The following is a 144,179-nucleotide window of genomic DNA, read 5'->3' as shown; positions in this document are numbered from 1 at the left end:
AACATTGGAAATAAAATAAACATGTCGAGCTAAATTTTCCCTAGCAGACATTCTTTCCTATTGCAAACAGCATACCCATCAAACATTACCTTCCTACTTTAGAACTTAATGTACAATGATTTCAATGCCGAGGTTTCCGTCGGATTTCTCCAACATGTTTGGGGATATGAGCATTCCTAACTAGCGTATGCAATGTTAATTTCAACAACTTGAATAAAAATATAATCTACCTCTTCCACTTCCTCATTGATGGCCCGTCAGATGACCGGTATTTGTTCCTCCATAGGAGCTTTCCCCTTTCCGTTGACATTACTCGTTCCTGCCTCGCGATCGTGGGCACCACCGAAGCGCGTCCTCTTAACCGGGGCCATTTCTCACTACTTTAAATGATTAGCTTGGAGAAAGAGCTAAGGTTCGCAAACATCATAACAGTCCAATGGGTAGATTAGTGACATCAATTAATTTCTCCTATATGAGAGATCTAGATTTCTTTCATAAAGCAATCATTAAGGATGGCACATAATCCTATGGGAACCGGCTCTAAGATAATTATTCGGCTTACATGATTAAGAATAATTAGGATTTCACTATTGGAATTATCAGAGAATAAAATTAAGTATGATTAAACTATTTCTTGGCAAATAGACGATGCAGATTTATCTTAGGCATATGTGTGAGGGAAACCAATTCTTAGAGTCTTAATGACAGATTAATTCCTCCTTAATTACATCTTAATGCATAAGAGAATGAATTTAATTAAGCTTCATTGTTAATGAGTGATTAAAAGAGTGATTCTCTTCAATCTACACAATTACTAGCTTATCGATTAATTACTATGCTACCTATAGAGAGAAAATTCTGATAATTATGTTCTAATCATTAATCGAGAGTGATGAATGGCTGATAATTCAGCTATGGAATGATGATTACATAATAGAATATGGATAAGGAGAATTTAGAGAGTAATCATAGAGAATTATGACTAGGAATAAGCATAATAGACGAGAAATTTAGATGGTAATGAAAATGGATTTGCAGAAAGCATTAATTAAACCGTGGTTACCGTGATTAAGGGCTGATAATCCTCTCGATTCTCTGATCTAATCGAGCTTCTTGAGGCGAGAATTCGACAGCACCTCCCTCCTTGCTTCTCCTTCAAAAGGTGTGTGTTCCGGCAGCACCTTCCCAGAGTGTGTGTAGGTGTGTGAGTGTGTGCACTGTGTGTGTGTGTGAGCATATGTGTGTGTGTGTGTGTGTGTGTGTGTGTGTGTGTGTGTGTGTGTGTGTGTGTGTGTGTGTGTGTGTGCAGGTCTTCAAATAGGCCTCCTCAAGCTGAAAATCGATCTGCGTTGCTAAATGCATCTGGGAGCTTCTCCAGTTAAGCATGGCAAGTCCAATTCCCAGCTGCCCACCAAGTGTCAGGTTGGCTTGGTTAACTGGTTCTGAGACTGAGCTGCTGGCTTGAAAACTCTCCCAGGACTCCCACAAAGCAAGAGGGCGCCCCCTAGCTGCTAAAGCTGATCTAGAGTGGGATGGAACCTGTTCCCACACAGTCCAGGGCCCTCGGTACCTCCCCGGGCAATTTTGAGAAAATTTGATTCTATGCTAAAATGGGTCATACGAGTCGGATTTTGATGCCGAAAATTGCTATAGCAAGCTCTAACTAAGGTGTACTGGCCCGAGTACCTGCCATATTTAGCAACCCTCGGGGTCCGAAAATGCATTTTTTTGAAATTCGGGGTACGGGTGCAGTTTTTCGAGACGATCAGAACTCGACGGGTCGGGTGACCAAAAACTTGCTATTTTTGGAATTTTTTACAAAAATTATTTTAACTCACATTTCGAAGCTTTAAAAAATTCTGAACATCATGGCACTAACAGAATTTGAAAAATTGCTAGAAATAGTAACTTTTTTTATTATGTTCGTTTCATGGTACAATGGTGCTTTTATGATCGGGGTCAGAGACCTTACAACCTCCCCAACGTGAAAAATTTGAGATGTCCTAATCTCAAGAATGTGTTTGGGTAATCCTTTAAGAGCGTTGGTTCGTCCTCCCAAGTTGCATCTTCTCCGTTGGTTCGTCCTCCCAAGTTGCATCTTCTTCAGGGTAATCCTTCCACTTTACCAGATGCTCCGTGATAGTTCTGTTGCGTAACTTCCTTTTCCTTGTTTCCAGTACGTAGTTAGGTTGGAGCTCGAGAACTCCTTGTGCTGGCATGACTATCTGATCTGAGTCCAAGAATTGATCAGGGTTAGGAATGTAGGGTTTGAGTAAGCTGACGTGGAATACATCATGAACCTTCAAGTTTGCAGGTAACTTTAGCTTGTAAACTTGGTCACTCACAACCTTAATGATCTCGAATGGTCCACAATACCTTGGGCTTAGCTTCTTATATCTGCCTAGAGATAAGTTGCTTTTCTTTGGTCTGACTCGTAGAAAAACCTTATCTCCTTCTTTGAAAGTTCTTTCCGAACGGTTCTTATCTGCATAGTGCTTCTGTCTATCCTGAGCGGCCTGAATGTCCTGGCGAATAGCTCTAGTCTGTGCTTCCATATCCTCTAACATCTTTCTAGAGGCTTCTACCTTGATGGTTGGATCTGAGAAGTTCAGTGGTGCTAAACAGTCATGTCCATAAAGAGCTTTGAAAGGTGACATTCCAATGCTTCTGTGTTCGGAAGAGTTGTAAGCATACTCCACCAAAGGTAGATATTGTAACCACTTCTTTGGCTCATGTGAACAATAGGCTCTGAGAATGTCCTCGATGACTTGATTAACTCTCTCACTTTGCCCATCTGTCTGTGGATGATACGTTGTACTGAAGGCTAATTGTGACCCAATAGATTGGAAAAGAGAAGTCCAAAATTTTGATGTAAACTTGTCATCTTTATCGCTGACGATACGCTTGGGTAGACCATGTAACCTAAAAATCTCCTTGATGAATACCCGACTAACATTTGAAGCAGTAAAGGTTGTCTTTACGGATATTAGATGAACCACTTTTGTGAGCATATCAACAACCACAAAAACAGAATCATATCCTCCTATAGAAGGTAATCCTGTAACTAATCCTGTAACAAAATCCATACTGATGCATTCCCATTTCATCTGGGGTATGTAGAGAGGTTGAAGTTGCCCTGGTAACTTGATTCTTTCGGGCTTTATCCGCTGACAAGAAAGACATTGCCTCACATAGCGAAGTATGTCCCCTTTCATTCCAGACCAAAAATAACTCCTCCTGACAGCATGAAGAGTCTTAGCATAGCCTGGATGTCCGGATGTAGGGCTATCGTGCGCTTCATACAAAATGGCATTCTTTAAGGCTGGATCTCTGGGTACATAGAGTCTATGTCTGTAGTAAAGACATCCTCCCATAAGAGAGTAATCTTTAGCTTCAGGCATCTTATTCTGTTGGACTAGAGATACTATACATTGGTACTCTGGATCTACAAGGATGCTTCTTTGATTCTATCCCAGATAGGGTTATTTGGAATAGAGATAGCTCCGAAAAAGGATTTTTGGCTAAGACCATATGCAACTGCATTTTCCTTTCCTGGTCTATACTTTATGTCAAGTTCATATTCCTGTAATAGCTCTATCCATCGTCGTTGTCGCATATTGAGAATAGGTTAAGTAAAAATCCATTTTAAGCTCTTGTGGTCTGTAACCAGTTGAAACTTGCGCCCAAGAAGATAATGTCTCCATAACTTCAACGCATGAATAACTGCTAAAAGTTCCAAATCATGAGTAGGATAATTCTTCTCATGATCTCTCAACTTTCGCGAAGTATATGCCACTGGTCTTCCTTCTTGAGTAAGAACTCCGCCTAGAGCGAATTTGCTAGCGTCGGTCGCTACTTCAAATTCCCTACTGAAATCTGGAAGCTTTAAAATAGGAGCTGAGACCAAGAACTCTTTTAGCTTAGCAAAGCTAGACTCGTGCTTGGTCTTCCATTCGATCCTCATTCCTTTCTTCAGGAGTTCCGTCAAAGGTGCAGCAATACGTGCATAGTCCTTAACAAAAATCCTGTACCATCCCGTTATTCCAAGAAATCCTCTTACTTCGCTGACGTTGGATGGTTGAGGCCAATCAACGATGTGCTTGATCTTGTCTGGGTCCACTGAAATCCCCTCAGCCGACAGTGACAAATCCAAGATAGTTGACCTTTGGTGAGCAAAAAGTGCACTTGCTCTCTGTAGCGTAAAGTTGGTGTTTTCGGAGAAGATCAAGTACTTTGCGAACATGTTCTTCGTGATCTGCCTCGTTCTTAGAGTAGATCAGAATGTCATCAAAGAAAACCAAGACAAAATCATCCAAGTAAGGTCTGAAAATATCCTACATAAGTCGATTGAAGCTTGCAGGAGCGTTAGTTAGACCAAAAGACATTACTATGAACTCGTAGTGCCCATACCTAGTATTAAAAGCTGTCTTTGGAATATCTGATTCCTTGATCCTGATTTGGTAATATCCTGACCTTAGATCTATCTTCGTAAATATTTTGGTGCCGTGGAGTCTGTCCAAAAGTTCGTCAATCCTTGGAATTGGATACTTGTTCTTGACAGTTACCTGGTTTAGTCCACGGTAGTCTATGCATAGCCTTAAGGTTCCATCCTTCTTCTTCTGAAAAAGAACTGGAGCACCCCAAGGAGAAGTATTGGGTCGAATGAATCCTTGCTCAATGAGTTGCCCAAGCTGTTCCTTGAGTTCGATGGCCTCTGGAAGTGACATCTTATAAGGTCTTTTTGAGATAGGTTCACATCCAAGAATAGTCTCTATCTCATGATCTGCCTCTCTGTGTGGTGGAAGATTCGTAAGGTCTTCAGGGAATACATCATCATACTCCCTCAACCAGTTTGGTCGAAGTGAGGTATCTGATTGGTCCACTTTGTTGAGTTTAACCGCATAAATTTGCTGACCCTTCCTTAGTCCCTTCAAAAGTCTGTTGGCCTTAACTAGAGTAGCCCTAGGTCTCCCATTTTCCCCCTGGATTAAGGCTTCATTACCCAAGTTATCTGTAAAAGTAAAATTCCCTTGTGCAGAATGTATGTGGGCCTTATTTTGCTTTAGCCAGTCCATCCCTAGTATCCCATCAAAGAATCCTAAGGGTAGGGTTCGAAATTGGGCAGAAGTTGGGTGTCCCCCTAAATCAAGGTCAATTTTTCCTGCAGAGTGTTGAGATACTACCTCCTTGCCGTTTGCTAACTCTACAACTAGTTTGCTTGTTGGATACTTATCTAGCTTAAGCTTCCTCATGCACCTGGGCGAAAGAAATGAAAGAGTACTACCACAATCTATAAGGAAATTAACTTGTTCACCTCTGAAAGATCCTGGCGTATGAATGACTGCGTATTGCTCGCAACCATTGGGATTGTCAATTGCAGCATGTAGGGTTGCTCTCTCCACTATTTCATCACCCACAATTGGTTGTACCACTACGACATTCACTCTGGCGGTAGCTCCACGTCCTCGCTCTTTGTTCATCCTTCCTCGTCCTCCTCTTCCATTAGCTTGGCCATGCCCACGGGTATTCAAGGTTATGGCATTGGCGTTGGTTGCTTGAATGTTCCTAGGGAAATTGGATCTGTAATGTCCATGCTCACCGCAACCATAGCATCGAACATCGGGGAACTCCATGGTTGTGGTGGTAGCCACAATAGGGCGCTGGTTATACGCTTGGTTGGCTGGTCTGTTATCCCAAGCAGTGGTCCTTGCCCTCTTTGCCCAATGATTCCTCCTGTTCTGATTAGCCCTTTGTACTTCGAGAGCTAGAGGTTTAGCTCTCAACAAGGCATCCTGTAGCGTCGTCGGCCTGAGAGCTTCCAGCCAAGTATTCAGGGGATCAATTAGTCCTTGACAGAACCTTGCCACCTGTTGTTCCAAGGTCATCTTAGGAGCATATCTCCGAAGAGTGACAAACTTTGCATAGTATTCTTCAACAGATGAATTCAGCTGCCGAAGTGAAAAGAATTCATTCATCCTCAAGGTTCTATAGGCATGCGGTAAATAATGTCCCATTATTGCAGTTTTGATGTCTTCCCAGGACTGATAAAGTTTGATGCATTATGCACATTGCTGTTGCAAGAGTCACTTTCCAAAAAAAACAGGACTAGGCAGCGTGCAATTGAACAGGATTTTATTGCTTCTCAAAGAAAGGGTGGTAACAGTAATGCAGCCACTTCTTATGGTTCTGCTGCGAGTGGCAAAAATTATGTTCCTAATGCTTCTGCTGGCAGCAATTCGTCTGGAAATTCTGGTGATAAGGGCAAAAAGAAGATGCGTTTCCATTATTGTAAAGCCCAATGATCACTTGATCAAGTCGTGTCCTAAGCTGAAGGCCAAAGAGGCTAAGAAGAAAGAGGGTGGTTCCACTGCAAATGCTGGTTCCACTACAAATGCAGCCATTGTTGAGTCTTCTGTGAAAGGAGACTGTGTTGCTGATGTTGATGCAGAATGGGCTTTTAGCGTAAAGTGCACTTACAATCCTGTTCTCCATCATGCATGCTTGTTAGTTGTTGGTGCAGATTCACATGTGTGGTATTTCGACAGTGGTGCTACAAAGCACATTACCTCACATCGTGAATTGTTTACCTCTCTTGAGTCTGTCCCTCATGGGAATTTAGTCACTTGTGCCAACAACGCCTCTTATCCAGTTCAGAGAGTTGGAAAGATTGTGCTCATTGTTGCTAATGGCAGTTCCTTCACACTTGTTGATGCACTTTATGTACCTGGGATCAAGAAGAATCTCTTGTCCGTATCCGCACTTGCTAGACTTGGACTTGTAGTCAAATTTGTGGATGACAGATGTACAGTTCATGATCTCAGTTTTGGTGATGAAATTGTTGCATCTGGCCTTTTGTGTTGTGGGCTGTATAATCTCACTTTGTATGACAAGTGTGGACAAAATTTTGCAAATGCTGTTGCACATTCAAGGGCTATTTCAGATGCAAAACTTTGGCATGCACGTTTTGGTCATCTGAATTTTGCCAGTTTGCTGCGTTTGCGAAAATTTGATATGGTTGCTTCTTTGCCGCCTCTTGAAGCACCTGTCAAACATGTTTTTTAAGGCTGTATTTTGGGTAAGATGCAGCGTTCTAAATTTCCAAAGGGTGGTTCAGTTCGGGCCACATGCAGGTTGCAGCTTGTGCATAGTGATGTTTGTGGGCCCATGCAAACTCCGTCCTTGGGCAATTACCTGTACTTCGTGACTTTCATTGATGATTACTCCAGGCATCCATGGGTATTTCCGCTTAAAACGAAGTCCGAAGTTTTTATGTGCTTCAAACAATTTCTGGCTATGGCTGAAAATGTCTCGAAATGTACTATGGGCACCCTCCGTTCCGATCGAGGGGGGGAGTATATGTCTCATGAATTTAATGCATTTCTGGCTAGTCGTGGGATAAAACAACAATGTACAGTGCCTTATACACCTCAGCAAAATGGTGTTGCTGAGAGGAAAAACAGGTCACTGACGGAAATGGCACGATGTATGGTCAAAAGTCAATCTTTGCCGCATTCTTTTTGGCTTGAGGCCATCATGTGTGCCACTTATGTACTTAACAGGTGTCCTACGAAAGCTTTACAGTCTATTACTCCATATGAAGCATGGCATGATAGAAAGCCTTCTATTGAGCACATGCGTGTTTTTGGCTGTTTGGCATATGCTTTGGTGCCACATGTGCAGCGCAAAAAATTGGATGATAAGACTGTCAAATGTATTTTTGTTGGTTATAGTGCTGAAAGCAAAGGTTACAGGTTGTATCATCCGCAAACAAAACGTATTCTAGTTTCTCGGGATGTAGTGTTTGTGGAAGATTCTATTCAGCCCTTGTTGTCATGTACTAGAGACAGTAATGTAAGCTCACAGGACATTTATGACACTTTGTTGCCTCTTTTTAGTGGTGGAAATACAAATGTAAGTTCCAATGAGGAAAATGTACAGCCTATGGGGGTTTCTGAAAATGTTTTAGATCAGCCTATTACTGATGCAGATGTACATGATGTACTTAATGAGGAAAGGGCTGAAAATGAGCAGGCTAGAGGTATGCCAAAATGGCTGGTGCACACTTTGCGTGACAGTAAATTGGATGCACCTTTGTCTAGTCGTACTCGTTCAGGCTCTCGCCATGCATCTTATGCATCAGATTGTTATGCTTTGGCTGTGTCTAGTTTACATGATGTTGAGGAGCCTCTGTCTTTTGATGAAGCACAAAATTCAGAAAATTGGATGGCTGCCATGCAATCAGAATATGATGCACTTATAGAAAATGACACATGGACTTTATGTGATTTGCCTCCTGGCAAAAAGGCCATTGGTACGAAGTGGGTTTACAAGTTCAAACGCAAGTCGGATGGTGAGATTGATCGCCATAAGGCTCGACTTGTTGCAAAGGGTTATGCACAGCAAAAAGGCATAGATTATGAAGACACTTTTGCTCCCATTTGTCGTATGACTATTGTGCGTTTTCTATGTGCATTGGCAGCTCATTTTGGTTGGGATGTACATCAATCAGACATTGTTACTGCTTTCTTGAATGGTGACATATTTGAGGAAGTTTATGTAACGCAGCGTCACGGTTTTGTCATAAAAGGACAAGAGGACAAAGTGTGCAAATGTAACAAGGCTTTGTATGGGTTGAAGCAATCTCCTCGTGCTTGGTATGAGAAAGCTGACACTCATTTGGTCAAACAAGGCTTTCGTAACAGTCCAACAGAAAGCACATTGTATGTAAAGCGTGAGGGTGATGTATTTCTCATCGTGGTTCTTTATGTTGATGATTTGCTGATCATTGGACCAAATGAGAGACATATTAGTGAATTTAAGGCTGATTTGAATGCTACTTTCAAGATGAAAGATTTGGGGCTGTTGCATCATTACTTGGGTATACAGTTTAAGCAGTGTGATGGTGGTATTGCCTTGTGTCAGAAAAGTTACATAGAGACATTCATATGTAAGTTTGGACTTGAGGATTGCAAACCTATTGCCACTCCCATGGAAACAGGTTTGAAGTTGAGTCTACATGATGCTGGCGATCTTGCTTATGTCACTCTTTACCAAAATGCTGTTGGCTGCCTCATTTATGTATGCAACACAAGGCCGGATATTCAGTTTGCAGTCTCACAGGTCAGCAGATTTATGCATAGCCCAGGGTCTAAGCATTGGCATGCTGTCAAGAGGATTTTCCGCTACCTTAGTGGCACTTTACATCTTGGCTTGTTTTATCCCAAGGGGGGATCATTGCCGCCAGACTTACATGCTTTTTCGGACTCAGATTGGGATGGTTGTTTTGACACGCGAGTGTCCACAAGTGGTTTTTGTTTCATGCTTGGCAGTTCATGTATATCATGGTTGAGCAAGAAACAACCTACTGTGGCCACTTCGAGTTGTGAGGCTGAGTACAGGGCAGTCTTCACAGCTACGGTTGAGTGTGTATGGCTCAGACGCCTTATGGCTGATTTGGGTGTTGGACAGGACACTGCCAACACTATCTACACTGACAGTCAGAGCGCATTGGCAGTTGCAAGGAACCCAGTTTTTCATGCTCGCACAAAGCACATTGAGGTTCATTACCACTATGTCAGAGAGAGGCTCTCAGCAGGAGAGATCAGCTTGGCTTATGTGCCAACACAGGACAACCTTGCAGATCTTTTCACAAAGGCATTGTCTCGTGAGAATCTTGAAGCTTTCCGCAAAGCTTTGGGCTTACTCCCCTTTGTGGACTGATCCTGTCCTCAAGGCATGGCACTTCCCTTTACTCATGTGCCAGCTCTCGTTCACCGCATCACTCCAGGGGGATTTGTTACCATATACATGTGGTAGTGATGTGTGTGAACACACTAGGACCGCCGGGGCATTTTTTCCCTCTTTAGGAGGTTTTTTCCCCCGTGCATTGTATATACGCCCATCACTCTAGGGCTATCTATCTTTCCATTGCACACTAAGTAACACACTCTCTATTGTGTGCCTTGAGCTTCCTTCGTCTTCTCCAAGCTGTGTGTGTTTCTCTGCAACCCTAATTCCAACAATTTTTGCCTTTATAAACTCCCTTCTTCCCATAGTTTTGTTGTTGTTGGTATTGCCTTTGGGGGACCTTTCGCTAAAGAAGCTTTATGGACCCATTTGTATGTTTTCTTTGTTATATCACGATGGGTCTTGTGTGTCTCAAGCTTTGTTTCAGCTATAGAAGTTGAAGCTCTAGAGGGTTGAGCTATAGTTACAAATAGTTCAACCTCTTGGACATGCAATGTTTTAGTTTTTATTTCTTCACGAGGCGATATCTCAAGGACTATCGCTTGAGTGGTAGGGCTAAGAGTTGGTTTCTATGTTGTAACACTCCCAGTCCCCCAATCAATAGTGCATTTGGTCGCTATCATCCGCGCGCATCCTAGGTTTATATTGCCTCCTATAGTCCCAGCAGGCATGACCAAAAAGTCTTGAGCTACAACCCCGTTGTCATAACTGACAGAAGTGTGTCAGATTCCAAAAACGTTATTTTTTTTCTTGTTGACACCCTTGACTTGGATAGTACTCTAAAATAGAGATGGCTTTCCTAACTGACACTACACCCCATATGATAGAAAATTATATTTAACATCAGTGTCCAATAAGGCGTCATATAGCGCTTTCCCATAGGCGCTATTTAACTCAATAGGGTATCATAGAGGTGTGTTAGAGTCCAACCAATCATCCTCTGTTTCAACATGAAATGCATGTGTAACCCGAAGGTTGGCCTCTTGTTGGCATCTAATACGTTGTTATCGCTCCTTAGCCTCTGCTTGAGCTTGTACCTTTTTCAATTCTTCTTGTACCTTGGCTGCCTTTTTTTAATGGATGGCACACAGCTCCTCTTGGCTTAAAGGATCATAGTATCTTTTAAATTTACTCCCATTGAGGAACCAATGGTTTCAACTCCATCAAGAGTTTCCACACGAATGTGTTAACCCTCACGGACACCCTATCAGGATGGATGCCTTATTATTTATTTGATTGAGTCATGGACCGGCTTGTTGGTCCAATAGGTGTGTAGGTGATCGCCGATGAGAGGTGCACCACTTATCTTATTTTTACAGTAGTTTTGCAACAATCGGCCACTGTGGGCGCCCATCTGTGAATGGATCAAACTCTTATGAAAGGTCCACTTGACTAAAAATTTCTCATTCTTTGAGGTGTAAGCTAAGAAGTGCTCTTGCTCCATCTCTGTCTTCTCCTCCTTCCTGTGCTCATGTGTGTATGTGTGTATGAGAGAGAGAGAGAGAGAATGAGCATTGCAGCGGCATCGGCGGTGACGAGGCCATTGAGCACGGCGATGACAGCGGCTCCTTCTTCTTCGCGGCACAGGATCCTTCACGACAGAAGCATTGAGCAGTGAGTGACACACCCCTATCCCTTTGAGCTTGAGAGGATCTTCTAGTTGTGTGCTTGCAACCATTCGTGGCTCATACAAAGTGCACAGACAAGTTCCTAGCCTTCGACACGTGCAGAAAAGCGTACATTTTTGGCACAGCTGTCGGGGACTGCCTTGTACTAATCTTGAGGAGCACTCAGCGCTACCTCTAGAAGCCTTTCTTTCATTTGTTTTCTGGTTTTTGCTGAGTTATGTTAGATCTGTGAAATGGATGCAATGTGCAGGTTTTAACAGGTTTTTGTTAGCTCTGTTAAGTGCTGTAATGAACATGTGTTGTGAGATTTGCTAAGCTTTGTAAGGTGTAGTTGTTAGTAGATCTGTTAGTTAGTGTTTAGTTCTGTAATGTGCAGTAGACAGTGAGCAATACAGTAGATAATGAGAAGGTTGACTATGTAGTTTACTGTGATAGACAATGTGTTAGCAGAGATAATTAGTGTTAATTAGCTATATTAGCTATAAGCAGGTTAGACACAACTCTTAGGAGCTGTTGTGTGTGCGCGTGAGCTCGACGCCCACGCGCAACATTATGCACAAAGAAAAGTAAAAATTAAAAGTTAAAAAAAAGGTCAAAAATTTGAGACCAAAAAGAAAATTCAAAACAAGAAAGAAAATTTAAAAAATCTCATTTTAAAAGCAAGGATCAAAATCATTTCCCCAAGCCCCAAACCCAAGCCTCAGTCTTATGATATAGTATACACACTACTGTATATATAAAGACTAAGACCTCAAGTGAAGGGAGGACATGTGGGACAAGTTCCTCAAGTCCTCCACCATTCCCTTCACACTCACCCTTTGGACTTACTAATTCTAGCCTTCTCCCTCACTAGGAAAAGACTATTTTTAGGATACTGAGGACTTTACGTAAACAAATCAGGGGTTGTAAAGCACGGCACATCTCTCTTGCCAAAACGCTCATTTTGAGCTATCACACGCCATATTCCGTGGCTTGGTTAGAAAAAAAGACAAAAAATAACAAAAAATTTAAGTTGTAAACACCTAAAAAACTAGGTGAGCGGCCTTCACGGGCACTCACCAGCACATCTAGAGTGTTGAGGTCACATGCACCTATGCTCTACTCATGTGCTAGAGGACAATCACATAGAGAGTGTCTCCGTTTACGTGGACACTCATTATTCCTCCCCCTTAGGCTCTAGGCTCTTAGCGGGAACCCAAGGTCGTACCACTCAGGACCCACGTATTGTATCTAGTGACTCTTCCTTTGACTACAACATCATGGAAGGTTACTCAATGCCTAATCTCGATACTTCAAGCCAAGATATGCATGCCATGGGCCCACGATCTCGGTTGAGCATGCTGAGCCGCTTGAAACGGACTTTTAGTAGAGCCACTCGCTCCAAACATGGAGCTAACGATGTAAATGAAGGGGGTGGGAAAGTAAATTCACCATTCATGGCAACCTGTTGTGGTATAGGCTGCATGTTTTTCCAGGTAGAGACTCCTCCTCAGGCCTTCCGTAGTATGGCTTCGTCTGGGAGGGAAGATAGACGAGGTTCCTTGAACCCACCATATTGTGGAAAAGGGCTAGTTCTTGTAGTATGGGGTGCCCCAATACCTTTCTTTGAAATTCAATGAGGTCGGTGGACAGGGACGTTTGGTGTACCTCCCTAATACTCGATGAGATGGCACCCATTGGACTAGTCAAGCTGGCCCCATTTAGACCAGAATAGAGTATTCGTTTAAGGAGGGGCTTGGGCCACTCGTCTCCCCACTTGTTCATAACGAAGGACCAGAACGATCCAGACTGGTACGCTTCCCACGTGTTAGGTGCCTTAGTCTGGCCCATGAGGCCCGCATAGATGCCTGTGTGGCATGCCACCATGTCGATCTCCTTCAGGGTAAGCTCACTAAAAAGAACTGGCTGGTCGATAACCCGCCGAATGACCCTCTTAATGTTGCGTCTTAGGTTGGCCAGGGTGGCTGCACTAAAGCCGTTCTTCGGGACTAGTCGCGAGTAGCTGGGGAGCTCAGCATATGACGTTGCAAAGAGGTGTTGCATGGGGCATTTACGGTTGAAATAGGGGCCATTCTCGGGGCTAAATAGGCGGAAGAGTAGGTAACATGTGCTGGTGACAGCCTTGCTCTCATCATTGAGAAGATTAACAAGCTCTTCGTATCGAGAGGGGGTGGCAGCCAACCTCGATAACCCAGAGCCCAACTGGCCCAATAGAGAGTAAGGCAAGCCGGCCAAGGTAGTACTCGATAATAAGGGTGGCAGCCCGTAACCCGTCTATGGGGGGGCTTTCTCTGCCTGCAGATAGAGCCCCCCTACCTGCTCCTTTATACCTTCCCTTACCTTAATGCTAGATACATCCCACTGAACCATCTGGTCCTCCGTCCATACCTCCATTCTTCCATAGGCCTCTTTAAGCTCTGGATACTGCCCCAAGAATTCCAGGGTCTTCTCCACTTCCGAGGGGGTTAGATTAGGCAGAGGCTCTCCCTCCCTGGCTTCCACTGCCTGTCCTTCCTCCAGGATTGGTCCTAGGTTGGAGGGTAGGGTACCTTCTGCTTTGGTCTCATCTTCCTCTTCATCCACATTTACTCCGTTGGATAAAGTATCAACACTATCGACATTGCCCGCACCTTCAACGTGGTCAACTGTTTCGCAGCCTCCCCGTTCCCATCCTTCCTTGTCCTCCTTAAACCCTAGCCAAGGATCAGTCTTCATCAGGTACTGCATTGAACCTGTTATTTTGTTCTTCCTTATGGGTTCCCCATGACCCAGCCTTAGCCCTTGCACTACTCTCCCTATAGATCTCCTCCTAATTACAACGTCACGATATCCTTGCGACCTTATAACGTCGTCTAGCGCATCCCCAAATTGGTTAAATGGGATAGGTTCTATCCCATTTGCATCCACGTAGAGTATATAATCCTCATAGAGAGACCCGAGAATAGGCACCTTCTTTGCTCCTAGTGGTATTTCGGCCCCTAGGTCATATCTCACCTTTTTCGTCACCCACTCGATAAGCCCTGAGCAATCCGCCCCGCCTCCTGTTAACTCGTTAAGGGCTTCCACACTATGACCTATCCGGGTCTTGTCGGACGGCATTCCCAAGGCCCAGTTAACTAGCCCGCTGGCGTCCCCCTTGAGCCTTTCAATAAGAAAGGGATTGCGGCGCGTAACCGTTCTGGGTGTCTGTATAAAGAGGAAGCGTCTCCTCCCCCCGCTAGATCGGTCCACATCAGGCCACCTCCAGTTGGCCGTAAAAAGGGAGTGGGCGTCGGCCTTAATCGACATAGCGGGCCTCCCTTTAGCCTCCGCAGTTACCCTCTCGTTGGAGAGCAACCTTTTTAATATGTTGGCAGCCGCATTACTCGGTTGTCGAGTAACATCTGGGAAGAGCAGCAAGTTCTTACCTTCAACCAGTGTCATCTCAAATCTATTTGCTATCTGGCTCACGTCCAGGCTCTCACACCTCTCCCCTAGTATGTGCTCCAATAGCGCTGTTAGGGTCGACTTTCCCGTGGCCCCGGGCCCCCACAGAAAGAGACTAAACTGCTCGCGGGTATCCAATGTAAAGACTAGCCTCAGGAAGGCTCTCAACAAGTTTAACTTTAGGACATCTCCATCCATCAGGGTAAGGAGGAAGCTTTTCTGGATGGGGGTTATTGGTGTACACATATCCAACTCAATACCTGCATAGCTCGTGCAGACCCACAAGGGACTGGGCGGGTGTAACAGCGGCCCTGACTCGTGAGGGACAAGTACTCCGTTGAGAAAGGGGAGCCCTGAATCAGCCGTCCTGGCCCGCTTAAGGAGCCGGCGCAGGCACTCCTCTACTGATTTAAGAAGATGTTGGGAGCTCATTCTCTTCCTTTGGGGTCGTGTGAATGCAGCCCCCATTCCCTTCATCTCCTCCTCTATCTTATTTAGTATCTCGTAAGCCCATCCGGGCAGACTATCCCACCTTTGATTTTTATACTCATACCACTGCTCGTCCGGAAGCAGGTAGGCCCAAGTATCCTTAAACCGATCGGCCAGTAACGCCCCTATGTGGGCGTCCAGTTCAAGGTCCAACTCAACTATATCTCCTCCATATTCGCCTGCCTGCTCATCCGCTCGTTTTTCAAGGATTCTCAAGAGGTCGAGCTCCTTTTCCTTCTCAAAGGGGGGATTGCAAAGATAGCGAGCTTGAAAGATGAGGGTCTCCTTTTGCATAGCCCGGTTACCCATTACCTGCCCGTAAAGAGTGTTCCACCGGGTCCCCTTAAGAATAGGCGTTCTAACCTCAGCTACGCAGCCCTCCTAGGCAGGCCAGAGAGGACGCGAGAACACGCCTAATCCGGCAAGGGGGGCCCTCTTATAGACCTCACGGCCCTCTCCCAAGATTTTTATTCTCCCACTAGAAAAATACTCTACGCGGGCGCCTGCTAAACACAAACCGCCCTTCATAGGTTTCTCCCAGAGGGGAATCCCCCGCCCCCAAAGATGGAGGCCACCCAAGGGAGTCCTTTCCTGTATAAAGGAATCGTCATTCCCAAGGTAGTCTCTAATAGCGCGCGCAACAAAGGAATCGTCCACATCTATAAGGCCAATTCCATGAGGGAGCGAATCCACATCCAGCCCTATAGACCCTGTGTGATGTGGTGCCCTTACCGCGCACTCTCCTACCAAATACTCTCTGATCACCCTCCATTCCTTTTCCGTCGAGAGACGTTGTTTACCCTTCTGGAAAAACAGGTGGCACCCACAGTTCAAAAGGTCGCTGATCAACTCAAACTCTAAATACGACAGGGGGATCAAGCATTGAGCCAGTGGCTCCCCCTCTGTTCTATCAACCATTAGTTATCTACCTCCACCTGCTTTTATGCCCGGTTAATGAAACCCCATGCAGAAGGCGGCTGAAAAATGGATGGGCACGATCTTCACGCGCCGCTTAGGATCCTGTTGCCGAGCCCTCCTTTCTGCCTTTGGGATTTTTACATATCGTAGGATCATGACCTCTTGGTCCCCCTCAACACCGCTTGCAACTGGGAAAATCATTGGGGTAACCGAGGATCTTTCAAGGATCTGGGCCTGTTGGATTATCTCGGGTGCTTTGAGGTCAGGGCGGTCAAACTGGTCATAGGCCTCCGCTACGCCTCGAAGGCGGAACGTCTTTGTTGCTTTAGACCCCTAGTTAGGAATAAGGCTAACTTCAAACATCTTTTCGGTATTCTGAGGCCCCTCAAACTTGCCGTACTTGCCCACTAGAGGTATCTGGTAGGTCTTACCGCTCGCAAGGTAAAGGGTCATCATGTACCACCTTATTTCAGACGATTGCAAAGGAAGCAGCACAGTATCAATCCAGTGGGAAATAAAAGAGTACGCAAAACACCTCAAGTTGGATGAACCCAATGGCCATCGAACCACCTCAAAATCCATTCTTAAGGGATATTTCACTGCACCGGTTGCACTCTTTAAGCCGTAGTAACCTGTTACTGTTATTACCTCGCCCTTTTGTAGCCTAAGTGAAACCTCGTCAAATCGATCTATTGGCATATATTGTCCACCTCCTTTTAAGGGATCCACCGGGGTGGGTATTCGTAAAACATTGTGTAGTTAGGAGTTGGCGACGTCCTTATAGGGGGGGCAGTTCTTAGTAATTGTTCTGCGGGCTTCTCCCTACCCTTTCGACAATCCCGTTCTCTCCTAAATTGGCCTTTAGTTATATATATGGCGCGCTCGCTAGGCGTTCCATCGTCAGAGGCGGAGACGGCCACCCCAGGTGTGCCTCGCACCTGACTGTCGTACAGTAGGTATACAAGAAAAAGTACAAGTAGGACGATTAATAATAATGCAACTATTTGCAGAAGTGCCGTCTGATCAAGGAAATTGAATTGCCCCGCGCGGATGATAGCCCAAGTGCTTCTCGTTCTCGGGCGCGCTGGTCGGGGCGTGCTTCCGTTCCACCACCGTTCAAACCATCCGAGAGCCTGCACAAGAGCCGACGCTGGCCATATTCGACGCAAAGCAACAATAAAGCGCTTAAGTGGAATGGAGCCAGAGCCAGGGTTATAGCCACCCCCAGCCTGCCTATAAACTGAGGAGGAGCTGTCAGGGCCAATAACAGTGACTGAAATGGGGTCTACATCAAGTGGGGCACTCCATACCCGACGGGATGGGGATAGAGGCCTTGTGAGAGGCTCCCGGTGGTGAACCTCAGCGGTTCAGAAATCGACAAAGTCGGATGACGGCTGGTCGTCTTCCGATATCTCTCTGTTGGACGGACGATCTGCACCGCTTGAGAAAAGGGGGTTGGCAAAGTTAAGGGGAGGGGCAGAGGGTGTAGTAGAGCCACTCGACAGCCCCCCGAGGCTGTCGAAAGATCCTACACTCCCTGAGGGTCCACCGGCACTACCGCTTGGAGCGTTATTGGCCGTGCTACCACCTGGTGTCATAAATCGCAGAAAGGCAGAGCCACCAAAGCTATTGGTTTCAGAGCTCTGTGAACCCAAAACAAAGCCAGTGTTTAGAGGGTTCGGAGAGTTATTATCCTCCCAAGACCTTTGAACCATACGCTGGTGAAGATCCTTCACGAGGTTATCGCGCATTTTTTCGTCGTTCATTCAACCTCCTTCTGGCCGGTTGACTAGCTTATCATATATAAAGAGAACAACCACCCGCTGGTTAGATACGGGTGGCTCGGCTTAGATGGGCATAGCTGCCGCCCAATGGTGGGATAGAGGCAGCTATTGGGAGTTGGACGACACCTGCTGGCTACCCTCCTCGGGGGAGGGCGCTGCATCTACCCAGCTACGCAGGGTGAGGTTTAGATAGATGATACCTTTTGCCGTTCGCTTTCTAGTAATGGTGGGCCATTCTGAAATAGGTCGGTATGTAAGAGCCCTATTGAAGGCCTGGATAGGGACCTTGGGCGTGCGAGTAATGTCACACCACTGGCTATAGGCCGCGTACGCTGTCTTTAATGCGAGCTGGGCCGAGGCCATTTCAACAAGATGTTGACGCACCCAGGAGTGCATTGCTATATACCTCAAGGATTGCCTCCTCAGAGCATCCTCGTTGGGCAATCTAGGTGCCCATTTGAGAGCGATTTTATCATTCATAAGCGACCTTTTGTCCTTTACCATCCCCTTTATATGGTTACAATACAAAAGGGGGAGGGAGGACAAGAGAGACTCTGAGTATGAAGGCGTCGGGGCCTCCGCTAGGAGGACACTTGGAAAACGGTCTAGTATGAGCCCACAATCCCCTTTTCCCCCGACAGGACCCTCCCTAGCGTGAGTAGGGTTATGTGTATAGGTATAGATCATAAGTGTACACTATCATTATATATTAGAGAGTAACATAAGTCAAGAGGAGGCTTTAGGTATTAGGGTGAGGGCCCCACAAGTTTATCAAAAGGTTGATAAGACAAGAGGAGTATGAGGAAGCTGACCGATTGGAAGACCGTAACACCTATGAGAAACTGAGAAACAATGAGAATTATGGGGTTATAAGGTATGGAACAGCTCAGTTTACCACCACCAAACATGATTCGTTTTACGATACGTCCTGAGTGGTCAGGCGCGTCGTAATAATAGTCGTCGTCACTAGCGACTTTAACGAACTCAACCTCCCGGACAAATAGATGCGCGGATATGATAGCAAGGCATGCGGGAAGAAGGAAGCTCCACATACCCTGAACGGCGAGCTGGCGAGTCCTTTCTCGAGTGGCAGACGCCTCGACCTTCTTATCACCCGAGATCCATTTATAGCCCGCTACAAACGGGATGGAAGTCCATTTAACGAGCTAGATAAGGCCCTCCGGGACAGCTTGTCTGGCCCACCATTCAACGGGTGCGACCTCCGGGCGACTTACAACCCGGGTCCACACCTTGTTACCCACCTCAGTGATGAGCTTCTAGCGCTCTGTATCACTAAGGGAGGCGGACCCAACTTTATGATTCTTACTAACTTCGTTTAGGACGGCAAGTATTTGATGGACAGTGTTGATAGCGGCCTGGTCCATAATATACTTAAAGACGCCGAGTAACCCAAAGAACTGGACCATTGACTGAAAGAAAGAAACCATGTTAGAGGTCCCTCCATTAATTTATTGAACAAGACGACCAAGGTAGGGTTGGGGACGATGAACCCACGTGATAGTAGGTGGCGCTCGGAGTGGTCTAGGGCGGCTCTGGATGAGGTACGAATAGAAGAGAAAGACAACAGCGAGTAAAGAAGGTGGCGTTCCGTCTGGTACTTTTAAGCCCATACAAAGGTGAATATAAGATTGTTAGAGAGGGGGGGGGGTCGACAGTGTCGATAGTGTCGATGGTTTTCATACCCCCCTTAAAGGGTTTCAAGAGACTGGGGGGGGGGGGGGGGGGGGGGGGGGGGGGGGGGGGGGGGGGGGGGGGGGTGAGTTAGTCTTTGCGTTCTAATGGGATTTCGAGCCCTAGAAAGCGCAAGCTGGTATGTCTGAGCAAAGCGTCCAGCGAGTGAAGGGCAGAAAGACAGCAGGAGTGTCGAGTAAGGTAGACCAACCCGTCTTTTTCTAGACTTACGGGGATACCCAAGCGATATTCTTCCAAGTGAGAGACGATATGCATGAGAAGGACGACTTCATGGGAGGCAAGTATACGAGATGTAAGCAACCCGTTGTGGTATAGGCTACGTGTTTTTCCAGGTAGAGACTCCTCCTCAGGCCTTCCGTAGTATGGCTTCGTCTGGGAGGGAAGATAGACGAGGTTCCTTGAACCCACCATATTGTGGAAAAGGGCTAGTTCTTGTAGTATGGGGTGCCCCAATACCTTCTTTGAAATTCAATGAGGTCGGTGGATAGGGACGTCTGGTGTGCCTCCCTAATACTCAATGAGATGGTGAGTGGCATAAAATGGTAACCATCTTTTTGCAACATTTGTCAGCCTACTCAACGTCCTCTTCCTCATATGTGTATATATTTTTCTACGCTATTAAGTTATCTAGAGTAAACTCCCCCTCTTTGTTTAAACTTTGTGGCGACACATACATTATACTCTTCCCAAAAATGTCACCTTAGTCATATATTTATATTACCACCCTTTTCTTTTTTGTTTTGTAAATAGAATAAGCATACAATAACCAACTATATACCCCCAAACTTTCTTACCTCTTGTGAATTAGTAGTAGAAAAATAATATATCCATCTTCCACCCCATATAGATAAATTCCCATGGAAATCAACTCTCCACTTGTCTTACCAAAGATTATGGTCCCTCTCTACAAGTCTTCTATGCCCCCTACATAGGTGACCCAATATCTCTTAAGAATATACATATAGTTTCTTTCCTTTCAAAAAGACTCCAATTGTATATTCTTTTCACAAGAAAATAATATTGGGTCCTCCTCTATTTGTTTAAGCATCATAGCCTTTTGAAAAAAGCATGATTCCCCTTGGATGCATATAAGCAAAGGGCCCATACAAGAAGACTTGGAAGCAAAAGGTTCCCTAGCCTAGTGTGGACCTTCCAAACCAAATTCCTTGGTGCATGGGCGTGAAGAATAGTCCAAATTCATATCAAACATGTTGAGAAGGTCAATTTTGCCTTTTGAAGCATGTCATTCCGAGCTACAGGTAAAAAGTTATGGTCAAAATAGTGTAAATCTGTCAGATTCGCAGCAAAAGGGAACTGTAAATCAAGTAAATCAAGAGGGTGAGATCTTATTTTTCCCCTACTCATCTTCTAGAAGAGCAATGAGTGTTCAAGGTCACTTGCATGTGATGGGACCAACCTAAAGATGCTTTCTAAATGCCAAGACAGACAAGTTGAGATACCCCGCAGGAGCCACCCGTAGGGCCTCATGGTGGGGCCCACCTACATTATGCATCCCTATGGAGCCTTCACGGTCTAAAATGATATTTTTGGTGAATAAATAGTCCCTTTTATGTCCAATATTCAATGAGTGGTCAAAGGACACTTAATTAGGTCTAATCACTTACTCTAATTAAGTGTAGCATAATCCCACTCCTACACAACTATAAATAGCCCCCCTTGGAGAGACTCAAGGACACACACCTATATTTTCAACTTCATGTGGTTTCTTGATCAATAGTAGAGAAAACCCCAACTCTCCCTCTTTCACATCCTCCCTCCTAACCCTCCTCTTTGGAGGAAGTGCAACTCTATTTTCCACTCTTTCCATTCTACAATCTCTTACTCCATCAACCCAATAAATCATTTGTAGCACCTCAATAACTTGTAAATACATCATGATCTCTCTCATGGTTATGTTAATGATCATGAAATCATCTTCAAAACTTTCAAGTGTCGCAATTCGTGATGGTTAGCCAGCGTCTGTCCTCCCCTTAAAAGGTGTGCGAGAAATCAAGTAAGTGTTCTATTCTCAATTTACCATTGGTTTGTTTCTCCACACTTATTCAATTGGTCTAAAGAAATTTCTCACTCCAAATATCTTTTGCTTCATTACATATGCATGTGGCTACCTCTCATGGTGATTTTATTTGTGTCACGGCATTGCATAGATGGAGATGAGCTCTCTATGCAAAGTGTGTTAGTTTGATGTAAGTGATTCTCTTGTGTGTTTGAGAGGCAAGTCTTGTGCGCATGATTTTTTGATGAGTGCTTGAGAGAGGAAGAGTTTGGATGTATTATGGTTATTCTTATGGGGAGAAGGTGAATGCTATTCCACAAATTGCATATTTCATTTTGATGCACGACATTGGGTTGCATAATCGTTGATGGTGTTCAAGTGTCCAAAGTGTATATAGAGTAAGGGGGTTTTCAAAGTGTGTTGCTTGAGTGGGTGAGTGCAAGTGTTATTTTGATTGGTTTCCTTCTCCACTCCCAAAAGAAGGTGTTGCCCCAAGTAGTGTGCGTACCTCTTTACGAACATTTTGTGAGGGTAGGCCCATTGGTTTGGGTTTAGAGGCCCCATTTCAAAAAGCTCGCCCTCATAAAGTGGTGCCCCCACTGAGGAACATATTTCCAAGTTACCTTCAAATTTTTTAGTGATGAACAATGGAGTTCCCATCTATCCATTTCATTTTGCACAACACATTAGAGTAAATGTTCACATAGATAGAAAAATCTTTTTCCAACAACGGATTGTTTTATGTTTGGTGCAGAAAGACTTAGAGAAATACTGGCATCACCCAATCCAATTATACTTCCAATCATCAATTATGAAACTTCTTTTGATGTTCACGTTTTCATTTTGTTTTAAAGGCAGGAACAAGGAGTGGTGAAGGGGTGCTCAAGGGCCATATGAAGGAACGAGGTCTTCAAACCAACAACGAGGAGTAGCACATGAATCACGATCAAAACAATGAACCTTTTAGGCCTATTGCTCGGCAATCCATTCATATAATCATTGCAACTAAGTTTAGGTTTCAATCTATCATAAGGAGGATATTTGGATCCACTCGCCTCAATGAATCAATGCTTCAATTAATCCATTTATTCTACCTATGATAAAGTACGAATTAACAATGGATGTGTACATCTTCATTTTAATGTAATCAGATTTATAGTGTCAATAATCTTGTGCGGCCCGTAAGAGAAAAGTTTCTTTAAAAAAAAGAGATTTCAAAAAGTCTAAACAAAATGTCAAGTTCTTTTCCCACGTTCTATGCAAGAAGTGGGGAAGATGCGCAAGAGTTTCTTGACAACTTGGAGATGGCACATCTCATATCCGGGAGAGATGAAGAGGAAGTAAAGCTACGAGCCTTCCCGTTGGTTCTAAAAGCAGAAGCTAAAGCATGGTATGAGACCTTGCAACCCCAAATCAAGTCCAATTGGGAGAGACTGCGAGCAAGCTTCCTCTCCAAGTTCGGGCAAGGTGATACTTGTGAAGGACTATGGAAATGTCTTATTGGACATAAGCAGGTATCACTTGAAGACTATCCCTCTTATGAAGCAACCTTTGTCAATCTATGGGGTAGGTGGGAGGCTACATTAGAAAATCATGGTGGTGCACCTAACTTTCTAAAAAAAGAGAGATTCATGGTTGGCTTGTATCCACTTTTAAAGGCTAAAGTAGAGCTAAAATTCCCATCCACCTTCGAAGAAGCACGTGAGGTAGCCATCATCAAGTTTAGAAAACTACACTTCCAAGCACATAGAGCAAGGGGTTTGAATGAAGTGAGTGAGAGGGAGTCTTCACAAACCATGGAAGCACCAATTAGGGCCCCTCTTGCACAATCTTCACAAATAGGAGATAACTCTCAACAAGAGGTTTTACAAAGGCTGACTCAACAGCTTGAGAACCTCACTCTGAATCTAGTACAAGGCCTACCTCAACAACGACAACCAAGAGAAGGGAATCGCAATCAACGAAGCCAAGCTCAAGAGTTGCGATGTTGGAATTGCAATGAAATGGGCCATGGCATGTACAATTGTCCACATTCAAGGCGACTTCCGGGAGACATATATCCCCCCAGACCGCCTCCTCTCACTGTGCAGCAAGAACAAGCTCAAGGCCCACAAATCCTTCGTCGACCACCACCACCAGCAAATATACCTCCCGTCCCACATGAGGAGGAAGAAAGAGGAGTCAACATCATCAAGCTAGAAGAGGTAATAGATGAGCATACTCTAAACTTTGATGTTATGCCGGCAGAAAAACGCACAAGAGCACATGATAAGGATGAAGACATGAGAAGTGAAGGAACAAATTCATCCAGAAGGGACAAGAAGAAGAAGTCAAAGATGGAAGAAGTTGAAAGTAGCAGGAAGAAAAGATCAAGGCGAAGGGAAATTGGTATCAACGACTTCCCATTGGGAAAGGAGCTAGAGCCCTACAACATCCTGCAGGATTTACAAACCCAAAAGCCAAACATTTCATGGCCTCAACTTCTACACCTATCAGCCAAAGTAAGAAGGCAATGGCCAAAGTTGGTAAGTACAAGAATTCCAAAAAAGAAAGAAAATCTTTCCATTAAGGTTGTGGCATCAAAGCTACAAAAAGATGTGGAACCCATTGTGGATGCTTACATAAGGGGTAAAAAGGTGTCTAATGTATATGTTGATGGTGGAGCTCAAATGTGTGTGATCACGGAAAAATCAATGAACAGGTTAGGGCTTGAAATTACAAAGTCCTCTAATTGTCAAGCTAGGCTAGCCAACAACTCAAGTGTGAAGTGTTTGGGGATCATTGAAAATGTAAAAGTCTCTGTATGTAACATAGATGCACGAGTGGATATGTATGTCATGCCAGCTAAGGGGGAGGGCTATCCCATCATCCTAGGGAGGCCTTGGCTCATTGCTGTGAATTCAAATAAAAAATGGGGAAGTGGTCGTTTGATTCTTAAGAAGGGTCAACCGGTGGTGTATGATTGGCGAGAAGGAAAGCAACTAGATATCAACTATGAAACCACGGCAGATGAAGAGATCGAGGAGGAGAGTCCTTACTCAAGTGATGAGGAAGCATCAACCAGTGCATCAACCAGTGAAGAGGAGTCTTCTTTGGAGGTAATGGGAATTGTATTCAACGCCAACACTCAAGATGTTCCAGTAGAAGAAAAGCTCATAGGGCTCCCCATCATCAGGCACATCACTTTTAAAAGGTTTCAAGAGACTCACATGAAATGCCTTGTGAATCCTCCAAGTGTCAGGCAGTTTCAGTCGGAAGGAGACATCATTGATCTTTTCGGAGATCTGGAAAGGTCCGTAGTATCTCATACTAAGCTTTGGAAAAAGCCTCTCCTTTGTCTTTTTCTTTCTTAGGCGTGCCTTCTCAAAACGTAAGAGCACCCAATCATCCTCCTTCAATTTCAAATCGCGACGATGGCGATCCGCTGCCTTTTTCTGTCGTTCTTGAGGTTTCTGTAAAGCCTCGCGAACCTTGTCAAAAGCCGTGTCTAAGTCACGCGTATACTCATCGGCTTCAAAAATCTTATCTTTCGTGCTTAGGAAGGGTGTAACCTTCGCAGCACCTTCAACAATCTCAAATGGTGCCTTCCCTGTCGAAGACTGTATCATCTTGTTGTAGGCAAATTCCACCAAGGTAGATATTTTTCCCATTGAGTCTACTGATCCGAGATATAAGACTTCAATAAATCTAAAACCACTGAATTGGCAATCTCAGATTGCCTGTCAGTCTGCGGGTGGAAAGATGACGAGAACTGCAACCGCGTGCCAATGTTCTCCCAAATTGCCTTCCAAAACAAACTCGTAGATCTGGGGTCCCTGTCGGAGACAATCGTCTCAAGAATGCCGTGTTATCTGAAAATTTGGGCCACAAACAGTCTCGTTAAGTGATCTGGCTTGACTGTTTTCTTCACTAGAATGGAATGAGCCTGTTTTCTAAATCTGTCAATAACAATCCAGATACCATCGTGACCACTCTGTGTTCTCGAGAGATCAAAAATGAAATCCATTGCAATACTTTCCCATGGGCGGGTGGGCATGGGTAAGGGCTGTAACAATCCCTGTGCTTTATTCCTGTCAAACTTGACCTTCTGGCATACCAAGCAACTGCGCACAAACTCGTCCACATCCTTCTTGAGTCTCGGCCAAAAGAAGTATCTCTCTACCCCTTTCATGGTGGTAGCAATGCCGCGGTGACCCGTAAAAGGCGGACAGTGGCATTCAGTCCTAACCTTTTCCCTCAACGGCTGTGTAACGCACAACATGGTTTTCCTCATCAAGTAGCCATTCCGAATGGAATATCCTGCTACTGTCTCCCCATCCCGTATCCGTGTGAAAACATCTGTAAAATCCGGATCTGTGGCATACTGGCCGACCATATCCTCGAAGCTCCTATGATGTATCATGGAAATAGCCAGAACCAACGGCTTCCGAGACAAAGCATCTGCCACCAAATTCTTATGTCCTTGAACATGGACAATCTGGAAGTGAAATTGTGACAAGATGTTCGCCCACCGCATCTACTTTTCCGATAGCTGCTTCTATGACAAGAAGTAGCGCAAACTCTCATGGTCTGTAAAGACGATAAAGTCCGCTCCGAGTAGGTAGTGCCGCCACCGAGTAAGAGCATGGATAACCGCCAAAATCTCTTTCTCATAAATCTGTGCTGTCAATTCTGGCTTTGAGAACAATCGACTCTCATAAGCAATGACATGCCCTTCTTGCATTAAGACCGCACCCAGACTACGACCACAAGCATCACAATATACTTCAAATGACTTGTGCAAGTCCGACAAAGTCAAAACTGGTCCCGTAGTCAATTTCGCTTTCAAAGTCTGAAAGGCAGTCACCTCTGTGGGTCCCCACAAGAAAGGGACTCCTTTCTGTGTCAAGATATGCAAAGGGGAAGCAACCTCTGCAAACTTTCGAATGAACCGCCTGTAGTACGAACACAATCCCAAGAAGCTTCTACTTCATGGACATTCTTCAAATCGGGCCAATCGCGGATAGTCTCTATCTTGGCCGGATCCATCTGCACTCCTGTTGTACTGACACAATGTGTCCCAAAAAGTGTATCTCTGGTAGGAAAAATTCACTTTTATTTGCATTAATCACTAACTTGTGATCTCGTACACCACAGTGAATGATTTGAGCTCGCTGCTGCTGCACGCTCCCCCCCCCCTACGCCATCGCTGCCCCTCACCCCCCTTCTCTCTCTCGTCCTCGTGCTGCCCCCAGCCCCCCCCCCCACCCCCCGCGCTGCATCCCCTGCCCCCTCTCGCCCTCGCGCTGTTTCCCTCGCCCAGCCCAGCCCGCCACCACTGCCCCCTGCTGCCCGCCGCCCTCGGCCCTAGCTGCCCCCTAGCCTGCCCGCTGCCCCCCATTCCTTGGCTGTTTTTGGCGAAACAGCTTGATCTCCCTCCCCCCCCCCCCCCCCCTCGCAGCCTTTTGTACCCTCGCTCGCCTCTTTATCCTTCCCTCCATCCCCCCCTGTCCTCATTGTCCCCGAAGGTTTTCTGCGCCTGGCTCTGCAACACTTTTTCTTCGAACAAGTGTTCGGCGCACTCGGTTGCAGTTTTATCTTCACCGTCCGCTTCTTCGACTCAGCAGTAGACACAGATGGAGGCTCCAGCTCCGCCACAGAGGGACTGGCCTGAAGCCCCCTCGCCCGACCCCGCTGAGCCCACCATTCGACTTGCTCTTTCGCCGACATAGCAAGCGAGCCTTGCCGCAGAGGTAGAGCGCTTGCAGGCGACTTCTGTCATCTGCAAGGTTCTCGGCACGCGTCCTAGCAAAGGAGAGCTGCGAGATCTTCTCCAGGCCCGCCTTCTCGCAGAGGTGGGCAAGATTTTGGATGTCTAGATCCTCGGACGGGGGTACTACCAGATCGAGTTCGAGACTTCCGAGATGGCCTCCAAGGTCATAGTTATGAGTCCACTGGCTATCGGAGCATCACGCGCCCACTTTCGACAGTGGCGACATGGTTTTGACCCGACTTCGGATGTGCTAGTAGAGGAGGCAGACATCCCCATCTCAGTCTGCTTTCCGGGTTTACGGAGGGAGTACCTTCCACTTCTCTCCAGGATTGGCTCCGCCATCGGGACTGTTCTGGAGACACCTCGTACGGCAGCATCAATAGCTGCCAAGGCGGCCGACATCCCTTCAGTTCGAGTTTTGGTCAGAGATACCCACACGCTCCCGAAGGTCATCCTTCTGCCTCGGGTGAGTGGGGGTTGGTTTAGACAGAGTGTGGAGTACTCGGGTCTCCCGAACCAGTGCTTCATTTGCAGACAGATGGGCCACCTAGCGAAGGCCTGTCCACGGAGGAGGCCTCGACCTGCACCTCAGCCTCAATCCCAGCCTGCCAAGGCTGGGCCGCAGCCACAGCGAGCGGCACAGCGCACAGATTCTGAGCCACCCTCCGAGCCTGGGGCTCCAGCGGAGGAGGGCTGGCAGCAGGCCCGTGGCCATCGACGCCAGGGGCCACAGCGACAGCCTGGCACTCAGAGTGGCCCTCAGGTGCCTACTCAGCAGCAGTGGGTTCCCACGGGGAACCGCTTTGGTCCTCTTTAGCAGGAGGAGCCCCCTACGCCAGCCTCCACTTCCGCTTCACCCTCGCTAGCCACCCCACCTTCATATTTCCCCTCTTCCTCCTCATCCCCTCCACCGCCCTCTGCTCCCGCCCACTCCCCACCTCGCCCCCCTGTCTCTGTCGCCCCACCCCGCTTTTCTTCTCCTCCGCCCCCCCCAGCTCCTTCTCCCCCTCGTCCTGCTCCAGTACCACAGTCGACTCAGGAGACTGGTCCCCCGGCGGTGGCTAGGAGATCTCTTGGCAGCGCTTTTGCCACGAGTCGCCTAGCGAGAGAGGGTCAGCCTTTCTTGCGGCCCCCTCTGCAGATTCAGACATCTTCCCTTGTAGCTATCCCTCGTGGTCTGACGAGCATTGACCTCCGACGCCGCTGGGATTTCTTCGATTACGGATTCACTCGCTTTCTCGACGATTCCGCAGCAGACCACGAGACAGCCTGCTTCAGGGTCCACGCTCTGTTCCTCGCCGCTAGGGGGACAGAGGCCTTGGACTCAGCAGTTGGTTTCTCCTTTCCCCTCTGTGGTAGGACCGAGACAGAGTGGTCCCTCGACTTAATGGTGGGATGGTTGCATACACAGGTTCTCGAGTTCTCTCACCACATGGGAGAACTTGGAGTTACAGATTTGCTGCAGACTTTGTGGCCACTGGCCAAGTTTGCGGTGACACCCCCAGACTCAGCAGGATGTAGGCACATCCTGGTGTACTTTTTTGCTGATACGCAGTGTTTGCCTTGCTATGTATATATACATGAGGACTCCTAGACAGAGGAGGTTGCTTTACGCATGGCTTGCTCTGCTTGGGCTTGGGCCAGGCAGTCACTATAGGCTCGCCTATCTAGAGGACGCTCGGATGCGGATTACTCCCCATCCAAGCCTGCCTCGAAGATAGCCTGTCTTGCTGCTGCGGAAGCATCTGTTCTCTCTCGCTCCCCATGAGGATCGTCTCGTGGAACGTGCAGGGATTAGGTGGGCCCCAGTTTCAGCGACAGCAGAGCCGATTGCATCAGGAGCTTCAGCGTTTCCTTGTGGGAGGAGAGATTGATCTCCTTATGCTTCAGGAGCACCATTTGTCTGAGAGCCGCATTCGGCGATGTGGTCAGATTTTGCGTGGACGTTATGATACCTTTTGGTCAGCTGCTTTTGGACCTGGAGGCATCAAGGGTGGGGTATGTATGACTATTGCGGACTCATTGCAGCAGGCCATTGTGGGCAGAGGGATTATTGTGCCAGGCAGGGCTCAGTGGATTACTTTGCAGGTTCAAGGTGGCCTTGTGGGCTTCCTGAACATCTATGCGCCCAATGTGGCGAGTGCTCGTGCAGAGTTTTGGTCACAGATTGTTGAGTCTTTGCCACAGGTTGACCATTGGTGTGTAGGAGGGGACTTCAACATGTTGGAGGACCCCTCTGACAGGATCGGAGGCAGCCATGCTACTGTGCATGGAGTCGAGTTAGCAGCTTGGGAGAGGTTGTGTATGACTTTGAGGGTCTCGGATACATGGCAGCATTCTGGCTTTGTGAGGCCTCCAGAGAGTCTTGCCTTCTCTAGATCGGACCGCAGAGTGGGAGGAGTGAATCTATCGCGGATAGATCGCTTCTACACTAGTGACCACTTCAGTGACTTGGGGGGATCAGTGGGCATCCTGGCAGGGACATCCTTCTCGGACCATGCACCAGTGATCCTCACAATGGCAGACAGGCAGAGGAGTGGGAGCACGATGCTTCGCATCCCAGAGCGGGTCTTGTTGGACTCAGCACTCAGAGAGAGGGTAGAGGCTCTCTGGACAGAGGGCATGAACAGCCAAGCTCTACCTGCAGACAGAGTGGCCTTAGGCCTAGCTCAGCTTAGCCAATTTTTTCTCCAGGAGTCTCTGGCTCGACGGGCTGCAGCGAGAGAGGCGGAGCAGCGTCTCAAACGAGGCATTGCTTCACTACAGAGGATGCAGGAGCAGCATCCAGACAGTCCATGGATGGAGGAGCACTTACATCAGTCTCGACAGGAGCTTGCTTACACAGAGGAGAGGCGCCATGAGTTTGCCTTTCACCGACAGGCATCTCAGTGGACTCAGGTGGGTGACAGAGTGACAGGTGCTTTTTTTGAGACAGTGGGACCTTGGCACTCACATGCCAAGGTCAATCAGCTGAGGAGACCCGATGGGTCAGTTGTTTGTGAGCCTGAGGATATGCGTGCAGTTGCTACTGACTTTTACCGTGAGCTACTGTCGGCTGAGCCCCAGTCAGAGAGACAGGATGCATGCAGGGAGCAGGTTTGGGCGCAGATGCCTTGTCTTGTGACTGAGGAGATGCGCCAGAGGCTAGAGATACCTCTTCAGCTTGAGGAGCTGCACACGGGTCTTAGGGCCCTCCCTCGTGGTAGCTGTCCAGGTGAGGATGGGCTGACTCCCAGCTTCTTCTTGGAGTACTGGGACCTGCTTGGCCCAGATCTTTGTAGTGCCTTTCGGTACATTCTGCACACAGGAGTGATGCCGGATAGCATGAGTGAGGGCCTGATTTACCTCATTCCAAAGGAGGGTGGCTCCTTGGATGAGATTCGACAGTGGTGCCCCATCACCATCCTCAACTCAGCCTACAAAATTCTTGCCAAGGCTCTGAGTTTGAGGATTCATCCACTTTTGGAGAGCCTTATACATGGGACAAACAGGTTTTGTCAAGGAACGCAGTATCCTTGACAACATCTTCACTTTCTGGGAGGCTTCTGCCCTGGCACGTCTCCGTGGAGAGGACCTTGTGATTCTTCTTCTCGATTTTGAGAAGGCATACGACAGAGTTGACGGGGACTTTCTAGAGGGCACGCTTCGCAGGATGGGCTTTTCAGATGCTTGGATCAAAGGGGTGTCAGCTTTGTACAGACAGGCTCATAGTCAGGTGCTTTTGGCAGGAGGTAGAGGTGAGCGCTCCATGCTCACACGATTGGTCAGACAGGGTTATCCTCTTGCCTCCTTTCTCTTTCTATTCTATGCGGAGGCGATGAGCAGATTTTTGGTATCACAGCAGGTTGGTTTGAGGGGCTTAGCACTCCCTATACGGGGAGATGAGCTTCTGGACACTGAGTTTGCCGACGACTCGGCCTTGTACTTAGAGGGCCAGGAGGCCAATTTACACAGATGTGGGCAGGCTTTGGAGACCTTCTGCTGTGCATCAGGCGCACTGAACAACTGGAGAAAGACAGTGGCTTTCTCAGTTGGCAGTGCTCCTATGCCAGATTGGATGCCAGGAGAGGGTTTCAGGTGGATTCCTCCAGGGACTGCAGTTCGATACTTGGGTTGTCAAGTTGGTTTGGATTTGTCCCCCGAGCAGCAGATTGCTCCTCTTCTCCTGTCCATCAGGAGAAAGCTGTTACATTGGAGCTCAGCACGACTTTCGCTGGCTGGTAGAGTAGTAGTTGCCAACCAGGTGTTGTTGGCGACTATGTGGTACATCACTTCTTGCTGGATCTTCTCGAGTTCTTGTATCAGCCAGGTAGAGAGGCTGATCAGGAACTTCCTTTGGTCAGGTCGCGACACTCAGATTGCCAGAGCCAAGGTGGCTTGGTCGGTCATCACACTTCCTTGTTCTCAGGGAGGGCTTTGGATCATTGATCCAGCACAGCAGAGCAGAGCCCTTCTTGGGAAGTTTGTCGTCAGAGGACTTCTTCCAGGCGAGGAGCCCTGGAAGGAGTTCTTGCTGCAGAGGCTTCGTGCGAGGGTGCCTCAGTCAGGAGGCCCTTGGCAACCTTTGACTAGATGGATCTTTACCGAGTTGCGCCGAGTTGGTTTGAGCAGGAGACTGGAGGACCGATTCGCTGTGAGTTTGCTTCGTTCTTGGGAGCTCTTACGGCGTGGCCTAGAGCAGAGACAGCCGATGTGCACGGAGGAGCTCCTACGGAAGCCCCTCATCTGGAACCCCATGGTTAGCACTCAGAGAGGCCACTTGGTTGGGAGTAGGCCTCATGTTTCTTGGGGTCCCATGGCAGTAGGTCCAGCGCGCTCTCTAGGTGATTGGCTAGAGTTCACAGGTTTGTCAGAGGAGGTGCAGGCTATCCAGCTACAGGGCATGAGAGGGGTTCAGAGCATGTGTCAGGACATCTCAGAGTCAGTTCCAGCTGAGTGGCTCACGCCTCTCGAGCGAGTAGCACCCCGATGGATGGGAGCCTTCACACGACTGGAGGTTCTCATTTCAGTCAGGGCTTGTTCAGAGACTGTCCCAGCCCTGTTCTTCGAGCTTCAGGGTGGGGGACGATTACAGCGAGTTGCAGTAGAGGCCCCGCAAGTAGCAGAGTGCTGTTTCCAGAGGATCCGAGTTGTGGGCATCTGTGGGAGGACTTGCGTCATAGACCATGACCCATCAGCTCTTGAGGCAGGACACTGGAGGCTATGGAGAGACCCCTTCTCTTCTGCAGACCGCCCAGGAGTCCCTTTCTTTCAGTACACTGTTCGGCTTGGAAGTCATATACTTGCAGCACAGAGAGAGGCCCGCCCCGCTGCAGCACGTCATTGGCAGGAGGAGGGCCTCACAGTCAAGTTCTTGGCAGCTTTTTGGCAGAGGCTGTGGGACTCCAGATAGCCGAGGCGCGTCACTTTGTTCCAGTGGTTGGCTGCACACAGAGCCACAGCAGTAGGGAGCTGGCTTGTGCATAGTGGTCTCTCGGCCGCATGTACAGCCTGTGACCAGTTGGTAGAGAGTCAGCGTCACTGTCTTTGGGACTGTCCCTCGGCCTAGCAGGTGTGGCTACGAGTTCTTCGGCTGATGCTTGCCCTCTCCACGGCTCGACAGTACACTTGGGGAGCAGCGGCTTGGTCCACTCTCACGAGCCCGGCACTTCAGTTTGAGCTATTTTCCACCAGCAGGATGATAGTGATACAAGGGGGGAGACCTACACTCCAGCCTGCTACAGATCTTACTCCACAGGAGTGGTGCAGTGAGAGAGAGGAGTGTTGGGAGCTCATCAGTGGCCTAGCTCTCTGGTTCATCTGGCGGGCCCGCTGTTTCTGCATCTTTGAGGCTCGCCCTGTGCCACCAGCACAGACTGTTCGTGACTTTTGGCTAGAGCTGATCCATACTCTCAGAGGACAGCTTGAGGGACTACAGGGCAGCTCCGACCGCATGCGGGAGCGCCGTGAGGCTTTCCTTCGACTCTGGCGCCTTGGGCCTTTCTACACCATGGTCCAGGGGGTGCTCAGATGGCACTACTGTCCACCTGTGTGGCTCTTCTCTCCTCCCATCTCTTTTTTTTTTCCGAGAAAAAGATCCTTCTATTAGTTAATGAAAACTGCCCATAGGGCTACATCCACCTCTGCTAGAGAGGGCTACAACAAGCATGATGGGGAGACTCTCCCAATGAAAAAACAGCATATATACAATGGGGCTAAATCAAGAGATGCCCTCCTCCCATCTCTTGATTTAGCCCCATTGTATATATGCTGTTTTTTCATTGGGAGAGTCTCCCCATCATGCTTGTTGTAGCCCTCTCCTGTAGAGGTAAATGTAGCCCTATGGGCAGTTTTCATTAACTAATAGAAGGATCTTATTCTCGGAAAAAAAAAAACTTGTGATCTCGTAATGCTTGAAAGACCTGAAGCAGATGATTTCTATGTTCTGCCTCATTCTTGGAAAAAACAATGATATCGTCAAAGAAAGTGCCAACAAATAGCCTGTACTCTCGAGAAATCCTGTCCATCATCCGGTTAAATGTCACAGGAGCATTGGTTAAGCCAAAAGGCATCACCAAAAACTCAAATAACCCAAAAGTCGTCCGAAAGGCTGTCTTGTAGACGTCTTTCGGCACGATTCGGATCTAATGATATCCACTCTTCAAATCAATCCTGCTAAAGCACGAGGATCCCTGTAATCTGTCGAGTATATCATCGATCCTAGGAATTAGAAATCTGTTCTTGATGGTGATTTTGTTGAGAGCTCTATAATTGATGCACATTCTCCAAGATCCGTCTTTCTTCAAAACCAACAACACTGGAGAGCAATACGGTGAAGTACTAGGCTGGACAAGACCCTTTTCCAAGAGGTCTTTCACTTGGTTCATAATCTCTTCGTTCTGTGCTCGGCTTACACGATAAGGTGGCTGGTTCGGTGGTGTGCTTCCAGGTATCAGATCAATGGTATGATCTTCAGGACAAGCGGGTGGTAACTCGCCTGGCAGGCCCTCTAAGAAGCAATCGGCATGAGTGGAGAAAATCTTGGTGTTCTTTATCAAGTTCAGACATATTTGTCCTCTCCTCATCACTCAACTCTTTCAAAAAGATTGAGTAAACAAACAGACTGGATTTCATTAACTTTGAAATGGCCGAAGCCGATACAATAGGGATAGACTCGCCCTTAAGTTTAATATCAAGTACAATGGTTCTGCCCTTCTCTGTGGTCAATGTCACTTTCCTCGCCTGTTGGTTGACCACAGCATTGTTCTTGTGGTACAAGGGAATTCCCAAGAGGACATCACAACCTTCCAAAGGCATTATGTAAAAGTCTTCATGCCCCAAATACCCCTCACAATGCAACTGAAGTTTGCTAATGAGAGGTGTAATGGCTATGTCCCTGCCGAGTGCCACTAGAACTGCCTCTGCTAGTGGTCCCATCCGATCGGGTGTGATCTCGAACCGCGCCGCCAATTCCGGTGAGATGAAGTTGGCCTTGGCTCCTCCATCGAAGAAGATCAGGGCATCTCGGTCTTTCACTTTGCCCCAAGCTCGACAAAGTTCTGTACTGTAAGGTGCAGTGGAAGTGAATGTTGAACTTTGCTCAAGATGAGTGCTCCGAACTGTGCTCAAAGGTTCCTTTTACTTACAGAAGGGAGAGCCTTCCGTTCCTTTAGTGAGAGAGTGCAATGGACACAAACAAAGTGATGAACACTGTGAATGAAGGTGTTGAGACTGAGAGATAGAGAGAGAAGAGAATACGACACTTGAATGTTGTCAAACCCTCCTCCAAAGGCCCCACTCTCTATGGCGAGAGTGGTCTACTATTGATTGTACAAATCTCTACAATGCTTGGACTTGCCGACAATGTCGACGACGACGAGACGGGCTGAAATCTGAAAATGCTAAGGGACTGAAATCTACAAATCTTTATTTGCTGAATTTTGACTCTATGTCGATGATGTCGATGCAACGACGACACGCTGAAAACGCAGATGCTGAAATCTTCGTTTTCCGGGCTGAATCTGCAAACTGCACGGGATTCGACCCTGCGGCAAGGATCTGCTGCGGGAAGGTGAAATCTGCGAGATTCGGGGTTTCTACTGCAGGTACTGATTGCTGAAAACTGAAAACGCTGATGCTAACTGAGGTTCTGTCGCAAAGATCTACAAAAACTTTGGACTGTCAGGCTGATGCAAAAACGCTAGGGCTGAAAATGATATTGCGGGAAAATCTGCTATGGGTCTGTTGATGCAACTGCTAATGCTAGGGCTGAATTCTCCTTTGCTGTCGCCAGGCTGATGCAGATGCAAAAACACTGGCTGATCTGGGTTCTTGTCCAAAAACGCTAGTCCATCTGTTGTGGTGTAAAAACGCTAGAGATCCTGGGGTCCTGCTGAGAAGTTGCCTGTGAGCAATGCTCCTGCTGCCTCTTCTGCCAGAAAGTGCTAGTGCTAGGTTTTCTTATATACAAACTTAGCTCTTTCCCGCGGGCACACCCCTTGGCGGCCTTGCGCTCACACCAAGGTTGCTTTTTCCCACCTCACGTCGATTGGCCGGCCGCTAAGTGCACGCCCGCTCTCATTGAGTGAAAAGAGGCACAAGGGGAGGCTGGACAAGCCCTTCTTTCTTGGGTTTCCTATCACTCTTGAAAAACACGATTAGGAATTGACACGCCCAAGAGGTCTTGGGTTACATGCGACCTCAACAAGCAAAAGAAATTCTCTGGTTCTTTCCTTGAGTGATACAGAACACTGCCAAAGCTCTGATATCAATGTAAGATGCAACGGAAGGAAATGTTGAACTTTGCTCAAGATGAGTGCTCCGAACTGTGCTCAAGGGTTCCTTTTACTTACGGAAGGAAGAGCCTTCTGTTCCTTTAGTGAGAGAGTGCAATGGACACAAACAAAGTGGATGAACATTGTGAATGAAGGTGTTGAGACAGAGATAGAGAGAGAAGAATACAACACCAGAGATGTTGTCAAACCCTCCTCTGAAGGCCCCACTCTCTATGGCGAGAGCGGTCTATATATGATTGCACAAATCTCTACAATGCTTGGACTTGTCGACAATGTCGACAACGATGAGGACAACAACGAGACGGGCTGAAATCTGAGAACGCTAATGGCTGAAATCTGCAAATCTTTATCTACTGAATTCTGACTCTATGTCAGTGACGATGTCGATGACGAGATGCGACGACGACGTGCTGAAAATGCAGATGTTGAAATCTGCATTTTCCGGGCTGAATCTGCAAACTTCGCGGGGATCTGACCGTGCGGCGAGGATCTGCTGCGGGAAGGTGAGATCTGCGAGGTTTGGGACTTGTTCTGCGGAGTGTATGTGCTGAAAACTGAAAACGCTGGTCTTCTTGTTGTCTTGTCGCGACGGAACTTGCAAAAACGCTGGCTGTTATGTTGCTCGAAAAACGCTAGGCTGATTTGGTATCATGCGGGAAGAATCTGCTAACGCTAGGGCTGATCTGCTGTATCCTGCTATTGCCATGCTGTTGCAACTGTAGGACGCTGGGCTGATCTGCACATTGAAGGAAACGCTGGCTGGTCTTGGTGCAAAACGTTAGGTCTTGCTGCTGATGCAAAAACGCTAGGCTTGCTGGGGTCTTGCTGAGAAGGTGCCTGTTGAACCGAGTTCCTGCTGCCTCTTCTACCACAAAGCGCTAGTGATAGGTTTTCTTATATACAAACTTAGCAAAATTGCCCTACCTAGTTTCCAACAAAACTCACTTAAAAATAATAAGTGAAAAATGTCAAAAAAAGGGAAAATAGTTCTATGCACTGTAAAAATGCTCCTGATGGGTTCTGATGGAAATCTGATGATCATGCTATGTGAAACCAGAGGATATGCATCTAATCTAAGTGTCTGGACATGCACGGTTTGCGAACAGACTCACAAAAGTGCCAGATCCCTTCCTATTCTAGACTGACTTGACTGAACTGAACCCTGGTCATGCTGTAGCTTGTCCATGGACACATAGGGTTGGTTGTGTCATGTAACACAAACAATGAGATCGAATCTGGACATGCTGATCTAAATCAATCAACTGTGGCAAATCACAATGGAAATGCGGATTCTTGATGCTCAATCCTTCTTGTGCTCTTTCTACAACTGTGTCATGCCAAGGAAGAGACATGGAATGTGACTTCCTTGAATGCATACTTTTCAGCTTTTCATGAGAAATCCACATACATCCGTGCTCATTCATGAGTGAATCGTGCTCATCGTACAATATGGCATGCCTATGAAAAGGGATCACATAAAGACGCGACTAAAATACAGGATACGATCACGAATGAAACACTCGAACAATGAATGCTGACTAATCATGCGAACACATAGTACTTCCTGTGGGGGTTCTTTTGACCTAGGCTCGAGAGCCAAGATCGGTTCTTCGTGTTTGATCAAATCTTCCTGTGGGGGTTCTGTGGACCTCGACTCGACCATCATTCTTATGAACAATCACATCATCGTGCTCGTGAATAATCACATCATCTTCCTGCAAATCATCATGCATGTGAGAAATCACATCTTGATCATGCTTGTCATTGTCATGCAATTCTTCATGCTTATCATTATCATTCAAATCATCATGCTTATCATCATGCAAATCATGTGCGTCATGCTTTGGAGAAGAAGAGACTGAGAGAGTCTCCTTTTCCCGAATCTCTTGCATCTGTGCCTGAACTTGAGAAAAGAGTCGCAACATCTCTTGCATTCGTGATTTGTTCTCGCGATCAAATGCTGCTTGTCTTTCTTTGTTCTCGCGATCAAATTTTGCTTCTCTTTCGTCGCGCTCACATTCTATGGCTGCCATTCTATCTTGGTACTTACGCTCTATGGCTACCATTATTTCGTCGCTTTCTAACTTCCTGTCCATCATCATCTTGTCGAAAGCCTCCATAGGAGTTAGTGCAATCCTTGGCATAGATGGGGAAGGGGGAGGGTCGGAAAAACCTAATTCTTCTTCGCCACCCTCATGCTCACCACCTCCAAGCGAAGTATCCATTCTGCATCGAGTGATGACCATCCACTGAAGTCTTGGGTTCTTGTGGATTCTTGTGGTCCTGGGTTCTTAAATTCGCGAGGAACTTGGGTTCTTGGGGTTCTTGAGGTTCTTGAGGTTCTTCTTTCGCTTGCAATCTGTGTTAGAGAAGGATCTTCTCTTCACCCGAGTTCTGCTCTTTTCCGCGGGCGCACCCCTTGGCGGCCTTGCGCTCACACCAAGGTTGATTTTTTCCACCTCACGTCGATTGGCCGGTTGCTAAGTGCACGGTCCGCTCTCAATGAGTGAAAAGAGGCACAAGGGGAGGCTGGACAAGCCCTTCTTTCTTGGGTTTCGGTCACTCTTCAAAAACACGATTAGGAATCGACACGCCGAAGAGGACTTGGGTTATGTGCGACCTCAACAAGCAAAAAAAAAATTTATGTGGATACAGAACACTACCAAAGCTCTGATACCAATGTAAGGTGCAGCGGAAGTGAATGTTGAACTTTGCTCGAGATGAGTGCTCCGAACTGTGCTCAAGGGTTCCTTTTACCTATGAAAGGGAGAGCCTTCCATTCCTTTAGTGAGAGAGTGCAATGGACACAAACAAAGTGATGAACACTGTGAATGAAGGTGTTGAGACTGAAAGATAGAGAGAGAAGAGAATACGACACCAGAATGTTGTCAAACCCTCCTCCGAAGGCCCCACTCTCTATGGCGAGAGAGGTCTACTATTGATTGTACAAATCTCTACAATGCTTGGACTTGCCGACGATGAGGATGACAACGAGACGGGCTGAAATCTGAAAATGCTAAGGGGCTGAAGCCTACAAATCTTTATTTGCTGAATTATGACTCTATGTCGATGAAGACGATGTGCTGAAAATGCAGATGCTGAAATCTGAGTTTTCCGGGCTGAATCTGCAAATTGCGTGGGATCTGACCATGCCCCAAATACCCGTGACAATGCAACCGAAGGTTTCCAATGACAGGTGTAATAGCTACGTGCCTATCGGGTGCCGCTAGAACTGCCTCTGCTAGTGGTCCCATCCGATCGGGTGTGATCTCGAGCCGCGCCGCCAATTCAGGTGAAATGAAGTTGGCCTTGGCTCCTCCATCAAAGAAGATCAGGGCTTCTTGGTCCTTTACTTTGTCCCTAGCTCGGCAAAGTTCTGTACTCTCGTCCATCGTGCTGGGGTCAGTACCCACGCAATCTAGAACCAGTCATGTTTTCATCTTGCCTTTTCGTCCACGTTCCTCAGCTGCTCTCAAACTCTCAGGCCTTTCATCGTCCATGTCGTTTGGTTCTTTTTTTGTGCCTTTTTTGGGCACTTCGCGGAAATATGCCCAATTTCCCCGCATCCAAAGCACTTCCCCTCCTTGATGTAGAGAGCTCTCTCTTGAGGAGTGAGTTTGGGTCGTGCATCCTTTTCTTTCTTTTCTAGTTGCTCTTTCTCTTTCTACTTTCATTTTTCGAAGTCTGTTCGGCCCTTTGCGTCATGATCTATCTGTGGGGTAGGTCAAACTGCCTAAGTGAATGGCAAAACCCCGTTTCGCATGACTCATCAACTCTTGAATGGAAGCTGGCTTTTGTTCTAAGCAGTGATGTTGGATCTCTGGAGGAAGACCCAAGGTAAACCGCTCAATCTGTTCTTTGAACGAGATCTTCTTAAATGAAGAGGCGGCTAGAAAAGAGCTCCAGAATCTCTCGCAATAAGCGTCCATTGTATCCGTCTTAGTCATCTGAAGATGGTTCCAAGCAGTTCGTATGTCGCATTCATACTCTCGAGTCGGCCAAGAAGAAATAAAAAGCCTTTTAAATTTCATCCATTTGATTGGCACTGTCTTGTTTAATAGAAGCGTGGACCACCAAGTTCGAGCATTCCCCTTGAAGTAAGAGGCAGCCGTCCGAATCTTGGAGTGCTCTGAGTAACGCCCTCCTGAGAAAGCTATGTCAAACTGCTGTATAGTAAACTGAAAAATCAGTTAATGAATATTTAATTCTCAGACTGAACCCTAGCAGTTTGTAGGTACTGTTCTAAAATGGTTTTCTTTGTATAAAAACTGTTGGGTTTTACAGTTGGGCATGTTAATGGCATCACAATGTTACAGTTTTTTTGCAGACGGTCGAAAGAAACCAAAATGATGCGGTGCTTTGTGCCAAGCGCAAACAAGGATTTTGATGACGATGAAGCTAACCGTTGCTTTGTGCCAAGCCCAAACAAGGATCCTGATGATCATGAGGCTGAACAGTCAAATGTTGAGAATAAACGAGAAGCTCAGGGTGATGAGAGGGCTGTCAAGGGCACAACCAAGAAGTCATCAGCAGGCCCATTCAAAATACCGCCCAGTGGGCTAACAACGCTCACATTTGGGATACAAAATCCGTTCATCACGGTGATCGATGATTCGGTTTGTATCATCAACAAAATGGAGGACAAGGTCTGCGATGGCAGAAGTATGGATGACAGTGCGCTGAAGGAGGCCATGTCTCAGATGGTGGGCGCAGCAAAATTGACGTCACGGTGAGAAGATCAACCAGCAACAATTTGCTTTCTTGATAAACATGACTGAATAATAAAATAATGGTCTTTTTCAATTGTAGTTCGTTCAAAACCCCTTCGTCTGAAATCGGCCGGCGGCCACAGCATAATGCACTGGCTCAGGCATTCTGGTTGGTAACTCAGCCTCATGAAGAGCCTACCTATGCATCCATAGAAGAATACCAGGAGGCTATGAGTGCCAAAGACATGGTTGTGGCGACATCTGCTTCCGTGGACAACCAATGTGATTTAAAAATCACACAAAAGAAGGTTTATATGCACATCATGCTTTTCTTTTTTGTGTGTGTGTGTGTTGGGGGGGGGGGGGGGGGGGGGGGGGGGGGGGGGGGGGGGGGGGGGGGTTATTTGAAAGAATCTCATGAGTCATAACCATTCTACAGTCCAATCAATTTTTACCGCACTTCCTGTGTTCACCAATGAGCTTGCTGGAACGGTGCAGGTGATTTCAGCTGGCCGGGACATGACGGTAGGGAATGGCCTCCAGCCCCTCATTCGTTGACACGGAATGGGCTCGTCCTCCGCCTTGCCTGTTCCGGCCAGGAATGGGGGGACTGGAGGACATTCCCCACCTCATGACACCCCCCTTCAAAATAGGAGCGAGAAGATAGTCTCCACATATGTGCAAGCTTCTGTTATAGGTCCTCTAGGGGCAGAAATTCGAGTCCCAGGTGTCTCAGCTAGCTATTGAGCGGATTAGAAGAAGGAAATTGTGTAAATATTTGCCAGTATGCTAATGTCTGGTGTGAAGGAATTCTGTATGGAGCAATTTCTTTGAACGATTGTTGAAGGCCGTTGTAATTTGTGGGTCGTGGATAGGCCTGATTACTGGGAATTTTTTGTTAGTGATGTCTGTGGATTTTTGGCGTTAGTGATTTGGTAAGCCTCAGCAATTGCAAGAGTCAAAACATTCTATGTCTTTGATGTGGTGCCCAGAAAGTTCTAGCTCTACAACCTCAACTCCCTGGTACAGCAGCAGTTTGAGGTTTGAAAGGCATCACAGAGGAATGACTGAAGATTGTTGAATGCTAGCCTGACATCTAACATATCAGAGTTTTCTTCACCACATTCAACATTTTGGGAAGCTGAAAGGAAATGGTTGTCTTATCTAGTTGTGTGTTGGTGATGGTGAATTGAGCTAATTTATGCATGTCCATGAGCATGCATGTGGAGGGTGCATTCCCGTGGTTTAAATAACCTTGCTGATGACAGTCCGTGCAGGTTCCCTTTCACAATTTGTGCTGGTCCTTCAAGTAGGGACAGAGTAGGGGGATTGTTGGTCTCCAAAGCAGGCTGCTTGCAATGCCATTTGTTTATGAATGGGCTTCGCAAGTTGTCAGTGTTTATCTAAAGAGTATGCTATTGTTGACCAAATTGAGGTAGGGTAGGTGCTAGGCCGTATTCTATTGGGAGCGTGCTTTCTTGGCTGGGGAAACGGGACAGTTGTATGGGAACCCCTTTGTTAAGACACATTCAAGGGTAGTCTATCACCCTTGATCTTGGAAGTTCTACCTATGCAGAGTCTTGTCAGCGACGAGCAATGAAGCATGCATGACATGCACAACCACCACAAGAAGATTTAGAAATTTTCTCATGTAGGAAAACAGAGTCTTTTTCAGTGTTTTTCATACAATGCATAACATCACGAGCTTTTGCTCCAAAGGCACCGCATACCTAGCTAGGTATGGGGTGCCTCCCTCACAGAAGCTCATGATGTTGAGGTAAGTCACAGTGTGGGAATTATTGTGAGAATTTATCCAAAACTTCTTGTGCACTACTCATGGGGGAAACTAGTGGCTCATCGTTGCAAACAAGAGAGTGGGACAACAAGTTGACGGTGGAAATGGAACACAAACTTCAAAAGGCTGATACCTTGGAGTAAAAGACGTGAAAAAGAGGAAATGCTACCAATTAAAAAGACAAGGTTGAAAGGGGAAAAGAAGAAACATGAACAAAAGCGAGTACGGAAGACAAGTGGAGAAACAGAGATGAGCAAGAGCAGCAGCATTGAGATGCACAAGGAGGAGAGTCCAGTGTAAATTCAGAATGTAGCACATGGTAGAGAAATGCTAGCTACATAAGATAAGTATATCTAGTTTTGGGAATGTACATAAGGTTTCAACATCTTCTAGTTGCATTGGACATTTTTCTTTTTCTTAGCTTGCCACTAGCTCAGTCACCAGAAATGTTTTGGAGTTTTGAAGTTTCTTAGGTTTCGGAGAGAAACCTTTTGGTGTCACAAAGTGATGACGTGGCGGACAGCAAAAACCCTAATTTCTTCCAAAAACCCTAAAATTCCTGCAAACCCTAAATTCCGGAAATCGTGGAGGCGGATTATTAAATTTTTTTATTTTATTTTATTTTTTTTTGGAAAATGATGAGCGACGCGAATTTTGCTTTTGCTTTTTTTTGTTAAAAAAAGAGAAAAGACTCTCTAAGAGAGAGAGAGAACTGATGCTTTTGATTTTAAAAGCTTTTGGGGCTCTGCTTTTGGGCATCCCTTGTAACCTTTAAATTAGTGGTGAGGGCCTCACTTCTCAGAGCATCTGGACGCAGAGTCTGAGAGTGAAACCCTAACCGCTCTCTTGTACTTTGATGATTGATTAATATAAAAAGAAATACCGAAAGGGGCGCCAGTCTTTGGGGCCAATATCTCTAGGCACGAAACTCCGCCGGGCCAGTGCAAATCTATTGTGATCTGTGAATTGTTTTGAAGTGGTTATTTGGTGTTGTCGCGGTTGATTCTTGACTTGGAGTGTCCAAGTTTGTTACAGTGGTATCAGAGCACGGCCGATTTCTCTTCTACGGGAAATCCGATCCCCGAATTTTTTTCCACGGCACCTATGGCTTCAGGCAATGATCAGTCGACTCCCTCTGCATTTGGAGATGCGGGCTGGGATCACAACGAAGATTCAGGCAGAGAGTATGGCCCGCCTTGGCCTACTTAGGCGGAGCGGCGAGAGATAGAGCGTCGCCAGTTGATCGGCGATGCAACAAAGATGATGCTCAATTTTGCCAAGGACCCGAAGATGGCAAAATATATGAACCAGACCTCTTTGGAAGAGGTACAGACAGAGTGGCAGAGAACCACAACACCACTCCCGAAATCCGCTCTCAAGCAACCTTCTGCCTCCAAGAAAATATACGGAGCAGGAACTGGAGAACGTGGTTGATGCACGGATTGCTCAGCTTTTCGACGTGCAAAAGAAAGACAAAAAGCACGGCAAAAAGCAGAAGAAAGGCACTGACTTTCAGGGATATTTGGGTCGTCAGTTGACATTTGACAAGGCAAAGAAACGGAAGAAGCGTGTTCGATTTGAAGGAGTACCCAGTTCTTCTTCTTCTTCTGACAGTTCTTCTAGCTCCTCGGATTAGAGCGAAGAAGACAGAAAAAGCAAAAAGTAAAGCAAGACACAAAGCTTCGGAAAGGGCAAGAAAAAGGCAAAGAAGGCTACATCTCGCCCAGAGACTGACAGTTCTACTGAGGACTCGTCTACAGACAGCTCAGATTCCGATGACGGAAAGTTTTATGCGAACAAGACGAATTTTTTTTACAAAGCCAACCAGTATGACTTTCTCGAAGATAAAAGCAAGAAAGTCCGAGAGTTTAAGGAAGGTGGCCACTCGATCAAGTTTGATACTTTTGAGGATACTCAGATGCTTCGAAGGCTTTGTCTTTTATACAGCAGTTTGACATCGCTTTCGCGGGAGGGCGCTATTCAGAGCACTCCAAGATTCGGAGAGCTGCCTCTTACTTTAAGGGGAATGCTCGTACTTGGTGGTCCACGCTTCTATTAAGCAAGACTATGCCAGTTACATGGCTAAAATTCAAGAGGCTTTTTATTTCTTCTTGGTTGACTCAAGAGTTTGAGCGAGATATACGAGCTGCTTGGAACCATCTCCGGATGACCAAGAGCGATACAATGAATTCTTATTGTGAAAGATTCTGGAGCTCTTCATTCAAGAAGATCTCGTTCAGAGAAGAGATTGAGCGGTTTACCTTGGGTCTACCTACAGAGATCAGAGATCATCTTCTTCAAGTCTTTCAGGCATTACGAGATCACACATTAGTGATTAATGCTAAGAAAAGTGAATTTTTCCTACCATGGATACACTTTTTGGGACGCATTGTGTCAGCAGCAGGAGTGCAAATGAACCCGGCCAAGATAGAGACTATCCATGATTGGCCCGATTTGAGGAATGTCCATGAAGTTAGAAGCTTCTTGGGACTGTGTTCGTACTACAGGCGGTTCATATGAAAGTTTGCAGAGGTTGCTTCCCCTTTGCATACCTTGACACAGAGAGGAGTACCTTTTTCGTGGGGACCCACAGAGGTGACTGCCTTTCAGACATTGAAAGAGAAATTCACTACAGGACCAGATTTGACTTTGCCGGACTTGCAGAAGTCATTTGAAGTATTTTGTGATGCTTGTGGTCGTAGTCTGGGTGCGGTCTTGATGCAAGAAGGCCATGTCATAGCTTACGAGAGTCGTTTGTTCTCTAGGCCGGAGATGACAGCACAGATTTATGAGAAAGAGCTTTTGGCGGTTATCCATGCTCTTACTCAGTGGCGGCATTACCTACTCGGAGCGGATTTTACTGTCTTTACAGACCATCAGAGTTTGCGCTACTTCTTGTCACAGAAGCAGCTTTCGGAAAAGCAGATGCGGTGGGTGAACAACTTGTCACAGTTCCACTTCCAGATTGTCCATGTGCAGGGATACAAGAATGTGGTGGCAGATTCTTTGTCTCGGAAACCGTTGGTTCTGGCTATTTCCGCGATACATCATAGGAGCTTCGAGGATATGGTCGATTAGTATGCCACAGATACAGATTTTGCAGATATTTTCACACGGATACGGGATGGGGAGACAGTAGCTGGATACTTCCTTCGGGAAGGCATACTTGATGAAAAAGACTATGTTGTGCGTTACACAGCCGTTGAGGGAAAAGGTTATGACTGATTGCCACTGTCCACCTTTTACGGGTCACCGCGGCATTGCTACCACCATGAAAGGGGTAGAGAGAGATTTCTTTTGGCAGAGACTGAAGAAGGATGTGGAAGAGTTTGTGTGCAGTTGCTTGGTATGCCAGAAGGTCAAGTTTGACAGGCATAAGGCACAGGGATTGTTACAGCCTTTACCCATACCCACCCGCCCCTGGGAAAATATTGAAATGGATTTCTTTTTTTTTGATCTCCCGAGAATACAGAATGATCACGATGATTTTCCGATTACATGGCACGTATGAGACGATTGTCTCCGACAGAGACCCCAGATTTATGAGTTTGTTTTGGAAGGCAATTTGGGAGAACATTGACACGCGGTTGCAGTTCTCGTCATCGTTCCACTTGCAGACTGACGAGCAATCTGATATTGCCAATTCAGTGATTTTAGATTTATTGAAGTCTTGTATCTCGCATCAGAAGACTCAATGGGAAAAGAACTTACCTTTGGTGGAATTTGCCTACAATAACACGATACACTCTTCAATGGGGAAGACGCCATGTGAGATTGTTGAAAGTGCTGCGAAGGTTCCATCCTTCCTGAGCACGAAAGATTAGAAATTTGAAGCAGATGAATATTCGCGAGATTTGGATACGGCTTTTGCCAAGGTTCGCGAGACTTTGCAGGAGTCTCAAGAATGACAGAAAAAGGCAGCGGATCGCCATCGTCGCGACTGGAAACTGAAGGAGGATGATTGGGTGCTCTTACGTTTTGAGAAGGCACGCCTACGAAAGAACAAGGGAAAGGAGAGGCTTTTTTCAAAGCTTAGTATGCGATACTACGGCCCTTTCCAGATTACTGAAAAGATAAATGAAGTCTCCTTCCGACTGAAACTGCCAGATACTTGGAGGATTCACAATGCATTGCATGTGAGTCTCTTGAACCCTGTTAAGGGTGATGTGCCTGATGATGGGGAGCCTGATGAGCAACCCGAAGTGGAAGAAAACGAGGAGATCCTTGTTCCTGAACAGATTTTGGCACATAATGATACGAAGAAAGGTAAAGTCCGAAGGCGGTTCTTGGTTAAGTTCAAGAACTTTCCTGCATTTGATGCGAAGTGGATGGAGGAGGAGGACCTAGCAGATACTCCTCGGATTGTGAAACTTTACCTCGATGTTTTGGTTTAGCATAGTCTACTCCAAACGGAACCCAGAATTCAGCTTGGCCGGAGATGTGGTGCAGTGGGATGCACAAGAGGGGAGTCACTCCACTCCTTTGTCAACAGATGCCTCGATTTTGATACTAAAGTCAGTGATGTCTCTTTGAGCTTCAGGGATACTGAGAGCTGACAGTATTCTGTTGGATGACTTTATGAAATGGAATTCCTGATTATGATACTGATTTGTTCTTGACTTCTTGTGAGTGCAGGAACTGGTAGACGAAATGACTGCAACATTTTGGTCTACTTGATCTCGAATGGACATGGTTGCAATAGGGGTTAGTCAATCGGACATCGATGAGGTCCCGATTGGACCTAGATGTGATTGCTAGCTACATTGCCCATAAATCATGGTCTAAGATCCGATTGAATGTTGAATGTCATGTGATGTCCTGTGATGTCTGGTGATGTCTTGTGATGTCGTGTGATGTGACTGTCGATTTTGTACATGTGCTAGATGTGTGTTCCTAGTACGTAGGTACTAACAGTCAGTGTCTGCTAAGACGGTTTATGGCTTTTGTCGGTTTTGCAGGCGTAATCGCGGTCGATTACAATGCTTTCAAGAGGGGGGTATGTCACAAAGTGATGACGTGGCGGACAGCAAAAACCCTAATTTCTGCCAGAAACCCTAAAATTCCTGCAAACCCTAAATTCCGGAATCGCAGAGGCGGATTATTATAATAAAAAAATTATTTTTATTTTTTTTTTTGGAAAATGATGAGCGACGCGAATTTTGCTTTTGCTTTTTTTTGTAAAAAAAAGAGAAAAGACTCTCTAAGAGAGAGAGAGAACTGATGCTTTTGATTTTAAAAGCTTTTGGGGCTCTGCTTTTGGGCATCCCTTGTAACCTTTAAATTAGTGGTGAGGGCCTCACTTCTCAGAGCATCTGGACGCAGAGTCTGAGAGTGAAACCCTAACCGCTCTCTTGTACTTTGATGATTGATTAATATAAAAAGAAATACCGAAAGGGGCGCCAGTCTTTGGGGCCAATATCTCTAGGCACGGAACTCCGCCGGGCCAGTGCAAATCTATTGTGATCTGTGAATTGTTTTGAAGTGGTTATTTGGTGCTGTCGCGGTTGATTCTTGACTTGGAGTGTCTAAGTTTGTTACATTTGGCCTCCTTCTAAGAAACGTTGAGGTTTCGGGATTTTAATAAATAAATATGTATGTGTGCATGCATACTAGAGCTACTGGCTTGTTCTTTGTTTTATATCATCACTTAGGAAGATTCCTCACACTTGAGGACTACGTCTGACAACTTTCTATTCCAATTTCTGCCCTTCAAAACTTCGATGCAGGATTCGTACTCAACCCAGCAGGCGTCTTAACTCATTTGAAGATGTGCTAACCAATCGAGCAAGCTTGCGGTGCTGCAAACATCAACGCAGTCATTCAATGACACAAAAAAAAAAAAACGCACAGACCCAACCTCGCGCTACAACCCTGTGCTCTCAAGCATTCGAATGTCGCCTCGGCCTTGCTGCCAATATCGCCTCACGGCCCTCGCCTTACCTCCCCCATTGGTCGCCAACTGCACCCCTACCTTTTGCCACAAGGCATCTTTCACGATTCCCACTAATAAACCATTAAACAAGATTGGGCCGCCCCTACTAGAGCTATTATTAGAATTTGGTCTCAAGATGAATTATCAATAAGAGTTTTGTTTCAAAAACAACTGCAAACATAACATTTTTGTATGCACACACATAAGATTAGCCAGCCAAAACTTCAATGTGACTGAAATTGAACTAGATAAAAGTAGAAACGAGCAAATAATTATAAACATGGAATCTCTTACATACACCACTCACACATACGATGCTGGAGAGAGGTCTGGGTGGCAAAAAGAAATGTTAAAAACCCTAAAACCTATCTCTGGAAACCTTAGAAAATGTTTTAATTTTTTTAAAAGGGAAACACAACTTTTGAGGGGTTTCTTAGAGGTTTCTGTGTTTCGAGGTTTTGAGGTTTCTCAAGTGAGAAATGGGGGTGGTCCCCTGCCCCCAATCGTACCTAGCTAGGTATGCGGTACCTCTCGAGCAGAAGCTCATGATGTTATGCATTGTATGAAAAACACTCCATTTTCCTACATGAGAAAATTTCTAAATCTTTGTGTGTATCATGATGTTATGCATTGTATGAAAAACATTGAAAAAGACTTCGTGTTCCTGCATGACAAAATTTCTAAATCTTCGTGTGTATGTATTAACTCTTTTTAGTGTGTGTTGGAATAGGTGGTGGACTTGATCGGCAATGAATCGAATGAGTGGCTAGATGTGAGACAGGAAGGCGATGATGGAGAAGCAGCAGAGCGAACTCGAATTAGATACGACCTGAATTTTGTGGTTTACGATCGGAATATCCTAGGACCCGACAAAAAGGTCACAACATTGATTGTGGATGGGACAACGGTATGTGTCTGTTTTGAATGATGCTTAAAATAAAATTAATCGTCGTTCCATGTATTGTCTACGGCTCTATGGCTGTGGTACCCCTTGACTAGTGCGAGAGAGTGAAAGTGACTTGTATATGCTTGTGTTGAGTAATGCTACCTTTTGTGAATAGGTGAATTTAACATTGAGCAAAATGTTCCAAGTATCGAACTACGCATGTAAATATTTCTTGAAGAATATGGAGAAAGGACGATTCTCCCCCTTATACATGGAATTGTGGGGTGAGAGTAATTGGCGTTATGGCATACTATACCCATCCGGAGTGGTCTTGTTAGAGGATGGAGAAATTAGCGCCACAAGGTTTCAAAGGCTCATGAGATCGAAGATCAAACATTTTTCCTTTCTATTTAGAGTGTCTGTAACTATTTTGTTTTCCTCACTTTGGCCAGCTATTCCATGGGAAGCTGGAAAATATGCTCAGAGAAAAAGAAAAGTCTTTGCACGACAACTTTCTGAAATTCAATGGTGGTTATCTTGATGGATGCTATGTTCAGGGTGTCTTATATTTGTCAAGAAAGGTGAGTGTTTGCTAGTCCTAGTCAACATATCTTTGGTTGATGGTTGGCTTATCTGTTTTCTTTTCCCCAAAAGTTTACACTCCCAAATTGCCTCGATGATCATCAGTTGGGGCATATTCAGGATGCCCAATTGTTTTTTCAAAGCAAGATGAGAATCATTGCTGGAGATACGATTCTCCAATGGAAGGAGGACGATGTGAAAGGACCGGTAGCCTTGAGAATGCCATCGTTGAATGGGCACACGACAGTGGACAATGCTTGGTTAGTGTTCTTAGTTGTTTTGCTGTTTTTTTTAAAATGGACTCTTAAGTGGTGTTTAAACAGAGTTGTGTTTATGTCTAGGACATCTGTACGGCCCTATAAAAAAAGGCGGACATGAAGAGGTAAATTTTGAAGCTTGCGAGTCGCTTCAGGTGGCCAAGTAGGATCTCTACAGTAGAGTATGGATTTCTTTTCCTTTTCAGTTGTATGCAAGCCATTTATTTTGTTTTAAATGTACACGCTTACAAGAGAATATGGTACTGGTTTTGTTACTCTCCTCTCACAATTCTTTTTTGATTAGAAAAAATTTGAAATGATTCATGAAGTCAGACCTACAGTTTTTTATGTCAAATTGAATCCAATCACACATTTAAAAGACGCTAGCACGCACACAATTTTTCTTCACTTGAACTCACAAACCCCAGACGCTGTTTCTATATACATCTTGTCTGTGTAAATGCACACATGTGAAGGATCTTGTCTTTGGGAGGATTGTTAACACTCTCAGACCCTCATATTTTGCATTGATGCTTTTGTGAGTACTGTTGTTGTAACCATGTGTGAAAAACTGGATCATTGTAAGATGCATACAAAGCATTTGATTTTCATTCTTGAAAGGAATGTGGTTTCATGGAATGCCATGTTGTATGCATGTTGCCACCATGGACATGGGGCATTTCTTCTACCAAATGTTGATGGAAGGCATTTCATCAACAAGGGTCACTTTTGTCTGCCTGCTTTATGCATCGAACAAATCTCTAAGAAAGCCAGCAAGTGCGTGTGTTTGCGAACGCACATGAATGCCATTTAGACATTGTAGTTGAAAACGCCCTCATCAAAATGTAGCAGGCTAGATGATTGTTGAAAGGCTGTATAGGAACATGTTGAATTCCAATCTGACAATGTTTAATACTGTTTTGAGCAAATGCGTATTGGAGTGCCTGATACTAAATAGTCGCACATTTATTAGTATGATTTCTTTGTGTGCATTCTTGGACACTCCAAGCAGATGATTGCTTGCATTTCAAGCAGTAGTGGGCTAGATGTAGATTTGGTGCTGAAAACTTTGTTAACCCACTTATACACACTCACCTAGGCACAGTGGTAGGCCCTTCAAGTGGTCTCTCTCACATCATATATGCCACATTTGTACTGCACCCACTTCTCTCGACATATTCCTTCTTGCTGCTTTGGGAAACCCGCATCGGTACAACTTATCTTTATTGAAGGAACTCTTCTACGACTAGATTTTCCCAGCTTTAGGGGTTTTGAGGGTATGCTTTGATGTGTACATCTCACAGTTAAGATATGGAGTATAGAGGTTTGCAAGGCTTTGTTGAAACGGGGCTTCATGAGAATCTTTTGCGAGGCATCTATGTGTATGGTAAGTTTGTGTGTTTGGTTAGGCATGGTAAACATACTGCTCTTGAGTTTGACTAGGTGAATCGTTTGTATGTATGGTTGTATCTTGCCGTGACGAGTTTTGACAAACTATCTGCCATTCAGCACGGGGCAAGACCAATCTGGTACAGGGAAGACGACTACATTCTACTCGGGAATGCAGTAGGCTTGACTATGACTGCCTAGCCCTTGTCTTGGCACCCACTGAAGAGTTGGCCCTGCAGACTGAAAACAGGACGCGCGCTCTTGGTAACTATTTGCTGGTAAAGGTGCATGCCAGTTTTGGTGGAAGAAGAAAATTTTTATGACCACCTCAGGGGATGGCTTCAAGGTGGACCTCCACTTAGAAAGTGGAACCCTTGGTTGTTTCTCGGAACAACGCTATGGTACAAGGACAACTTCCATGCCGATATCATTGTGCGTGCTGCAGAGAAGCCCTCTATTGAGGTTAACACATCTTTTGAGAAATTCCTTGAATCTGTAAGAGCTTTTGCTGTCACAAGGATGAATATGCCACATGAATTGAAGAGTACTGTTTGTATAACAATTCTTAATTTTTATGTGTACAGGTATCTTATCTTCTCAGAAAGTGTGCTTTGTCTCTTATCTTGGCTCTTCTTGATAGTCCATTGCTAACTGGTGGATCTGAAGTATCTACAAAGGCTCTCTTGTAGTGTTCATATGAATCTAGGTCAATTGATGACCTCGTATATCAAGAAAGCTCTGTTGGCTTCCGCCCAGCAGGAGATGGTAGCACTCTGGCAACTGGAGTAAAGGTGTTTCACTTCACAATCAGCGAGGAGATACTTGTTGCAGAACAGATATTGGCACATAAAGATAGAAGGATTAAAGGTAAAGTGATTAGGCAGTTTTTGGTTAAATTCAAGAACTATCCTACATTGGATGCGAAGTGGATGGAGGAGAAGAACCTAGCAGATACTCCTCAGATTGTGCAACTTTACTTTGAAGCATTCAATGTAGCATAGTCTACTCCGATAGAACCCCGATTTCAGCATGGGTGAATCAGTGCAGTGGGTATGCACAAGAGGGGAGTCACTCCGCTCCTTTGTCAACAGATTACCCCGATTTTTTATATAGAGTCACTGATGTCCCTTTGGGTTTCACGGATATTGTTGGGCTGGCAGTATTCTATTGTATGACTTTATGAACTGGAATTCTCAAAAATGAATATGATATTGATTGATTTGTACTTGACTTGTTTGAGTGCAGGAACTGATAGACGAAATCACTAGTATTTCGGTCTCATAAATCTCTATAGATATGATTGCAATATGGATTAGTTAATCGGGCATCTGTGAGATCCCGACTGGATCTAGATGCGATTGCTAAATACGTTGCTGATTAATCATGGTCAGAGATTTGAAATGATTTTGAATGTGATTTGTCTTGTGATGTCAAGTGATGTCCTGTGATGTGACTGTCGATTGGTACATGTGCTAGATGTATTGTGCCTAGTGCGTCGGTATTAACAATCAGTGTTTGCTAAGACAGTTTATGGCCTCTGTCTGTTTTGCAGGCATAATCGAGGGCGATTACAATAGGGGGCTATGTCACAAACTAGTGACGTGGCAGCAGGCCCCCGGATAAGCACACTACTGCCGTGTCTCCGTAAAATGCGCCGACAGGCTGACGTGGCAGGTTGTACGGACGTCCGCATTTTACGCTGCTCGACTGCTGTACGGAATCTCCGCAAATTGCAACGCAAAAAGCGGACTGTACGGATTTGTGTTATTTCCGTTGGCTGAAATTCACTAGGGGTTAATTTTATTTGCGAGTTAATCAATTCGTGTTTTTTGGATAAAAGTGATGCTTTTTCGAGTTTATATAAGCATGGAGATCTCTCATATGTACGCTCTCTATGGTGGCATTGAGGTAGGTGAAATAAGTACCGAGAGAAGGAGAGAGAAGAAAAATTAGACGGAGAGAGAAAAACATACTTGTGGAATAGAGATAGGATAGGGGTGTGAGAGTACCAACAACAAGAGAAACACACACGTACACACACACACACACACACAAAGAGAGAGAGAGAGAGAGAGGGATAGAGAGAGAAAAAATTCCAAAGTGGAAGCGGCAGCCGAGAGAGAAAATCATTTGCACAATAGTCAAATTGTCCTTTGTGCAATGATAGGGTCATAATATTCAAAGCGCATCAATCAAGAATATATTCTTGCACACTCCACTAAAGCAGTTAGTGGTGGTCGCTCATGGCACTAGTAGATGCTTCTCGAGATTTGGGACTACTCATGGCACTAGCACATGCTTTTACGGGTTGCCTAGCAATATTGTGAGTATGAAAATTGGACCAACATCTAAATTATTTCCGAGATATTGTGGGCCTTTTAATATACTCAAGTAAGTTGGAGATATGGCTTACAAACACTCTTTACCTCTGCACTCTCGTATTCATCCAAGTGCTTGGAGACCGTAGTGGTCCTTTTAAAAAAAGTACATGTCCATGGGTGAGCCAAAGACATAAAGGGTGTTGTTAATGAGAGCATGTATGAGTTGTCAAGCATAATTTTCTGCACTCATATTTGGAACACTCTTTGGTGGTCCACAAATATATCAATCTTTTGTTATTACAACCAATCATATCAAGTAATTTTTTTTATTCCTCTAATTGATCCCCTATATAAAAATTTTGAAAGGCAACACCACATGCATTTACAAGCTATCCTAATTCCTTTTTTGAGAGAGATTTAATTCAGAGCTTTCTTTTATTAGAAAGACCTTTGTTGTTGCAATGAAGGAGATAGGATTTCGTGAAAGTGGAGGAAGTTGTTTTCATAATCTTCATACTGGTGAACAACCCATAGTTTTGTCTTTTCACACAGAGAGTAAGACTAACAAAGAGTAAGTGCATCACATTTGGGATGCATGCACACCAAAGCATTGCAATGCACATCCTTGATTAACAATCTCATCCCTTTTCTTTGGACCATTTCAATGTTTTGCATGTTGTTGCATGCCAACATTATAGACAAGAATCTTGTTGAGCACATTATATGCTTTCATCAATACAACACATTTTGCGTACATGTCAAACAAGCATGACAGTATATACCAAGAGCGTGTGACTAACAATTTGATCATGATTTTGTTTGCCCATGTGCAAAATGTTACATGCCTTGAACATGCAAAAACAGGTGATCACGTCTGGAGAGAGGCCCTTGCTTTGGAGCGGATGAAAATAACTCTGGCCTTAGTCCTGTCCACATAAAAAATACCCTGCACTAAGTACAACTTCAAGAGATAACATCTGGGGCATAAAGTTTGTCAACCACTTGTGCTGATTTGGCAAATATACCACATACTTATGTGTTTTCTTGTGACATTGCAAGCATCGACTCCTTCTGTCAAGGTTGGGTGGGAGCAATGACCAAATTTGAAATCCTCTCAATATTTTGGTGTGTCAAATAGACGTAGGTATCATGAGGAGTGAGTGCCTCTTTTTATTGACATGTACAAAGCGCCGAAGAGTTTGTGTTTTATCATGCTGCTCACTTGGCGGTTGAGAGGGCGAGCTAGCACCCTTGTTAGGGCGGGCAATGGTTGATGGGTTTGGACATATCCATAGCTGCAGTCCCATGTGATCTATCATTGTGGGCATCATTTTTTGTGGTAGTAGCTTGAGTGAGTGTAGCATAGTCCCCATCCTCCGCAAAAGTTCCTCATGCTTTCCAACCTCGCAACTTGACCATTGTGGAAGACTATGATGAGGCGAGTATGACGAATGGTGGACATGTAGTGGGCAACAATGAGCGTCATGTAGTCTAGTGTAGCTTGGTCAAGGGCAGTATGCACCACGCCCTCCGATTTTGCATCGAGAGCATTAGTGGCCTCATCCAAGAGTAAGATAGGTAAATTGTTAAAGAGGCCAATGTTCTCCCACACGTCAACCAGACTCCCCAGAAAATGTCCACATCAGATATCCTACATATGAAACTTCATAGCCTACATAGTACTCCACCATGTTTAAAACTCTAAGCATGCACTTGAATAAAAAACATACGTAGACTCTAGAGGCTGGAATTTAGATTGTAGAGCCAAGAGGTGGGAGGCGAAAAACATAAGTGCCCAAATATCCGACATGGAGCACCCCTACAAAAATGTTTCTTAAATTTGCAACCCAAAACAGTTTTGCCCCAAAAAAAAGTCCTGTTGGGCTGGTATGAAATCCTTTTTTGTATGCTTCCATACCCAGACCCTCATGGCAGTACGGCTGCTCATTCGTAAGCGTGCAAAAAAACTATGCTTGAGGCTATGGAAATTCTCTATTTTTGCCCACTAACATCTGGCTCCGCAACCTGCAAAATATCGCAACAATCAAAGAAACAAAGCCGAGTTAAGTGATTGTGTGGCTTCCCCTACAAGCTGAGAAATGTTTTGACAATTGATTGAAACCCAAATTTACTAAACTTGCGTTTCATAACCATCTGGTATTATTGTTCTTATCCTTGTAGATGTCATCAATAGGAAATAGCCTCGTGTGATGCTGTTTTTGATCACTGCCCATGTAATGAACGGCTTATAATCAGGATCCCTTGCCTCTACAAGGCTTCCTTTATAGCAACAACCTCATTTTGCAAAAATTCATCAAACTAACCTTCACTTACACCATCTCTAAACATTCTATGTTAGCCAACTCAGCACCTAAAATGTCAGCTTACATCAACCGATACTGTGTTGACACATCAGCACACAAAAGGTTATGTGTCGTTGTCACAAAGAAGAATTTGCTTAGAGGTCACTGTCGCTACAAGGAATTCCTTCAACTATCACTATTTGGCCCCCCTCGTCTTGGACGTTTGATGGCTGGGAAATCCCCTCGCCTTGGATGTTTGATGGCTCTCGGCCTCCAGTTATTGCCACATGGGGTCTTCCTAATTTCAGGGAAAGGACATAGAGGGGAAAGGACACTCGGTGCCCTTTCCCTACACCATCAATGCTCCCTCCTCTTCCATCATCTCTCCTCCATTGTTGTCCTCTCAAAAGGTATTGTTTTCTCATTGTCTTCTTGAAGACGCTACTTCAGCCATGCCTTCACCCCGTTGATTTCACAGCCACATATGCCCTCAAACTTTCTTTTCAAGAAGTAAATACATTTCATTAATTTTTGTAGCCATATATTCCCTCAATATTTCTTTTCAAGAAGTAAAACACCCCATTGATGCATGGCCTATGAGTAGCGTGGACATTTCTCACTTGGCAGTTGTGAAGGCAATGTAGTGAACTTGCATGTGTTGGGAAGGTACAATACACCCGAGTTGCAACCACATCACACAAACGGTGGTTGAGAGATTAGAGCACGTGCACCCCATCAATAAAGGGCAGCTGTCACGCTGCTTGTTTCAATGGTCGACGGTCCTTTGAATGGGAGAATATTTGTTAGTGCTCTAGTATACATATTTTTCTTATAAATTGCTATTCTTTCCTACTTTGGAATAATAGAGTATGTCACCTAGTATGTATCAACATTTTTGAAAGATGCTTTGACAGCTCGCTAGCTGATATGGGTAGGTTAAGGAGCAGGTTGCAAAAGGTGGCAGCCTCCATTTGTGAAGCCAACACTTTTACCTCCATTTGTGAAGCCAACTCCATTTCTGAGTCACTGCCGACCGCAAAGCCGCTCATAATAAGCAACACACACATAATTGGTTGAGCTACCGCAAAGCGGTAACGATGCTCCATCACGTCATTCTAGCCCATGGGAAACTAGTATATTAAAATGTGACTTGTGCAATGTGAATTTGACATTGTGAAGCGATCCAAGTCCAACTTTTCCAAAAACTACAAGTCCCAAAATGAGGTAACGCTAATGATAACCTTTATCTCTTGAAGTCATATTTCCATTTTTTATGCATTTTTCCATTTGAAGACACGTTTTCTTGTCAAATGAGCATAAGAGCTTATTTTCTTTTCTAAAGTCAACAAAGCACCTACTGCAATTATCGTCACGAGTTCTGAAAGCTGGCATCGTGCTGCAACGTGGATTAACCGTAGTGACTCAAAAATGGAGTTGGCTTCACAAATGGAGGTGTCCTTGCAGGTGCAGTGAGCACAAAATTAGGGTTAGGGTTTTGAATTCTATTAGGGTTAAAGGCTTCATTACTGTTAGGGTAACGGTTTGGGCTACCCCAACCATGTGTTTGCAGAAACGGTATTTCAACAAAAGTGGGGTTTCCTTCCAAATGAAAGGTTTTGTAGTATTGTGAACCTTCTCCTTGATCTGGCCAATCATTGATCATGTGATTAAGGCTTGCGTTATTCTCCGACTGTGGGCTCTCGATGCTGATCAATGATGGCTCCTCGGCATATGACGACTTCACCTTGATGCATCTAATCTTGGTCGGTGGTGGAGAGGTGGCTGTTGGCCTTGTCAATCTCTTCACGATCTATCGTTACTACTTCACCGGTTGTCTCTTTCGAGGATTAGACTTGCGTCTTGATACTTGATTATCTTCAAGGGTGGGGATTTATCCTTCTGCAGGTGGTCCCTCTTGTGCTATTAGTAGTGGGCTTAAGATCTGAGCCTTAAACACCTGCTAATTGTTTGATTTTTCAATAGCGTGCTTCTTAAAAGTGGACTTGCAGGCCATCGTGGCTAGGCAGTCTTATAGGATTTTAGGCAAACGTGTTGCAAAAGGAAAAAAGCATGCTCCACATGCTCTAGGTTTTGGCAGAGCTTAGGAGGATCCAACGGATCTCCCCCATTCCTTGAAAGGCATGGTGAGAAAGCAGCGCGCGCGCTGCCTTCTCACCATGCCTTTCAAGGCATGGGGGAACTCCAATGGAGCCCCATTGTAGCACGATTTTTGAGAGAAGAATTTTTTTTAGTGATAAGGTCTGTTGCCACTTGAGAGGACTTTGTCCAAAATTGATACCAACAATCACGAATGTGAAGTTTTGGAGATTGTTAGATTACCTAGTTCCTTTTTAATCCTTAGTAGCTCAAGAGTGTGGCCTTTTACACCTCAACATTTTTTTATTAGTGTGCTTCAGGTGAAAACATTCTGGAGCATGCCATGTATCTTATTATATAATTTGCACAGAATCTTCCCAGATCCGTTTCGTTCATCGCCTCTTCAAAGAGATGCGTGCAACAAAAGACCTCCAACCATATTCGAACTTGACCCCACCCGAATCAAAGAAATTGAGCTACTCAACTAACAGGAGCTACTCAACATGTCCTATTAGTTTAGTTGACTGCATGGGACCTCTATATATTTAAAAAAACACTCCCACAATGTGCTGTTGTTGATGCCGCCCTCTTGCTGTTAGTTGCTGCCATCCTCACGTGCACGATTCCCCTTGCTTCGCACGCTTGCTCATACAAATTTGCACTTTCAATATGGCCCTTACTCATCGCATCTAAAGTGATTCGCTTCCTCCTTTCTTTTAAAAAAACCATAGGCACATAATTGTACATTGTAAATTCAATCAGCTCAAAATCACTCGCTTCGATAGTGGAATACTTCGTTTGCATTGCATGGCTTGTACGGGCACATGCCAATAAGATTTTCTTTGATGGGATTCGTTCAAGCTCATGTAACCAAGACATAAAACCACAATGGGACTCCATTGGAGCTCCCCCATGCCTTGAGAGGCATGGTGAGAAGGCAACGTGCGCGCTGCTTTCTCACCATGCCTTTCAAGGCATGGGGGAGCTCCATTTGAGGCTCCATTGGAAGCTCCTATGGTGGACCTACACGTGCGCGTGCACACACACATGTGCACGGAAATAGCCGTTTGATGCAAGACTTTACACACACACACACATACATACACACCCCTTTTTGGTAATCTCGACATAAACAATTTCTGGAAACCAGCTTATACACCTTTTTGGTATTCTTGACATAAACAATGTCTAGAAACTAGTTTATATACCTTTTTGGTATTCTCGACATAAACAATGTCTAGAAACCAGTTTGCCAATAACCCAGTATAGCATTATAACAATATAGACGTGTAGCAGTATCAATACCAGTATTGTCATTACCAGTACTAGCACTGAGAGTTTGAGACTAGTATCAGCTTAGTATACCAGTTGACCAGGATTGTAGGATAGTAGTACCAGTACTACCAGTACCAGTACTTCTGGCACGAATACCTGTGTATTAAACTATAAAAAGTTTATTTAAAATGATATAATTGGCTACCAAAGTCTCTTGAAATTTTGCTTTCAATTATAAGATTACTTACACAAAAAGGTGTACCTATGTGAAATGGATAATAGCTAGTATACCAATTTACCAGGATAGCAGTACTATCAGTACCAGTACTATTAGTACCAGTACTATCAGTACTAGTACTGGCAGTGAAAATCTGAGACTGATATCATTTCCAGTACTAGTATACCAATACTAAGTATGCCAATTGGTATACCAGTTTAGAAGTGTCACAATTTCAGTACCAGTACTTACAGCCTGTTAGTACCGGTACTAACAGTACTAGTACTAGCACTGACTGATACTAGTACCAGTATACGAGACCTATATCAGTACCAATATACAAGCTCTTTGCAAGACTTATGGAACTACCTATCTCCTATATAAGACTACTAGTTTATACACCTTTTTGGTATTCTCGACATAAACAATTTCTGAAAACCAGTTTGCCAATAAACTAGTATAACATTATAATAGTATAGACGTGTAGCAGTATCAATACCAGTACTGGGAGTACCAGTACCAACACTAAGAGTCTGGGACTAGTACCAGTACTAGTATACCAGTTGACCAGGATTTCAAGATAGCAGTACCAGTACTGGCACTAAAAATTTGAGACTGGTACCATTACCAGTACTAGTTTATCGGACTATAAAAAGTTTGTTTAAAATGAATAACAACTAGTGTGCCAATTTACTAGGATAGCATGATAGCAATACCAATACTACCAGTACTAGTACCGGCACTGAGAATCTAAGACTGATACCAGTACCAGTACCGTTACAGTGTATCAGACTATAAAAAGTTTGCTTAAAATGATGTAATTGTCAACCAAAGTCACTTGAAACTTCTCTTTCAATTATAAGGTTACTTACACAAAAAGGTGTACCTATGTGAAATGGCTAACAGCTAGTGTACCAATTTACCAGAATAGCATGATAGTAGTACCAGTACTACCAGTACTAGTATTGGCACTGAAAATCTGAGACTGGTACCAGTGTATCAAACTATAAATTTTTTGTTTAAAATGATGTAATTGGCTACCAAACTCTCTTAAAATTTCTCTTTCAATTATAAGGTTACTTACACAAAAAGGTGTACCTGTGTGAAATGGATAACAACTAGTGTACCAATTTACCAAGATAGCAAGATAGCAGTACCAGTACTACCGGTACCAGTGCTAGTACTTAAAATCTGAGACTGGTACTAGTACCAGTACAGTGTATCAGACTGTAAAAAGTTTGTTTAAAATGATGTAATTGGCTACCAAAGTCTCTTGAAATTTCTCTTTCAATTATAAGGAACCTATGTGAAATGGATAATAGCTAGTGTACCAATTTACCAGGATAGTAGGATAGCAGTACCAATACTATTAGTACCAATACTAGCACTAAAAATTTGATACTCGTACCAGTACCAGTAGCAGTATATCAGACTGTTAAAAGTTTGTTTATAATGGTCTAATTGACTACCAAAGTTTCTTGAGATTTATATTTCAATTATAAGGTTACTTGCACAAAAAAGTTGTACCTTTGTGACATGGATAACAACTAGGATGCCCATGCATCACCTGCATATAGAGCCAATGCTAACAAAATTTTGTGTTGTTTCTATGGGTGCAAGTGAGGGCTACTCTCTTTGGTTTAGCTTTTTTGATGCTTTACTTTTTGGAAGATTGGCAGCTGGTTTGAAGTTTGTGAAAGGAGCTTCTTCCTTTTGGATGGGGTCTGTACCAACCTGATGTTATTCATTTGTACAAAATCAAGCTAATGCTAAGTTTGTTTTGTATAATAAACATTATATTTATCTAGATACCTTGGTCTTTGAACATGTATATGCTCGCTTGTGGGTAATATAAGTAAATAACTAAAAAACACACACACACACACACACACACACACACACACACACATACATACATACACCCATGAGTACCTTATCTTCTTCTTCTACTCCTTCTTCTTCTCCATGGAAAAACAAGCTCTTTCACTTTCACTTCACTTCATTCCACTTTCATTTCACTTTACATGTATTATATTTATAAAATATGTACATTAAATCACTAAACATGTATTATATTTATGAAATATATACAATAAACACTTATAATGAGTATGTAATAAGCAAACTGAACATACAGCAATTCCGGGGGATTCACCATGGAAAACTTACCGCATCATGGGAAGGGGGGTTTTGGGACAAGTTACATAAGCGTATAAGTTAGCGGTTGGCCCCCAATAATTTATCTCCAAATCTTAAAAATAAGGGAGGGGGTATCATTTTTTTTTTGGGGACGGGGGGGGGGAATGAGAAAAGGGAAAATTGAGAGGAAGCTTTTGTGTTTCAAAATCATGGCTTCCCAAAAGAGTCTTCCCTCAAACTTGTGAATCAATAGCTACAAAGATACATGCAAGAACTAATACTTCTTTTTATTAATTTCTTATTTTGTGATTATAGTTCATTTATTGAGGGATGAAAGCTATAAAGAGTTTGTATAGATGCAAATTTACACGAAGAACCTAACACAACTTTATAACCATGGTTTTTGAGTAATTTAGATGGGTGAAAATTAGATGAGTATCTAGAGTGCAGGCTGAACGGGCACATAGTTTGAAAGTCAAACTAAAACACATTGAGCGTACATCTAGTTATCAATAGAATTGGTTCCTTAGTACATTGCCAGTCACTATGCTACACGCTCTTTGACTAGTTTTACTCCGTTAGATTATGTGAGACCTAAATTTTATATGTAAGATAGGGGTATGATAGTTTTCTATATTGATTGTCGTATAAGCGTATAAAGGGGGTCATATTCTCTAATATGAGTTGTATATAGGGGTTTTATCAAAGTTGTTCGCTTGCAGGTGGCGTCCTATTTTGTATATAGAGTGAATCACCTGGGTAGCAATTATATATTTCAAATAATTTAACACTTATAGAATAAGATATATATATTAAACACTTACAAAATATACATAAACACTTATAAAAACAGATATATTAAACACTTACAAAAAAGATATATATTAAACACTTCTATCAACATATACACTTGTGTTCACACACACACACACTCATATATATACACACACACACACACACCAGTTGGAGGGACTATCAGACTGTATCAAATGGATTCCTTGAACCACCATCTAGAAATTAAAAGACCCGCCAAATTCGACACCAAATTCCACTGACAAGCACAAAATTATAGTTTGTACATATTTAACAATTATAATTTACCAGTTTGAATGCACATACATTCACAACCATCATATATTAGATGACGTATCTTTTAGAGTGATCATTACATTTATGGAATTTATGTCTTTTTTGTTCTCTAATTTTGGTCCTATCATGTGGTAGATTAGTGAATGTATTTATATCCGCAAACTTACTTTGATTCAAAAAGCTCAAGCTTGAGGAAAATGGTATTATTTCTATTTTGCATGATTTTTGACTTTATCGCATGTATATGTTGTGGACGTATTTGACTTTAATGACTTGCGCTCCGAACATATTTGACTTTGATGGCATGAGTTGTGGAACGAGGATTCTTTTTATTTGCATTTTCACGCCGTTATGCTGTCGAAATTTATATAGCTTACCAATGTAGTCAAGGTTTAGGGTTTATTTGGCTAGTCTGAAGTTATATAATCTTCGAATTGGTGTGTATAGTGATATACAACTCTAAAATTTTACTTTGTTTCTCTAAAGATTTTAGAAGAGACGTCATTATCTCTTTGTAGGGTTTAAAATCTCTTCTTCCAATGGTAACGCGCATAGATACTATCTCTTTAGAATTTATACTTTCTCTCTCCGTCAACCACACATATATGGAGTCTTATGATGATTGAGAATTACATTAGATAGATACTTTATGCTAGGACATATGTTTGGTTAAAAAAAAATCAAAAGTTTAATGAAATTGTCAAAAAAACTTGAAATGAAAAACTCTCAAATGTTAAATCCCCATTCACTAGCAGCTTTTGGGCCTATTGCTTTTGAATTACTGCTTTTGGGGCATGCCTTGTACCTTTAAATAAGTGGCCAGGGCTCCACTTCTCAAAGCATCTGGACGCAGAGCTGGAGAGTGAGCATCTGCCCGCTCTCTTGTACTTTGAACACAGATTAATACAAAAAGAAATACCGAAAGGGACGCCAGCATTTGGGGCCAATATCTCTAGGCACAAAACTACGCCGGGCCGTGTCGACCCAATTGTGAATTGTGGAAGTGAATCTCTGCCGTGTCGCGATAGAATCTTGACTTTGGGGTGTCTAAGTTTGTTACAATAATGGTCAAGAATTTGAGAGCAGTTGCAAATCTTACAAGTAACAGTCCATAAATGACTGTAGACTCTCAAGATTGTCACCTTACACAACACTGAAAGAGCTTGCAGCACCTTTGAGTTAACACACCAGCTTGAACCTTCAAGCGGTAAAAACTGTGGAAACAATCAGTCAAATTCTCAAGAATAGAGGCAGTTGTTGCAGCATCCTCCCTACAGAAATTAAAAGCAAGCATGTGAGCAGTTTCAGGCTTTACATTGCAAAAAGACAACATTGAAGACATGCTCCCAACTGTTGAAGAGAGTTAATTCAATACGGTTATACTTGTAGCTTTTTTGCTAGCCATTTCAAAACAAGTAAGTTGAAAAGCATGATTTAAATTGGAACAAAAGGCCGACTCGCACAAAAGCCTACCATAGAGACACCCTTATATAGAGTTCCAACTCTCATCATGGCCATTACAAGGCTGTGTTTTCCTCACTACAGCTTTTGTGTCACGAGATGTTGCACAAATAACTTTTAGTTTTAAAACACAATTGAGTGACTCATGGATTTGTGACCATTGATAAATATAAGCCACATGAAAAACTCTGAGAGCAACTACTAGTCTCAAACAATAAGCTCCTATGGTCCCGTTACTAGGAATATGATAAAACTCAAGAAAATGACCGGCAATTCTCAAACCCCAATGCACTAGGAGTTCACAGATGGCCTACACAGGAACCATATCTTCTAGCTCAATAGCCCCCATCCATCTTAAAGATGGAGTCCCAAGGATTTCGCTGATTGTGAAGTGAAACACCTTTACTCCAGTTGCCAGAGTACTATCATCTCTTGTTGGGTGGAAACCAACAGAGCTCTCTTGATATACGAGGTCATCAATTGACCTAGATTCATATGAGCACTACAAGAGAGCCTTTGTAGATACTTCAGATCCACCAGTTAGCAATGGACTATCAAGAAGAGCCAAAATAAGAGACAAAGCACACTTTCTGAGAAGATAAGATACCTGTACACATAAAAATTAAGAATTGTTATACAGACAGTACTCTTCAATTCAAGTGGCATATTCATCCTTGTGATAGCAAAAGCTCTTACAGATTCAAGGAATTTCTCAAAAGATGTGTTAACCTCAATAGAGGGCTTCTCTGTAGCAAGCACAATGATATCGGCATGGAAGTTGTCCTTGTACCATAGCGTTGTTCCGAGAAACAACCAAGGGTTCCACTTTCTAAGTGAAGGTCCACCTTGAAGCCATCCCCTGAGGTGGTCATAAAAATTTTCTTCTTCCACCAAAACTGGCATGCGCCTTTACCAGCAGATAGTTACCAAGAGCGCGCGTCCTGTTTTCAGTCTGCAGGGCCATTCTTGAGTGGGTGCCAAGACAAGGGCTAGGCAGTCATAGTCAAGCCTACTACATTCCCAAGTAGAATGTAGTTGTCTTCCCTATACCAGATTGGTCTTGCCCTGTGCTGAATGGCAGATAGTTTGTCAAACCTCGTCATGGCAAGATACAACCATACATACAAACGATTCACCTAGTAAAACTCAAGAGAAGTATGTTTACTATGCCTAACCAACCACACGAACTTACCATCCACATAGATGCCTCGCAAAAGATTCTCATGAAGCCCCGTTTCAACAAAGCCTTGCAAACCTCTATACTCTATATCTTAACTGTGAGATGTACACATCAAAGCATGTCCTCAAAACCCCTAAAGCTGGGCAAATCTAGTCGTAGAAGAGTTCCTTCAATAAAGATAAGTTGTACCAATGCGGGTTTCCTAAAGTAGCAAGAAGGAATATGTCGAGAGGAAGTGGGTGCAGTACAAATGTGGCATATCCGATGTAAGAGAGACCACTTGAAGGGCCTACCATTGTGCCTAGGTGAGTGTGTATAAGTGGGTTAACAAAGTTTTCAGCACCAAATCTATATCTAGCCCACTACTGCTTGAAATGCAAGCAATCATCTGCTTGGAGTGTCCAAGAATGCACACAAAGAAATCATACTAATAAATGTGAGACTATTCGGTATCAGGCACTCCAACACGCATTTGCTCAAAACAGTATTGAACATTGTCAGACTGGAATTCAACATGTTCCTATACAGCCTTTCACCATCATCTAGCCTGCTACATTTTGATGAGGGCGTTTTCAACTACAATGTCTAAATGGCATTCATGTGCGTTCGCTAACACACGCACTTGCTGGCTTTCTTAGAGATATTGTTCGATGCATAAAGCAGGCAGAGACAAAAGTGACCCTTGTTGATGAAATGCCTTCCATTAGCATTTGGTAGAAGAAATGCCCCATGTCCATGGTGGCAACCTGCATACAACATGGCATTCCATGAAACCACATTCCTTTCAAGAATGAAAATCAAATGCTTTGTATGCAGCTTTCAATGATCCAGTTTTTCACACATGGTTACAACAGCAATACTCACAAAAGCATCAATGCAAAATATGAGGGTGTGAGCGTGTCAACAATCCTCCCAAAGACCAGATCCTTGACATGTGTGCATTTACACAGACAAGATGTATCTAGAAACAGCGTATGGGAATTGTGAGTTCAAGTGAAGAAAAATTGTGTGCATGCTAGAGTCTCTTTAAATGTGTGGTTGGATTCAATTTGACATTAAAAACTGTAGGTTTGACTTCATGAATCATTCAATTATTTTCTAACCAAAAAAGAATTGTGAGATGAGAGTAACAAAACCAGTACCATATTCTCTTGTAAGCATGTACATTTAAAACAAAATAAATGGCTTGCATACAACTGAAAAGGAAAAGAAATCCATACTCTACCGTAGAGATCCTACTTGGCCACCTGAAGCGACTCGCAAGCTTCAAAATTTACCTCTTCATGTCCGCCTTTTTTTATAGGGCCGTACAGATGTCCTAGACATAAACACAACTCTGTTTAAACACCACTTAAGAGTCCATTTTTAAAAAAACAGCAAAACAACTAAGAACACTAACCAAGCATTGTCCACTCTCGTGTGCCCATCCAACGATGCCATTCTCAAGGCTACCCGTCCTTTCACATCGTCCTCCTTCCATTGGAGAACCATATCTCCAGCAATGATTCTCATCTTGCTTTGAAAAAACAATTGGGCATCCTGAATATGCCCCAGCTGATGATCATCGAGGCAATTTGGGAGTGTAAATTTTTGGGAAAAGAAAACAGATAAGCCAACCATCAACCAAAGATATGTTGACTAGGACTAGCAAACACTCACCTTTCCTGACAAATATAGGACACCCTGAACATAGCATCCATCAGGATAACCACCGTTAAATTTCAGAAAGTTGTCGTGCAAAGACCTTTTCTTTTTCTCTGAGCATATTTTCCAGCTTTCCCATGGAATAGCTGGCCAAAGTGAGAAAAACAAAATAGTTACAGACACTCTAAATAGAAAGGAAAAATGTTTGATCTTCGATCTCATGAGCCTTTGAAACCTTGTGGCGCTAATTTCTCCATCTTCTAACAAGACCACTCCGGATGGGTATAGTATGCCATAACGCCAATTACTCTCACCCCACAATTCCACGTATAAGGGGGAGAATCGTCCTTTCTCCATATTCTTCAAGGCATATTTACATGCGTAGGTCGATACTTGGAACATTTTGCTCAACGTTAAATTCACCTATTCACAAAAGGTAGCATTACTCAACACAAGCATATGCAAGTCACTTTCTCTCTCTCGCACTAGTCAAGGGGTACCACAGCCATAGAGCCGTAGACAATACATGGAACAACGATTAATTTTATTTTAAGCATCATTCAAAACAGACTCATACCCCTGTCCCATCAACAATCAATGTTGTGACCTTTTTGTTGGGTCTCGGGATATTCCGATCATAAACTACAAAATTCAGATCGTATCTAATTCGAGTTCCCTCTGCTGCTTCTCCATCATCGCCTTCCTGTCTCACATCTAGCCAATCATTCGATTCATTGCGGATCAAGTCCACCACCTATTCCAACACACACTAAAAGAGTTAGTACATACACATGAAGGTTTAGAAATTTTCTCATGTAGGAACACGAAGTCTTTTTCAATGTTTTTCATATAATGCATAACATCATGATACACACAAAGATTTAGAAATTTTCTCATGTAGGAAAACGGAGTCTTTTTCAATGTTTTTCATACAATGCATAACATCATGAGCTTCTGCTCGAGAGGTACCGCATACCTAGCTAGTACGATTGGGGGCAGGGGACCACCCCCATTTCTCACTTGAGAAACCTCGAAACACAGAAACCTCTAAGAAACCCCTTAAAACTTGTGTTTCTTTTTAAAAATAATTAAAACATTTTCTAAGGTTTCCAGAGATAGGTTTTAGGGTTTTTAACATTTCTTTTTGCCACGTGGACCTCTCTCAAGCATCGTATGTGTGAGTGGTATATGTAAGAGATTCCATGTTTATAATTATTTGCTCGTTTCTACTTTTATCTAGTTCAATTTCAGTCACATTGAAGTTTTGGCTGGCTAATCTTATGTGTGTGCATACAAAAATGTTATGTTTGCAGTTGTTTTTGAAACAAAACTCTTATTGGACTATATATCAAAAATCAGGGTAATCTGTTGACGAAGGAGCGGAGTGACTCCCCTCTTGTGTATACCCACTGCACTGATTCACCCATGCTGAAATCGGGGTTCTATCGGAGTAGACTATGCTACACCGAATGCTTCAAAGTAAAGTTGCACAATCTGAGGAGTATCTACTAGGTCCTCCTCCTCCATCCACTTCGCATCAAATGCAGGATAGTTCTTGAATTTAACCAAGAACTGCCTAATCACTTTACCTTTAATCCTTCTATCTTTATGTGCCAATATCTGTTTTGCAACAAGAATCTCCTCACTTTCCTCCACTTCGGGTTGCTCACCTGGCTCCCCATCATCGGGCACGTCACCTTTAAAAGGCTTCAAGAGACTCACATAAAAAGCATCGTGAATTCTCTAAGTATCGGGCAACTTCAGTCTAAAGGAGACATCATTTATCTTTTCTTTTATTTGGAAAGGTCCATATATCTCATGCTAAGCTTTGGAAAAAGCCGCTCCTTTCCCTTTTTCTTTCTCAGGCGTGCCATCTCAAAACGTAAGAGCACCTAATCATCTTCCGTCAATTTCAAATCGCGAAATGTGTCGATCTGCTGCCTTCTTGTGTCTTTCCTGAGATTTTGCTAAAGCCTTGCGGACCTTGGCAAAAGCAGTGTCCAAGTCCCTCCTGTACTGGTCGGCTTCAAAAATCTGATCTTTCGTGCTTAGGAAGGGTGGGACCTTCGTAGCACCTTCAATAATCTCAAATGGCGCCTTCCCCTCGAAGAGTGGATCGTGTTGTTGTAGGCAAATTCCACCAAGGGCAAAAACTTTTTCCATTGAGTTTTCTGATCAGAAATGTAAGACTTTAATAAATCCAGCACGACTGAATTTGCAATCTCAGATTGCCTATCTGTCTGGGATGGAAAGATGACGAGAATTGCAACCGTGTGCCAATGTTCTCCCAAATAGCCTTCCAAAACAAACTCATGAATCAGGGATCTCTGTCACAGACTATTGTCTCAAGCATGCTATGTAATCCGAATATTTGGGCAATGAACAGTGGTGCTAAATGATCCGGCTTTATTGTTTCCTTCACTCGAATGAAATGAGCTTGCTTGCTAAATCTGTCAACAACAGTCCAGATACCATCGTGCACACTCCGTGTCTTCGGGAGATAAAAAATGAAATCCATAGCAATACTTTCCCAGGGGCCGGTGGGACTGGGTAAAGGCTGTAACAATCCCTGTGCTTTATGCCTGTCAAACTTGACCTTCTGGCATACCAAGAAACTGTGTACAAAATCGTCCACGTCCTTCTTGAGTCTCGGCAAAAAGAAGTATCGTTCCACACCTTTCAAGGTGGTGTCAATGCCGCGGTGACCCGTAAATGGTGGACAGTGGCATTCGGTTAGAACCTTTTCCCTCAATGGCTGTGTAACACGTCACAACATCATTTTCTTCATCAAGTAGCCATCCCGTATGGAATATCCCGCTACTACCTCCCCATTCTGTATTCGACTGAATACATCTGAAAAATCTGGATTTGTGGCGTACTGATCGACCATGTCCTCGAAGCTTCTATGATGAATCACGGAATAACCAAGACTAATGGCTTCCGAGACGAAGCATCTGTCACCAAGTTCTCATGTCCTTGCACATGGACAATCTGGAAGTGAAATTGTGACAAGATGTTAGACCACCGCCTCTGCTTTTTCGATAGCTGCTTCTGTGACAAGAAGTAGCGTAAACTCTGATGATCAGTGAAGAACGTAAAATCGGCTCCAAGTAGGTAATGTTGCCACTGAGTAAGAGCATGGATAATCGCCATAAGCTCTTTCTCATAAATCTGTGTTGTCAATTCCGGCCTTGAAAACAATCGGCTCTCATAGGCAATGACATGGCCTTCTTGCATTAAGACCGCACCCAGACTACGACCACAAACATCACAGATACTTCGAATGATTTTTGCAAATCTGGCAAATTCAAAATTGGTCCCGTAGTCAATTTTTCTTTCAAAGCCTGAAAGACAGTCACCTCTGTGGGTCCCCACAAGAACGGAACTCCTTTCTGTGTCAAGATATGCAAAGGGGAAGCAACCTCTGCAAATTTTCTAATGAACCGCCGGTAGTAAGAACATAAGCCCAAGAAGCTTCTAACTTCATGGACATTCTTCAAATCGGGCCAATCACGTACAGTCTCAATCTTGGCCGGGTCCATCTGTACTCCTGCTGAGACAATGTGTCCCAAAAAGTATATCTTCGGTAAGAAAAATTCACTCTTCTTGGCATCGATCACCAACTTGTGATCTCGCAATGCCTGAAAGATCTGTAGCAGATGTTGTCTATGTTCTGCCTCATCCTTGGAGAAGACTATAATGTCATCAAAGAAAGTGCCAACAAAAGATCTGTACTCTCTGAAAATCGTGTCCATCATTCGGTTAAAGTTCGTTGGAGCATTGGTAAGGCCAAAAGGCATCACCAAAAATTCATATAAACCGAAGCTCATCTGAAGAGCTGTCTTGTAGACATCTCCCGGCGCGATTTGGATCTGATGATATCCGCTCTTCAAATCGCTCCTGCTAAAACAAGAGGATCCCTGTAGTCGGTCAAGAATATCATCGATCCTCGACATCGGAAATTTGTTCTTGATGGTGATTTTATTGAGAGCTCTATAATCAATGCACATTCTCCAAGATCCGTCTTTCTTTAAAACCAACAACATTGGAGAGCACTAGGGTGAAGTACTCGGCTGGATAAGACCATTTTCCAAGAGGTCTCACTCTTGGTTCATAATCCCTTCATTCTGGGCTCGGCTCACACAGTAAGGTGGCCGGTTCGGTGGTGTGCTTCCAGGTATCAGATCAATAGCATGATCCTTAGGACGAGCTGTGGCAACTCGCTTGGCAGGCCCTCAGAAAAGCAATCGGCAGACAATCGTCTCAAGCATGCCATGTAGTCTGAAGATCTGGGCCACAAACAGTCTCGCTAAGTGATCCGGCTTAACTGTTTTCTTCACTGGAATGAAATGAGCCTGCTTGCTAAATCTGTCAAGGACAGTCCAGATACCATCGTGACCACTTTGTGTTCTCGGGAGATCAAAAATGAAATCCATTGCAATACTTTCCCAAGGGCGGGTGGGTATGGGCAAAGGCTGTAACACTCCCTCTGCTTTATGCCTGTCAAACTTGACGTTCTGGCATACCAAGCAACTGTGCACAAACTCTTCCACATCCTTCTTGAGTCTTGGCCAAAAGAAGTATCTCTCTACCCCTTTTATGGTGGTAGCGATGCCACGGTGACCCGTAAATGGTGGACATTGGCATTCAGTCATAACCTTTTCCCTCAACGGTTGTGTAACGCACAACATGGTTTTTCTCATCAAGTAGCCATCCCGAATGGAATATCCCGCTATTGTCTCCCCATCCCGTATCCGTGTGAAAACGTCTGCAAAATCTGTATCTGTGGCATACTAGTCGACGATATCCTCGAAGCTCCTATGAGGTATCGCGGAAATAGCCAGAACCAACGGCTTTCGAGACAAAGCATCTGCCACCACATTCTTCTATCCCTGAACATGGACAATCTGGAAGTGAAACTGTGACAAGATGTTCGCCCACCGCATCTCTTTTTCAATAGTTCCTTCTGTGACAAGAAGTAGCGTAAACTCTGATGGTCTGTAAAGACAGTAAAATCCGCTCCGAGTATCTAGTGTCGCCACTGAGTAAGAGCATGGATAACCGCCAAAAGCTCTTTTTCATAAATCTGTGTTGTTAATTCCGGCCTTAAGAACAATCGGCTCTCGTAGGCAATGACATGGACTTCTTGCATTAAGACCGGACCAAGACTACGACCACAAGCATCACAATATACTTCAAATGACTTCTGTAAGTCCGGCAAAGTCAAAACTGGTCTCATAGTCAATTTCTCTTTCAATGTCTGTTGCTAAATTGGCATTATCTGACAGTCATTTAGAAAATAATTCTAAATGAATTATTGGATTTATAAGTGAGAGGGTTTTCTCGCTTGGAACACCAAGAAAAATAATTCTAAATGAATTATTGGAATTTTAAGTGAGAGGGTTTTTCTCACTGGAGACATCCGAGTACAGAGTATTCCTAGTGCGTCATTCAAAGTAATGACGGGAGCGCTGAGAACGGGAATATTTTTAAGGCCACCAAGAACGGGTACTTCTGATGCGTCACATCGGATGGGTGACAGGGAGCATCGGCAAGAAGTATCCGACCATCCGAGAACGGACATCTCTAATGCGTCATAGGATGGGTGACATAGAGCGTCGCGAAGGAGATTGTACCGTAAGTTCGGTAGGAAGTGACTAGGTGATGGGTATTCTTGATGCGTCACAAGGTGGGTGATCAGTGCATCGAAAAGGGGATATCCATAGTCGAGAGGAAATTCCGAACTGTGTTAGAATTGTGCACAAGGAAAAGCAAGCACTTGAATGCAGATGGGTTCAGAGGAAACTTTGAGGAAAAACAGATGCTTTCTAAGAAAGCGGGATTGCTTTTCGGAAAAGAGTCTGCTTTCCCACGAGGAAATCTATGTCTGCATTGCAACTGTGCGTGTGATTGCATCGAGGGACGCCTGGGAAGTGCTGTGAAAGCATTATTTTTAACGTATAAGGTTCTATTGAGTTTTTGGGTTTCAAACCATTTTTAAAGGTGACCGGCCGCTCACTTAATAAGTGGGAAGCCTATGATTAAATAAAGCAGAAAAACAGCGATTTCTCTCTCTTTTTCTGGCAGAACAGCGTTTTTTTTTTTTTTTAATTTATTTAAAGGTCGCGATCTCTATGCAAGCAGCCAATGCTCTGCTTTCTTTGTCGTGGCCAAGGAGCTATAAAAGCATCACACGCCCTCTCCCAGAGGGAAGACCAGTTTTCGCAAGGTAGAGATGCTGCTGCAAATTTCAGCCGCAAAGAAGACGTTGCCGGTGATGCCCATGGGTGCCCCGAGTATGCCCGATGTCACCATGACCCAATGTGCGAGTTCCCCCACGAAGAAGTGCCTACGGAGCGTGTTTCCATCGTGACAAGCTGCTGTTTTTCTTTGTTTTCAGCCCATATACGTCGTAGACGGGGCTAATTTACGAGAAGGAACCCGAGAACTCACCTCTTTTGTGTGAAGGATTGGAAGAGAGGATTTTCTCTGTAGAGATCTCTTGGGGAATTGCTTTTCAAGGACCGAGTTGCGTTTCGAGCGTTGAGACTTTGAAGCTAACGATTTTCATGTTATGATCTCTAAGTATTTGTTTGCAGGTGTACTTCCTCTTAGTGAGGGAGTAGGAGCAAAGGAAGGCATGAGCCTCTGTAGGAGAAAGCGCTCTAAGGAACTAGAGCCAAATCAGCCGAAGGGTTTCGTACCCAAGTTTGGGAAGCAGATGCACGGATCGAAGAGAGGTAGACTCTCGAGATGTGATCCGGAAGTTGAAATTCCCAAGGGAAGGACTTCGTGTCTAGGAAAGCTGAGTTATTCTGCAGGAAGAGGACTTTGGAAACAAAGTCGGAAAAGAGTTGCAGGGATGCCATGCCGTGAGTCTGGAAGGTGAGATCCAGAGGCAAGAAACCTTGGTTCTCGAGGATTTGGAATAAGGAACGGAAGTTCTTTGGAATAGGGTTTTGCCCTAGGAATTGGAAGCCGAGGCTTGTGGGAACCATCAAGTCTTATTCTAGAACGAACGTGGTTGGTTCAAGTGCTTTTATAGACTTCTCCTCAGTAATAAAGATACTATTACGGGGGGGGAGACCAACCCATCTTCTGGTCCCCAGTAATGTGTCTAGCTCTCTCTCTCTCTCTCTCTCTCTCTCTCTCTCTCTCTCTCTCTCTCTCTCTCTCTCTCTCTCTCTCTCTCTCTCTCTCTATATATATATATATATATATATATATATATATTTCTCTCTATATCCTCTGGCTTCAGTATTAAGTGATAAATTCTATTTATCCGAGTATATCCTATATTGCTATGCGCTCCCGTCTGTGACAGTGGTATCAGAGCATGGTCTCCTCTCTTTCTCTATAAAGAAGAATGACTCTGGGAAGATACAGAAAGAAGCCATGAGAAGCCAAGAGAGAAGTAAGCAGGCGGAACACTAAGTCCTGCACGAAAAAGCTCGTAGAGCTAGTAAAATTTTGCTATTTGCAAGAAGTCGACACAAGACTTGGGATTCTCTAGGATTGCAAGTACTTGGTGCTATACCAAAGCTCTGCAAGGAAAGACTTGGATTCAATTCAAGGCTGAATTTTCCGACAAATTTTTTTCCTCTACGCTTTGAGGAAGGCATCCAAGAAGATTGGGACCAGTTTGCCCAATATGAACACGAGCGAGTCAAAGCAAGTAGTGGTTCACTCTTGCCAAGGTAGCTCCACTCTTGATCCTCTCTGAGGAAAGAAAGATGATGAAATTCAACGAAGGACTTGCCCGGATTTTGTAGACGCATCTGCAGAATATTTTGCTACAGATTGTGGATCAGCAATAAAAGCTGAAAGTGTTCACCTTAGTGTACATAGAATCTAATCTCCGTAGTGGGACGGGAACCATTGAATACAGAAACAACGAATTTTTTATATTTCTCCTCGACGGATACGTTGCTATCCGGAGAAAGTTTGGAGTAAGGGAATTCAATCTAACTTCTGAGTTCTTGAATAGAAGACCCTCAAACTTTAAGTGAGGGGCAGGTCTTTGATCAAACTTAAATCTTTGAGGAATTCATAAACTACGTACTGCTTTATGCACGAGATATGCATATGTCTAACCAGAACAATCACTCTCGAGTGTTTATGAGAGTAGAATTGAGTTGAAACATTGCTTTATGTGATGGATTGGTTTGCTCAACCATCCGGAAGGTCAACTATTGATCTTGTATTGGGTAGTTCACCAACAAAGTTACCTGCTATTGCAGGTAGGACAGCAGAGCGGAAGGAACCATTCCGAGATTTCAACCAAGAAAAGCTTTCACTAATCTTGAGTACCTTATGAACCAACACCCCTACCCGGTCAGGGAAGACATGGTAGTGCTTTTTGCACAAGTGAATGAACACTCTCTTTACGAGGGAAGGAACAAGCAACGACTACGGCCTGTGCTTGAGTACTCGAAGGATTGAAATTCTAGTTTATTTGATGATCGGGTTTTGCTCTAAGATCGAGCCAAGGGATCGCCAGGTGAGCGTCTTTGCTCTAAGGATCTTACGAAGGGAAGGTAATTTCCCAGGTTCAACAAAACTCTAACACAGCTTAAGAATTATGTACACCTTTGGGTACATGGATAACACACGAAGATGTAGACCTATGCAAAGGTGGGTCATCTACCAGTCAAATTTTTTTTCTACTAAACGGAATAAGATGAACCAACTTCCTTTTCAGGAACTGGACGGAAGTTTGTTATACTCTCTTGAGCGCCTTTTTGCACGCAAGGATATTTCGACACAAGAATCCCTATTTCAGATGTGCTCGGTAGAAGAAATTTGAGTTTCTCTACGGAGAAGATGTTTTCTGATGGTTGTTGATCATTGAGTATGCTATGTGCTTTTACCATTACAGTAGCAACTTTTGGTTGCGGTATATATTTCTCCATGAGCAGGTCAAGTAGCATTTACACGCTGCTGGAATAAATTCGAACTATTATGTTCGTAAAGAGTAAAACTAGCCAACCATTTTAAAATGGTAAGAATTACCTTAATCACATATGGGAGAACATCATTGAGATCTGCGGCCTTAAGTGGGCCGAGTTTGAACTTATGTTCACAGAATGGTATGGCTAGAATTTTTATCTACCTAAGATTTTGCGACCAGTCCTAGATGCTTGTTAAGTAAAAATTTCTTGATGATTTCCGCAAGAAATAGACGCAAGCAGGCGTAAAGAAAACACTGCAGGTGGTAACAACCCGTTGGAGGAAAAACGCGCAAAGACGTGCGGCAATGCACAAGGGATCTTCAGATCAAAACAATTGGCCTACCCAAAGCAACGGCCCAGAATAAGAACTTACTTTGGTAAGATGGCGCACTTTGTCTACCACAGGAAGATTCACATGAGCTTAATGCTCTTGACATGCCCTATGTGGGAGGATACAAGAGGTTTAATATCCTCAGGACTAATAGCGCAAGGTTATGCGCAATCACAGACACCTAGCTTGACTTCTAGGAGGATAACTCTTCTCGGGAACGAGAAGGCGGAATTGACTTAACAGATTTTCGGAGAAGGAAACTTCCCATTTGTTGGAAAGACGCGAATGACGAGTTCTTACATGGCTCGTAAGTTTGATGATTGGTGAAGGACCAGTAAGGTAATTATTGAATTATAGAATTTTTAAGTTCTCTTTTGAGAAAGGACTAGCTCAACTCACTATTGAGCAAGATTTGGAATCTTTCCGGTTTCTCCCCGGCAACTCAATTGGATCTCTACAGTTGAGGACAATTGTTTATAAGTGAAAGGGATGTTGCTAAATTGGCTTTATCTGACAGGAAAATAATTCTAAATGAATTATTGGATTTATAAGTGAGGGTTTTCTCGCTTGGAACACAAAGAAAAATAATTCTAAATGAATTATTGGAATTTTAAGTGAGAGGGTTTTTCTCACTGGAGACATCCGAGTACAGAGTATTCCTAGTGCGTCATTCAAAGTAATGACGGGAGCACTGAGAATGGGAATATCTGTAAGGCTACCAAGAACGGGTACTTCTGATGTGTCACATTGGATGGGTGACAGGGAGCATCGGGAAGAAGTATCCGACCATCCGGGAACGGCCATCTCTGATGCGTCATAGGATGGGTAACATAGAGGATCGCGAAGGAGATTGTACCGTAAGTTCGGTCGGAAGTGGCTAAGTGATGGGTATTCCTGATGCGTCAGAAGGTGGGTGATGGGTGAATCGGAAAGGGGATCTCCATAATCGAGAGCATAGTAACAGGGAATGGCTGTTTTCAGGTCTCCGTTTCCCGTTCCCATTCCAAGTTCCCGTTCCGAATCCCCGTTCCGTGTTTCAAACATGACTACCCGTAACAAGGAATGCATTTTGTTCCGCATTCCCGTTACGTTTTCCCGTTCCTGGTAACTATGGTCGATAGGAAATTCCGAACTATGTTAAATTGTGCACAAGGAAAAGCAAGCACTTGAATGAAGATGGGTTCAAAGGAAACTTTGAGGAAAAATAGATGCTTTCTGAGAAAGCGGGATTGCTTTTGGGCAAAGCAGACTCTTTCCTGCGAGGAAGTCTATGTCTGCATTGCAATTGTGCGTGTGATTGCATCCAGGGACGCCTGGGAAGTGCTGTGAAAGCATTGTTTTTAACTTATAAGGTTTTATTGAGTTTTTGGGTTTCAAACCATTTTTAAAGGTGATCGGCCGCTCACTTAATAAGTGGGCAGCCTATGATTAAATAAAGCAGCAAAAACGAGTGTCACGTGACACATCCAACCCTATGTGTCCGTGGACAAGGCTCAAGCTATAGCATGATCAGGGTTCAATCAGTCTAGTCAGTCTAGATTTAGAAGTGATCTGGTACTTTTGTGAGTCTGTTCGCAGACCGTGCAAGTCCAGACATTTAGTGTAGATGCATATCCTCTGGTTGCACACAACATGATCATACGCATTCCCATCAGAATCCTTCAAGGGAATTTTCCAGTGCATTTAGCCTATTTTTGACATTTTTCACTTATTATTTTTAAGTGACTTTTGTTGGAAAGTAGGTAGGGCGAATTGAGTAAGTTTGTATATAAGCAAACCTAAACTAGCACTAATTGGTAGAAGAGGCAGCAGGAGTACTCAACAAGACCAACCCCCGCGATAACTCTGCGTTTTCTCTCAACAGAAGGCCTAGCGTTTTTGCACCAAATCAGCCAGCGTTTTTGCACTTGCAGATTCCCGACGACAATAGACAGCAGATCAGCCCTAGCGTTAGCAGATTCCCACAACAACACATCAGATTTCCTAGCATTAGCAGATTTCCCTGCAAGGTCAGTTTTCAGCCCTAGCGTTTTTTATTTGCAGATCAACCTCAGCGTTTTTGCAGATCTTCGCGACAGATTCAGCCCTAGAACCGGCGTTTTCAGTTTTCAGCAGTCAGACATTGCAGAAGAAGTCCCAAACCTCGCAGATCTCACCTTCCCACAGCAGCTCCTCGTCGCATGGTCAGTTTCCGCAAGGTTTACAGTTTCAACCCGAAAAACACAGATTTCAGCATCTGCGTTTTCAGCGCGTCGTCGTCGCATCGTCGTCATCGACATCGTCATCGACATAGAGTCAGAATTCAGCAGATACAAGATTTGCAGATTTCAGCTCTTAGCGTTTTCAGATTTCAGTCGTCTCGTCGTCGTCCTCATCGTCGTTGACATCGTCGGCAAGTCCAAGCATTGTAGAGATTTATGCAATCATAAGTAGACCGCTCTCGCCATAGAGAGTGGGGCCTTCGGAGGAGGGTCTTATGTCGTCTCTGGTGTCGTATTCTCTCTCTATCTCTCAGTCTCATGCACTTCTATTCACAGTGTCCATTCACTTTGTTTGTGTTCGTTGCACTCTCTCATTAAGAACAGAAGGCTCTCCCTTCCATAAGACTAAAAGGAACCTTGAGCACAGTTCGGAGCACTCATCTTGAGCAAAGTTCAAACATTCATTCCGCACCACCTAACATTGGTATTAGAGCTTTGGCAGTGTTGTGTATCACTCAAGGAAAGAACCACAAGAATCACAAGAATTTTTTTACTTGTTGCGGTCGCACGAACGTAAGTTCGCTTGGGCGTGTCGATTCCTAATTGTGTTTTGAAGAGTGACAAGAATCCCAGGAAAGAAGGGCTTGTCCAGCCTCCCCTTGTGCCTCTTTTCACTCATTGAGAGCGGACCGTGCACTTAGCTGCCGGCCAATCAATGTGAGGTAGGAAAAAGAAACCTTGGTGTGAGCGCAAGGCCGCCAAGGGGTTCGCCCGCGGAAAAGAGCAGAACTCGGGTGAAGAGAAGATCCTTCTCTAACACAGATTGCAAGCGAAAGAAGAACCGCAAGAACCTCAAGACCCTCAAGAACTCAAGATCCCCAAGAACCCAAGTTCCTCGTGAACTTATGAACTCAGGAACCCCAAGAACCCAAGTTCCTCGTGAACTTAAGAACCCTGATGATTTGGATGACACTGACAAGCATGATGATTTGCATGATCAAGATGTGATTTCTCACAAGCATGATGATTTGCATGATCAAGATGTGATTTCTCACAAGCATGATGATTTGCATGAAGATGACGTGATTGTTCACAAGGATGATGTGTTAGTGGATGCTTTTTCTAGCGAAGCTAACCTCGTTGCAGATTCGATCAATCACGAAGAACCGATCTTGGCTCTCGAGCCTAGGTCCAAAGAACCCTCACAGGAAGTATTATGTGTTCGCATGATTGATACGCACGCATTGTACGAGTGTTTCATTCGTGATCGTTTCATGTATTTTAGTCAGCATCTTTATGTGATCCCTTTTCCTAGGCATGAAATATTGTAGGTTGAGCACGTTTCACTCGTGAATGAGCACGAATGTATGCGGATTGTTCATGAAAAGCTGAAAAGTACGCATTCAAGGAAGTCACATTGCATGTCTCTTCCTTGGCATGACACAGTTGTAGAAAGAGTACATGAAAGTATGAGCACCAAGCATGGGCATTTCCATTGTGAATTGCCAGAGTTGATTGCTTTAGATCAAAAGAGAAAGATTCAATCTCATTGTTTGCGTGTGTGTGGTGAACAGGTTGGCACTCCGTCTATTTGTTCATCTACATTGCATGCACAGTCTTTGAGGAAGACAAGATTTTCTCCACTCATTTTACATGGAATAGATATTGTCATGTTTTTGTGTTGGAAATGGTTTCAGGAATTTTCAGCCATGGAGATTCTTGAAGAAGAAAGAAGCATGACTCTCGACGAAGTAGAAACATTGAAGGAGCCTCAGCAGACTTTGTGTCACTTTCGACGCGGCCCAAAGAAGCAAGCGTTGCAGACCTTTATGAAGTTCAAGTACCGCACGACCCACACATCCGAGTGGGCCGACGAAGAGTCCCTTCCAAGATTCCAGACCCTGTTGGCGATCTCCCTCGACGCCATGCAATTCGGTACCAGTACCTCACTTTGAAAAGGAGGGGAGGTCACGTGATACATCCAACCCTATGTGTCCGTGGACAAGCTACAGCATGATCAGGGTTCAATCAGTCCAATCAGTCTAGATTTAGAAGTGATCTGGCACTTTTGTGAGTCTGTTCGCAGACCGTGCATGTCCGGACACTTAATTGTAGATGCATATCCTCTGGTTGCACACAACATGATCATAAGCATTCCCATCAGAATACTTCAGGGGAATTTTCCAATGCATTTAGCCTATTTTTGACATTTTTCACTTATTATTTTTAAGTGACTTTTGTTGGAAAGTAGGTAGGGCAAATTGAGTAAGTTTGTATATAAGCAAACCTAGACTAGCACTAATTGGCAGAAGAGGCAGCAGGAGCACCTTGCTCAACAGGCAACTTCTCAGCGAGACCAACCCCCGCGACAACTCTAGCGTTTTCTCTCGACAGAAGGCCTAGCGTTTTTGCACCAGATCAGCCAGCGTTTTTGCACTTGCAGATTCCCGGCGACAGTAGACAACAGATCAGCCCTAGCGTTAGCAAATTCCCACAGCAACACAACAGATTTCCTAGCGTTAGCAGATTTCCCCGCAAGGTCAGTTTTCAGCCCTAGCGTTTTTTATTTGCAGATCAACCTCAGCATTTTTGCAGATTTTCGCGACAGATTCAGCCCTAGAACCAGCGTTTTCAGTTTTCAGCAGTCAGACATCGTAGAAGAAGTCCCGAACCTCGCAGATCTCACCTTCCCACAGCAGTTCCTCGCCGCACGGTTAGTTTCCCCAAGGTTTACAATTTCAGCCCGAAAAACGCAGATTTCAGCATCTGCATTTTCAGCGCGTTGTCGTCGCATCGTCGTCATCGACATCGTCATCGACATAGAGTCAAAATTCAGCAGATACAAGATTTGCAGATTTCAGCCCTTAGCGTTTTCAGATTTCACCCGTCTCGTCATTGTCGACATCATTGGCAAGTCCAAGCATTGTAGAGATTGGTGCAATCATAAGTAGACCGCTCTCGCCATAGAGAGTGGGGCCTTCGGAGGAGGGTTTTACAACGTCTCTGGTGTCGTATTCTCTCTCTATCTCTCAGTCTCATGCACTTACATTCACAGTGTCCATTCACTTTGTTTGTGTTCATTGCACTCTCTCATTAAGAACGGAAGGCTCTCCCTTTCATAAGAATAAAAGGAACCTTGAGCACAGTTCGGAGCACTCATCTTGAGCAAAGTTCAAACATTCATTCCGCTGCACCTTACAACTAGCCAGCGATTTCTCTCTCTTTTTCTGGCAGAACAGAAGGCCGCGATCTCTATGCGAGCAGCCAATGCTCTGCTTTCTTTGCCGTGGCCAGGGAGCTATAAAAGCATCATACGCCCTCTCCCAGTGGGAAGACCAGTTTTCGCAAGGTGGAGATGCTGCTGCAAATTTCAGCCGCAAAGAAGACGTTGCCGGTGATGCCCATGGCTGCCTCAAGTATACCCGATGTCGCCAGGACCCAATGCGCGAGTTCCCCCGCGAAGAAGTGCCTTAGACTGAGCGTGTTTCCATCACGACAAACTGCTGTTTTTCTTTGTTTTCAGCCCATAAACGTCGTAGACGGGGCTGATTTACGAGAAGGAACCCGAGAACACACCTCTTTTGTGTGAAGGATTGGAAGAGAGGATTTTCTCTGTAGAGATCTCTTCTGGAGAATTTCTTTTCGAGGACTGAGTTGCGTTTCGAGCGTTGAGACTTTGAAGGTAACGATTTTCATGTTATGATCTCTAAGTATTTGTTTGCAGGTGTACTTCCTCTTAGTGAGGGAGTAGGAGCAAAGGAAGGCATGAGCCTCTGCAGGAGAAAGCGCTCTAAGGAACTAGAGCCAAATCAGCCCAAGGGTTTTGTACCCAAGTTTGGGAAGCAAATCCACGGATCGAAGAGAGGTAGACTCTCGAAGTTGAAATTCCCAAGGGAAGGACTTCTGTCCAGGAAAGCGGATTTATTCTGCAAGAAAAGGACTTTGGAAACAAAGTCGGAAAAGAGTTGCAGGGATTCTATTCCCTGAGTGTGGAAGGTGAGATCCAGAGGCGAGAACCTTGGTTCTCGAGGATTTGGAATAAGGAACGGAAGTTCTTTGGAATAGGGTTTTTCCCTAGGAATAGGAATAGGTAGCCAAGGCTTCTGGGAACCATCAAGTCTTATTCTAGAACGAACGTGGTTATACGTTTGGTTCACTTTTCTTCGCATGAATCACCAACTTGTGGTCTCGTAATGCCTGAAAGAAGACCTGAAGCAGATGTTGTTTATGTTCTGCCTCATCCTTGGAGAAAACAACAATGTCGTCAAAGAAAGTGCCAACAAATAGTTTGTACTCTGAAAAAATCCTGTCTATCATCCGGTTAAATGTCGCAAGAGCATTGGTTAGGCCAAAAGGCATCACCAAAAACTCAAATAACCCAAAAGTCGTCCGAAAAGCTGTCTTGTAGACATCTCCCGGCGCGATTCGGATTTGATGATATCCACTTTTCAAGTCGATCCTGCTAAAGCACAAAGATCCCTGAAGTCAGTCAAGTATATCATCGATTCTAGGAATCGGAAATCTGTTCTTGATGGTGATTTTGTTGAGAGCTCTATAATCGATGCACATTCTCCAAGATCCGTCTTTCTTCAAAACCAACAACACTGGAGAGCAGTACGGTGAAGTACTAGGTTGGACAAGACCCTTTTCCAGGAGGTCTTTCACTTGATTCATAATTTCTTCGTTCTGGGCTCGCCTCACACGGTTAAGTGGCCAGTTCGGTGGTGTACTTCCAGGTATCAAACCAATGGTATGATCTTCAGGACGAGCGGGTGATAACTCGCCTGGCAGGCCCTCTGAGAAGAAATCGGTATGAGTGTGGAGAAAATCTTGGCGTTCTTTATCAAGTTCAGACATGTTTATCCTATTTTCATCATTCATCTCTCTCAAGAAGATCGAGTAAACAAATAGACTGGGTTTTATTAAGTTTGAAATGGCCGAAGCCGATACAATAGGGATAAACTCGCCGTTAAGTTTTACATCGAGTACAATGGTTCTACCCTTCTCTGTAGTCAAAGTCGCTTTTCTCGCCCGATAGTCGACCACGGCGTTGTTCTTGTGGTACCAGGGAATTCCCAAGAGGACATCACAACCGTCCAAAGGCATTATGTTGAAGTTCTCATGCCCCAAATACCCCTGACAATGCAACCGAAGTTTGCCAATGATGGGTGTAATGGCTATGTCCCTGCCGGGTGCCGCTAGAATTGCCTCTGTTAGTGGTCCCATCCGATTGGGTGTGATCTCGAGCCGCGCCGCCAATTCTGGTGAAATTAAGTTGGCCTTGGCTCCTCCATCAAAGAAGATCAGGGCTTCTTGGTCTTTTACTTTGCCCCAAGCTCGGCAAAGTTCTGTACTCCCGTCCATCGTGCTGGGGTCAGTACCCACGCAATTAGGAACCAGTCCTGTTTTCATCTTGCCTTTTTATTCACGTTCCTCAGCTGCTTTCGAACTCTCAGGCCTTTCATCGTCCTTGTCGTTCTGTTCTTTCGATGCCTTTTTAGGGCACTTCGCGGAGATATGCCTAGTTTTCCCGCATCCAAAGCACTTCTCCTCCTTGATGTAGAGAGCTCTCTCTTGAGGAGTGAGTTTGGATCGTGCATCCTTCTCTTTCTTTTCTGGGTTGCTCTTCCTCTTTTTACTTTCATTTTTCGAAGTCTGTTCGGCCCTTTGCGTCATGATTTCATATGTGGGGTAGGTCAAACTGCCCGAGTGAATGGAAAAACCCCGTTTCTCATGACTCATCAGCTCCTGAATGGAAGCTGACTTTTGCTCTAAGCAGTGATCACGGATCTCTGTAGGAAGACCCAAGGTAAACCGCTCAAGCTGTTCTTTGAATCCATTGTTGTATCCTTCTTGGTCATCCGAAGATGGTTCCAAGCAGTTCGTATGTTGCGTTCATACTCTCGAGTCAGCCAAGAAGAAATAGAAAGCCTTTTGAATTTCAGCCATTTAACTGGCGGTCTTGTTTAATAGAAGCGTGGACCACCAAGTTCGAGCATTCCCCTTGAAGTAAGAGGTAGCCCTCCGAATCTTGGAGTGCTCTGAGTAACGCCCTCCGGAGAAAGCTATGTCAAACTGCTATATGAAAGACAAAGCCTTCGAAGCATCTCTATAACCAGAAAACGTGTCAAATTTAATTGACTGTCCACCTTCCATAAACTCTCGAACTTTCTTGCTTTTATCTTCGAGAAAGTCGTATTGGTTGGCTTTATAAAAATTCTTCTTCTTTGCGTAAAAGCTGCTGTCATCAGAGTCCGAGCTATCTGAAGGCGAGTCCTCTGTATAACTGTCAACAATTGTGCAAGATTTAGGCTTCTTTGCCTTTTTCTTGCCCCTTTTGAAGCTTTGCTTTTTGCTTCGCTTTTCGCCTTTTCTGTCTTCTTCGCTCAAGTCAGAGGAGTTAGAAGAACTTGAAGGAGAAGAAGAAGAAGAAGAAGAAGAACTGGGTACTCCTTCAAATCGAACACGCTTCTTCTGCTTTCTTGCCGATTCAAATGTAGACTGACGACCCAAATAACCCTGGAAGTCAGTTTCTTTCTTCTGCTTTTTGTCGTGCTTTTTTGCTTTATTTTGTGCGTCAAAAAGCTGAGCAATTCCTGCATCAACCACCTCTTCTAATTCTTGCTCTGTGTACATCCTGGGAGTAGGAGGTTTCTTGAGAGCCGGTTTGAGGGGTGGTTCTGTGGTCTGCCTCCACTGTGCATGCACCCCGTCGAAGGAGGTCTGGCTCATAAATTTTGCAAATTTCGGGTCTTTCAAAAAATTTACCATCATCTTTGTTGCATCGCCGATCAATCGTCGACGCTCCATCTCTTCGATCTCCGCCTGAGTAGGCCGAGGCGGGCCGTACTGCTCGCGTGAATCTTCGTTGTGATCTCTTCCCGCATCTTTGGATGCAGAGGAAGTCGACTGATCTTAAGTGCCGCATAAAAAGGGATCGGATTTTGCGTAGAAGAGAAATTGGCCGTGCTCTGATACCACTGTAACAGACTTGGACACTCCAAGTCGAGAATCTACCACGACACCACAAGATTACCGTTCAGAGTTCACAACAGATTCAACACTAGCGGCAGAGTTTCGTGCCTCGAGATATTGGCCCCAAAGACTGGCGCCCCTTTCGGTATTTCTTTTCGTATTAATGTGCAACTCAAAGTATAAGCGAGTGGGATGCTCTCACTCTCAGACTCTGCGTCCAGATGCTCCGAGAAGTGGGAGGCCTGCCCACATATTTAAAGAGTTTACAAGGGATGCCAAAAGCAGAGCCCAAAAGCTTCAAAATCAAAAGCTTAAAAAAAAATAAAGCAAAAGAGCTTTCTGTCTCTCACAAGCTCTCTCTTCGGTAAATAAAGCAAAAGCTCTCTCTCTCTTCTCTTGCGTAGAAAAACAGCCACGCAAAAGCTGCTCAAAAATCAGCGCCGTAAAAGTTGCCACCTCAACAGTACGGAATCTCGTGAAATACGCCGCAAAATCCGAACTGTCCGTACGGTGCCTGCCACGTCATCATCCATCGGATTTTTCTGGGGGCTGTCCATGCAAGGAGGGTGTGTGTGTACAAGGCAGCCACATCATCGACTGGGCAGCCACGTCATGAGTTTGTGACAAAGTCAGATTGCACGAATGTATGGCAAAACCCGGTTTCACATGACCCATCAATTCTTGAATAGAATTTGACTTTTGTTCCAAGCAGTAGTCTCGGATCTTTGTAGGAAGTCCCCAGCAAAACCGCTCCATCTGTTCTTTAAACGAGACCTTCTTAAATGAAGAGGTTGGTAGAATAGAGCTCCAAAATCTCTCGCAATAAGCGTCCAGAGAATCTCCCTTGGTCATCCGAAGATGATTCCAAGCAGTTCGTATATCTCGTTCGTACTCCCGAGTCAGCCAAGAAGAAATAAAAAGTTTTGAATTTTAACCATTTAACTGGAGCTTACTTTCTCAGTAGAAGGGATGTTCGAGCATTTCCCTTGAAGAAAGATGTAGCCCTCCGAATCTTGGAGTGCTCTGAGTAATGCCCTCCAGAGAAAGCTATGTCAAACTGCTATATGAAGGCCAAAGCCCTCGGAGCATCTCAAAATCCAGAAAAAGAGTCAAACTTAATGGATTGTCCACCTTCTTTGAATTCTCTTACTTTCTTGCTTTTATCTATTGGTTGGCTTTATAGAAATGCTTCTTCTTTGCATAAAACATGTGATCGTGGGAGTCCGAGCTGTCTGAGGATGAGTCCTCCGTAGAACTGTCAAAAACTGGGCGAAATTTAGGATTCTTTGCCTTGTTTTGCCCTTTTCAAAGCTTTGCTTTTTGCTTCGTTTTTTGCCTTTTTTGTCTTCTTCGCTCGAGTCAGAAGAGCTAGAAGAACTGTCAGAAGAAGAAGATGAAGAAGAACTGGGTAGTCCTTCAAATCGTACACGCTTCTTCTGCTTTCTTGCCGATGCAAAAGTAGATTGACGACCTAAATAACCCGGGAAGTTAGTTCCTTTCTTATGCTTTTATCGTGCTTTTTTACTTTATTGTTTGCGTCCAAAAGCCGGCTGATCTGTGTCTGAACCACCTCTTGTAATTCTTGCTCTGTAAACATCCTCAAAGAAGGATGTTTCTTGAATGCCGGTTTGATGGGTGGCTCTGTGGCCTTCTGCCACTGGGTATGCACTTCTGCAAGGGATTGCTGAGTCAAAAATTTTGGATCCTTCGCAATTTTAATCATCTGCTTTGTTGCCTCGTCAACCAATTGTCAACGTTCCATCTCTTCAAAATCTCAAACCGAGTAGGCCGAGGTGGGCCGTACTCTTCTGATTGCTCATGAGAATCTTCTCCGTGATCTCCTCTCGCATTTGCAGATGCAGAAGAAGTTGACTGATTTTTTGTTGGAATCCATAAGTTCCGCGAGAAAAGGATCGGATTTCCCGGTAGAAGAGAAATTGATCGCGCTCTGATACCACTATAACAAACTTGGACACCCCAAGTCAAGATTCTACCGCGACACAGCAGAGATTCACTTCAAAACAATTCACAATTCACAATTAGGTCGACACAGCCCGGCGTAGTTCCGTGTGTAGAGATATTGGCCCCAAATGTTGGCGTCCCTTTCATTATTTCTTTTTGTATTAATCTGTTTTCAAAGTACAAGAGAGCGGGCAGGTGCTCACTTTCAGACTCTACGTCCAGATGCTTTGAGAAGTAGAGCCTTGTCCACTTATTTAAAGATACAAGGGATGCCCCACAAGCAGTAATTTAAAAGCAATAGGCCCAAACGTTGCCAGTGAATTTCAGCCAACGCAAATAACGCAAATCCGTACAGTCCGCTTTTTGCGTCGCAATTTGCGGAGATTCCGTACGGTAGCCCAGCAACGTAAAATGCAGACGTCCGTATAACCTGCCATGTCAGCCTGTCGACGCGTTTTATGAAGACTACTGCCACGTCAGCAGTGTGCTTGTTTGGGGACCTGTTGCCACGTCACCATTTTGTGACAATTATACTTAAGTGGTATCTACTTCATACGTGTCATTTTGGAGCTTGTAATTCTGAGGCTCATTTTGGGGAGAACGGTGTTGTTGTAAACGGTGCCAAAGTTGTACGTCCTCTAAGGTTGTTAACTTGCCACTAACCTTACTTATCTACTTCATAAGTGTCATTTGGGGGCTTTTAATTTCTAAGGCTCAAATTATTTTTTTTTTGCTTTGTGATATGGACTCGGGGAGTCCACTATGTAAAAATTTCATATAACACGTGTGAACAAGAGGTATTTTAATTATCCCTTACCTATATATTTTCAGGTATTATATGTACCCCTGATATATGCATTTTTGTAAAAAAACTAGCCCTTATGTATGAGAATCTTCACTTTCTTGATTAAAAAACCCTTTATGTAAGTACATTTTTTGTAAATGTACTTAATTATAAATCCCTTATTTTGTTCGCACGTGCTATCTTACATATTTTCTAGTGGACGCTTCGGGGATATGGAGTGACATTGAGTCAAGCATGTGCTGCCGTGGCTTTGGGACAACAAAGGCTTTACATCGAAATACATATCACTCGAGGGAGGTCCATTTGATAATGAGTTGAATTAGTTTTCGAGGGTTGGCTGTGCATGTGGTGTTGTGCCTAAAGAGAGTGACAATGTATCAGCTGCGTAGGTCTTATTGGTGAGAAATTAAACGTAGTAAATAATGAGCCTGCTTTGTGTGCATAGGTAATTGAGACAGACAAGCCAATCCTCGAGAGTGGCAATGAAAGTAATTTGATGGTACGAAATGAAGGTGGTGGATCACATGTATGTTTTTTGAAGCCAATACATCTACATTGGAAGTAGAGGTTAATGTAATGCTTGTCTTATTTGTAACCCATGGATTGTTCATTGCTCGACCTCTTGTTTGGTTCAGCAAATTTTGTGCTAGGGATGAAATGCGAATTTTTATTTTCATCTGATTTGTGACAACTATGTAAGGATTCACTCATCCCATTTTCATTGACTAATCTCTCTCTCTCTCTCTCTCTCTCTCTCTCTCTCTCTCCCCCCCCCCCATAAATGTATATATCTCTCTCTAGGAATAGATTTGCTAGTACTACGTTTAATTTCTCACCAATAAGACCTAAGCAGCTGATACATTGTCAGTCTCTTTTGGCACAGCACCACATGCACACCCAATTCTCGAAAACTAATCGAGCTCATTATCAAATGAGCCTCCCCGAGTGATGTGTCTTTCGATGCAGAGCCTTTGTAACCCATGGATTGTTCATTGCTCGAGGGACCTCTTGTTTGGTTTAGCAAAATTTGAGCTAGGGATGAAATGTGAGCTTTTATTTTCATCTGATTTGTGACAAATATGTAAGGATTCACTCATCCCATTTCCATTGACTAACCTCTCTCTCTCTCTCTCTCTCTCTCTCTCTCTCTCTCTCTCTCTCTCTCTCTCTCTCTCAGTGCAGCCGTTTTTTGACCTAGTAGACAGCAGTTCACTCTTTTGATCATAACTTCTTCATCCGAACTCCGATTTGGGTGATCTATAGCCTCAATCGAAGAGCACGAAGTCCTCTACGCATTGATGTAAAGACAGAAATTTTCAGAGTTATGGAAGGCGTTTCTGTAGCAGCATTTCCAAAGTGAACAGGTTCAACAAAATTGATTCTCATCTCCTATTTTACATACAATGTCTTCCGGCACTCGCAAGGGTTCTTCTTCTTCAACAAGGTCCACAACCATTGTGGAAAATGATCCAAAATCTCCTAAGTGTGGAGATAGCAACACAACCACCCAACCAACGACATCGGAAACCATGATCATGGCGTACTTGGTATCATTGCAAGAGACCGTAAACAAACAAGGCGAAGACTTACGAGCACTTGCAATGGAGAATGGCACACTAAGGGTACTTGTGGTTGAGAATGAGAATCTCAAGAGGACACTTGAGATGCAAACAACACGTTTGATGCAACTTGAAGAAGAAGTCAAGGAATGTAAACGCTCTCTTGTGGACTTGAATGCTTTGAAGGAGCGGATGAGCAAAGTAGAGCATGACCATGTATTGAAAGAGGAGAAATTTGACACTATGAGCCGGGATGAATGCGACATGAAAAATGTATGCACAAACAAGTCTTGGGCTGATGTATGTGGTAGCAATGTGGTTTCTAATTCCTCACTCATGCAAGCTATGGTTCAAACAAAGAATGTTGAGAATGTAGATGTGGAGGAGTTGAAGGAACGGGAGCGACGTTCCAAGAACATTGTTATTCGTGGAATTCCCGAAGAGAAGTTAGAGACACCTCCTTCTCTTGCCATTGTTATTGAAGATTTCTTCAAAACCCACTTTGGCATGTCCGGAGTTATGGTCTATGGAGCACATAGAGTGGGGAAGCAAGGAGCTCCTCGCTCGGGAGAACGGCCAATTGTATGCACCATGCCGGATGAGACCAAGCGAAAGATTATCCTTGATAATAGTTGGATCTATTTGAGGAATACAAAATGTTTTGTATGTGAAGATCGCACTATTAAGCAACAAAATATGCGTCGCAAGGCATATGAGGAAAAGAATAATAAAAACAAGAAAATCTCTCATGAAGAAAATGTGCCCAAGGAGGAGGCAAGTCTCTCAAGCAAATAGGGATGTGTGACCAATGAGACCGAGTTACAATTGAAAATATGCTTTTGGAATTGTAATGGATACCCATGGAATGCGGGGGTTGGCATTGATGAACTAACAAGCAAAGCCGATGTTGTACTTCTTGTTGAAACTTGGGAGCATGATACACAAAGGATTAACGGCTTGGAGGATTACAATGTACATTCATTGATGTGGTCAAAGAATCTCAAGCAACGAAGAGGACAAGGAGGGTTAGCATGTATGGTTAAGAAAGGATTGGAAGATATTGTATCAATTGTGAAAGATGACAAGTACAAACATTATGTATGGCTGAAAATTATGACACCAAAAAGAGCACCCATTTTTGTAGCCGGTTGCTACATTCCTCATCATGATTCTCCCTTTTATGCTTGCATGGATAGAGATCAACCATTTTCTGATTTGGAAGAGGACATTGCTTATTTCAAAGGTGAAGGTGATGTTATTGTATTTGGGGATATGAATGCTCGCACAAAAACATTGCAACATGATACTCAACAATTTGATATGCCATACATTTAAAGGGAGTTGGAGGAAGTTCACTTCTATGATCGTACTTCAATGGATGAGAAAGAGCCGGATCACTATGGAAAGTTACTTTTACACATGTGTGATAACACGGGTATGCTCATTGCCAATGGTGTATCTTTGTGGAGTGGAACCAATGGATTTACATGTAGAAGACATAATGGGGATAGTGTGATTGACTATATGCTACTCTCTGAAGCCATCATGTATCGCATAAAGAGTTTTATGTTTGGTCAATGGACCCCGGAATCCGACCATCGCACCTTATGTATTGACCTTTCATGTGGAGAAGCAACTAAGCATGATAATCTCAGCCAAAGGAAAGAGAAGTTATCACTATGTATGGATTTCAAACGGGCACCAATGTACATTGAAATGGTTGAGCAAAAATTATGGATGACAAAGCTTCAATGTGATGCACCATTGGAAACTAAATGGGAAGCTTTCAAGAAAGCTATTTGTTCTTGTGCGGAAGAATGCTTTGCCATAAAACATCTCCATGGTATCAACAAAGATAGATCACGCAAAAGGTGGTTTGATAAAGAATGTCAAGATGCTCGAAAGTCCTTGATAAAGCTTGATGCAACTATGGACAAAGACAACTATCAAAGTCATTTGCATACATACAAGGCATTGATTCAAAAGAAGAGAAGAAGATGGGAAGTAAAGCAACAAGAATTTCAAGTCCAAGAAAAAGCACATGCATGTGGAAGATTTTGGAGAAACTTGAGAGGCAAGCGGGTTGAGAATTTTGGTAACTTGAGTCTAGTGGATATGTACACACATTGTAGGCAATTATATGAGCAAGAAAATACTGAAAAAATGCCATTTTATGGTTCACTCCCATGTATGCCGTCTTTTTTTACTATTGAGGATGTATGCGGTGGGCTTGAAAAGTTGGCCACTCGCAAAGCGGGAGATCTTCAAGGTATCAAGCCGGAGATGATCAAATGGACGGGAGATTTTACCCATGAGTGGATGTGTGATATGTTCAACCTTGCACTTCAACATGGTATGCCTTATGATTGGAGTACTAATTGGGTTAAGCCTTTGCATAAAGGAGGGGATGTAAAGAATGTAAGCAACTACCGGACTATAATGATTGGGTCTCTTATGGCAAAGTTATTTGGGTGCATAATGGAGATGAAATTGAGTGATTGGGCTGAAGAGAATGGCAAGCGTGCAAAGGGACAAGCGGGTTTTCGTCGATGCCATAGCACCATTGATCATCTTGTCACTCTTCGTGTTCTCATGGAGGAAAGTCGGTTGAAAGACAAGCGATTGTATTGTTGTTTTGTGGACTTTAAGAAAGCCTTTGATATGATTCCACGTAACAATTTGTGGAGAAGGATGGAAGAACTCCAAGTGCCAAGTGAGTTTATGCTTGCGGTTTCTCGAATCTATGAGAAGGTGATTTGTCAATTGCGCATGGGAAGAGAAATTTCAGAAATTTTTGTAAGCACTATTGGGGTTAAACAAGGATGTCCATTGTCACCAACTCTCTTTGGTCTATGCATCGATCAATTGGAACAAATGGTACTTGACTTTATGCAAGAAGAAGGCATTGAAGAGGTCACTATTTGCAATGCGGTAATCATGCTTTTGTTGTATGCGGATGATGTAGTGCTTCTAGCGCACACTTTAGAAGATGCACAAAAGCTTATGGTTGTCCTTGAGAACTTTTGCTTACATAGTGGGCTGATTGTAAATGAATCCAAAACAAAGGTTATGCTTGTGAAAACCAACCATAAGGAGAAGCCATGCATTGTGTACAACAATGAGACACTTGAAGTTGTTGAGAGCTTTAAGTACCTTGGCCTTGAGGTTCCATCCAATCACAAGTGGCATGAATGTGCTATGCGTCGTTTGGAAGCGGGAAAGAGAGCATATTATGCATTTGAGAACATGTGTAATGCGGGAAACATCAAGTGTTGGGTTCTCAAGAAGTATCTTTTTGATGCATTGGTGACACTGGTTCTTCTTTATGGAGTTGAAGTGTGGGGTGGGAGCATCTCAAAGTCTACTTGGAAAGAGTTTGAGAATGTCCAAAAGCGTTTTCTTACAAACTTTCTCCAAGTTAAGACACAAACACCATATATGCTCCTACTTCTTGAGTCGGGATCTCTTCCAATTGAGGTTATGGGCATGGAAAGGGTTGTGGAGTACATGATAAAGATGCGTCAAAACCCCTCACATCGACTTCCTACAATTGCATGGGAAGCAAGCAAAAAAGTTCAAAAGACGCATAAAAGCAAGATCTTGAGCACGGGATGGATGCAAGACATAAAGAAGTGGTTTGGGAGATGGGATGCATTACACTTGCTACATGATGCTTCAATTGACTCTCAAGTGAATGAAGCTTTTTACAACGCCAATGTATTACGGCTTGGGAGAAATCCGGTGGGTCACGCTTCATACATTACACCACCTATATTGCCCCCAACTACAAAACCATGTTCTTCGCTGAGAGAGGAAACCGTACTCACACTTACATGCTTAAGCCTATTCCCTTGTCCGCGATACGCACTATCGCAGCAATTCGGCTTAGCTCCCATTTCCTTCGATGCGAGATAGGGCGTTGGGGCAATGGAGAAGAGTCAAATCGATTGTGCACATTATGCTCACTGCAAGTTCAAGAGTCTGAGTACCACACACTACTAGAGGGCTCAGATTTTGATCACATCCGAACTTGCTTCTCTCACATTTTCAGCCATAACTTAGACCTACACACTTTCCTCTCCCAGCCAAAGTGTGGGCTCTCCATTGCGACTCTCATCACTACAATTTTGGAGCATCGAGAGTCACTCATCAGCCGTACACATACTACATCACATGTAACTTTGGTCCCATAGGTCATATTTGACCTCCGAGGACGATAATAAAATCTATCTATCTATCTATCTCTCTCTCACACACACACACACATAAATATATCTCTCTCTAGGAATATATTTGCTAGTAGAAGGTAAAACAGACATGTGATCCACCACCTTCATTTCGTACCATCAAACTACTTTCACTGTCGATCCCCATGATTGGCTTGTCTATCTCAATTACCTCTACATACAAAGCAGGCTCATTATATACTACGTTTAATTTCTCACCAATAAGACCTAAGCTGTTGATACATTGTCGGTCTCTTTTGGCACATCACCACATGCACACCCAACCCTTGGAAACTAATCCATCTCATTATCAAATGAGCCTCCCCCGAGTGATGTGTCTTTCGATGCAGAGCCTTTGCTGTTCCAAAGCCACGACAACACATGCTTGACTCAATGTCACTCCATATCACAAAGCCAAAAAAAAAATAGAGCCTTAGAATTACAAGCCCCCAAATGACACATATGAAGTAGATAAGTAAGCTTAGTGGCAAGTTAACAGCCTCAGAGGACATACAACTTTGACACCGTTTACAACAACACCGTTTTGCCCAAAATGAGCCTCGGAATTACAAGCTCCAAACTGACACATGTGAAGTAGATACCACTTAAGGATAATGGTCCGGAATTTAAGAGCAGTTGCAAATATTACAAGTAACAGTCCAGAAATGATTGTAGAATCTCAAGATTTGACACCTTACACAACACTGAAGGAGCATAAAAACTGTGGCAACAACCAATTGAATCCTCAAGAATAAAGGCAGTTGTTGCAGCATCCTCCCTACAAAAATTAAAAGCAATCATGTGAGGAGTTTCAGGCTTTACATTGCAAAATGACAACATTGAAGACATGCTTCCAACTGTTTTGATACACCCAAGAGAATTAATTCAATACGGTTATACTTGTAGCTTTTTTACTACTTGCTACCTCTTTCATTGCAGATATAGAACTTTCTCTCTAACTTTCACATAAGAAAAGAAGTACTATCTCGCTAGCCATTTCAAAACCAATTGACACGAAAACCCTACCATAGAGAGTCGAGACACCCTAATATAGAATTCCAACTCTCATCAGGGCTTTATAGGCTGTCTTTTCCTCACTTCAGCTTTTCTGTCACGAGATGTTGCACAAACAAATTTTAGTTTTAAAAAACAATAAGTTGACTCATGGATGAGAACATGAAAACTTACACTGGCAACTTCCTTCCCCGAATTTGTGACCATTGATAAATATAAGCGACATGAAAAACTCTTAGAGCAACTGCTAGTCTCAAACCGTAAGCTCCTATGGTCCCATTACTAGGAATATGATAAAACACAAGACAATGACTGGCAATTCTCATACCCCAATGCACTAGGAGTTTACAGATGGCCTACACAGGAACCATAACTTCTAGTTCAATATTCCTTATCCATCTTAAAGATGGTCCCCAGGGATTTCGTTGATTGTGAAGTGAAACATCTTTACTCCAGCTGCCAATGGGCGCTACCTTCTCTTGCTGGGCAGAAGCCAACAGAGCGTTTTTGATATACAAGGTCATCATTTGACCTAGATTCATGTGAATACTACAAGAGCGAGCCTTCGCAGATACTTGAGATCCACTAAAACTAACAGTTAGCAACAATGAACTATCTAACTAATGCACACTTTCTGAGAAAACAAGATACCTGTACACATAAAGATTAAGAATTGTTATACATGCACTACTCTTCAATTCATGTGGCATATTCATCCTTGTGACAAGAAAAGCTATTACAGATTCAAAGAATTTCTCAAAAGATGTGTTATCCTTTATAGAGGGTATTCTCTGCAAGAAGCTCATTGATGGTAAGATTGCTATCGGCATGGAAGTTGTCCTTGTACCACAACGTTATTCCGGGAAACAATCGAGGGCTCCACTTTTTAAGTGGAGGTCCACCTTGAAGTCATTCCTTGAGGTGTTCATAAAATCTTTCTTCTTCCACTAAAATAGGCATGCGTCTTCACCTGCAGATAAAAGAGCGCGCGCCCCGTTTTCAGTCTGCAGGGCCAACTCTTGAGTGGGTGCCAAGACAAGGGCTAGGCGATCACAGTCAAGTTTGCTGCATTCTCGAGCAGAATTAAGGCGTCTTCCCTATACAAGATTGGTCTTGCCTCGTGTTGAATGATAGATAGTTTCTCAAAACCCGTCACGGCAAGATACAACCATACATACAAATGATTCACCTACTCAAACTCAAGAGCAATATGTTTACCATACCTAACCAACCACACAAACTTACCATACACATAGATGCCTCACAAAAGATTCTCATGAAGCCCCGTTTCAACAAAGCTCTTGCATACCTCTATACACCATATCTTAACTATGAGATGTACACATCAAAGCATGCCATCAAAACCCCTAAAGTTGGTCAAATCTAGTCGTAGAAGAGTTCCTTCAATAAAGATAAGTTGTACCGATGCGGGTTTCCCAAAGCAGCAAGAAGGAATATGTCCAGAGGACGTGGGTGCAGTACAGATGTGGCATATCCGACGTATGAGAGACCACTTGAAGGGCCTACCACTATGCCTAGGTGTGTGTATAAGTGGGTTAACAAAGTTTTCAGCATCAAATCTACATCCACCCCACTACTACTTGAAATGCAAGCAATTATCTGCTTGGAGTGTCCAACAATGCACACAAAGAAATCATATCAATAAATGTGAGACTATTTGGTATCAGACACTCCAACACGCATTTGCTCAAAATAGTATTGAACATTGTCATATTGGAATTCAACATGTTCCTATACAACCTTTCAGTATCATCTAGCCTGCTACATTTTGATGAGGGTGTTTTCAACTACATTGTCTAAATGGCATTCATGTGCGTTCGCAAGCACACGTACTTGCTGGCTTTCTTAGAGATATTGTTTGATGCATAAAGCAGACAGAGAAAAGTGACCTTTGTTGTGATGAAATGCCTTCCATCAGCATTTGGTAGAAGAAATGCACCATGTCCATGGTGGCAACATGCATACAACATGGCATTCCATGAAACCACATTCCTTTCAAGAATGAAAATCAAATGTTTTGTATGCATCTTTCAATGATCCAATTTTTTACACATGGTTACAACAATAATACTCACAAAAGCATTAGTGCAAAATATGAGGGTCTGAGGGTGTTAACGATCCTCCCAAAGGTAAGATCCTTCACATGTGTGCATTTACACAAACAAGATGTATATAGAAACAGCCTGTGGGGTTTGTGAGTTCAAGTGAAGAAAAATTGTGTGCGTGATAGCGTCTCTTTAAATGTGTGGTTGGATTCAATTTGACATAAAAAACTGTAGGTCTGACTTCATGAATCATTTCAATTTTTTTCTAGTGGAGTTAATAAAAAAGAATTGCGAGAGGAGAGTAACAAAACCAGTACCATATTCTCTTTCGTAGAAGCATTCCTTCAATAAAGATAAGTTGTAGCGATGCGGGTTTCCCAAAGCAGCAAGAATGAATATGTGTAGGGGAAGTGGGTGCAGTGCAGATGTGGTATATCCAACGTAAGAGAGACCACTTGAAGAGCGTGCCAATGTGCCTAGAGAACGTCCTGAACCTCTAATCCCATGCTCAGATCTTGCGACTGTCCCATGGGTTGTCTCCCATCTGTATCCCACCACATGTGGCATAAGCTGTCCAGGGACCTCATGAGTCTCTGAGAAGAAAACAATGTCCTCGTCCCTGAAACTTTCCTCAAAGGCACCAACGTCCAACCTCAAAGATCCATTACAATTCCAAGTAGCCATCTTCAGTGTGGTTCTATAGGTCTGACACCGTCATGTGGAGTGCCGCTCTACGATCACCACCCGACCATCTCTGTAAAAGGCCGTCTTTCCCTTCTCCCTTGCCGCTGTAGTCTTTGGCATTACCTCTCTCATATGCGCAAGTTGTGAGAGAGTGAGATCATCACCAAGGAAAAATACCTGTCTTCTTGAGAGTAGGCCTCTTTTTCTGGAATTTCTTCTTCTTTTCCAAGGAGGGGAAGCGTAGTATGAGAGCTCTCTCTTTTGAAGATTCTCCCGAGCCATCACTCTTCTTGCCCACTCTCCATGCCTTTGTGTGTGTGTCACAAACGGGAGCGCATAGCAATATAAAATATATTTGGATAAATAGGATTTATCATCTATTACTGAAGCCAGAGGATATAGAGAGAAATAGATAGAGAGATAGAGAGTGAGAAAATCGACACAGTACTGGGGACCAAAAGATGGGCTTGTCCCCCTCGTAATAGTATCTTTATTACTAAGGATAAGTCTATACAAGCACTTGAACCGAACTTATTACCACGTTCATTTTAGAATAAGACTTGATGGTTCATTTTCCTATTCCTAGGGTAAAACCCTATTCCAAGGAACTATTCCAAATCCTCGAGAACTAAGGTTCTCATCTCTGAATCTCACCTTCCAAACTCAGGGCATGGCATCCCCGCAACTCTTTTCGGACTTTGTTTCCAGAATCCTCTTCTCGCAGAACAACTCTGCTTTCTCAGACGCGAAGTCCTTCCTTGGGAATCTCAACTTCCAGATCCCCAACTCAAGAGTCTACCACTCTCGGATCCGTGAATCTACGTCTCAAACTCGGGTACGAAACCCTTGGGCTGATCTAGCTCTAGTTCCTCAGAGCGCTTTCTCCTGTAGAGGCTCATGCCATCCTCTACTCCTACTTCCTCATCAAGAGGAAGTACACCTGCAAACAGTACTTAGAGATCATAACATGAAAATCGTTACCTTCACAGTCTCGACGCTCGAAACGCAAGTCGTTCTCGAAAAGCAATTCCTCGGAAGAGATCTCTATATAGAAAATCCTCTCTTTCAATCCTACACACAAAAGAGGTGTGTTCTCGGGTTCCTTCTCGTAAATCAGCCGTATACGACGTTTATGGGCTGAAAATCTTGGATTTTTGGGCATTGTACCTCCTATAATCAACAACTTCATAACAAACATAACATAGTATCCACAATCTTTGGTATTTGACTGTTTTGGCATATATGCAAGAACCTAAAATCAACTTTGCACACATTTGTTAGAATCAACAACTAAAGAACCCGGCATACCTCCATAGTTTGAACATGACACTTCTCATGGTGCACAAGATCCTCCTTGAGATCAAGATCCATTGTGTATGTTGAAAAATGTTGCAACACCCTATCCAAATGAAATATAAGTTTTTATAGAGAAAAATGCCATATAGTTCACAAAGACAATATTTTTGAAATGTACCTCTTCATAGAGGACATATAGCGATCAATACTACGCATAGAGAGTCAATCAAAAAAAAAAGATTGCACTCTTGTCCGTACGTAGGCTAGAAACATGACATATATGATGATTAAAGAACTCGGCGAATGTCCAATGGTCTCTTAAACGAACGTAATTTCAACAAGCTTGAAGTCAAAAAGATCAATGCAAAAAAGATGTGCAAGCAAGCTGAACTTACTCATCATCAACTGGAAAGAAGATCCACATGAATGAGGAAAGATCAACTTGACTGAAGTAGTTGCTTATCGCTCTCTAAGATGGTAGAGTTTGCATAAAGAATAGCCATAGGCTATCTACAAACCAAGACTGATTCAAGTTCTCCTCTACTAAGGTATTTTTCAGCCACCTAAGATTTTGCATCTTTACTAAGTTTCTATCTCTTTATCTAATACAGCCACAATAATGTTAAGCTAAAAAAAGAGACACACTTACATCACAAATAGTATAATTTTACGGGAGGAGGCTTTCTTCATTGTGATTTCTTTAAATAAGTTTAGATTGTAGCTCACCTCAAGACTATATCTTGATGATAACAAACCATATATTTTATGTTTGAGCAACCTATGCAAGTAAAATGGCTAAGAAATTTTCTAACGCAAGGAATAAGATGAAAGCCACATTGTATTAATGAAAGAATACCTGGCAATGCTCTCACATGGAGAAGAAACATTTATGTGTCTTGGAGGGCTTGAAACCTTTCGAAGCTCAAATTAAAAACAAAATATATTTAAATATATAGTTCAATCAACAAGGATGCTTATGCTTTCGAATGTTTTACAATGAAAGAGCATTACCTTGCGGATCGCATCAATGGATCTTTCAAGCTTACTAATTTTGCATACCTTCGTTGGATCCTTGATAGAAATTGGTACCTCGTGTTGATAGAATGGCTATCAAAAGAGTTTATGAAAAGAACTACTAAATTGAAGCAATATGCTAGCACAAAGAGACTATGCGCAATTGTTAGACGTTTTTACCGGAGTGACTTCACGATCCATTCTATCATCCTTCCCTTCCTTCATATCCTCCTTCTTGACTTCTTGTTGGTCTGCATTTTTGTGCCCCTTATGGCTTCTAGCCTCGCGATACCACATGTATGCCCACAAACAATATTTAGGGATCATCATGCACATAGGATTCTAAAGAAAGTATAACGCCAAGATGTATACATGTTGGACGGGAGCGACTCACACACCCATGAAGTGCATGCAAACACTACCTAGATCAACATAATGTCAATCGAGGACACAGATGACACGATAGGCACACGGAGGAAATCTCTTTAGCTTGTCAGGCTGAGACCATCCTACACATACAACACTCTGGAAGGCCAACTAAACCACAATCAAGAACCTCGCTGCTCTCAACTACACCACCTAGCCACATACACACATACGGAAGGTAACTCACCTAATCATGCCAGATTTGTACGAAACTTAAGGAACACCATCCCCTCACTAGGATACACCTGTCCCTAAGCTTCTACACTCAAAACCCTCACTCTAAACCCATCTGCAGAAAACACGTAGGATGACAGAGCAAAATTTTTGAAAGTGCCCGAAACTGAAAATTATGAATACCAAAGCGTAGCTTATGTCGCCACGATTCTATAGACTACTAGCACGCAGAAAACAGAAATCGTTTGATACACTTACGGCCACAAATAGCTCGTAGATGTGTCAGCGTGTGCGCTTCGTCTCGCGTGGAATGCTTGGCGTGGTCGTGTAGCTCTCCTCGAACCTACAACAATGGTGCAGTCGGATCTCCAATGTGTTGAGCAAGCCGGGCGTAGCAAGAGGATAAAGTTCACGCTCACTCTCTTTCTCTCTCACATACAGTAGACGACAGCGTTAAAGTTTTGATTATGATAAAAGTCTTCTTTACAAAATGACCTAGGTACCTTATATACTAAGGCTACCTTAGGTTTAACCAAAAATGGGGTTGAAAGGGTCAAATGGCTTTGTATTTACAATCTGGAAGTGCCATTGCACCCCGGCTTCTGAAACTAGAATAACTACTCATTACAAATGACGTTTATAGCCATAATCCGCAGCATTTCATAACTCGCAAAAGATAAGACTTTGGTACAAAACTTGAGTTATGTTGTGTTGTTGACCCAGCGGTCAACATTCCCCCCTTCCGCGTTCATGTCGTCCCCGACATGACCTAATTGTCGATGGCGATGTAGTCTTTGCTGTCTTCATCTGGTGCACTGCTTGTAACTTTGTCGAACCACAACAAGAACTATGATCCATTAGAGCGGACATCTATCATCATAACCATTCATCTTTTGAGATCCTCTGATTACTTTTATGTCTGCTCTTCTTCATTGGGGACTTCTTTGATCCTGTGCAATCATGTTGTTAGTGTTGTCTGCAGCTTTGTCATTGTAGGCTATTCTTCGACTCGCCATTGAGGAGAAGTATGCTATGATCTGAAATTGGTGCTCCAATTCATTTGTCAATTGATTTGAGTAGCATTTCCTTATTGTTGATGTAGAAGGAATATGTACAAGAGGATGGTGATAGGTGTCTTTAGATTAGGGTCTAAAACCTGGATGACCAAAGGGAAAAAAACCCGGTGGGAAAAAAAATGCCTTTGGTATACGCTCTTATTGGAGTTGAGCAGTTGAACGTGAAGTACATGTTCATGAAAGGTGAGTGCTTGGGTGAAACAAGGAAAGAGTGCCTGATGCAAGTGCCAATTATGGGACACTCTATATGCATATGAGAAATTTGTCACCAAAAGCATGCAATGTGAAAGAAGGAGATGATGGGTGTTTCGAGGAATAAATGTAGCACATGTGACATCAAAAGATGTCTCAATAGCTTCCACCTTTCCAAGAAGGGTTGTTGATGTAGAAGTTTCTCCACTCGTATCTCACTGTGCTCAGTACGTGAGTGTCTTTTGGACCTTCTCCTTCACTTCACCAGACTTAAGTACTTAGACTTCGACTCTTTTGCTCACCTATACCAGCATGAGCGACACAACGTAAATATGCTCAACTCTTCCAGCTTGAGCAGTACCTAGAATAGCTAAGACGCTTAAACCACAGAGAATATTATTTGAAGCTTTGGGACTAACACCTCACTCATTTTGTGGCTTAGCTACTCGACTCTGACTTTTATGACTTGTCGGTTGCATGTTGACACCGCTTTGTGACAAGTTCTTCGGCTGTTGTAGTGGCTGCTGAGACATACTTCGTGAAGTTTCATCGTTTCCCTGTATCTTCTTCTCTTTGTAGTGCTCAGGCCTCCCGTCAGTCTTTTCTTCATGTGGATTATGGATTTTTTTATTTTTTTCTTAATAATAAACAAAGAAAATCTTAAAACAACTCAACAAAAGAAAAATCATTCAAATAGAAATCTAAATGCTATGTACACTATACACATGTCCCTATGGGCTCATATATGGATTTTGTCCCCATACTCCTCTGTAACACTACTATGAGGGCATATACTCTAAATTTCCTCAAAAAATTATCACAATAAAACGCAAAAATTCAATGCATCTCACAAAACATTGCCCTCTAATAGTCATAATGTTAGGTCCGCATTCAGAATGCCTCCCCCCTTCCTATTTGGAGTCATCCTTTACGACAGGGTATCGCAAAGGATATGTGTTGTGCTTGGGCAATTAAAAGTTGTGCCTATGCAGGCCTTGTAATGTAGCCCTATTATGCATACACAGTCAATGCATGGAAAAGATTATGTTGTGCAAGATGTGGGTATAAGCAATTTGCTTGTTGGCATTTGTTGGCGAGGCTTCCTATTCTAAACAATGTAATGGTCTTTGAAATTCCTGTATCGTTGCTTGATTGAAGCGACTTGCTCTCTTCTAAGTGTACTGTAATCGTAGGAAGAATTGTAAGAATTCAAGCGGCGATGCACTGACAGCAGTTTTGTTGTTCTTCTTTGGGACCCATTTTTTTGCGATTATTGGTTGTTTTGTCGTTGACGCTCATTTGGGAACCCATACTTGCCCGTGCTTCGTTTGTGTTTGAAGAGACTTCTTTGGGATCCACCTTTTTGTTGTGTGAGTTGACAGTGGTCTTTGCTTCAGCCCTTGTACGCTTGGTTGGGGACGGGATTTAGGCTTTGAAAGTTGATACTGTGGTTGTTTTGGAATCCAAATGAATTTTTGAATTTTTTGTGCTTGAATCAACTTCTTTGGAGCCCAAACCTGAGTTGTGAAAGCTTGCGACTTTGTGATATTCTTACCCGTTCGTGCATGCTTTCATTGTTTTTGTTTTGGTGTTGGATCTTGTGATTTGTCATTAGAGATCTTTGTCTTCTTGATCCATATTTGTTTTTGGCCGATCTGGCTTTTTGGTATCCAGATTTGTCGAGCTTTTTGGCTTTGACTTGTTGTCCTGTTCTTTTGACCTGTCATGGTTGTTGCTGAAGGGGTTGGTGATAATGATGGCCTGAGTTGATGATAGGGGATGTCGTAAGATTCATCACTATCGCTACTATCCTTAGCAAGGTTGACTTCTTGTAATTTCCCTTGATTTTTTGGCTGGTAGTGGAAAGTTACTGTCTGTTTGCTCGTGTGTGGTAGTTTCTTGGAGGACTTTTCTAGCCCATTGATTAGAGCATTGTTAGCTCGTTGCTCTGGTCATATTCCTCCTAGTTGAGTCTTTGCATCCTTATTAGGATCCATGTATGAGGATGCTTGTGGTGGTTGTGTCTTCACCGACTATGGAATCCACTTTTGATGCACTTTATTCGTGTAGCAATGACATTGATTCCCGGGTCGTTGATCTTCTTAAAGCTCGAAGTGCTCTACAAAGTCATAGAACTCGTCGTCTTCTTCATCTTTTGATTCTCCACATTTCTTTGTTTGCTCCCTATTTCGAGAGCTTGTTGATGTCTGGATCTCTTTGTTTTCCTGGATTACACTCACTGCAAAATAAGGAACGACATCATAGCCATTTTCATCACAAAACTTTGTTGTGGGAGCATCCTCCACGGCGCACACGTCCAGAGTAGCCAAGATGTGTTCCCATCCAAAAGGCTCTAACTCTTCTTCAGGAAATGGTTCTGGGATATAGTCCCTATCCTCTATAGCTCGCTCTAGGATACATTCCTCACGTTTCAAGCTACCACATTGTGAAGCTCCACACATCCACAGTTCTTTAGGCTTACCTAACCAAGCCGGAAGTTCTGATCCTGTTACTGTGGCGGAATCAAACTCCTCTACCGGTGTTCTCGTCACATCCCTATAGATATGGTCCCTCAAGTTTATCTTTGTTATGGTTTCCATATGTCTCAGGTATATATGGTCATAACCCCAATCTTGGACCATTTTCAATTGTCGCATGAATGGTCTTCCCAGAATGATGTCATAGTTGTTCTTCTTGCCAAATTCAACAACAGCAAAATTTTGTTCATATTCAAAATGCCACAAAAAGTAACAAGTACTTTTTCTAGCAGTCCTAGGGGCTTTTCCTTGTGTCCGTCTGCAAGTTGCAGGGTCATTCGTGTGGATATCAAGGCAGGTTTTCCCCATTTTTTCCAAACCTCTTTGGTTGCAATGGCCACACCAGCTCCACTGTCAAGGATTGCCATGGTTTTTACACCATTGAATTCCATAAGAAGGGTGGTGTTTCCATATTCTCCCTCGTAATACTCGCCTACCTTGTTTAATGGTACTGGCCTAGTATTTAGTTGAGGCATTTCAAGCTCTTTGATGCCTTCCTCGATTTGAATCATTAGGGTTTTTACACCAAATTTCTCTAGACATTTACCCACATTAGCCCACATGTTTGGTCTTATTCTGAGAAACTCGGCTAACATTATTGTACAGGTGATTGGGGTAGATAGAATATCTACTAGCCCCTTTGAATCGATGGCCTTGTTGGGAGACAGTCTCTTTGATGGGACTGCAACCACATCTCACTTGGTCTCGTACTCTCCCATGTAGGACGGTAGTGTTCATAGCGAATGGAGTTGACTATCCATAGATTGTACAAATCCTTTCTCGCCCCAATACGATTGCACATATAGATTCATTTGAGATCTAGTCTCAAATTCCTCTATTGGTGGTAGAAACACTCCTCGTTCATCACCAGTATTGTCTACTCGTCTTCTTAGGTCATCGGCTTCATTGGCCTCTCTGACTTGTTTCCAAAATTCGTCAAGACCATCTATCTCTTTACAATCCTCAGGTATAGCTTGGTGAAATCCCTCGGAAGAGTTATCCGTGGTATTCAATACTATCCTTGGTTCTAATGTTGGGTCTTTGAGGTTTGGTCTGTGCTTATGGTTAGAATCTGGCTCTTTTAGTTCCTGGTTTGGTGGGATTACTTGTGTAGGTATAACACGGATCACATCCTCAGGTTTTGCAACTGGTGGGTCTAGTAAAGCTTGGGCTGTTTGAATCATTTTCTGACATATTTCAAACCTTTGCTTTTCTAGTTCCGCATAGGGATATGTCATCCACCTGTGTTCTTGGGTTTGGTCATTTTTGAGCCTCACATCATAGGCTTTCAAGAGGGCATCTAATGTCTCATTAACCTTCTCTACCAACACAGATCCTCCTGAACTAGCACTTCTCGGTTTCTCATCCGTGGATGGTTCTTCTAGAGGTTTAACCATCTGTGTAAGAGAAGGTGCCTCCTTTTTCTCATGTTGTTTTATCTTCTCCTCAGCTTCGGTAAGCTTCTCAGCTAGGGATTTTTTCTCTCGTTCCCTGCGTACTTTCCTCCTAGTCTTTCTAGCTTTCCAACTATTTCATTTGCTCTTGGTTTTCTGACTAGGTGCGTCTGTCTATGGTCCATCATCTGTCTTTGGACCCATGTCACTTTCCGTGTTCTTTGTCTCTAGATTCCCATCAGCTTTCTTTTGAGCTTGTGCTCTCGTAACCACTTGCACTGGTACGACATTTTTATTTTCTGAGCTACTAGGTAGCTGAACAATCCCTAATACATTTGTCGTGATTTTCCTGATTTGGTTTGGGTTTTTCGGGCAATCGCGGATCAAGTGAGTGATGCCACACTCAATACAATAGGCATTTACTTCAATGATCTCCGTATGAGGACATTGTTTGACCAAGTGGTTGTCACAACTTTTGTGACAATCTGTCTCTGGTTGAGGAGATTCTTTTAGCATTTCCTCTTGGCTATAAGCAAGCTTTGACCTAGATAAGCCGTTATTTGCAATGAATCGCAATGTCCTTTCGTCCATTTCATACCTTCTTTCTTTCGACTGAAACCCAGGAGGTGGAGGTTGTACCGGCCTCACCACTCCATGTGTTTCTCTCACATTTTGTTGCTCCGAAGGGTAGTACTCACTTTGGTTGCTATATCACATTGTAGCTGGTACTGGCGTTGGTTTATTTGATGCTTCCAATGTATCTCATGTCTACCGGCATTCTAGCACCTGGCAGCGGAGGTTGTTGTCCTAAGACAAGCTGTGGCCTTAAAACTCCTACTGGTCCTGGCGCATTCCCCGTAATGTATCTAGGTGGAGTAGGTGCTTCTGGAACAGGTTGTACATACCTCTCCCTAGCATTTTCCATGCTATAATAGCACTCTTCCTCCGTATGGTTCGTCCATTTTCTCTCAATTTCACACCACTTCGGCTCTCCCGAATCAGACCTTACAAGAGGAATCAATCTCTTGACCAAGTCGTCAATAAGCTTTTCTTGATCAATAGGTGCCGTTGGCTTGGCAATGGACTCACTTATCTATGAAACACTATGCTGAGAGGATGTGTCATCTCCTTGACTCTTTAAGTCCTTTTCTTTGTATGCCTCATAGTTATCCACTAGATAAAGAGCTTCTTTGATCAACTCGTTTAGCGTCATCCTCCTTATCATATGCAGATCCTTCTGAAGGCCCGCGTGTCTCATTCCCTGGATAAAGATCAGCATCAGTCGTGCTTGCATAGGTAATTCCGCTCTCGGACAGAGCTTAACATATCTCTTGAGCCATAATGATGCTTTGCGTATTGATTCATCCTCTTTCTGTTTGAATCTATGGATTTGCGAGACCGTGTTGTGAGCAATGCCTTTTGGCAAGAATTCTTCAATAAACTCCTCAAACAGCTCATCTAGGATCTCAAAATCCCATTTTTCCACCGAGTCGAACCATGTAGCTGCATCATCTTCTAGAGTCAATCCAAATCCCGCAAATTGTGTCACAAAATCTGAAACTTCCTCTGCTCTAATCACTCTTTTAAAAGTCGTTACGTGATCTCTCGGATCTTTATCTCCGGAGTATTTTCTGTTTACCCATTTCTGGACTTGGGATGGTCTAACTCATCGATTGTCTACGAGTCTAACCAAAGACTCTCCCAATCCTTCTCTCGTTATCGCTCTTGAAGGGAATCCTGGTGGCTCTCTTCTTGGAATTCCTATAGGAATTCTCGTATTTGGTGGAGGCATTTGTGGTCCTTCATTGACCAAATATCCACCTCTTTCTAGTATAGTCTGTGGATTTGTGCTTTCCAGAACTCTATATTCTCGTCCATACTTGTCGACAACTATAGATCTCCATTGACAGTCGACTTCGTATGTGTAGACATATAAGAGCTTGTAATCCGTTATCTCTTCTAGGTATGGATCTGAGCACCTATAAAGATTGACCTCATTGTCGTCAATGTATCTATATAGTACTTCACTCTCATGACCAATCATCCAAACTCTCTCAACAAGATGGATCTTTATCAATTGCAAGTTTGGAAGATCCATTGTGGGAGAATATTCCTCTATCGTAGGGATCTCCAAGCTTGTGTAAGCTGCATTTGAATTTAGGGTAGACATGATTTATGGGCTTAAGAGATTTTGCTTGGTTCAAGTAGACTTAGTCCACTGTGTTCAAGTTCTTTGGTTAGGGAAAAGTCGAAACTATGTCCAAAACCGCAACCGTTTCGTCACAATTCTCGCAAATTGTCGCTTTTAGACACCCCTAATTTGCGGATGAATTTTGAGGCCTCAAACGATGTTTTTTTCAAAGTTGCACTAAATGATGGATGCATTTAGTTCAAGTTTTGCTCTAAGATCTGTAGAGCCGCTCTAAGGCTGCGTTTTGATATAAAAACTTTTCCGATCCGATACCGTTTGTGAAAGTTATGGCCAAAACAGTGAAATGCAGTTTAGAATGGTCAAAATGAGTCCAAATTCAATTTTAAAAGAAGATTTGGGATCTCTGTGACACTGTGAACACTCCTTATGGTCAAAAGTACAGTTGGACCCTAAAAATGGCCTTGAGACATCCTACGCGTAGGATGTCTATATGCTCAGAATTTAACAAAATTTGGTCCAAAGACTCCCCTTAAGTCCAGCAACACAATGGTATGCTCAGAATTTCATTTGGACCTAAAAATGGCCTTGAGACATCCTACACGTAGGATGTCTTTTTGCTCAGAATGACTTGAAATTTTCACCCTAGCTTCTCCTTAAGGTGCTGATCACTGTGGTATGCTCAGAGGTTGATTTGGAGTGCTAAATCATGGTGAAGACATCCTACGCGTAGGATGTCTTTTTGCCCTGTTTGACCCCAGACTTGACCCACAGCTTCCCCTTGATGTCAGTAACCCAGTGGTATGCTTAGATTTTGGTTTGGATTTCAAAAGTCCCAAATTTTAGTTGTTCTTGCCTTTTTCAGTCAAAAATGCTAAAGTCTGTTCAATCTTCCTTTTACTGACCCAAATGAGATGAAATTTATCACATGCACTCAAAACATCATGTATAACATGCACATGAAGTCACCCTATGGTTTGGTCTCAAAAATTATGCCTTGGGCACAATTTGGGTAGGATGTCTGGCAATTCTCGTCTTTTGGCCTTGATCTGTCAAAATTTGGTCAAATTTCCACTTTCCAGGTGAAAATAGGGTAAAACCTACCTTCTAAACACACTGGTAACCTCAGATTTTCAAAAAAATGCTCAGATCACCCTGTAGACATCCTACGCATAGAATGTCTACTGCTTATTTTTTCAAACTGAAGTGTCCCTGATGCTTCCTTATGCTCTCAGCAAGTGCAAGTATGCTTCACAATTGCAAAAACATGCAAAAATCGCTCAATTTAAGCCTTTTCTGAAATTTTACATTTTCTGACTTCGCCTTTTGGCTTTTGGTCAACAAAAATAGGGAAAAACACCCAAGTTAATATGTTACTAGGGTAAAACCTACCCTCTGAACCCACTGGTGCAGTCAGAATTTTCAAATTTGGTCTCCAGAACCCCCTTGAGACATCCTACGCGTAGGATGTCTATGTTTACAGAATTGCAGGTTTTCTTCACAGAACCCTTGCAAATGCTCTTTTATATGCACAACATCAGTCAGTCATACAAAAAATATCCACAAAAGCTTGTTTAATGCATTTTTACCCTCAAAAGCATACTTTTCTGTGATTTCAAATGCAATCAAGCACTTAAGCAAATAATTCAGTGTTGAATACCTCTAGATCAGAATCGGATCACTTACCTAAAGCTACTCCTACAAATCATATGGGGTTTTGCATCTATGAGTAGAAAAACGCTTCACTGCCACACACGGACTAGTAAACGCTTTTATCGCCTCACAAATCACTCGACCACCAACAACTACTCTAATCCACAGATCCTAACTAAACCTATCTAGTCCCAGACCCTCGGCAAGACACACGCTTCCTGGCTATCCACTTGATCGCGGAATATCCTCTTCCGGATCCACTTAAGAAAAACGCTTTCTTTAGCCGAAACTAAATCAAGCAACCATCACACGAGTGTTAGTAGGAAACCTACTTAGGTCCTTGTGTCCCCGGCAGCGGCGCCAATGTTGGACGGGAGCAACTCACACACCCATGAAGTGCATGCAAACACTACGTAGATCAACATAATGTCAATCGAGGACACAGATGACACGATAGGCACACAAAGGAAATCTCTTTAGCTTGTCAGGATGACCATCCTACACATACAACACTCTGGAAGGCCAACTAAACCACAATCAAGAACCTCGCTGCTCTCAACTACACCACCTAGCCACATATACACATACGGAAGGTAACTCACCTAATCATGCCAGATTCGTACGAAACTTAAGGAACACCATCCCCTCGCTAGGATACACCTGTCCCTAAGCTTCTACACTCAAAACCCTCACTCTAAACCCATCTGCAGAAAACGCGTAGGATGATAGAGCAGAATTTTGAAAGTGCCCGAAACTGAAATTTATGAATACCAATGCGTAGCTTATGTCGCCACGATTCTATAGATTACTAGCACGCAGAAAACAAACATCGTTTGATACACTTACGACCACAAATAGCTCGTAGATGCGTCGGCGTGTGCGCTTCGTCTCGTGTGGAATGCTTAGCGTTGTCGTGTAGCTCTCCTCGAGCCTACAGCAATGGTGCAGTCGGATCTCCAATGTGTTGAGCGAGCCGGGCGTAGCAAGAGGATAAAGCTCACTCTCTTTCTCTCTCACACACAATAGACGGCAGCGCTAAAGTTTTGATTATGATAAAAGTCTTTTTTACAAAATGACCTAGGTACCTTATATACTAAGGCTACCTTAGGTTTAACCAAAAATGGGGTTGAAAGGGTCAAATGGCTTTGTATTTACAATCTGGAAGTGCCATTGCACCCCGGCTTCTGAAACTAGAATAACTACTCATTACAAATGACGTTTATAGCCATAATCCGCAGCATTTCATAACTCACAAAAGATAAGACTTTGGTACGAAACTTGAGTTATGTTGTGTTGTTGACCCAACGGTCAACAATACCCAAGCGGCATATCCTTTCGTAATTTTTGCTTCCATTTGTTTGATACAGTCCGGCACACGACTCTCCCACTCCTTTATTTCAGCATCCACATACTTTTGCAACCACTCCTCAAAGTCCATCTTCCCATTCAAGGAGCTAAAAAGCCATCTCTTTTGAGCACCCTTGTGTAGATGGTTGAGGTGCTTTCTACGTGCTAGCTTGATTTTGGTCTCAATGTAGTCAAATCTTGTAGCCGATTGTCTATGGGACCGTGAACCCAAAGTTAGCGAAGGCATTTGGCTATTCTTCGGTCTTCTACACTTCCTACGAGGAATGTCAATAACAATACTATGACGCTCTTTTAGGTGATGCATAAGGCCGGAGTGCTTCTCCCATGGTTTATTCCATTGTGGGCAACTTTCATCAACCCGACAGTAACGCTGAAGGGCACCGTCCCTCTCCCTTATGACCTTGACATAATAATGTGAGTTTACCCAATGATTTTCAAAAGATAATATAGATAATTTTATATACATCATTTTTTTATGAAAAATGAAGCTTATGACAAAGACCATGACTTAAGATGCTATGACATTCACTTTTCCAAATTGCTTGCCACCTAACGTCCTACCACAAGCGGACGAAATGATAACTAAATGACCATTTGAATGCACTTTGCCAAGTTCCATTTGGTACATACTGTTGATGGTGCTTTGGATGACTCCCCATCCTCTCCTCCTTGTCCACTTGCCTCTTTTTTGCAATATAGAACAAGAACACCCTCCTCCTCCCTCGAGACGGAGTTATTATAATGTGACTAAATATTACGGTCAAGCATTTTGCTATGGCAAACAAGAACATATTGAATTCTCGAAAGCACATATGAGAAATACCTTAGAGTTGCCTAAACCCTTTCCATCCTCTCCTCCCTCACTTCGGACTTTGACTCCACAATAGCATCACATACCATCTCCTGTCTCCTGATGCCTTTCAATCTCCGCAAATCCCCAAGAGCGTCACAAATGACCTCTCGCCTCCGGACCCCTTTCAATCTTGGTATTGCTTTTATTGCTTTGTTCACTTCTTTTGTGCACTTGTAAAGTCGGGTCTGGTGGTAAATTCTGGCTGCATCCAGTAAACTGTGGCATGTTGGTCAATTTGGGTTGCACTCAGTAAATTTGGGCAAAGCCTCAGGAAATGTTTCTTGAGCGCAATGCATTAGCGCGCGCGCGCACACACACACACACACACACACACACACACACACAGAGAACAAAATACCTCCTTTAAATTACTCCAATGTAAGTGGATGCAGGCCACCCAATCATGGCACCACCCAATTCTTCTTGCCGCGTGAGAATCACAGTTTCAACTCACATGGGTTGCTTTCAGGCTTTGTCAACATGTTCTCCGCAATATGTTCTCCGTGATTCGTGAAAGGCCTACACAGGTCCGATTCTGCCCCTACTTTCCTTTCCCCTTTTGTGTGACCTGCAACACCAACGACCTCTTTTTGGCATTACAGCTCTTGCGCACTTTCGGACCCCCAACTTTTTTAACAATTGAAGTGATCAACGGCCCACAATTTTTGGCCCGTTGATCCCATCCTGAGAAGGCCTGTGTGAGATAGTGAGGAGGGAAGTAGGGGTGGAACCGGGCGTGTGTAGGCCTTTCACGAATTGCAGAGAACATGTTGGCAAAGCTTGAAAGCAACCCATGTGATCTGAAACTGTGATTCTCGCACGACAAGAAGAATTGGGTGCTGTCGTGATTGGGTGGCCTGCATCCACCTACATTGAGGTGATTGAAAGGAGGTATTTTGTTCTCTCTCTCTCTCTCTCTCTCTCTCTCTCTCTCTCTCTCTCTCTCTCTCTCTCTCTCTCTCTCTCTCTCTCTCTGCATTCTCAAGCCATTTCCTGAGGCTTTGCCCAAATTTACTGAGTGCATGCCGGATTTACCAGCAGACCAAGTTTACAGGTGGACAAAAGAAGTGAACAAAACAATGAAAGCAATGCCGAGAATGAAAGGGGTTCGGAGGCGAGAGGTCGTTCGTGACGCTCCTGGGGATTTGAGGAGATTGAAAGGCGTCAAGAGACGGGAGATGGAATGCGACGCTCTTGTGGAGTCAAAGTACGAAGTGAGGGAGGAGGAGGATGGAAAGGGTTTTGGCAACTCAAAGGTATTTCTCATATGCGCTTTTTGAGCATTCAATGTGTTCTTATTTTCCATAGCAAAATGCTCGACCATAATGTTTACTCATATTATAATAACTCTGTCTCGAGGGAGGGGGAGGGTGTTCTTGTTCCATATTGCAAAGAAGAGGCAAGTGGACAAGGAGGAGAGGATGGGGAGTCATCCAAAGCACCATCAACGGTATGTACCAAATGGAACTTGGCAAAGTGCATTTTGAATGGTCGTTTAGTTATTTCATTTCGTTAGCTTGTGATTGGACATTGTGTCGAAAGAAATTCCGCAAAGTGAATGCCATAACATCTTAAGTCATGGTCTTTGTCATAAGCTTTTTTTTCCTAGAAAAATGATGTATGTAAAATTGTCTAAGTTATTTCTTGAAAATCATTGGGTGGGCTCATAGTATTATGTCGAGGTCATAAAGGAGAGGAACGGTGCCCTTTGGCATTACTGTCGGACTGATGAAAGTTTCCCACAATGGAATAAACAATGGTAAAAGCGCTCCGACCTTATGCATCACCTAAAAGAGAGTCATGGCATTGTTATTGACATTCCTTGTAGGAAGCGCGGAAGACCGAAAAATAGTCAAAAGTGTCCGCTAATTTTGGGTTCACGGTTCCATAGGCAATCGGCAACAGGATTTGCTTGCATTGAGACCCGAATCAAGCTAGCACGTAGAAAGCACCTCAAGAATCTACACAAGGGTGCTCAAAAGAGATGGATTTTTAACTCCTTGAATGGGAAGATGGACTTTGAAGAGTGGTTGAAAATGTATGTGGATGATGAAATGGAGTGGGAGAGTCGTATGTCATACCATGGAAGCAAAAATTACAAAAGATATGCCACTTGGGTATGCGTATTGGCGTTATGCTTTCTTTTGAATTCTATGTGCATGATGGTCCATAATATTTTTTGTGGGCATACATGTGGCATCACCAAGCTAGAAGCCACAAGGGGCACAAACATGCGGACCAACAAGAGGTCAAGGGTGGAGGATATGGAGGAAGGGATGGATGATAGAATGGATCGTGAAGTGACTCCGGTAAAAATATTTAACAATTGTGCAAAGTATTTTTGTACTAGGATATTGCTACAATTTAGTATTTCTTTTCATAAATTCTTTTGATAGCCATTCTATCAACACAAGGCACCAGTTTCTATCGAGGATCCAACAAAGGTACGCAAAATCAATAAGCTTGAAAGATCCATTGATGAGATGCGCAAGGTAATGCTCTTTCATTGTAAAACATTAGGAAGCATAAGCATCCTTGTTGATTGAACTATATATTTAAACATATTTTTTTTTTAGTTTGAGCTTTGAAAGGTTTCAAGCCCTCCAAGACACATAAATGTTTCCTCTTCATGTGAGAGCATTGACAGGTATTCTTTCATTAATACAATGTGGCTTTCATCTTATTCCTTGCATTAGCAAATTTCTTAGCCATTTTACTTGCATAGGTTGCTCAAACATAAAATATATGGTTTGCTATCATCAAGATATAGCCTTGAGGTGAGCTACAATCTAAACTTCCCTAAAGAAATCACAACGAAGAAAGCCTCCTCCCTCCCGTAAAATTATACTATTTGTGATGTAAGTGTGTGTCTCTTTTTTAGCTTAACATTATTGTGGATGTATTAGATAAAGGTATTAAAGGTGCAAAATTTTAGGTGGCTGGAAAATATCTTAGTACAGGAGAACTTGAATCAGGCTTGGTTTGTAGATAGCCTATGGATATTCTTTCTGCAAACTCTACCATCTCAGAGAGCGATACGCAACTACTTCGGCCAAGTTGATCTTTCCTCCTTCATGTGGAACTTCTTTCCAGTTGATGATGAGTAAGTTCAAGCTTGCTTGCACATCTTTTTTTCATTGACCTTTTTGGCTTCAAGCTTGTTGAAACTACGTTCATTTAAGAGACCATTGAACATTTGCCGTGTTCTTTAATCATGGTACATGTCACGTTTCTAGCCTCTACCTATGGACAAGAGTGCAATCATTTTCTTTGATTGACTCTCTATGCGTAGTATTGATCACTATATATCCTCTACGAAGAGGTACATTTTGAAAATATTATTTTTGTGGACTATGGCATTTTTCTCTATAAATACTTATGTTTCATTTGGATAGGGTGTTGCAACGTTTTTCAACATTACAATGGATCTTGATCTCAAGGAGGATCTTGTGCACCCTGAGAAGTGTCATGTTCAAACTATGGAGGTATGTCGGGTTCTTTAGTTGTTGATTCTAACAAATGTGTTCGAAGTTGATTTTGTGTTTCCATAGATGCCAAGACAGTCAAATACCAAAGATTGTGGATACTATGTCATACTTGTTATGAAGTTGTTGATTACAAGAGGTGCAATACCCAACAATCCAAGAAAGTGGGTGAGTATACCACTCTGCGGCTTCGTCTGTTATGTGGTGAATCAAATCTCGTTGTAGGTGTCCTAATACTATGATTACTTCATAAATTGTGTAGTTGACATCAAAATGGTTCACCCATGCAGAGGTAGAAGCACTCAAGATGGACCTTGCTGATTGGGCAAAAGGTTCCGCATTGCAATTACATGTGTAGAATTGTGTCTTAGGTACTTGGATAATATTTTGGCATGACAATTCGTATTTATATTCATTTTTGTGGGCTTTGCCTTTTATGAAGATGTACAAAGATTGATATGTACGCTTGATGGTTGGCTTCAATTAATGACACGTGAGATTATGGTTCATACTTGTGCTCCCCATATAGTTTATGGTCTACGGTTTGGTTTTATGGTTATTGTCAAGGCTTCGAAAGTAGTCTATGGTCTATGGTTGATGGGTTGCTTCAATTTGTGCGACATGAGGCTATGGTTCATGGTAAATGGCATGTGTGCTTTGTGTAGACTTTATGGTTATTATCATGGCTCCAAAAGCGGTTTACGGTTTATGATTGATAATTTGTTTCAATTTGTGGGACGTGACTTTATGGTACTTGTGCTTTTCATCTGATTTATGGTCTACGGTTTGGTTTTATGGTTATCGTGATGGCTCCAAAAGTGGTATATATTTTATGGTTGATGGTTTGCTTCTATCGTTTATGGTTCATGGTCTATGGTCTTTATTGGTTGACGGTTTTCTTCTATCATTTTGGACATGAGTTTATGGTTCATGGTTATGGTACGTGTGTTTTGCGTAGAGTTTTTGGTTATCGCCATGGCTCCAAAAGTGGTCGACGGTGAATGGCTGATAGTTTGCGTAGATTTTATGGTTGATGACTTGCATAACATTTATGGTCTTTGGTCTATGGTCTGAAATAGGTGTACACGGTCCGAAAGAGGTACTACTCTTGCTCAATAGAGATCTAGTAAATTCGGGCTGCAAGAATAGTAAATTCGGGTTGTGGTTTGCATATCGTGATATCTAAGCTCTCTGCAATTTTGGTAAATTTGGGCTGTGGGGATGGTCAATTCGAGCTATTCAATTTTTGATCCAAGAAATTTCTGTCAATTGAAGCTACATCAATATAACTCCCAAACATTGGTTCCAAATCACGAGATTTAGAAAACATTAATCAAAACTATTTTACGTAACATTGTAATGAATCAAGGCATACATTAGTGTTGACACAAAATATTATATCAAAAGCCACGTTCTCTTGACATCAAGACTTCATGATACATAGAGACCTGAAACTTTACCAGAATCAATGCAATCTTAAGTAGAGGCCTGAACTATGTCAAGCTTGGCGCTTTACAAAAAATCAAGTTGGAGAGGTGGATTTTGAGTACACAACAATAAAATTCTCATTTTGTGAGGCTTGCACTTACCAATTGCTTCCATCAATGTTGGTTAGAGTAAAAGTGCGTTGATCATCAAGCTCTCTTCTCCATGCTCACAGCAAGAAACCTTGGCTATCCAATTCGTTGCAAACTAAAAATTGTCGTCCCAAGATATTCTCTCCATTCTTATCTGTGCAGTGACGACCCACTAAGGGAAGCATAGCAATTGTGGTTGTAGGATCTATTAATAGGGTTTTTGTGCAACAATGAGGACAAAAAATTTGACTGCTCAGTAAAACGAACACGATGACGACCTCATTGATGGTTTCTTCTAAGGGTTCCAGTTTTCCAAGAGGGTTTAGGAGGTTGAGCGTAGGATTCTACACCCACCTTTGGCTTGCCATGGCCAAGGCAGGTTTGAGTGACATGCACTTGTACTTGACACATGCTTCCTTGAGCTGGTAGGTGAATCTCCTTGGGACTAACCAGTGCTCCTAGGGAGTCTCTAGCAAGCTTTACTTGGTGTTGAAGAATTTCTAGCTCTCTAGAACTTTTATTTGGGAGGTCTAGTTCCAGGGAATGAAGAAGATCCTTGATATCCTTGAGATAAATGGCTATATCCTCTACCTGAGTGGATCTCTCAAGATCTTCGTGTTCCTCCAACACCACATGGGCCTTGTTCAACACAGGTAGAATGGTATTTAAATGTGCAAAATGTTGAGTGACTATCAATCTAATATCATAAAGGTGCTTGCACTCTGAGGACCAATCAGGACAATCCCAATAGTTAGCTTGCAAGGACACATGATACCAATGACCGGGTGTACTTGAGCTTTTAATTTTGAATTGCAATGCCATCTAATTCATGACTTGGAGGGAGCTAGGGTCAAAAACATGTCGTTGTAGAATTCTCTCTCCCTCTTGCAACTTCCTGGTATGCTTCGCCGATGACCCTAGTAGTCCAAATCGACCAAAATCCACTACAAACATTGACCAGAAGCATGAATTAGATAATATTGCATGTATGAGTAGGGGAAGCACGTTAGGAAGAGAATAAGCAAGAGCTAGGGTACACCTATCGCTTGCTTTTTCTTGAAAAAATTTAATAAGGTTCCACCCATACGTTCTCCACTTTTTGAATCACCCATAAGTGCATGAATCAAGTCAACAATTGAATGATTGAATGAGTCTCCAACAAGGTGTACTTGATGTATTGCCATAATCTTTCTATCAATTTTGTTGTGTCCACATTACCACGTGGTAATAGACCCCCAAACATTGCCCATCATGTTCTCTACATACAATACTTGCCGCACAATCCATTGCTCACATAACGCTTCACCTGGGCATGATCACAGTACTAAACATGCTGATAGAGGCCATCAAACTCCATCTCACTAGGGCATTGCATGACATTAGACATTTCCAAATAGATATCTCCTATGACCTCTTTTGACACCTTCATAGTGGAAGAGAAGATCACAACATATCATCAATGATCAACAGTATGATGAAGAAAGCTTACAAATTTATCAGGATTTGCCAAGGGAACTTAGGACTGACCCTACATATTTCCCATGCCCAAGAAGGTACAGCTGGGATGACTTTGCAAAAGTACATGCCAGGTTTTCACTAGCTCTCAACTACCCAAAACTGCCAAGTCTAGAGCACTTCATTGTGCTCACTGAGGAGTGGATGACACAAGTATGCTCAGAGCAGTGAGAAAAGTAGTCAGGGGTCCCATAATTCACATTAAGAATGTTTAGGAAATTCCTACATTTGATATGGACTTTTCTCACGCAATTCAAAGAATTAGCACTGGTGGATCGCAGTTCATGGTGCTCTCATTGTCTATTCACTTTGTGGATTAGAGCTTACTTAGATTGCTTGTGGGTTTGAGCGTTTGCATTCTTGCATTGATTGCCTACTTGTTTAAGCATGAGTGCTAAATTACTCATTGATTAAGGATAGGATTGAGCTTACCATTGCTTGTGGGTTTGATAGATAGAAAATAGTGATTAGTTTGCTTACCCATTGGTCTTGATATGCTTGTGTGAGTAGAATAACTAGCATTGTCTTTCCTTATGGGTTACATGAACGTAGTTGAATGCATGGAATGTGTCTTTGCTTTTAGGGTTAATGCATGAGTGGTAGAGAAAGTTATAGGAGTGGATTGAGCCTTGGTTGTAAGTTTATTTCTTAGTTAATAAGATTGAAGGTAAATGGAATGAGATGAAGTGTGTGTGTGTGTTACAAAGCATTGCCTTCTTGTGTGATAGGTGCTCGATGTTATCTTGATTGAGTGATAAGTAGTGATTGAGTCTTGAGTAGGTGGTCAAAGGTAATAGTTTGCTTATGTGCTCTCTTGTAAGGGATAAGTTTCCATGCACTAGCCAGGTCAAGGTTCTTTCAGTGTGACCAAGATAGCAATATTTCTATGGGCACAACCATTGTGTAGTCTTTGCTACCCATTTCTATTTCAATAGGGAATTGTGGTTCTCTAGTAGGACTCTTTGCCACTCCACCAACACTTAAGTAACTTAGACTTTGACTCTTATGCTCATCGCATTCATCATGAGCAACACACATATTAGCTCAACTCTCTAGCTTGAGCATAGTTGCATACCAAATTAAGAAAAATAAATAAACTTTAAGCACATGCAAACTATATACACAACGACTTGAAACATTGGTATTGATGCCATGCTCATTTGATGGCTTGGTTGCCCGACTCTCGTTGACTCTTGTGCCCACCAACACATTTTAATTGGCAGAAACTTTGACTTTCTTTGAGTGTGTCTCGGAGTACAAAAATACGAATTTATTGTATCTAGAGCAGGATATCTCCTTTGGTAGAGCTATTGACTTTAAAATCCCTCACAATTCGCATCATGATGGCATGTTCGCGCTTGTCAAAGTAGACACTTAAGATAAATTTGATGCTTATGGAAAACACAAAATTGAGCATATCTCATGATTTAGAGCGGCCATGGCTTCTAACGCTTGGTGCTAAGCAGGATTGGGGCACGGGCTTGATCACCATCCCCGACCAAGAGAAAGGAAGGACCATTGTCTACAACATGAAGACACACGAGAGACGTACACTGCCCCTATTGGAGATGCAAGATACAGATTTGACAGAAATTACGTCATACAATAGTGATGCTTCGTCTACATCATCAAAAGAAATTGTAGAGAAAGGCTTGATGCAATTATGTCCTAATCTTTTTGGGATAAGTGTCGAAAAGGAAGCATTGATGCATGAGGTGAAGGTCAAGGAGAAGAAGAATAATACAAAAGCAATTGTAGAGCCTGCCAAAGTGAACGCAAGGAGCATGCTAGGAGAGGACTTGACAGAGAAATAAAAGAAGGAGTATGAAGACATGTTCATGGAGTTTCCAAAGCTATTTGCCACTTAATATACAGAATTTCAAGGAGGTAAAGGGATCGAGCATAGAATCAATCTAAAAGAAGGTGCCAAGCCAAAGGTTCAAAAGCTTAGGAGGTTGGGGGTCATTCATGAGAGGGCACTTCGTGAAGAGATGACGAAGCTTTTGGAAGCAGAATTCATCTTTCAAGTGGAGGAGTCCGAATGGGTCTCTCCAGTTGTTATTGTGCCCAAGAAATGTGTTGATTTCAAACCTTTAAATGTCGCCACAGAAAGAAATCATTATCCACTACCCTTCCTGGATGAAATCCTCAATCAAGTTGCAGGTCATGAGTGCTACTCAATCATGGATGAATTTTCTGGCTACTTTTAGATCTTGATAGTGATTGAAGATTGATTGAAGACGACCTTCATTACTCCTTGGGGTTGTTTTGCCTACAAAAGAATGCCTTTTGGGTTGGTTAATGCATATGCTACCTTCCAAGGATGGATGAATAGAGTGTTTGGTCCCTACTTGGGTAAGTTCATTCGAGTTTTCATGGATGACATTGGATGTTATAGCTCCAAGGTCACACATTTGGAGAAGCTTTGGTTGAGTTTTGAAAGCAATGTAAGTTTGCTCATGCCAAAGTCCATTTGCTAGGACATGTGGTTTCCCAAAATGGAATAGAAGACGACCCAAAGAAAGTTAAGGCTTTGTTGCTTATGGATCCGCCCAGCAACACAAAGGATTTGGCATCATTTGTGAATAAGCTCAGGTACTTGTCACGTTTTTTTTTAATGCTATGTCAGTATGTGTATCCTCTCCAGAAATTGAGTCAAAGAGTTCAAGGGTTTGAGTGGAATGAAGACATGCAACAGGTTTTTGATGGTATCAAGGAGTTATTGTGTGCTTTACCAACAGTGAGTCCTCCTGACTTGCACTCGAGTTTCTATGTATCTATTAGTGTGGGGTCAGTAGCTTTTGGGTCGGTGCTCTTACAAAAGCAGGGAAGGAACTTCAAGCTAGTCTATTTTGAGAGCAAGATGAAGAATGTAAGCGAGTTCTCCTACACAGAAATAGAACATATTTGCCTTGGTTCTTGCTTGTCGCAGGTTCAAAACCTATTTGTTGCCCCAAAAGTTCTATGTGCTCACCACATTAAACCTGTTGCTGAATGTAGTAACACATTTGAAGCCTAGCAAGCGCATCTTGAAGTGGACTTTGGAGCTTCAAGAGTATGAGTTTGAGTTTAAAGTGGATCAATCTGTTAAAGCTCACCTGGTGAAGATAGTGGTACACAAGGGAGGGGAGCTTCCATCTTACCCAAGGGTTGACAAGGATGATCATGAAGAAGAAGTAGATATTATGGATGCATATACAATGATGTTTGATTCTGCATACAGGAAAGTTCTTCAAAAGGCAAGTGGTGGGGTAGTCATTAGAACCCAAAAGGCAATGTAATCTTTTCTAGAGCTTACGATCTTGATGAAGTTGAAAGTAACAATGAGGCCGAGTATCTCACGCTTTTCCTTGGGTTGAAGCAGTGTGTTGAGTTTGGATTGAATCGGTTGCTTGGTTTATGGAATGTTAAGGAAGACAATTTGAAGAAGTGGTTCTATAGCATCAAGAAGCTTTTGCATGAGTTTGAGAAGATACAATTTAAGCATGTTCCTTGTGAGCAGAATAAAGAAGCTGATGAGTTGGCTAGGGACAAGTTGGATGCCTTGGTAGCTCTGTTAAAGGTCAAAGAAGCCTTGTATGCAGAAAGGGAATCATTGCAAGATGTAGAAGTATTTCTTGGTAAAGGGAAATGGCCAAAGTACATGTCAAAGGTTTGGCGTAAGAGAATAGTTGCAAAAGCAAGAAACTACACATTGGTAGGTGAGGATATCATGCTTTCTGGCAAAAAAGCATTTTGAGAAAAGTGTCATACAAAGAAGAAACAGGCTTAATTTTGGAGCACTGCCATGAAGAAACAGGACATCAAGCCAAGGATCAGGTTGTCTTTCGTATTTTGAGAGCAGGTTATTGTTGGCCCTCTATGATGAGAGATGCTTATTTTTGGTGCAAGTCATGCCATGAATGTCAAGTGTTTGCTATAATGTCTTTTGATGCATTTGCAAAATGGGGTGTGGATGATGTAGGTCCAATGCCAAGGACCAACAATGGCAAAACGTATATCCTTGTGGCTGTGGACTATTTGCCAAAATGGGTGGAGGCGAGAGCGGTAAAAGATGTAACAGCAGGAAGAGTGGCCTCGTTTTGTATGAACAGGTGTGTTGCAAGTTTGGAGCTCCTATGGTTATCATTTCTGATCGTGGACCGGGGTTTAGGGGAAAACTTGTTGCTGCTCTCATGGAGAAATTGAAAATTCAGCGTAGGCATTCTTCTCCTTACTACTCACAGTGCAATGGGTTGGTTGAAAACTACAATGGTCAAATTGTGAAGATGCTATAGAGCATCCTAAAGAGTGGGACTTGGACTTGGAAAAGTGTTTGTGAGCTTATAGAACTGTGTATAGAGTGCCAACACAGTTTATACCATATGAGCTTGTTTATGGAAAGGAAGCTCTTATCCCATACAGGTGCATCTGGATGCCTTGAAGTTGTTGTGCAAAATGCATGGTGCGCGTAATGACAAGCTACAAGAAAGAATTCTTTCTCTAGAGTTGTTGCAAATGAATAGAGAGAAAGCCAGTGATTATTATCTTCAACAAGTAGAGATAAGGATGGAGAAAATGAATAAGAGGCTCCTAGAGAAAGAGGTTAAAGAGGGAGATTTGGTGATGAAGTATGATTCTCGCTTGGATTTTTCTTTTCAAAAGAAGTTGAGGAACAAATGGTTGGGTCCATTCAGAGGGAAGCATGTAATTCCTAATGGCACATATGAGTTGGAAAAATTGTCAGGGGAACGTTTGCGTTATAGAATAAATGGTTATAGATTGAAGAAATATTTTGCGAGGGATGTGGTTCCAGATGCAAATAGTCTCTTGGTTGAGCATAAATGCTCTACCTAGAGGGTGGGTAATGATGATAGACTGCTTTTGGCATGTACAAAGTAGTGTGTGTATGCAAGGACATATGTATAAAGGGATGTAAATACATGCATTTGGGAGATTTGCAAAGTGGTTTCAAGTTTTAAAAAAGATGCAGCGTGTACAAATTGTAAATAGTCATGTTTGCGTGCCGACAGCCAGACACACGTACATGCATGGACAAGGTGTCGGCACCTTAGATATGGTTCCAGGTGGCTTCTTTTGGTTCTAGGGAATGTGTTTGAGCTTTCTAGAATGTAAATAATGCAAGTGGGAGGTGTGGACACCCTTGACCTGCCCGAGAAGTTTGGCACATGCGATAACTATTTATTTACGTTGCCTGATTTGCGGCGGTGATGCATGACCACCCTAGAAGTGGTCAAAAATGGAATGTGGGGATGTGGCAAAGTGCTTTGGATATCAAGGATCAAGCGTAAAAAATTTGGTGAATTTTGGAGTCCGTTTGGGGGTTTTCCCGCTAAAAATGCCCGTCGGAGGTCAAAATTGGCCAAACTAGGCCAGAAAGGGTCAAAAAAGGTGTAAAAAGGTTTCTAATTTCCACATCAGTCATGGTGATGTGAGTGCTCAAGCTGAAGAAAAACTTTTGAAGCCAATACTCAGCACTTTCACCTCTTTGTGTGTGGGAGGAAGCAGGGTTCCTACAGATGGTCTAGTGCAGTCTCGTCGCGTTCGCCTTGTTTTCGAGTGTGTGGAGGAGTTGGAAGAGTCTATGGAAGTTCTGAGGTTTCCATGGATGTGTGTGTGCAAGGAATTGAGGGAAGAAGGTGCAACTTTTTGCAAGACTATGTGACCCTGTATCGGTGCCATTAGGGTTGGCGCTACTCCAAAGAGTCCAACAGAGTGGAGTTAGGTGAAGGCTTTGCAATGGTTTGAGAGAGGCCTTTTGTGGCTGGAGTTTTTGAGTTTTTGATGGTTTTTCTTGTATATTTTTGTCACCATCAAGTATGGTTTCAAGTGTTGATCAATGCGACTCACCTTGTAGTGTCTGCGGGCAGGCAAGCTTGTAGGTCGAGGTGTTTGGAGTTTGAATTGAGCTTGTGGGTAGTATTTTTATTGGGCTCTTGAGTGGTGGCGTGTGTGGGTTGGAATTTAAGTAAATTCCTTGTGTGGTGTTGCATCGTCTGGGTGTGTGAGTGTGCGCACGGCGTCTTTTGCTCCATCACTGACAAAGGTTGCATGTGTTGGGTGTGTGTGTTGTGCATAGGAAAGCTCAAAAGCAGCAATCTAAACCAGAGGATATCTGTGAGATGGGATCCATATTGACAAATTCCCTTCATAATAACCTTGTGCGTGAAGCACATCCTTGCGTACCCATTTCCTTATATGGCACTGTATAGACCAAGTGTTGCGCTTGAGGTTCTTTCTCCTATGGTTTGCCTTGGAATGATTTTCCCTAGTCTGAGTTGTGGATGACTCCTTTATTGTAGTGGTTGGTATAGCTAGGCCTTTACGAACCTGTATGTCATTGTTGAGCTCCCTTTAGCTTCTTTGGTACCCAAATTGCTTGCTGTATGATCATCGTGGGATGGCTATGTTTCCTTGACATCATAGCTAGAATGGATGACTTAGCTGCAACAACTACTTGAATAGGGACTAGGTTTTCTATGGTTGTCTTCTTGGAAGTTGGTGGCTCCATATCTGACACTTTATCCTCATCATCTGTCCAGTTGGAGTAAAAATCTTTAGGGATGAAGGCTTCAATATCTTTTCGTTATAGACTTCAAAATCAATGCCCTCCTCCTTCTAGTTGGTGGGAACTGAATTGTACTTACGCTGCCATGGGGTGCCTAAGATTATTGGTGCGATCATCCTTCTTGGCTTCATAATGTATAAATTTCATGGTGCATATTAATTTGATAAAAAAACATATCAACTTCACAATAACCTAGTGCACCCTTTTTTATCACCCTCAAATGTGCTGACTTTTACTTTTGTGTTGGCCAAATTTGTTTGATTAGACGTGGGTCTTTTTAGGTTCTTCCCCTATATTGACTATTACTTGTGGCCTTATTTCATGTTCTTCCCCATCTAGGCCAGTAAGTTGTGAAATCTTTAGTTGTTTAGAGAAGTCTAGATCACCTTTCCCAACTTGCCGTCTTTGTTTCATTTTCATGGCTTGTGCTTTGGATTCTGCTTGTGCCTCTTGTTTTACCTCCTCTTTATTTTGCTTGCAAGCTTTTGCAACATGCAATCACTCAAGCATTTTTGTTGTTAAATGTAAGTGGTAGTTCTTAAGATGACATCCGCTGATCTAGTTGGCCATGGGTTTGCCATCGAGTGTAGCTAATGAACAGCTCCACTAGCTGATAGCTCATGAATTACATAAGGACCCATGCCACACTACCTGAGTTTGGATGTGTGTTGTTTCATAGTGTACGCTAGAACAAGGTCTCCTTTTTTGAAATATATACTGATGACGTGGGCATCATGAAAAATTTTCAAGCTTTGTTTCTGTGCATACATCCAACCACTACTTGTAGTCTAAAATCATCTAGTTGTTCTAGCTCTGTGGCCTATGAGAGAACTCATTGCCTATCCATTCTAAACTCTTTGCTACTCATAGCATTGAATTGAGGAATTCAATTGGTATGATGGCATCTAGGCCAAAGACCGTATTGAATGGCATTGTTCCCAATGCCATCTTGTAGGCCACCCTATATGCCCATAAGGCTTCGTTAAGCTTCATTTCCCAATCTATGCATGAGTTGCCAACAATCTTTGTAAGCACGATACATAGCATCTTGTTTGTGCTCTTGGCTTACATGTTAGCTTGTGGATGATAGGGGGCTGACTTCTTGTGTATAACCATGAACTTGTTGAGTAGGTAGTGGATTACTTCATTTAGGAAGTGTGTTCCCCTATCACTTACAATTTCAATCAATATCCCATAATTGGTAAATATATATTCATAAAGAAAACATGCAGCCTTTCTCTGAGTTTGAATCACTTTTCTGGGTAACAATCATTGCTCTAAGTAGTCAATTATGCACTTGCTCCATTGTGGTGCTATTGAAACTTGAAATAGTGTTGCGTGGGGTTTAGGTGGTCAGGCTCTACATTCAAGACAATTTCATACGAAGGCATAAACTTCAGCTTTTAAAGTAGGCCACCACAATCTTGACCAAAGAACTCTTTTCATGGTCTGGTTCCCAGCCAACTTTTAAAGTTGGCCACCATACTCCTGACCAAAGAACTCTTTTCGTGGTCTGGTTCCTAGCCATATGGATATCTCCAATAGTTATATGAGCACTCAACAGATAGTGGAGCTTCTCAAAGGTTTTTATGCATAGACATAAGACTCCGTCAAGACCCAAATGGTATATCTGTCGTACAAGCATGGTGAAGGGTGCTACCCTTCGAACAAGATCTTTCTTCTCTTTGAGTGGAAGAGGGATATCAAGTTGCCCGATGGTCATTAGTGGTTCTAGATCCTCACTCCATTTTGGAATCATTTCAATGTTGAATAGATACGCATCTAGAAGATAATCTTCCACACCTATTGGCACTTCTCCACTCAAAACGTGAGACAAATGGTTTGCCCTCTGGTGTTTTGTTCCCTTTTCCACAACAGCCATGAAATCAAATTCAAGTAAGATAATAGACCATCTTACTATCTGTCTTGTGCTGCACGACTTGTTTACCAAGTATAAAAGTACGTGGTGATCTGTGAAAAAGACAACTTTATTTGCTAATAAATAGTAGTATAATTTCTTGACATCATAAATCATGCCCAGTCCCTCCCACTCTGTGGTGGTATAGTGTTTTTCTCACTGGTTGTGCTAGAATTGCCCCTTTTGCAAAATTTGATGCATCTATATGTACATAAAAGATCACATTCCAATTCGATGATTTGAGAATCAGTGCTCTTGTTACACACTCCTTAAGTTTTATAAATGATTCCTTTCATTCATCCAGCCAAATGAAAAGTGTGATAAGGTCGTAAAGTGGTCTAGCTATTACAAACGTACATGTAGATAAATCTTCAATAATACCTAGAATGTCCCATAAAGCCTTAAACCTGTTTTGTGTTCCTTGGCCTTGACAATTCAACAATCAGTGTTATCTTTTCAAATTATGTGGATATGCCATTTTTTGATACAATGTGCCCTAGAATCTTACCTTGGCGTACCATGAATACACTTTTTTTTTGGGTTTAGGCACATTCTAAAGACTCTACATTTCTTGAAGATTAGCTTCAGATGCTCAGTACGTTGATCTTGTCTATCAGAGTGTATACACAAGTCATCCATACATACTCCAAGAAATCTCGGAGATATTCCTAGAATGCGTGACTCATGAGCCGTTGGAATGTTGTTGGAGCATTGGTCAATCCAAAGGGCATAATGCAGTGGGTTCTAATTTTGTGGTGGTCTATGCTTGTTTATTCATTTGCCATCGTGAAGCCTCAGATACTCTCATTAACCACCCTCTTCTAGCTTTCTATATTCACTACATCAATGATGTCTTTGGTATTTGGTTAGATTCTCTTCAAACCCTTTCTCTTCTCTTGGATAATTTTGGAGGCTTGCTTAGGGAGCACATCCTCCCACAAAGCTACCATCCTAGATTTAGAATTCTTCAAAGGCTCTAGGTTTCACCAAAATGGAGTCTTAGATTTACTTTGCCATCAAAAGGTACTCAATGCTTTTAATTATCACCCTTGGATCTCATGGCACCCTAGTCACCAAAAATCATCCATTATCCTTTTCAGGGGATAATAAATTTGTGAGCTTTTATTTTAGAGATTTTTTCAAACAAAAAGAGCTTTTTCCATTGCATGCTCAAAAAAACAATTTTCATAAGTGGGAGGGGAAGCTAATTGAGTACTACCTATGAAAAATGTGAGGAGAATGATAGTCAATGGAGCTTGAATGATGTATAGATAAATAGATATATATATATATATATATATATATATATATATATATATATATATATATATATATATATATATATATAGAGAGAGAGAGAGAGAGAGAGTCAAGAAGGGGTTAATTTCTCCTATGAACTTACAGAAAATATACATATAGAAGGGTATTTTAAATTGAAAAAGTGAAAATTTTGGTACATAAGGGGTCTTTTTATTGAGAAAAGTGGTACATAAAGGGTCTCTATAATCTAAAAAATTTAGAATAGGGGGTTTTATAAATACCTCTTGAACGCACATGATATGCAAGATCTCTAGAGATATAGTGAACCCCCCGAGCAATCACTCTTGTAAGTCCATATAATGCCTCTATTTTGGCATGTGAGGCATTTCCTCACCTTCAGAGGGTTGTCTTGTTATCACTCTCGAATCACTAAATGGGATTTGCCTCGTCTAAGCTTACACGTGCTACACTATGGACTCTTTGGGTTACATGCTTTGCAACCATGGTTTTTGGGTTGTTCACTTTACCATTTATTGTAAGAATATGGCCTTTGTAGGTCTTTGAGCACGTTATTGGGCAATAATTGATTGGTTCCTTTGGAGCAATTCTGTGTAGGCCATCTATGTGCCTGATATTGCATCTAACATCGTGGCAAGAACATTTGAGTCATACAAGAGAACAATGGTCAATAGTGGAGGGGTTCAAACATTGTTCAACATTAAAAGAATTAGGAGGATCACCCAGAACTTTTTCATAGGGAGAAGTTTTTGACTAGGCCCAAAGAAGGTGAATATGGTAGATTTTATTATGTGATCTGGATATGTGTGAAAGTCAATGAGAACTAATATTTGAACTCGTAACTTTTAGCAAATGTGTATCGGATCTTGATGGTGTAGATACGCATGCAAAGGTATCATTAGGTTGTATGTGTCTTAGATCATGATGCTCATTTGAGGAGCTTGTTTTTTTAGAGGCTCAGTCTGTCACAAAACCATTCATCATTACTCAAAACATGTGAAGGGTTTCTAGATTGGAGGATACTTTGGTCACCAAAAGTGGAAGTCTCAAAAAATAAAATCCATGGAGACAAATCCTTGAAGAAGCATTCTAGTTCTGAGAGAGAGAGAGAGAGAGAGAGAGAGAGAGAGAGAGAGAGAGAGAGAGAGAGAGAGAGAGAGAGAATGTATATGTGTGTGTGTGTGTATATGTGTGTGTGTGTGTGTGTGTGTGTGTGTGTGTGTGTGTGTGTGTGTGTGTGTGTGTGTGTGTGTGATCTTGCAATGCTAATGAAGGTGGCTAGGGAAGCTTGCGATGACGAGTATTATTAGCTGAATAAAAGAAGGATGGCAAAGGAGATTGTCATGTATGAAAGTAGATGAAGGCACAGATCAGTGATTCATGAGTAGGAAAATATGGGCAACCACGTGTTAGGTAATTCAATTGTTGTGGGCCTGCTATTAGAGGGCATAATGGTGCACAAAGGCGGGAGTGGAGCACGTGGACAAGACTACAAAGAAGTGGTTATTCTAGGCAAGTTCGCAACAGAGTTTTGGGATCTATTGAGCCTCTTATTATCCTATCCATAGATCAAAGGAAAGAACTAACGACTTGAATACTTACCCTTGTGTTGAAGCTAACCGTGCATAGGATAGTTATTTTCCCTCGACATGTTTTTTTGTTGAAAGAATAGATACATGTAAAACAAGACTACTAAAGTTTTTGTAGCAGATGGCAGGTGTCGCTAAAAATAATATGTCTTTGCCAGCATGAAATTAGACCAAGAATTAGACATCCGCATGACCTCACCTTCTAGGATGCTAAAACAAGAGGGATGCTAATGAAAACAATGCAAAAGATTGGCAATGACAAGGCTTATCATGGTAACAACTAAATGGTTACCTCGTCATCCTCTACGGACTCTCTCAAAAGGTATAAGCAACCAAATTATATAGCTTTGTTCTCCAAAGATCCCCACATCATTGGATGAACACCAACCAAGAACCTCTCACGCTTGAACTCATGGGCTACTTCCCACAAGATTTCATCTTTGCCAATTGCCCTCACATTCACAAAAAGGAGGATCTCTCTTGGCAAGGAAAAGCCGGCAATCCCACTCGGATCCCTAGCCAAATGCGGTAGTAGCAGTGGCACTTGTGGGTGTAGCCTCAAAACTTTTTTAACAAATGCTTGCAGGTATGCCAGGCTATTAAAATGGGATTCCTCCACTTTCTACCCCCATTGTACCAGTGCAATTATTTCCTCTTGAAACTTAACTAGCCAACTTTGATTTTGGGGCACACAATAGCTCTTCCATCGCCCACTCTATAGATACCATTGTGCCATATGTACTTCCAGTTAAAATTTTGTGCACAACTACGACATGGACATGGATTCCTTCAAACCAAGTCCAGCCGCAAGATTGCATGCGGAAGGGCATAGCTGCATGGATGGACATGCATTTACATAGATCATTGTGTGTATGTGTGTCTGTGTGTGTGTGTGTGTGTGTGTGGAGACATGCATTTCAGAAGAAAGTGTGTAGAGGCATACCCTTCATAGATGGGCACCGCGTGGGTCACCCCGTCTCCAAAGTCCAACACAATTCCTGGTTACTCATATAGAACATTCAGTAAATGGTAATGCCATATGCATTAGAAGCCACTGTAGCAATCTTATGTTTGAAATTAACATCTGATTCATGTTTGTATGCTAAAACCATGGAAGAAATTGGGAGAGAGGGATTACCTGTAGTATGTCCTCTCGCATAGAGCGAAAAGACTACCTGGATTGCAACATACATGGCCGGAACATAGAAAGTGTCGAACATGATTTGTGTCATCTTCTCACGGTTCACCTTTGGATTAAGGGGAGCTTCTGTGAGGAGGACAACGTGCTCCTCCGATGCTACGAAAGTGTGGTGCCACAATTTTTTCATATCATCCCAGTTTCTGACAATGCCATGGTAAATTGGGTACTTGAGTGTCAGAGTACCTCTCTTGGATTGTGCCTCATCCCCACATAAGCATCCTTTTGCCCCAAGCCGACCATTATACCAGCATGTCTTGGCCACCCCACAATGCTCGGAACCACTGCTCTTGGTGCATCATCCCCCACAAATCCATCCTGCACATGCACATGTCATCCACAACACTAATTTTTTTGAATCATGTTTTTCTAGACTACAAAGAGATGTTGGTCCATTGCATTCAGCGATCTGCAAAGTCGTGATTGATCTCTCCGTCCATCTGCATTTAGCGTCTAGTATTTTTGACCTCAGCGTCCATCTGCATTCAACGATTTGCAAAGTTGTTAGGACATTGATTTTCTTCTAGATGTGTTTGCATGAAAGCGCGCTTGCGTGGGCACACACGCAAGACACGACACCGCATGTGCCATATAAAATCCTGCATTCTTTGTATGAACTTGCAATGCTAGGCCTGTACTTGTATGAACCTGTGCATGTGTTTATAGGTGTTTGGGTGTTGATTGCAGCTTCTTGAACACGCGCGCTCCTCCTTGATGAACGATGTAGCTTCTTGAACGCCGTTATAGGAGCAATATCGCCAGCCTTTAGTCTGAAACCCCACGATGCAAATAGAGTAGGGGCACATGCTTGGCTCCCGTTCTTGCCTTTCTTTGGGCCCCTTGGCGGCTGTCCGGACGCGGAGCTTTGGAGAGTGCCGGACTTCTTACAGCTTGCTTGAGGAGATACAACTAGAGTGTAGGACACTACAGAGGAGGGCTAGCCATGAGAGAGGACATCCAGGACGCTCTCACAAAGGAGTGGCAGACTCCTTTTGAGCCCCAAGTCCCGAGATGGATGGGTACGTTGATGTAGTTGGAGATCCTGATTGCAGCTAGAGATTGCTCAAAGGATGGGGATTGCCTGTTCTTTGAGGTTAAGGCAGAGGGCATACTTCAACGGGTGGCAGAGTCCCCAATGGGGTCACAGTGTGCTTTTGAGAGGATCCAGGTAGTGGCTGCGATTGCTTGGAAGTGTTTGATTGATCCGGATCCTACAGACCTTGGAGGAGTGTGGAGGATTCGAGTTTACGACACCAAACCCTTAGTGTGGCTTCAGTGCGATCCAGGATAGTGGGTCTGGCATGACCCTTTTAAGGCAGATGTCTTAGGCACCCCCTTCTTTCAGTACAACTGCAACACGTCCATAGCACAAGATAGCTTCCAATCTCTCATAAATTTCACCTCACAGTATCCAAATGACATTGTGGTGAATATGTCCATCAATACATTCCCATCCTTTGGCACTTGGCACAACAAGGTGCTTTGCAGCGCGAATCCGGGGATATGCTCTGACCCTAGCGGCTTGAATACGGTGCTCACATCAAGGTTGCTCCCACAAAGAGTTTTGCAGGGGCAAGCAGCCCAGATAGGTCAAGCTTTTATGAAGATACTCTCTACTGGAGTGGGACAAATAGTAGGTCATTTGGTGGGTGGACAAGCAGTTACTGCTGGACAAGATAGGCTCAACTTGCTCAACAAACTTGGTCAGAGTGTGGATGACATGCATGGCCCGGACACGCGTGGACAAGCCACATCTACCATTGTGGCCGGGAAAGATGGGCCCCACACCCATGTTTTGTCCGGTGAACAAGCACTCTTGGGTGACAATGTGGAAGGACAAGACAACAAAGATGTCTTGCCCGGCCACCACAACAATGTGGCCGGACAAGAGGATGTCTCGTCTGGCCAATACGGCGAAAAAATGGCCAGACAAGACATGCTCTGGCGGCTTGGCCGATCTCCAGGTTTTGCCAAGGATGTTCTCCGGCACTATGCAAGTCTAAGTGGGGCAACTGATGCACAGAATGGGACAAACAGTGTGAACCCGGCATTTTGAGCAGCCCTGTGGCATGTGGTGCTAGTGAACTCGTGGGGTGAGGGAGAGAGCATAGTGGACACCCAGACTCTCACTCAAATGAATGGGCTGCTAAGGGATTTGAGTCCAGGATCTGGATGCTACTTGAATGAGGTTGATGTGAATGAGCCCAACTGGCAAGATGCTTTCTATGGGCAGCATTATAATAGATTGAAGGCAATCAAAGAAAGACTGGATTCAGAGGGCCTGTTCACATGCACCAACTGTGTTGGTAGCGAACTCTGGACCATCGACGCCCAAGTCCTTTGCCACCGCCCAACGATGTGAACCCATAAAGATGAATCAAGATAGGAGGGAGAATCACTACTTCCTTGTCTATCAATTCATTGTGAACATCACTTTGTCTCTTCCAACTTCCAAATGCAATTCACCATAGACTTACATGTTAATCTGATTAAATGTGTGTTTCTATCAGCTCTCAGATCGTGTCTTAGAGTCTAAACATTCAATAAGCTGCTATTGCAATCCGATGTTGCCATAGAAAATGTTACATAAACTCTGAGCTTCATTTGTTATCACCTTCTAGATCTTATCAAGCAATTTACTTGCTACCATTCACCCTTGACGAAGGTTAGCACCTTGGCAGCTTCGTTGTATGCACGAGCATTCCAACTTTTCCAGAGTTGCAAGAATACTCTGGTGTACCTTGTAGATGTCAAGGTCATATTTTCTTTGCATCCCATAGCTCGACGGCCAGCTATACCAGCAGCCTCAGAGCACTAGTGCCAGTAGGGCCTTCTCAGGAGTTTCTCCCCGATTTCTGGCATCGGCTTTGGACTGGCTGGTAGACCCGTAGGATCTCCACCTTCCAGTGGTTATTCGCTCACTAGGGATTGACAGTGGTTACAAGGCTAGTCTATAGTGTCCATCCTCTTACTTGCCCATGTTGCGGGCATCCCTTGGAGACTCAGTGGCACTGCCTGTGGGACTGTCCATAGGCACAACAGATTTTGAGTGTTCTACAGATTTTGAGCGAGGGAATCACATCTCCAGAGGATGGGGGTGGGGTTTGTGTTGTCGACAACGTCAACTCCCCCCGTTTATCACCTTGCCATAATGCTGTGTAGCAGGAGCCTTGGTCTCGTCATCTGTAAGTGTAACACGAGTAGCTACTCGGCCTCTAGTTGCTAGCATCACCACCCTGCCAACAGCTATCTACAATGTCTGCTCTAGCTACTAGCATGTTTAAGAGCTCACAATCCGTCCGCGCGCGCAGACGGTCTGCCAGCTCTGCTAAGGATCTCTGCTAAGGATCTCACGTTTCCTCTCATTGCCACGACTATCAATTTGCTCTCAAAAAAGTTACCAAATAGCCTTAAAATATTGACATGTTGTAGGGGAGTCTCAAGTTTCCTCTGATTGTGTCGATTTTCTATCAAAAAAGTTACCAAAATACCCTAAAAAATTGAAGATTGTGTAGGGAAAGAGCTCACAGTCCGTTTGCGCGCGCGTGGACGGATTGCGAGCTATCAACCATGCACGGAGTCAAAAACTTTTTTTTCAAAATTATGAGACTGATTCCAAGAAGACCAACGGAAACATATTTTTCTAATGTTTGGAGACTAATCGCAAAGAAAATTTCGTGAAATACCCCTCAAATTCCAAACATTCTCACAATACCCCTTGTATTTTTCCAAAATTTCCCAAAAAGACTCCTTAAGGATGGATCTCTACTATCAAAAAGACACAAAACTTGGAGCAATGCATTAAAATTGATAAAGAGTATTTTGAGAACTTTTAAATTTTGAGCGATATTTTGGGAAGTTTCGTGTTTTTCTTAACCATTTTGGTTCCATAATTTTGGAAGAAGAGTTTTTCACTCAATATGTCATTGAGAGATGAAAGATTGTCCGCACAACTCTACACAATCTTCAATTTTGAGCTTGATACGGTAGATAATGATTTTACCAAATTTAGCACAATCCTCTCATGTTTTTGACCTTGGAAACCTTCAAGAAAGGGGTTGATACTTGTGAGTGCGAATATTTGAAATTGGATAGTTGTGGAAGAGCCAATGAGTATGGCATTGGTACTACACAACACATATATAAAAGAATTTGATAGCAGAATAGCAAAGAATCTAGCACCACAATGGTAAGATTGAAAGTACCCCTAAACAAGTAGCCAATGATGCAAAGGTGCCTAGCTAGAAAACTTTTGTTGCAATCAAAACCTTCAGTACTACACCTTGATTTATAATCTTATTATAAGTATCCAGTCTGTGAACTCTTTTTCTATAAACTCTTAAATTGTCCCGTCTTGTTTGTGAGCTCTTCCTATATGAAGATCTGGAAGCCAAATTGTTTTGACCTAGATCTTAAAAACCAGTCTTTGAGCTCAACACTTACCAGTTACATCACTCAAACATTAAAAATGTTATTCTTCTATAAGCTTCTAGACTATCTACATTCAAGCCATTGGCATGTGAGCTATTGTTGTATGAATAATTAAAAGCCAAGGCTTCATATACCATGAGCAAAGTTTGGAATACCATTCTTTTAAGTTCAACACTTGTGCTTTATATTTCTTGGGTCTCTTGGGATTGTTTCTACAATGTAAAATTTGTTCTTTTTTCTCATAGTGCTTGTTATACGAAAACTTTATGGCCAAATTAAATGGTGCCTACACAATAAATAATTTTGAGGTAGTCTTGAGCAGCATGTCTTCACTTAATCAAAACAAATTTACACACTCAAAAATTTATGATTTACAATTTTTTATAAGATTCTAAGATGGTTCTATTAAAGTGTCTCTCTAGTTTCCTATAACAAGGCTATTCTTGCACTTGCCCAAGCTGTGTATTTCAAGTGGTGCAAGCTGTCCTTTTGTAAACAATGTGACAAGGATGATGTCTATATTGCATCAATAATGGGTGTCACACTAGGCAGAGATTTAAATTAGGTGTGACACTCTGTAGTGCTCTTGTATATATGTGTGCCTTTTTTATGCCTCTAATACCTTAGGGAGAATTTGCTATTACAATATCTCATTTTAGAATGCATTGCTTTCAAAGTATGCCCTAGAAGGTGTAGCTAAAGTAAGATTTAGTTCTTTTGAGCTAACGCAGCATATGTAAATTATAGTTTCAAATGTATAAATATCCCTGGGGAGTCCACTATGTAAAAATCACATTACTCATTTGCAAGGCTTGTGTTAGAGCTACAACAAATGAAAAAAAACAAAGTTTGATATCACATGTAAGAAGAATCAATAGACTATGTGAACTCTAGGACACTAGTGAAAGATAACTGCAATGAATTATTTCTAATGAGATTTTACTTTCCCAATCACATTATTGGGCACTCTTTTTGGATCCACATGTATGTTTTCTTATGGTAACGATCAAATTATAAATCCATTGTCTTTCTCTACGTCTTAAAATAATCAACTAACTATCAATGTGGAGCCTCCCTAGGATATTGGTGTCAAATGTGCTTGATCTTCTTGTTGAGTGAATGCTCATGTAACATTTAATGGCCAAGTAACTTGTGTGTAGCGGAAAATAGCATGAACATAGTGAGCATTTCATTAGAATAGATTCCTAATGAGAATAACAAGAGTGCTTGGCTGGAGACAACAACAAAAAGTATAACACCTAGTTAGATAGCATGAACAATATTTCAAAAGAGAGCAAAATTAAGCTACTGACAATAGTTGAGGACCGGATTACATGGAGCCGGTGTCCCCTCCAAAAGGCTTTGTATTATGGTTTCTCCCATCAAGAGAGACATTTCACAATACAATTCTTTGTGCTCCTTCATTACTAGCTAGTGTAATGAAGATGGAAACTTCATGAACTAAGAAAAACACTTATCAAACACAACATCAATTCCCTCACGGTCTCAGACCCAAGACCTCACACACCTTCAAAGATGGTGAGAGCTAGTGGGGTATGAGACTAGATTAAGAGGAAGAAGGAGTATTCTTATGAGCAAGATGTACACCTCCTCACATAATCACTCATATTAGCATAGCTTAGCTTAGTAATTAGCATGGTATAGGAGATGATCATGCATTGAAGCTTGGCTCTTGGTTGGATTTGCATCACAAAGCCAAGCGTTGTTGGTGTAGGCCTCCCTTCTCACAAGCTTGGAGTAGGTGGTAAGCTTTTTATTAAAGCTTGAGAAGGGGGGGGGGGGGGGGGGGGGGGGGGGGGGGGAGAGAGAGAGAGAGAGAGAGAGAGAGAGAGAGAGAGAGAGAGAGAGAGAGTCTTCTTTCTCCACACATGAGATTGTGTGAGTGTGTAAGTGATAATGCCTTTGAAAAATAAGCCCCCTCTCTCTCTTGGTCGACCCCTCTTTCTATTTGCTCATGCTGCAACCCTAACGGACCTCCCGAAGCCTAGCCAATGGAAATTAAGCAGCATAAGTGATAGCCTTCTGACATGTGTCCCCCTTTCCCCTTTTGTAAGAGATTTTGCTAATTAATTAATGCAATTAAACTCTCATTGGACCCCTTTGTCTCTTGGCCAATAGGAATCAGGCAAGCCATTGGGCTGTTGAATGCTCATTGGACCCCTTAGGAGACTGTCCAATGGTCTTCTAGAGAGATAAATTCTTATTGGTTCTTTACTAAGTGATTTTAAATTTATTAAACTAGATTTACTCTAGCCTAATTCTCATTGGTCCACCTCCAAGGCCACCCAATAGGATTTGAGTACACCTTGTGGACATCTGGGCTAGGGAGCTGACATGTGTCCCTCTTTCCCCTTGTGTACAAAGGAAGCTTGTGAGTGTGTTTTTGTGTTTCTCTCTCATCCCCTACTTCTTGGGCTCATCCCCTCCTATGCAGGACTTAAGCACACAAAGCATCCAATTTCCCTAGAGTTTGACCTTTGGGCACAACCTTTGAATTTTGGAACCTTAGCATTTTGGAAGTCTTAATGGGTTGAACCTTAGGGTCTTTTAAGCCCATTGTTTCACATTGATCTTTTGCAGATGGCCCCCTGTTTGGATCCCTATTTTTCGTCCTTTGGATCCCTACTGTGGTAGGTCTGCCAGCTTAACCAATATTCTAGCTTTTTCTCCCCTGGTACTTCCCCATATTAAATGATGAGAAAATCATTTAGGAGAATTAGAGATTAGTTATTATGACAGCTCATATGTGAATGGATACAAATAAAAATAGTTAACGGTGAAGGGCTCCCCCTTTTTGTAAGGGTTGTGTGCTCTCTTCAATGTGTTTACCACTTTGTAGGTAACTTGAAGTAATTGAGTAGTTTTAGTAAGGGTATGTAGCATCAAGGAAAGTTTTCTCCCCCATCTATCCATCATATGTGTTATTTAGATGAGTGACATCTCCCATTTGTGCATCTTGTTAGAGAGGAGTCAAAATAAATAAAGAGTGTAGATGGAGATGAAGATAGAAACAATAAAAATAATTCCATACACTTCTCTCTTGTTAACAATGCTTGCTCTCTCCTCTCAATTTCTAAGTGCCTCCCTTCGAAGTCAATAATTCCCTTTACATACTAGTTCCTAGCAATGTAGCTTTTTTTGATAGACTCACAATCTAGTGCATAGCGAGGAGAACTTAAAGTGAACTTCTATAGTATAGAAGAAAAGCTTGGTTATGAATGACACAATAGAGTACCAATTAGAGTCCCTTTACATAGTATCTCCTAGCAATGTATTTTGTTTAAGACACTCACATTGTATAAATTAAGGATTTGGTTGTGAATGACACGATAGAGGGACCGATTAGACTACTACAAGTTGTGTAGTCCAAGGTCTTCTCCTTCTACGTGGTAGATGCATGAAGATTCTAATTTTTGAATCTTAGTATTTTGCACTTGCTCAATGGAAAGGTAGTATCTTGGTCTTCTATATACTAATTTAACAAAGCATACTACACAAGCCTCTTGAAAAACACTTAGAACAATGGTTTGTAGCATTTAATTGCTAACCATAATCACTAGCTAGTGGCAATCCTCCGTATATATTATAGTGTACTTTAAAATGGTTTGTTATGGGGATAATAATAAAGAGTATATTAGGATTGATGTCTTTAATCCAAGTGTATTGGTGTATTATGATTATTAGTGTGTTGAAAAAGATGTTGTTTTGGGTGCTACAATGAAAAACTAGCATCATGATAAAAAAGCTCTAAATTCTCTATGAAAGCTCCAAATTAGAAGCTTGCAAAAAATAAGCACTCTCCTTTTCAAACTCATAAGGTTTATTATTAGAGAAAGCTCTTTTTCTAGCTACCTCTTCGTTCATAACCTTTTTTTTCTAGCCACCTCTTCATTCATAACCTCTTTTTTTTAAAGATTGAGAGCCAAGATATACCCAATCCGCTTTCTCAAACAAATCTTTGCGAAAATATCCTATGACTTGAGGCCTTGTCTTCTTAACCCCTCTTGACCTTGTCTTCTTAGTCAAGAAACCCTCTCCTCTAGATTGCAAAATACCCTTCTCCCTAGCCTCTGGTAAACTACCCATCTCCCACTTCTCTCTTAACCCTCTTTCCTCACAAATCCAACACCACCCTTGTCTCTCTTCCCTCCTTTGCCCCATTACATGTTTGCTAAATGGACCCAATATCAAGCTTCTCATCAACCCCCAAACACCCAAAACTCAACCTTCTAAACTCTCCCCCCTCCCTTTTCAAGCCCTCATTCTTCCAATATCCCCCCTTTTAACCTAATTTTATATTTCCTTATTTAACCCTTCTTGTTTAGGGTTTAGGGTTTAGGGTTTACTCCCTTGTTACTTTGGATCACTTATCCAAATGCACATATACTTGTTTAACTCTCTTGAGTTTTGCAAGCTCCTTGCATCTTTTGGATTTGCATTTTAGGCGCACCTTCTTCATCCTTTCTTGAAATGGGAACACTCGGATTGAGATTTTCTACTTTCTTGAAGGAGGTTTTCTTTGGAAGGAGCATCTAGATCTCTCTCTCACCCCTGCACCCTCCATCCTTAGCATGTCCCCACCTCGGCTTTATTTGTCACCTTCTTATGCACTAGGGTTTTTGGTTTACCCCCTTACTATTATCTTGTAAGAAAATTTTGTATTTACCCGCCACTTTAGCCTATTTGCCCCCTTGGCTCTTTTTCTTGTACACTTGGTCTCTTTTTGCCTACCCCTAAGTGTACCTTTTTTGGATCAATTATGGTTATATACCCAAAAACCCCTCCCCCCTTCCCCACTTTTTTCCCTCTCCCCTTCTTAGTTTAGCCCTTTTTGCACCCTTAGTGGTTTATTGTCTTCCACTAACCCTACTAAGGGCTTGCCTCTAAACTTGGAAAATTTCCCCTCCTTGAAAACCCTCTCTAAATGTACTATTCGCTTCTAATTAGCCCTCCTCCACGTGCCAAGATCCTTGATTACTTATTATGTCCTAGAATACTGTAGTGATAGTAAATTTTTTGGAAAAAACACCCTTCTTGATTTTTTAGTCACCCACTGTAAGTAAGATTGAAGCCTCCTTGTATGTCCTCTTCACCTCTCACCGCCACAGATGAACTCTTTCAAGAGCAAAACACATTTGGTGTATGGACCCCCCTCTCTCTCTAATACAAGCACCCTCCCTTATCCCTTATTTTGGTCTCCCCTCTCTCTCTCTCTCTCTCTCTCTCTCTCTCTCTCTCTCTCTCTCTCTCTCTCTCTCTCTCTCTAGCAAAACACATTTGGTGTATGGACCCCCCTCTCTCTCTAATACAAGCACCCTCCCTTATCCCTTATTTTGGTCTCCCTTCTCTCTCTCTCTCTCTCTCTCTCTCTCTCTCTCTCTCTCTCTCTCTCTCACACACACTCACACACACACACATGGCTTACATTTCCAATGCTTACATGTAGGCACATTTAAGTCGGTTTAACCTTTGTTTGCTTTGCAAGTCTTACTTTTGCAACCCTCCAAGCATCCTTTATGATGAATTCGCATGCATACTTTCAAAAAAAAAAAATCAAGCCTCTTCTTTTTTTCCTTCATTTTCCTTTGTATTCAGTAGTGAATGTGGAGTTCACTTGGATGATTGTGTTCCCCTAGCTCACCTCTAGAGAGTGACAAAGTCAATTTTTTAGCAAAGTGACAGGTACGATGAATTGTGATCCATCTTTCCTAAGCAACTGATGTCCAAATGACATGAAATTTCACTGGGGGGCTCATCGTGCATTGTATGTCAATGTCCCAATCTCTCAATTTTGATACCTTAGTTTTTTGTCAGGTACGATGAATTGCAATCCATTGTTCCTGAGTAGATACAAAGATTTAACATGAAACTTGAATTGGACCTATGTAGTATAACTTTAATGCAAACTACTAGCCAAATTATATGTAATGTTGATACTTTGAAGCTCTTATTTGAATTAATGTTCAAACTCTAATATCAAACAAACTTGTGAATGATGAGCATGCACTGCATTCAAAAGCAGAATACATGATAGGAATGGCATAAAGTAAAGCAATGAACCTGCCCACTCTCAATTTTGCAGTCAGATCACCCTACCTCTCTTGGAATAATGGATTGTGATCCATGGTACCAACACAAATATAGGAGATTGACTCGAAACCTAAAAGCAGCCTCAATGTACTAATGTTAAATAAGCATTATGCTTAGTTTCATGCCTAGGTGATGATTGGAATCATTGGACGGAGCAAACTTTCACCTTCTACTGTCCAATACATATCAACATGATGAGATAGTAATGTAGCTAAGAGCCCATTCAATTTTCCTAGCTCAAATTCTTCAATCAATTTATTCTACTTCTTCTAGAACAATGGATCATGATTCATTATTCCTAGAGTAGAAGAAGATATTTCAACAAGCTATTCCTACCAGACATACTACCTCACATTTCAAGCACATTCATGCAATAAAATTCACTCTAAACTCACTCTAAGACTAAATGCACTCACATTTTACACTATCAGGGCGTCTTTTATGGTAACGGAGACCAAATGAGAGCTTTTAGAGCCGTTGAGCTCGAGCCTTCCATCAATTGAATGACCCTCTCATCTATGAACTTGTCTCTGATTTCCCCTATGCTTTCCTTTCCTCCTCTCTCCTATCTTTAACCCTTAACTACTCCTTCCTCCCTGCAGGAAACACTTTCCAATTCAAGCATGGATCCCACATCCTCCCATCACTCTCGACCGATTGGGGTTGAACTAGAATATGATGGCCAACACTTTCACTTAGAGAATGCACATGGAGCTCAAATCTATCAGGATTTTATCAATTGCTTCACAATCAAGGTTGAGGATCATCCCTCTAACTTCCCAGCTCCATGGGTTAACTTCCAAAGGGGATCGTTATATGGGCCAAGATGGGAGCATGTACCCAGAAGAGGTAGATAACTTGGGAAATCCTATGCCTAAGGAGACGAAGCCTCTAAAGGAAGGACGTCCAGTGCCAGAACATCCAGGACTTCAATTGATCAATTATATTTGGACTCAAAGGGTCTTTTTAGATGACAATACTAAAGTCTTGTAGAAACACAAAGAAACATGGTCTGAATTTTTCTACATGAGAAACTCTCTACCTAAATATACCATCAATGAGGAAAAATTACTCTATGTCTTTGTAGACCTAGCTATAGGAGCATACAAAATGATAGTCTTCCTAGACAAATACGGACTTGAATGGAACATGATGTTGGCAAGCAACATAAAGAGCCTAACATATCTAGGAATGCCTATCACAAGGAGTGAAGAAGGGGGACTAAGCCCATCTAGCTTTGTATACCAAGCTCCTAGGGAGATTCAAATGCCTACAACACATGCACCCCATCTTCCCATACCTAGACCGACAACAAGTGCTCACCGAGTATCTTTTACGGATACAAGAATTCCATGGACAAGTGGGCCTAGACCCAGGGGATTGGTAACCATGCATGCATTGAGTGGTCATCTGGAAACTATAGTGCCACAAGGATCACTACCCCCGCCTCTCTGCACACACCATTAATGATGTCAGGATTTAGGCCTGGAGGATTCATGCGCCGTACACCTACACGAAGCAAGACAAGACCCTCTCATTTCCAAAAATGGGTCAAGAAATTCAATGGATCCGGTGATCCTTATGATCATCTAGAATCCTTTAGACAAGTGGTAAGGGCTAAATAGGTCACAAATCTTCATGTTCTTAAAGAGGGATTTGGACTAACTTTAGAAGGGAAAGCACTATCATGGTTCCAGACCCTAGATACAAGTGCTTCATTGGAGCCTTTACCAAGGTCGGGATTAAGCACAATGTAAGCACCTTAATCACCAATTTCAAGCAAGAGGAAAAGGAATCAGTGAGAGGTTGAGCAAATAGGATATGCCAGCATATCTCAAGATGTCTGGAGAAGGAGCTCCCCTCACAAGGGAAACAAGTCTCAATTTTTCTTGAAGGATTGAGAGACAAATCTCTACATGTAGATCTCTAGTGGAAGAACCATAAACTTCTTAACGACTGCATATATGATGCAATAGATCTTGATGATAACTATGACATATATGGCAAGGATAAGCCGATCTTAGGAACAAATTCAATCAGTACCAGGAGATCTAATGAAACAAGTAAGAATCACAACAA

General features: G+C 43.1%; 3 protein-coding genes and 4 pseudogenes across 3 annotated transcripts; 3 read left to right on the top strand and 4 right to left on the bottom strand.

The window, feature by feature from the left end:
- Positions 1–12,809: 12,809 nt before the first annotated feature.
- LOC147457659 (uncharacterized) lies at positions 12,810–15,599 on the bottom strand (annotated as a pseudogene).
- A 24,995-nt stretch (positions 15,600–40,594) lies between these two features.
- LOC147457658 (uncharacterized) lies at positions 40,595–50,631 on the top strand. Its single transcript, XM_086513631.1, has 8 exons — positions 40,595–40,977; positions 41,058–41,265; positions 49,415–49,591; positions 49,746–49,933; positions 50,023–50,066; positions 50,128–50,151; positions 50,258–50,412; positions 50,494–50,631. Exons 1-8 carry the CDS (start codon positions 40,595–40,597, stop codon positions 50,512–50,514), a joined length of 1,200 nt encoding a protein of 399 aa, XP_086369757.1. The 3' UTR covers positions 50,515–50,631.
- Positions 50,632–66,346: 15,715 nt separating this feature from the next.
- LOC147457657 (uncharacterized) lies at positions 66,347–95,585 on the bottom strand. The gene is made up of 7 exons (XM_086513630.1): positions 95,561–95,585; positions 95,228–95,312; positions 68,102–68,278; positions 67,540–67,947; positions 67,280–67,434; positions 67,106–67,198; positions 66,347–66,626 (listed from the first exon to the last, which is right to left on the bottom strand). The coding sequence occupies exons 4-6, from the start codon at positions 67,924–67,926 to the stop codon at positions 67,162–67,164; spliced, it is 579 nt and encodes a 192-aa protein (XP_086369756.1). The 5' UTR covers positions 67,927–67,947; positions 68,102–68,278; positions 95,228–95,312; positions 95,561–95,585; the 3' UTR covers positions 66,347–66,626; positions 67,106–67,161.
- A 4,591-nt stretch (positions 95,586–100,176) lies between these two features.
- On the bottom strand, positions 100,177–113,199 carry LOC147457656 (uncharacterized; annotated as a pseudogene).
- A 328-nt stretch (positions 113,200–113,527) lies between these two features.
- LOC147457655 (uncharacterized) lies at positions 113,528–116,273 on the top strand (annotated as a pseudogene).
- A 14,876-nt stretch (positions 116,274–131,149) lies between these two features.
- Positions 131,150–132,037, bottom strand: LOC147457654 (actin-85C-like). Its single transcript, XM_086513629.1, has 5 exons — positions 132,026–132,037; positions 131,807–131,876; positions 131,499–131,657; positions 131,304–131,358; positions 131,150–131,192 (listed from the first exon to the last, which is right to left on the bottom strand). Exons 1-5 carry the CDS (start codon positions 132,035–132,037, stop codon positions 131,150–131,152), a joined length of 339 nt encoding a protein of 112 aa, XP_086369755.1.
- A 656-nt stretch (positions 132,038–132,693) lies between these two features.
- On the top strand, positions 132,694–133,920 carry LOC147457653 (uncharacterized; annotated as a pseudogene).
- The last annotated feature ends 10,259 nt before the right edge of the window (positions 133,921–144,179 follow it).

This window comes from Adiantum capillus-veneris, chromosome 5, assembly GCF_014529385.1.
Source record: "Adiantum capillus-veneris isolate H3 chromosome 5, ASM1452938v2, whole genome shotgun sequence".
In the NCBI taxonomy this organism is placed as follows: Eukaryota; Viridiplantae; Streptophyta; class Polypodiopsida; order Polypodiales; family Pteridaceae; genus Adiantum; species Adiantum capillus-veneris.
This window is presented reverse-complemented; position numbering and strand designations above follow the sequence as displayed.

Bases quoted from the DNA above. Each gene is read 5' to 3' on its own strand.
- LOC147457658 (XM_086513631.1), top strand. From the start codon at position 40,595: ATGATGCGGTGCTTTGTGCCAAGCGCAAACAAGGATTTTGATGACGAT. The intron at 40,978-41,057 runs GTGAGAAGATCA...TTTCAATTGTAG, and splicing joins GCAGCAAAATTGACGTCACG to TTCGTTCAAAACCCCTTCGT. The intron at 50,413-50,493 runs GTTAGTGTTCTT...GTTTATGTCTAG, and splicing joins ACGACAGTGGACAATGCTTG to GACATCTGTACGGCCCTATA.
- LOC147457657 (XM_086513630.1), bottom strand. From the start codon at position 67,926: ATGTTCCAAGTATCGACCTACGCATGTAAATATGCCTTGAAGAATATG. The intron at 67,435-67,539 runs GTGAGTGTTTGC...GATGATCATCAG, and splicing joins TCCTATATTTGTCAGGAAAG to CTGGGGCATATTCAGGATGC. The intron at 67,199-67,279 runs GTTAGTGTTCTT...GTTTATGTCTAG, and splicing joins ACGAGAGTGGACAATGCTTG to GACATCTGTACGGCCCTATA.
- LOC147457654 (XM_086513629.1), bottom strand. The intron at 131,359-131,498 runs GTAATCCCTCTC...ATGAGTAACCAG, and splicing joins TGCGAGAGGACATACTACAG to GAATTGTGTTGGACTTTGGA. The intron at 131,193-131,303 runs GTATGCCTCTAC...CCATCCATGCAG, and splicing joins GCGGTGCCCATCTATGAAGG to CTATGCCCTTCCGCATGCAA.